The following is a 121,148-nucleotide window of genomic DNA, read 5'->3' on the forward strand; positions in this document are numbered from 1 at the left end:
ACCTGTTCAAACATTTTCTAAATGAATGGGCAAACGCCACACTCCCTTAAATATATAATCTGCATTTAACAACAAAGAGCCCTACTGTATCAGGCCGCAAGCCTGTTGCGTCCAGGATCCTATTCCCACAGTGGCCAATGAGATACCTCTGGGAAATAGGCTGAATGAAACTGCATCCTCCCCCCTTGTGATTCCCAGTAACTGATATTCAGAGGCATACTGCCTCCCAACAGTGAAACTAGAACTCCTTCTTCTTTGGTGATCACTCGCAGCTGAGTAAGATTGTCTTCCATGAACATGGTCTTAACAGTGAGTCTGTAAGTGACTGTGGAGGCCATTTCTGGATCCACATGTCCTTCCACAGCAGGGAATTATGTTTGCAATTATGCAGATTGAAGCCAATCGGAAGTTAAGCAGTGTTATAACAGAATTAACAACATTCCGAACGACAAGCTTGCCAGCCCAAGTTCTCTGCTAGAATAGATGGAGTGAGGGTGTTGAGCCTCGTACAGGAAGTTTTTTTGGGTCATAGGTTGAGACAGACATGTGTGCCATTCTATGTACCTTGCTCTCTCCAGAACAAAGAAATTCTGTCCCTCCCCTAATTTTTTGTGATTCTCCATTCCCACTACAGTACATCCTCCCCCCTGCTATATTCCAGGCCTTTCCTATGGAGCATGGATTTCCCCCTGCTTCAGAATGTATATTTAAGAACCAAACAAATGAAGACCAAATGTTTTTACCAAAAGTTTTCCTTACCTAAACCAGAGCTTGCCGAAATGTGAGTTTAAGGGAATCCATTGTCCTTTCAGGAAGAATCAACCATCGCAGATTATTCCAATTTGTATGCTGAGATTGCAATGCCATGTGACAAGGATGAAGTCAGAAACTTTACGAAAGCCTTTCTTCCCATTGCTGACTCCCTGATCCATGTCCTGGGGATCGTGGGATAAATGTTTGTAGTGATGACATTTGTTTTATGTAAGAGGTCTGATTCTATAACTGATGTCTGCCTCTGCAATATGGCTATTGTGGACATATTGTTTGTTCTCACTCTTCCTTTCTGGGCAGTAAATTACGCTCTGGACAACTGGATTCTTAGGGATTTCCTCTGCAAGCTTACCAAAGGTACCATATTTTTCACTCTATAGGACACACCAGACTATAAAATGCACCTAGTTTTGGGGGGAGGAAAACAAGAAAAAAAATTCTAAATCCCAGAAGCCAGAACAGCAAGAGGAATCTGGCTTCTGGGATAGCCTCTTGCTGTTCTGGCTTCTGGGATAGCCGCTGAAGACTCTCCCGGGCAGCAGGATGAAGGCTCCCCCTGCCCGGAAGAGGCTGTGCGTGGGTAAGCTACCCTCTGTCCCTCCCCCACCTCCCACAAGAGCTGCTCACTCTTTAAAGGGAGCGTAGCTCTTGGGGGCTTATCTGGGAGGTGGGGGGAGGGACAGAGCCCCGTGCTCTGTCCCTTCCCCCATCTGCCGCAAAAGCCGCGTGAAGCCTCCACGGGGCAGCGGGGAGTCTTCAACCCGCTGCCCTGAGGAGGCTTCGGGGGGCTATCCCAAAGCCAGAACAGCGAGAGGGAGCGCTGTGTAGTGCTCCCTCTCACTTTTCTGGCTTCTGGCATAGCCGCGCAGCCTGCACTCCATAAGACGCACACACATTTCCCCTTACTTTTTAGGAGGGGAAAAGTGTGTTTTACAGAGCGAAAAATACGGTACCTTGTTTGAATCTCTGTGATTCAGGCCATCACATAAAACACAAAAGTGCTGCTTCCCTAATATACAGCAGTCTTTTAGATCATGAAGCAGGGGGTGCCAGAGGCCTTTGAATTATATGGGAATCAGATTTAGGCCACCTAATTGAATATCACAAATGGGAGGGCATCTGGACCTCTCCCACCCTCCTCAAAACGATCTCTCCTGCGTTATAGGAGGCATTACTCAAAGTCATTCTCCGATCGCACTGGACACTGGCAAAAAAAAATCTCTCCCTTTCCCCTTTATGTTGGAAGCACTATGGAAGTTTGTTGGGAATGCCCCCATGTTAAACTTTTGGAGTAGAGCCTTCTCCATTATATCCACAATTACAGGCCAACCCCTTTCTCCAATTCTTAGCCCTGCTATCTTTGGATATAGACTTGGGCTCCACCCTGTACCACAGGGAACTGGTAGGCTTCATATTGACTGCAGCATGATTAGCAGTAGCTCAGCAACAGAAGAACCCGACTGAAATACCCCTCCACATATGGGGAAATAAGATGTAGGATACAGCAATGTCTGAGTGTTTCACCAGACACAGGAGGTCAAATAAAGACATAACAATTAGAGACACCGTCCAAGAAACATGGACCCCTTTCTTTAACTATGTTAATGACCCAACTCAAGACCTTGTTATACCAACCACTCAATATTTCTGTTAAGTTGTGGGTGAACATATCAGATGACACAGCGATTCTTCAAACAGCTCTTGTTTATTCACAGGACAGAACTGAACTGAAGGGTTCAGTCAGCCTGCTTATATAGAGCTCCAGTACAACGTAACTGTATCAACTTTCTAAAACTATCCAATCACTGAATGTCACTTTCAATCCCTTATTTGCATAACTATCTACAGTATCCCCCTGCTGGCCCAGGGTGAAAACTTCAGTACATAACAATTTCAGTGAAGGGCTTACATTAAGTATTATATTTGAATATTGAATGTGCAAGTGTATGTCTAGAGACAATGGATAAAACAAAGACAATTAGTACTGCTGGCTGTACTGCTGGCTAAGTATTCTATGGTATTAATATTTGTTTACAAACCAATAAAAAATAGTTTTTTAAAAAAAGAATGGCTCTTTGTAAAGAGGGTGCAAGAGGCCAGATAGAATAAGTAGTTAAATGGGTCACTTCTAGATACGCAAGAAGAGGAGTGGGTCTTTAGGAAGCCAGCATGGTTGATCTAGTAACTACAGTTTTGGGAGGTGTAGCTGGCTTGGCAGTGGCCACAATTGCTGTCCCAGCAGCACTGGGAGCAGCAGGTTTCACTGGAGCTGGAATTACAGCTGGCTCTGGCTGCAAAAATGATGTCAGCAGCGGCCATCACCAATGGTGAAGGAATAGCAGCTGGGAAAGCTGTTGCTTCAGTCAGTCGGTGCTGTTGGGCTGTCCGTTGCTACCAATGCTGCAGTGACAGCTGGTGAAGCAGTGCTGACTGCCGCCTTACGTTAAGAAGACACACCTGCACAGAGTCCATATCTACTTGGAAGAGCAGTACTTGGAAAATTATGCTTTGCCGTCAACGGCATAACTCACTTAACTTACCTTAAGCAAAATGTGATTTTAATCAATGCTATGTTATTCCTACTGGCCAAAATGTGCAAAAACAAATAAAGCTTAGAGAATTAAACAACAACTAAGCTCTACCTCTCCTTTAAATCAGAACCAGTGAAGGTGGTGAAGGTCCTGTGTGAGTGCCTGGAGGCGGTAGGAGGATGGATGGCAGCTAACAGATTGAGGTTGAATCCTGACAAGACAGAAGTACTGTTTTTGGGGGACAGGGGGCGGGTGGGTGTGGGGGATTCCCTGGTCCTGAATAGGATAACTGTGCCCCTGAATGACCAGGTGCGCAGCCTGGGAGTCATTTTGGACTCACAGCTGTCCATGGAGGTGCAGGTTAACTCTGTGTCCAGGGCAGCTGTCTACCAGCTCCACCTGGTACGCAGGCTAAGACCCTACCTGCCCGCGGACTATCTTGCCAGAGTGGTGCATGCTCTAGTTATCTCCCGCTTGGATTACTGCAACGCGCTCTATGTGGGGCTACCTTTGAAGGTGACCCGTAAACTGCAATTAATCCAGAATGTGGCAGCTAGACTGGTGACTGGGAGTGGCCGCCAAGACCACATAACATCAGTCCTGAGAGATCTGCATTGCCTCCCAGTATGTTTCCAAGCACAATTCAAAGTGTTGGTACTGACCTTTAAAGCCCTAAATGGCCTCGGTCCTGTATACCTGAAGGAGCGTCTCCACCCCCATTGTTCAGATAGGTGGCTCAGTCAGGTGGCTGACTGAGATCCAGCACCCAGGGACTTCTGGCAGTTCCCTCATTGTGAGAAGTGAGGTTACAGGGAACCAGACAGAGGGCCTTCTCGATAGTGGCGCCCACCCTGTGGAACGCCCTCCCTTCAGATGTGAAGGAAATAAGCAGCTATCCTATCTTTAAAAGACATCTGAAGGCAGCCCTCTTTAGGGAATTTTTTAATATTTAATGCTGTACTGTTTTTAACATTTGATTGGGAGCCGCCCAGAGTGGCTGGGAAACTCAGCCAGATGGGCAGGGTATAAATAATAAAGTATTATTATTATTATTATTATTATTATTATTACTACTACTACTACTACTACAATAATAATAATAATGGTCACTTTGATGGACATTATGTCCCAACTCATATGCAGAGGGCTTGACTTTTCACAATTCAATCAATGTGATGGAAAAAATAATTGCAATAGTCAGGAGAGCAGCCCATTGTTCCAATCTAGAGCTAATCAGACTAGCTGAAGAGTGATGTTAACACCACCTGCCTCCACAAAAAGAAAACCACATCCTGGCCCGCCAGGAAATGCATTGCTCCAGTAAGAGAGAAGTACATTGTTCGTACTTAGATCTAATCAGACTAGCTGGAAAGTGAATACGACAACCTGTCTCCACAAAAGAACATCCCATCTTCCTGACCCTACAACTCCCACTCGGTCATCTCTTTCATCACCCCCTTTGATCCCATCAATACTGAATTTTCCTTTGCGGCCTTTGTCCAGAAGGGTATAAAAACTGGACTCCTAGACCCATTTCCTGTTCTGATTACCCAGATCTGCACTACAGTGGTACCTCGGGTTACAGACGCTTCAGGTTACAGACTCCGCTAACCCAGAAATAGCACCTCGGGTTAAGAACTTTGCTTCAGGATGAGAACAGAAATCGTGCTCCGGTGGCGCGGCGGCAGTGGGAGGCCCCATTAGCTAAAGTGGTACCTCAGGTTAAGAACAGTTTCAGGTTAAGAACGGACCTCCAGAACGAATTAACCTGTTCTTAACCTGAGGTACCACTGTATATATTTAAAGCTTGTTCCATGCACATTGAAACCACATGACTTCCCTCAAAGAAACCTGGGAATTGGAGTTCCTACCTCGTAAAAATATCATATCCAGCACCTTTAGCAAAGTACTGTGGCTTTTATGGCAGTCTGCCATGCAGAGATGTAACAGGTGGTTCCTGTCCTGGAGATAAAATGACGTGAGTTTTTTACATTGTGTGGCCGGAATATACAGTATGGGAAGGCTCTGTTTAAGTTGCCATGGCTCCAGGTAACCCGGAAATAATGTGGAGTCAGAAAGACAACTGTGAGGTGTGTGTTTCTTTCTGTGTACCACAGTGTCATAGCAACTGATGTAAGGCAAGGCAGAGAGCTAGATAAAGCTGGCGAATAAAGCAGACTAGAAATTAATATCTGGCGGCACACATAGAGCTTACAGATACCTATTTCCGGGGCTCCTGATGAAAGATTAAGGAACCACAGGTGAGTGGAGCATGGGGAGAAGAAAGGAAGTCAGTTCTTATTCATGCTTTGTAATGACTTTTTTCCCCCTCCCAAGCAACAGTCAATTAGCAGAACTATTAGGCTCTTTACAGATTGAAATCCAGAGGGACTTCTGCAAATGCAACTGAGTGTTACCCAGATTCCCTTTCTTATTGCAGCCGTTTGCTTTCTCTAAAAGCTTCTGCATGCAACCTGTGTATTCATCCTGATCTGCTTGCACAAAGTTAACATGTATAGCACACTGTATACAGACAGTCTTTACTGAGTCTTTATTCTGATTTGCTTGCAGGACAGGACTAAGTATCCTTCCTGTGTCCTTCCCGAATTGCTTTCAGAGTGTTTAAACTAGGGTTACCAGACGTCCCGTTTCCTGGGGACAGTCCCAGGATTTGGAAATAAATCCCCAGAAAAATTCCGTCCCCGGATTTCATCTAATGTCCCCGGGAAATGCAGCAGCGGCAGTCTCAGCAACCTGCAGCAGTTGGCTCTGGCTGGCTTCAGGAGCTGCTTGGAAGTCCCCATGTGATGGTGGTGCAGGGGCTCGAAGATGCCGCTTCCGGGCTGCCTCCACCTTCCCTGACCCCAGCAACTAAGCTGTGAAGGGAGGCTTCATGCTGCCTATCGGAGCAGCCTCCCAGCTCCTACTTGCGTGCAAGCAGGAGCGGGGCGGGGATCTCTCAGGTGTGAAGGGAGGCTTCACGCTGCCTATCAGAGCTTGCCGTGCAAGCAGGAGGGGGCAGGGATCTCTCAGGCAACGGGAAGCCTCCCTTCCCAGCTGAGGGATCCCCGTCCCCTCCTGCTTGCACACAAGTAGGGATGGGATTGGGGCTGCTCCGGTGGGAAGAGAGGCATCACGCTGCCGCCTTCCATGCCTGATCCACAGCACACCGCTCTCTCCCCCCCCCCCCCACTGAAGAACCAACAACTCAGGGGCTGCCCAGGCTCATGGAGAAAGGAGATAGAAGCCTAGGAGGAAGGGGAAACGTGGCGGTTGAGGTCAAGGCGGCGGCCGCCCCTCTGCTACCGCCATCGCTGCAGCATCAACGTCCCGAACATGTAGTATGTCATTAATTAATGAATTAAGTAATTAAAGTGTCCCAGATTCATTGAAAAAAATCTGGTAACCTTAGTTTAAACTCTTCCTGTTAGTCATTTGTCCATCCCACAGTTTTCAATGCATTCCCCAGTCACTTTCCAAACTACAGTAAGTCTGATTGTGTGTGTGTTTTTAAGTGCATTTGTTGCGCTAGATTGACAGAGTTCTTTAATTCACTTTAAGTACGCAAACTTAAAATTCCAGTTTGTACATGAATCCCGCAAAATAGTGGCAGGCTGGAGGCACCCCTAAAAACTGGGGTGGAGGGACAGCCCTGGAGTAGATTTCCACTTGTACTGTTGGATCCCATAATAAATATCTACCTGTAAACTTTTTTTTAACCTACTATACTCTGAAGACAATTCATACCTCTTTTTTCTGAATACATGTTTTTTCAGTAGTTCCAAGATGGCATTAGCAAGTGGACACTGGATTACAAAAGAAGTGATTGGGGACGCTCCAAGTCCTAGGTATGGGATAATGGTAAAACTGGTATCATAATGAAACATAATTGTTGCAGATTGTTGCATTTTTTTTGTCTAAAGAACATCAGTTATTATTTACATTTATTGTGTTGAATTGGCTTGTGATACCACTTAACATTAAATAGTAGCAGGATAAGTTCCAGATGAGATATATACTGAAGTTCTGAGTATTTATTATGAATATGTGCATAGTTAAACTAAGGGGGCTATTAATGGTCCATAGCAAAACTTTTGAGATACTAAACAGTGATATCTAGATTTTCTCGGTCAGTTTTACCATTTTCTTCTTTTGTTTTTTATCACATCACAAATTTGCCAAACATTGTTTTAAAAAGCACACCATGAAAGGCAGCAGCTGTCATGCATAATATGACCTGAAGAATCAGAAACCAGGAAGACCAAACTTTGAATAAGGAATGGGGGAAATATATAATTTACCTTAAAAATCACTGTAAACAATTAAAATTATTAGTAGGTTTGGAATGATACTTTCAGCATAACGTAGAACTATGGTTGTAATGGAGATTTAATAGATTTGGATTCATAGAGAAGTTGCAGGAGGAAAAAATGTTAACATAAGGACCCACAAAGGGGTGGCGGGAAGTCCAGGGGAATCTACAGAATTCTGTTTTTATTTTGCTTGTTTGACAATTGTTTGTAAATTTCAAAATTTAAAAAACTAAGTGTGTGTGTGTGTGTGTGTGTGTGTGTGTGTGTGTAGGGATTGCATCACAGAAGCAGTCATCATCCCTGTTGCAATAATGACATCAAAGTGGGAAACTACAGATAATCCCTCTACATATTTCACAGAACTGGTTTCTTATTCTTTTTCCACCCTTTTCTTTTTTAAGTGAAGGGGTTGTTCTCTGACAGATTTTGTGGATAAGCTTAGTTTGTCCCAGGCTGCGTCAGCTTCAGGTCATGAGAAACTGCTAGCTTGCTCTCTCATATTAATACCCATATTATACTCGAGTAATGAGCTGTATGAATAGGCTCCCACAGTAAGGCTGGCCTCTCCTCTGAGCAAGGGGGGAAAGATTCACTGTTATTGCTGCATCCAAATTCATTTACCATTGTTTCATGTTGCTCTGTAGACACGGACATGCATTGGCAATCGCAGGAAATATAGCATTTATATTTGGAGGCTGTTCCTTTAATGATACGTCTGTAAGTACCACAAATTGATGTTTGCTGTCCTTTGTTAATTTCATTACCGTTTGACATTTTGCTGTTGTTGGGAGTATAATAAATGGCTCGCCTCATGTACTCTTGCTGTTTGCTTTAAATCTTCTCTATTTCCCACTGTACACAAGTACTTACTGAAGAATCACTGCATTTCAGTCATTGTCTACTAATGTGCATTGTGGAGACATGCCTGCAGATTCTCTCTGGGTAACTGTTTAGATATTATTTCTACTGGTAGTCACTTGAGATAGCTTAAACCTGAATGTAATTTTAAAAGCCCTCCTTATCTAGATGACAATATTGATGCCCTGTAAATAAAGATATCAGCTTCAATCTCTCTTTCTCTTTCTCTCCTAGGATGATCAGCCAACATATTTCAATGACTTCTACATGTTGACAAGTGAGATACTATTAATCTTTTCTAGCAGGCAGCTTTTTCCGTGGGTTTATTCCTCCCTTTGGAGTGGCACATATTTCACTATAATAGACCAGTCATTTGTAATGCAAAAAAAGGCTTATCACTATAAAATTGTGGAAGTGTATTGCAAACAATGAGACTAGAATGGATTAAGGTTAGAGGGTTTTTTCTCTCCTCCCAGGCTAGTTTGAACAGCTGTACAACAACAAAGTTATCTTTTCCCCTGGTATGAATGCGCCTACTGTGGTCCAGTTTTTTTGGTCAATAAGGCATAGGCAGAACTGTTGGGTGCAAGTGTGATCACGCACTCGCAGGTTTTGTGATTTTCTTAAACATACCTTTTTATTTATTGAGCCACATATGTACTCTACATATTCGTAGTACAGTGGTGCCCCACAAGACGAATGCCTCGCAAGACGGAAAACTCGCTAGACGAAAGAGTTTTCCGTTTTGAAGGTGCTTCGCAAAACGAATCTCCTATGGGCTTGCTTCGCAAGACAAAAATGTCTTGCAAGTTCCTGCGGGGTTTTTTTTCCTTTCCCCCCCTTTTTCTAAGCCACTAAGCCGCTTATCAGCTGATCCGATAAGCCGCTAAAAGCCGCTAATAGCGCTAATCTGCTAATCTGTCAATGGGCTTGCTTCGCAAGACGAAAAAACCGCTAGACGAAGAGAATCACAGAATGGATTCTTTTCGTCTTGCGAGGCACCACTGTATTTCCTATAGAAATAGTCATTCTGCTGACCTTACATCTCATCTCCAAGTTTAGCTTTAAGCAATTCAGTGTGGGTTTTTGCTTAAAAGACAGTTAAGAGACAATGTAAGAAATGCATTAGCCCAGGCATAGGCAAACTCTGGCCCTCCAGATGTTTTGGGACTACAGCTCCCATCATCCCTGACCACTGGTCCTGTTAGCTAGGGATGGTGGGAATTGTAGTTCCAAATCATCTGGAGGGCCGGAGTTTGCCAATGCCTGCATTAGACATCTTGAATATTTGAATCATCATAATGAAAAGCAAGCTGCTCTGATTTTTTTTGATGTAGAAAAGGCCTTTGACAACCTGAACTGGGATTTTTTTTTTTTTTTTTTTAGTTTTGCAAGAAATGAACTTTGGAAATAATGTTATTAAATGGGTGAAATCAATTTATACATCACAGACAGCACAGATAGCGGTTAGTAAATATTTGACTTAATCCTGTGATATACAGAAGAGGACATGGCAAGGATGCTCATTTTCCTGTTACTTTTCATCCTGCTCTTAGAAGTCTTGCTTAGAGGTATTAGACAATATGAGAGACTTATGGGAATAAAGATTTTAAAAGACGTATAAACTTGAGAGCAATTGCTGACGTTTTGTTGTTAACTTTAGAAAACTTGCTGCAGGGAGTAGTTCTAATGGATAAGATCCAAGTTTAGGTTTAAGCAATTCAAAGCACTGCCATCAGATGCAGTGCTGTTACCTGGGGCAACCTGCCCCATTTCATCACCTGAGGCAAAATGGGAATGGTCTCCTCTTGTTGTCATCCCTGCCACTGCTACCACAACACCCCTGAAATAATGGTAAAGGTAAAGGTACCCCTGCCCGTACGGGCCAGTCTTGCCAGACTCTAGGGTTGTAGAGTAGGTAGGAATAACTAAAATTGACTGCACATTAAAATAGATGCTTGTAGAATCATAGAATTGTAGAAGTCGGATTCGGAATCCTGCCCACAGCCATCCCTGGGTGAACTCAAACCACCAACCTTCTGATTAACATTTGTAGCTTTAGCCAGTATGTTTTGAAACCGAAACACTGTATGGATGTATCGATATATGTTTGTGTATGTGTGTAAACATACCAATCACCTCAAGTTTATTCATTTTCAGTTACTTCCACTGATTTGACATGGGAAAGGATACCACAAGATGGACACATTCCTTGTCCAAGAGAAGGTCATTCACTTTGGTAAGCAAACAATTCAGCAAAGTAAACGCTGGTTATTTCTAGTACTTTTATGTCGATCGCTGAAATGACAAGAAGGTGGGCCTATTCTCTCACCTAAGCATGCATATGTGGAAGGAAATATATTGGAATTAAGAGCCTGCCGCCCATGTAAATGTGCATCTGATTGAGACGCAAATACTTACAGTGATTAATCACTCTGCACAGCCATAAGAAAGCCCAACTACCACCAAGCATATATTATTATTAATTTGTGAGCATCTGAGAATTGACAAATCTGAGAGAAAACCGATGACCAAAATCCAGAGCTTTGTGTTTAGCAGTTATGAAGATGAAAATGCTCAATTAGTGTTAGCCGTGCACTTCACGTAACAGACAAAGCTGTCATATCCAGCTTGCACACAGAGTCAACCAGTACAATAAATTCAGTAACATAAACATGGTGCTCATAATAAAAAAATTCCTTCCAGTAGCACCTTAAAGACCAACTAAGTTAGTTCTTGGTATGAGCTTTCGTGTGCATGCACACTTCTTCAGATACACTGAAACAGAAGTTGCCAGATCCTTCTATATAGTGAGAAGGTGGGGAGGGGTATTACTCAGAAGGGTGGTGGGAATGGGAGATTGGCAGATTGGGAGATTGATTGGCAGATTGGGAGATTGATTTTTTTTATTTTGACTATGGCAGACCAACATGACTACCTATCTGTAACTGGAACCATGGTGCTCATGTTTTTGTTTTAACTTTATAACAAAAGAAAGCCTATAGCTACGTTTTTGGTAGTGAGAGATGTATTTAGAGAGCACATTTACAGGCGTGATACTCGTCTTCTCTGGTCGGATTTTTGCTGTTTGCTTTATTCCTCACTTGGTTCCCTGATTTCCATTTTCTAGTAGCCGTAGAGGTGCTGTTTCTTTCACCTGTATCCTGTTTCAGATAAGCTTGGCGGTGATTGCTTTAATCCTCTCAGTCCCTTTGCTGTGCTTCCCTAGTGGATGACTTTGGGGTATTATTAAATGCACTACAGCTATGTCCTCCTCACTGTGGCATTAATACAGATGTGGCTCGCTGTTTCCATGTTTGGGTTTGTGCTTTCACACAAGCAGTTTCAATGCCAGCGCCTCCAGAAACTATGCAGATGTTTTCCATCCACTGGTGGGCAGTGCTTGGTGGAATGTATTCACATGGTTTATTGTTTGCTGCTCTCCTCAGTTAGTACCATCCTACCTTCCTTGGGGTCTGGAAGCCTGAAACACCTCGAGGGCATTTGCAGGTATTTGTTTGCCTGTGCCTGCCTGCCTTTTTTTTAATTGCAACACCGGCAAATTTATCCCAAAGCAAATTTTCATAAATGCCTTTTTAAAAAAACTCCTGAGTCGCCATTCTCTGATTTGGACAAAATTGCAGGTTAAGAAAATAAAAAAGTGTGTTGAAGGCTGTGTTGCACCCCATCACAGCAAGGAACGTGCAGGCCCAGATAAACCACACTGTAGTAAGAGGGGGACAAATTTCATGTTGGTTAATACTGCTATTAGGGACGCGGGTGGCGCTGTGGGTAAAAGCCTCAGCGCCTAGGGCTTGCCGATCGAAAGGTCGGCGGTTCGAATCCCCGTGGCGGGGTGCGCTCCCGCTGCTCGGTCCCAGCACCTGCCAACCTAGCAGTTCGAAAGCAAGTAGATAAATAGGTACCGCTTACCAGCGGGAAGGTAAACGGCGTTCCGTGTGCTGCGCTGGCTCGCCAGATGAAGCTTTGTCACGCTGGCCACGTGACCCGGAAGTGTCTCCGGACAGCGCTGGCCCCCGGCCTATAGATGTGAGATGGGCGCACAAACCCCAGAGTCTGTCAAGACTGGCCCGCTCGGGCAGGGGTACCTTTACCTTTAATACTGCTATTAGGTATTTCCATTCCAGACAATCAAAGGCTTTGAGGATGTCCAGGGACATGATCGTCAGTGGGAGTTTGGTTGTTTTGCTGTGTTCAAGAGCCCTCAAGGTGTTTCAGGCTTACAGAACCCATGGAAGGTATGAAAAGTCGGGCCAGCCTGCTCTAGCCATTTCCTTCTCTGTGGTCTTCCACTCTAGGAATCATCTTCAACGCTTTAACAAATACAGTGATACCTTGGGTTACATATGCTTCAGGTAACATACGCTTCAGGTTATAGACTCCGCTAACCCAGAAATATTACCTCGGGTTAAGAACTTTGCTTCAGGATGAGAACAGAAATTGTGCAGTGGCGGTGCGGCAGCAGCAGGAGGCCCCATTAGCTAAAGTGGTGCCTCAGGTTAAGAACAGTTTCAGGTTATGAACAGACCTATGGAACAAATTAAGTACTTAACCTGAGGTACCACTGTAGCATTGCTTTAATTTTTTTCTCCTTCTCAAACTCTCCCAAACAAATGTGTGGGCAGCTTCAACCACAAACATGACTGTAATAAGGGAGGATGTGATACCCATGAAAATTGTCACCCCCAAATTTCAGTCTGGGAAAAGGGGGAATTCTTGGCCTGGCCCTTTGTCTTCCAGAGGTCTAGAAGCAGAGCTGCTATTCTGTTTGCAGCTTGAAGAGCAATTATTTGATGCTGCTAAATCACTCACATCTGAAAGCACCTTACTTTCCATTAAAATGGACAACAGGCCTACTAAGCAAGAATAAGATCAGGCTGCATGTCTTTGCATTCACTATTAGCCCAGGGAAGTAAAACAAAGCCGAGCAATCTCCCAAACCCAGAAGAAGGGGCTCAGGAGCTATTTTAAGCAGCTAATATCTGCTCATTGAGCTCCCCTTACATTTAACTGTTCCCATATGTTAATCATTTGGATTCTCTGCATGCTTTTTTTTTTAAAAAAAAACCTTTGCCTCTGATTTATGCTGTTTCTTTTGCTGCCTTTTGCACAGGCATGGCCCATATGGAAACCATATTGCCTGTAACAGGTTTCAAAATGCTGGAGGAAAGTTGGGGGAAGAAAGTTTAAGAGAAGAACTACATGGGTTTCAGTAGTGAACACTGTAGCACCTCAGTCCTGGAGCTTGGTCCACTTGAGAGTGGGGGAAAATGTCACCCGTGCAGCTCAGTTTTGCTACTTTTAGGACCCAGGATGGTGGCAGTGGCCAAGGAATGTCCCAGCACTAGGGCAAGGATCTTGTGATAGGAATTTTGAGGTCTTAGATATATGTTAAACGTTCATAAGTGTACCAACCAAGCATGTACATAGATCAGTACAGGAAGACCAACCTGAAACCATTTTGATTCCCAAACTGAGCAAATGTTTTCTCTGCAAGGTCAAAGGAAAATGGAAATGCCTCCCCATTGCCTTTTCCTTCACAAATCCTATCTTAAAGGCACATTTAAGATATGAATAGGGTGTGAGTTGTGACCTGGCTCAGGAACTACAGTCATACCTCGGGTTGAATGCGCTTTGGGTTGAGCGCGTTCGAGTTGCGCTCCGTGGCAACCTGTAAGTAACGGAGTGCGTTGCTTCCGGGTTTCACCGCCTGCGCAGACGCTCAAAATGATGTCACGCGCATGCGCAGAAGCAGCAAAAAGCGATGCGTGCGTGCGCAGACGTGCCGTCGCTAGTTACGTTTGCTTCTAGATGCGAACGGGGCTCCGGAACGGATCCCGTTCATATCTAGAGGTACCACTGTAAGTATTTATCATTACAAAAGACTGGCCAGGCTCCCCAGGCAATCCAATCAAGTGACCGTTAAACAGGTAACCTGGCAGACAGGAGGTAAACAAACCACTCAGATTTCTGCTTTAGACCGCCTTTTCTGTGATGTATCTGGGGGGGTAGTCTTAGGTTACACCCCTTCTGTGATGTATGTATGGTGTATGGAGGGGTGGTCTTGAGTTCCGGGGCAGGGAATTTAAAATGTCTATATAAGGCCTTGCGTGCCATTGTTCTGGGTTCCTCCTCGCTCCTGCACGTGGTGAGCGAGGACCCTGTTGCAACAGATTCAAATATATAAAAGGATGTCACATAGAGGAGGGAGAAAGGTTGTTTTCTGCTGCTCCAGAGAAGCGGACACGGAGCAATGGATCCAAACTACAAGAAAGAAGATTCCACCTAAACATTAGGAAGAACTTTCTGACAGTAAGAGCTGTTTGACAGTGGAATTTGCTGCCAAGGAGTGTGGTGGAGTCTCCTACTTTGGAGGTCTTTAAGCAGAGGCTTGACAACCATATGTCAGGAGTGCTCTGATGGTGTTTCCTGCTTGGCAGGGGGTTGGACTCGATGGCCCTTGCGGTCTCTTCCAACTCTATGATTCTATGATTAATAAAGATCAGGCTTACTAGCTGCTTTGCTTCTCAATATTCTCTGGTTGGCCTCTGTTATTTTCTCCTACCAATAAGGAACCTCTGTAGGACTCTATATGGGCTCTTGGATACCCCATAAGGGGAAAGGGCAGATTTTCGTTTACAACAATCTCAATGTCAGACAATGTCAGGCAAAAGATCCCCGCATTGCAGGGGGTTGGCCTAAATGACCTTTGTGGTCCCTTCCAACTCTACAATTCTATGACTCATGAGAGGCAACTACTCCACCATCTGAATCGGAGTCCTCCTAAAGCCAACGCTGGGACAACTTTCCCTAAATAACAATGAAACTTTTTTTCCTCCCTCAAATGTCTACTACTGATTGATGCCAACACAATTTATATTTTTAAAAAGTCTTTTATAGGGGGGCGGGTGGCCTGGAAAACATTTCACCAGTGCTTTTTTCTGGGGGTACACGGGGTATGCATACCCCTAAACATTTTGTGAATCTAAGTTTGGCCTCATTGAGGGGCAGTCTTCCAATACGAGTAGGAAAATGAGAGTACCCCTAAATATTTTTTTAGAAGGGAAAAAAACCACTGCATTTCACTTTTGGAATAGCATGCAATTATTTTCCCTTGATTTTTTTAAAGCTTCTCTTTTGAAGTTTTTTTTTTTTGTAAAAAATGTTCACAAAAAAAATGCATATCTCTGCCAACCTGAGCATGACACTAGCAAAAATGTGCAAAAGGTCTACAAACATTTGTGAGCCAACATCTGTCAAAGCTACTTGGGGCATTTCACACCTTCTCCCCCCACAAATATGTCAGCTAGCTTGAAAAAAACAGTGGATTTTTCTTTAAAGAAATGTCTGGATTTGTATTTCTAACCAGATAGTTTATTTGAATATATATATATATCACTATGTCCAATATGCACAAAAGGGCTTAGAGGGAGCTCCTTTTGGATCACACATCTGCGTGTGTGTGTTTATGAGTGTGTGTGAGAGTTTTGTAAGTGTGTGTTTTGCTTGTTTACAAAGCTATTGTACTACCAACTTTACTGTACACTTGTGAAACATGGACCACTTATAAACACCATCTCCAACTCATCAAAAGATTCCATCAATGGTGTCTCTGAAAAAAATTTACACATCACTTGGGATGGCAGGTGAACTAATGTCAGTGTACTGGAAGAAGTAAAGATCACCAGTGTCGTAGCAATGATTCTTCAACATCAACTTCGTTGAACTGGTCATGTTAGGGTGCCTGATTATCATCTTCCAAAGCAGCTACTCTATTCCCAACTTAAGAATGGTAAACGTAATACCGGTTGACAACAAAAGAGTTTTAAAGATGCTCTCAAGGCAAATGTAAAAAAACACGTAATATAAGCACTGGCAAATGGGGATCACTGGCCTGCAAGCGCTCCAATTGGATAATAGTCTGTACCAAAGACATCATGGACTTTGAAGAAGCAAAAACTCAGGACAAAAGGGAGAAACGTGCTAAGAGAAAAGCACATTTGGCAAATCCTCACTGCAGGGACGCGGACTTAGAAAAAATATTGGGGGGGCCCGGGAAAGCTCATGAATAATAAATAAGCTCATGAATATGCAAATAAAGTGGCTCCGGCCCTAAATAGGGCAAGCCACGCCCCCCAGCCAGCCGATTGGCTGGCTGGGAGGTGTGGCCAGTCGGGATTCCCCTGTTCTCGCGGGATTTCCGACAGTGCCTTGGCAGTGGCGGTGGTGCTGCGAAGCAGCGAGGCAGGAGCCCCCGCCATTAGGGCGCACGGCTGGCTGGCTGGCTGGCTGGCGAAGGAGCAGGTGGGGAGGAGGCGGGGGACGGCGGCGGCGCTCTGCTGGAAGGGCGCCCGAGATTATTGGGGGGGCTGAGCCCCCCAAAAAATTTTTTTGAGGGGGCTCGAGCCCCCTCAAGCCCCATGGAGTCGGCGCCTATGCCTCACTGTGATCAGCTCTCACCTGGAAGCGTATGTCTCCACTGTGGAAGGACGTGTGGATCCAGAATTGGCCTCCACAGTCACTTATGGGCTCACTGTTAAAACCATGTTCATGGAAGACAATCTTACTCGGTTATGACTGATCGCCAGAGAAGAAGCATGTATGTGTGTCTTGCCCTTCCTGCTTTGGGCTTTGTGTCTATGCGCCTCTGGTGTGGAGCTCTCGACAACATTCCCTTGAGAAAATGCCCAAATGGTTTTCTGCAGCGCCATATTGTTTAATGTGCAATTGAAATCCTTTCCCTATCCCGCTGTAATAAATGGATCCTCTGCTATTTCACCCTAAATTCTCGCGGGAGTGAGTTCTTGGACTCTGAACTGTTTAGGTGCATTCTCAGGGCGGTACATGAGCGACCCCCCACAAAAGCTTATTTTACCTCACAAGCATGTTTAAGGGTCTTAGAGACATGTGGAACACCCCCTCTCCATACCACCAATACTTTTTTCCTCATCCAAGTTAGCGTTCACAGAGCATGCCAGTTTGTCCACCAGCAGCCCAGCCACTTCATTACTATATTCAGTACTATATTCTGCCACTTACATCTTTCCTCACTGGAATTGCTCACCTTTTGGTTTCCTTTAACTGTTTCCCACAGAGCAATCTGTTTACGAATGTATACACTGAGTCAGCCCATCGCCAAAAGTGAAATAAGGAGTTGTACAGCTACAGGTTATGAGCCGGTCAAAAGTAAAATCTGCCCAGAATGTAGATTATAGATACAACTGTACTGCCATAGGATAAAAGAGCTTGGTAATGTCCACTGTGACCATAAGTGTATATTTTCCATACAAAATTCTAGCCATGGGGGAGATGGTTTATGGCCAACTGTAAAATTTCTCAACTTTGCTTTACAGTGTAGTAAAAGGCAAGATATATTTATTTGGAGGTTGTTCAAGCACGAATGCTGAGCGTTGCCTTCCAGGAGTCTACACCTTTGATCTTGGTGAGTAAAAACATGGAATTAGATTGCCAGGGATTTATAGTTCATTTAGTTAATGGCAAGTCAAAGAGCCTTTTGCTCTTGTAGAATAAAAAGCATTTATTAATATATTATTGTTTGGTGGTGACCGTGGCAGCATGGAACTACGAATTTTGATGATCCCACCCTTTCCCTCAAACTTGTCTTTCTGAGGTAACTTGGTCATGATGGTGGAATCGGGGAGGGACAAACCAGCTTTGCTGAAAAAGCTAATCATTTTAAAATTGCAAGCTTTGAAAGATATAAACAAAAACTCGACTGGGTGTCCCGGCTCCTTGTTCCTAACTTATTATTTCCCTCCAGTAAATTTATTTATTATTTCTATTCATGGCAAACCGGAGCTCATTTTGCACAAATATATCTCATAGTGGTTGAACAAATGAAAGATGAATGCCATTCAATTAGGTCTATTGCCATGGAGCTCTGAAGCTGCCTTTCCCATGGCACCTAGAGAACGGAAAGGAATGTAGCTCATTTCAAGCTCCTTTTAAGATATATCTTCCCTTTGCTCAGTGAAGGTGATTTGGCTCTTGGGTTAGGTTCCCTGCTGAGAATGTTCCAAATCAAAGGCTCCCTCATTACTGAATGCCAGTTCATAATGTACCATATTTTAAATCCCACTTTAGACTGATTAGTTCCAGAAGGGGAAATACTGTAAGACGCTGGGTGTTTTAGCCTGGGGAGTTTAGCCTGGAGCAACAACCCAACCCCAATTTTGGCTGGAATTTTGAAAGAAATTGCAATGAAAACAAACGCTGACTGCTTTCTGGAAAGCAAAAGTGTACGTTTTCCCAGATCTGCTGCACAAGGTTACATGAATGGTTGGTTTGGGGTGCAGTTTTGGCACTCCCGGTCAGCAGCAGCTCATGCAGTTTTTCACTGGAGAGTCTTACCAACTTCACTTCCACTGAGCGTCTCTGCATGGGCGAACAAAACTGGCACCTTTACAACAGAGCAGGGTGGTGCAACATGTGGCCCTCAATGCCTTTTTGGGTGGCCCTCGGCAACATTTGAGCTCCCCCCTTCCCGCAGCCCTTGCAGCTCCCACGTTGCCTTCCCAAATCTTGGTAAGCAAGGTACTGAGCTTTGGGAAGGAGGCATGAGGGTTCTGGCAGGGTCCTAGAGTCCTCCCCAAAGCCTAGTTCAGTTTGGAGAGGAGGTAGAAGGTCTCTGGGACCCTGCCAGAGCTTTGTGCTTCTTTCCCAAAGCCCGGTATCTCATTTAGCTAGCTTTGGGAAGGCAGCATGAGGACTGGGGGGCATGACAAATTCTGGCCTCGCTCCCCACTCCTACAATGTGCTCTACGTGGGGCTACCTTTGAAGGTAACCCAGAAACTACAACTAAAGAATGCGGCAGCTAGACTGGTGACTGGGAGTAGTCGCCGAGACGACATAGCACTGGTCCTGAAAGACTCCCAGTACGTTTTCAAGCATAATTCAAAGTGTTGGTGCTGACCTTTAAAGCCCTAATCGGCCTCGGCCCAGTAGACCTGAAGGGGCGTCTCCACCCCCATCATTCAGCCAGGACACTGAGGTCCCGCTCCAAGGGCCTTCTGGCGGTTCCCTCCCTGCGAGAAGTGAGGTTATCTACTTGCACTTTGTGCTTTCAAACTGCTAGGTCGGCAGGAGCAGGGACCGAACAACAGGAGCTCACCCCGTTGCAGGGATTCAAACCGCCGACCTTCTGATCGGCAAGCCCTAGGCTCTGTGGCTTAACCCACAGCCTATTTTACAATCATTTTGACATTTCAAAATTTGACTTCCTTCCCCCCTCTTTCTGCAGTTCCTTCAATTTATTTTTTTAATATCATCTGCATATCCAAATGAACTTAATTTACTCATTTATTCATCTTCTTTAAGTATATACTATTATAAAACTGCAGATTATTACAATAAACCTGCCAATGTCTTTATCTGTTTATAATTTATCTGTAAATATTCATAAACCATTTCAATTCTTTTGTAAAAATAATAATAATGTTAGCTTGATTTCTTATTCTTCTGGTAAGTTTCGCCAATTCTGCATATTCCACAAGTTTTTGTATCCATTCTTCCTTTGCTGTGACTTCTGCTTCTTTCCATTTTGGAGCGAATAACATTATTGCCGCTGCAGTAGCATACATGAATAATTTCTATGTATTTTCGATTGTTCTGTCCCTATAATTCCCAAAAGAAAAGTTTCTGGTGTTGTTGTTTTTTTACAAAGGTTATTTTAAACATCCTTTTTATTTCATTATATACCATTTCCCAGTAAGCTTTAACCTGACTACAAGACCACCACATACTACAACACACACCTTTTTGCATCTGATTGCACATCTGAGTACAGCGGTACCTCGGATTACATACACTTCAGGTTACATACACTTCAGGTTACATACGCTTCAGGTTACAAACTCTGCTAACCCAGAAATAGTACCTCGGGTTAAGAACTTTGCTTCAGGATGAGAAGAGAAATCGTGTTCCAGTGGCAGGAGGCCCCATTAGCTAAAGTGGTTCTTCAGGTTAAGAACAGTTTCAGGTTAAGAACGGACCTCCAGAACGAATTAAGTACTTAATCCGAGGTACCACTATATATATAGTACGGTACTGAAAGCTAATACCCAATTTGTGAGCTATTTTGCTGAAATATGCATGAGAGAAGTAGTGGAATAGATGTCATAATTTCATGGCAAAACAGATAGTAAATTCTCAATGATTTAGCAAAATACAGAAGAAGTAAAAACTATTTTTTAAAAATACAAAGAGACAGCTTTTTTAAAAAAAGAAACAGTTCAGATAAAATAGCCATTTAAAAACCGAAAGCCTTCCTGAAAAGGCAAGGTTTTTGCCAACTTTTGAAATTGGCCGCACAGCTAGCCTCTTTGAGACAGGTTTCAGTATTTTGTAGAACAAGCAGAGTGAGAAAGTGAATTCCTTCCTCCCCCAGCCCACTCTAGGATAAGAGACTAATTTACTGTTATTTCCTTATCTTAAGGTTCCTTAATGTGGCAGAAAGTTGCAGCCACTGGCATCGCACCTCAGACTCTCAATCACAGTTCAGCTGCAGTTGGAGAAAACATCTACGTATATGGGGGTACACTATGTGGAAAAGCTGTTGATGACCTGCACGTGTTCAACACGGGTGAGTAGAACCAAATCTCCTTTAAGAAATTTGGTTTCGTATGTGGTCAATCAATCCACAATCATGCAATAGTGCAGACTATAGCCATAAGTGCAAATAGAGCTTACTTGATTCTAGGGTTCTTTCTTGCTCTTCAGCATAAAACCCTAGGTCTGGTTAAAATAATATAAATATATATTTCTAAAAATCAGTTAAGATAATTTACATCAGAAAAATAGGGAGGGTCCTAAAAATTTAAATATCTCTGGTGTCAGAGGTCAGGGTGAAGAGGTGAAGAGCTGTATTGTCGGTATAATATATAGAAGCGCTCCTTGATTTCTCTTTGTTGTTATTTGCTACATCGTTTCCTCCATCTTTTATGATGATCCAAATCTTTTACCATTGTAAAATTCACCCTTAAACTACAAGTGATATTCCAATCCTACTAGCGATTTTAACTGTTTACAATGGTCTTTAAGATAAGTTATAAATTTTCCCCATTCCTTATTAACATTTTGGTCTTCCCAATTTTTGATTCTCTCGGTCATTTTAGCCTTTTCAGCATAGTCCATCAACTTGATTTGCCATTTTTCTCTGGTAGGAACTTTATCTTCTTTCCATCTCTGGGCCAATAACATCTGTGCAGCTGTGGTTGCATACATAGATAGTCTTTTCTGCTCCCTTGGGATTTCGGCACGCAGAGAAGGCACTCTTTTTGAGGGCACACACCTTTTTATGTCGGTAACTGTGGATTAAAAAGTACATAGACTCACCTTCACTCATATGGGTCCCTGTTTTGATAGGAAAAAAATAATATTAAACTGCAGAGGTAGCCAGTGTGTTTGGGTTCCAATTTCCATTAGCCCCAGTCAGCAAGGCCAATGACCAGGAATTATGCGAACTGGAGTCCAGAATACCTAAGGGCCACTATTTTTGCCTCCCACCCACTGTTATATGGAATGCCATTCTGCCACTTTTGTTGCATTTTTTGTCATAACGTCCTGAAGTACCTTTTGCTATTGTGACAGTTTATGTTATCTTTCAGTGTCCCAAAGCTGGACCCCAGTCAAAACCTCTGGTTCAACCCCTGGTGCCAGGTTAGTTGCTGATTTTTTAAAATATTTTTAATTTTTAGGTTAGTTGCTTGTTAACACTAGAGTTGAACTGGAATAAGAAAAGCAGAAGTAAAAGATAGTTTAGTCATGTTATCCGCCAGAGAAACTGCTGATGAAGGTGGAATAATATTTGAAGTGTAAGGACCATCCCTCCACCATTCGTGTGACCTTGCCATTCATATACAGTGGTGCCCCGCAAGACGAATGCCTCGCAAGACGGAAAACTCGCTAGACAAAAGAGTTTTCCGTTTTGGAGGTGCTTCGCAAAACGAATCTCCTATGGGCTTGCTTCGCAAGATGAAAATGTCTTGCGAGTTCCTGCGGTTTTTTTCCCTTCCCCCTTTTCTAAGCCGCTAAGCCGCTTATCAGCTGATCCAATAAGATAAGCCGCTAAAAGCCGCTAATAGCGCTAATAGCGCTAATCCGCTAATCTGTCAATGGGCTTGCTTCGCAAGACGAAGAAACCGCTAGACGAAGAGAATCACAGAACGGATTCTTTTCGTCTTGCGAGGCACCACTGTATACAGAAGAAGAGTAAAGGAAGGTCTTGCATTAATAGTACAAAGGGAATATTCCGTGCTATTTTGGAGGGGATGCCAGGAAATAGGAAATTATGTTCACATGTGGTGGGGGTGTAAATCTGTACAATTTTTTTGGCAAAGGGTGTTTAAGGAGATAACAGAAATCACTGGATTAAAGCTGACTGAAAGTCCAGAGGTACAGTAGCAATTTTATCAATTTACGATGGGGTAGAAGGTTCGCAGGCAATGAAGGACTTCCTCACAAATTTATTGGCAGCTGCACGCATTATTATAGCAAGGAATTGGAAGGGGCAAGCAGAATATAAAATGGAAGAATGGTATAAAGCAATGGCGGCGGAAGTCTCTCCAGCTCCTGATGTAGGGTGCCGAAGGGCGGGGCGAACTGTCTGATGGAACATGCACAGCGCCCGTACAGACTGTGCATGCGCGGCGCACATGCAGACGGTGCACGTGTAGCAGGCCGAACAGACGCCGCACGCACCCTCAACTGCTCTACACCTGGGGGAAGGCAGCGGGCCATCTTGTGACCCCCCCAGGGTAGCACCAAGGGTGGACCGCCCCCCCTTCATATGCGCCTGGCATAAAGAGGTGTGGTATATAACTGTTAATGATAAATGAACATGTGTCATTAAGGTTAGATGGGGAATATGCAGGAGAAATTATTCTGAGGAGATATGGACGGTGTTTGTAGAATTTGTACTGTTGAAACAGAAGGGGGTCAAACTATCTCAAGAGGTGTTGAAATTTTGGGAGGTTTGGATAGTTACAATGGAATGGTCTTGGTGGTGGGGTGCATATTTTTATTCTTACTTATTTATTATTATTACTTTGTTAAAATAATAATAATAATAAAATTAATTCTGCCCTTGCAACTTACTTAGCATGAGGATAGAGGCCATAAAAATGAGTAAGCAAGTCTGTGGGGACTTGTTTTCTGGGTTCTGGGGTGGGGTAAAGCAGAGTAAGACCCACTTATTGTCTGAACCAAAGATCGTTTCAGGAAGCCATGACTTTCTTCTATGCATAGGCAAAAGGCCCTAGGAGCTGAAAAGATGCTGGCCAAACATTCTTGAATACAGTGGTCATTCTTCTTATCATAAAAAGTTGATCCCTATATATTCTTTTCCTGACAAAGGGGAGAGCTCTGTTAATGGTGGCACCAAATGGATTCTGAGAAAATGCCCTCCTTTGCCATTCCAAATAAACAAGGAAACAAGAGAATTTAATTATCTCTGTGACCCATTGAAGCTTGAGCTGGAACAGCGCATAATTTTTGTTTAATTGGGAGTGAAATATTCAACCATACCGGTAATGGGATCTGAATGCTGCCTTTATGACCTAGTCAACACTTTGTGCCATGTCATGAATGGATGTGAATTTTATTGCCTGGCTAAATATTGCCGAGTCTTTCTTTGAAGGAGAGGAGAAATAGCTTAAAAGGAAAACGGGGACACTTGACGGGTCTTCAACTAGTTCTACAGGGAGTTTGATACAATTGTGAGGGTTTGACTTTGGGGGAGGCTAATAGTGTATAATTTCCTTTGATTCCTGGCCATCTATGCATTTGTACTGCTTCTGGGCATAAAATGGGAAGGGGAAGAAACCAAATATACCACTTTGAGGTCCTTGGAGGAAACTTGGGTTAAAAATGTAATAATAAGTAAAAAATAAACTGTGAGACCTCCGGGTGTAGGGCGGTATATAAATTCAATAAATAAATAAAAATGAAATGAAATGAAATGGCACATTTTGCTCCTCAAGTGCTCGGCTGAGAATAATTGCTGCTCAACTCAGATGTTTGCTTAACTATATTAAAGGAGTCTTGTTCCCAAAATGGTTTTTTTCCTTCACTGGATCCATTCTCTCTTCCACTAGTACCACCATAACTGGAATAGCTAAGACCGGTTTATGAAAAATTATTCTTTGCTCGCTCACTCAGAGCGCAGTGAGGAACGCTTTGTTCATTAATAACGCTCTGGAGAATGCCCAGGAACCTGAACGTGACAAATTGCCGCCAACCTAAAATCATTAGGCAACACAATGCACTAGCACAAAACACAAGCATGACAAATTAGTGGCGATTTTTCCTCAGCCTCCATGAATTCTGATACTCATGCCAGGCAGGCAAAAGGAAGTACCGTATTTTTTGAACCATAACACTCACTTTTTTCCTCCTAAAAAGTAAGGGGAAATGTCTGTGTGTGTTATGGAGGGAATGCCTACGGGTGGCATGCCTACGGATTTTCCTCCTCTAAAAACTACGTGAGTGTTATGGTCGGGTGCGTGTTATAGAGCGAAAAATACGGGTAAGCCCCATTGAACTTCACAGGGCTCACTTCTGAGTAGATAAGATTAGCAGGGTTGGGGAACCCTTTTCAGACCCCGGCTTCTTCCACTATGGGCAACACTGAGGGGGCCAAATTCCTGTGGTGGGTGGGACCAGAAGGAAAAGTAGGAGGAGCAAATAATGTAGATATTAACTTTGTGCAGTAGGTAAGCTTCTACACGCACAAACAACCACAGAAGTACTGTTTTGGGGGGACAGGGGGCGGGTGGGTATGGAGGACTCCCTGGTCCTGAATGGGGTAACTGTGCCCCTGAAGGACCAGGTGCGCAGCCTGGGAGTCATTTTGGACTCACAGCTGCCCATAGAGGCGCAGGTCAATTCTGTGTCCAGGGCAGCTGTTTACCAGCTCCATCTGGTACGCAAGCTGAGACCCTACCTGCCCACAGACTGTCTCTCCAGAGTGGTGCATGCTCTAGTTATCTCCCGCTTGGACTACTGCAATGCGCTCCACATGGGACTACCTTTGAGGGTGACCCAGAAACTGCAACTAATCCAGAATGTGGCAGCTAGACTGGTGACTGGGAGTGGCCGCCGAGACCATATAACACCAGTCCTGAAAGACCTACATTGGCTCCCAGTACGTTTCTGGGCACAATTCAAAGTGTTGGTGCTGACCTTTAAAGCCCTAAATGGCCTTGGCCCAGTATACCTGAAGGAGCGTCTCCACCCCCATCGTTCAGCCCAGACACTGAGGTCCAGCTCCGAGGGCCTTCTGTTCGTTCCCTCCCTGTGAGAAGTGGAGTTACAGTGCCTTCTCAGTAGTAGTGCCTGCCCTATGGAATGCCCTCCCACTAGATGTCAAAGAAATAAACAATTATCTGACTTCTAGAAGACATCTGAAGGCAGCCCTGTTTAGGGAAACTTTTAATATTTGATGAATTATTGTATTTTAATATTTTGCTGGAAGCCACCCAGAGTGACTGGGGAAACCCAACCAGATGGGTGGGGTATAAATAAATTATCATCATCATCATCATCATCACCATCACCATCATCTCTGTCCTGCAGCCAGACAAGCAAAAGGCATTACAGTGGTACCTCAGGTTACATACGCTTCAGGTTACAGATTCCGCTAACCCAGAAATAGTACCTCGGGTTAAGAACTTTGCTTCAGGATGAGAACAGAAATTGTGTAGCAGTGGCGCTGTGGCAGCTAGAGGCCCCATTAGCTAAAGTGGTGCTTCAGGTTAAGAACAGTTTCAGGTTAAGTACGGACCTCCGGAATGAATTAAGTACTTAACCTGAGGTACCACAGTATCAGAGTTTGAGGGATGCATTCCAGCCAGCCAAAGGATGCAAGAAGGATGCAAAGCACTGGGGATGTGGTATAGAGTTTGGGGGCCAGATAGAGCGACTTGGAGGGCCACATTTACCCTCCCCACCAGGCCTGCTCAGGCCCTGGTGTACAGCATTGAGCTGTAAGACTTTTGAACGGATATCCAGTTAAATCTGGGCGTAGGTAGCCCACACCAGAGTTCAAGCTAACTGTCATAGTGTTACTTTGTCCATCAGCGAGTGACAAAGTCTCATCACTGTCACAATTCATGAAGTTGGGCTATCAATACAAAGGCAGATGCGTCAGATTTCAGACACTATGACTTGTGCTAGATATTGATACGACTGCTACCAGAACGCTTCACAGCAGAAATCTTTGGGCTGCGTTTATAAATAAATGACAATTAAGTAGCTTTGGATGAAATTCTGCCTTGGCATAAGCTAGCGCAAACACATTATTATGCCTTGCCTTTGCCAAGATTGATTTTGTGTTTTTTTCTGTTACTAAACTACTGTAATAAACATAATAAGTTTAAGGAATCGACAAATGTAGTTCCCAGCATAAAAATAATGAGTATTGTTCCAGTTGTATAATCACATTCCTTATGAGCTGGGCAACGAAACAGTTATTGTGATGGAACAAATTATTCAGTATATTTGTATTTACTACAAGGAAAGCAATAATTTGATCATGGGAGGAAGTGGTGCCTTTTGCTCAAACAAGATTCCTCCCCTCACACGCATACATTTTTACCAATTCCCTGTTCCTACTTCAACTCACCCCACATCCCATCCCATCCCAACTGTTTTCATTTTCGTTACGTATTTTGTGGTTTTATATCTTGATTATATTCCGTGAACCCCCATGAGACCCCCCGGGTATAGGGCAGTATATAAATTCAATAAATAATAATAATAGCCTTATTACACTTCAGCTCACTTGCCTTAGGAGACTTGGTGCTCCTTCAAAATGCAATTATTATTTATTTACAGTAAGGGAACTTGTATACACATTCAGGTCTTTGATATTTGAAAATGTGGCAACAATGCAATCCTGTACAGGTCTACTCCTATGTAAGTCCCACTAAGTTCCATGAGGGTTACTTCCAGGTTTACCTATACAGTACTACCTCTGGATACGAATGGGATCCATTCCGGAGCCCTGTTCACATCCTGAAGTAAACATAACATACGACTGCGCATGTGCGCAGGTCGTGTTTCGTCGCTTCTGCGCATGCGCGTGACGTCATTTTGAGCATCTGCGCATGCGCGAGCGGCAAAACCCGGACGTAACGTGCTCCGTTACTTCCGGGTTGCCGCAGAGCGCAACCCAAAAATACTTAACCTGAAGCTACTTCAACCCGAGGTATGACTGTATAGGATTGCATACAAAATAGGCTTTCTGCAGAATATTAATGTCTCCGTACGTGTGGCAATGCAACCAGGAAGCAATGTGTTACTGGCACCTCAAACAACTATTTGACAGGTGTATCATATAATAAGTTTCATTGTCCCCATTGCTTTTCATAGCACTATTCAGGGGTGGGAATTGGCATAGCAGGTGGGCACAGTCATGGGTTGTTGGTGCTGCTTTTATTGGGAATTAGTGGGGCTTAGAGGCCAACTACAGCACAGCTGGCTAACCTAGGGCATTTCAGACATTATTGGACTACAAATCCCTGAGCATTGACTGTGTAATAATAATAATAATAATTTATTATTTATACCCCGCCCATCTAGCTGGGTTTCCCCAGCCACTCTGGGCGGCTTCCACAGAAACCAAAAATACACTAAAATCATACATTAAAAGCTTCCCGAAACAGGGCTGCCTTAAGATGTCTCCTGAATGTCAGGTAGTTGTTTATCGCCTTGACATCTGCTGGAAGGGTGTTCCACAGGGAAGGCGCCACTACCGAGAAGGCCCTCTGCCTGGTTCCCTGTAGCTTTGCTTCTCGCAATGAGGGAACCGCCAGAAGGCCCTCGGCGCTGGACCTCAGTGTCCGGGCAGAACAATGGGGGTGGAGACACTCCTTCAGGTATACTGGGCCGAGGCCATGTTGGCTGAGCTTCAGAGGTGGTGCTGCTGGGACAGGAGAGAGAAGGTTGAGCCATGAAACACAAACAGGGAATGAGGGAGAGGAGCAAGAGGCAGCAGGTATTTGGGAGGAAAGGAATGAGCATATACAGTGGTACCTTGGTTCTCAAACGCCTTGGTACTCAAATAACTTGGAACCCAAACGCTGCAAACCCTTCCGGGTATGTGTTCTGGTTTGCAAACTGTTTTTGGAAGCTGAACGTGCTCCATTTTGAGTGTTACGCTTCTGTTTTGAGTGTTACGCTGAGGTCTGTCTGTTTTTGCTATTTATTTTGCGTTTTTGTTTTTGCGGCTCTTTTTGTTTTGTTTTTGTGACTGTGTGGAACCCAGTTCAGCTGCTGATGGAATGATTGTGTGACTGTAGTATATTGTTTATTGCTTTCATTTTATGGATCACTGGTCTCGTTAGATAGTAAAATTCATGTTAAATTGCTGTTTCAGGGGTTGTTTTTAAAAGTCTGGGATGGATGAATCTATTTTGCATTACTTTCTATGGGAAAACGTGCCATGGTTTTGGAATGGACTTCTGGAATGGATTAAGCTTGAGAACCAAGGTGCCATTGTATTTGGGAGGAAAGGACTGAGCATATAGTGAGTAGACTGGGAAGGGGGCAGTTCAGGAACAGGACGTGTTGCCAAAACACAGAAAATGCACCACCAGAAAAGAGGATAGAAGAAGGCACCGATTTGCACAAAATCCTGCATCGGTTTTGATGCATAGATGCAGATTTAGAAATCATTCTGATTTAGTGAAGGGGGAAGATGACCAGTAAGAAACAGAAGAGGAGACATGGCTGAGGGTAAGCCAGTGTGACGCATGGCTACCTAAGAAGGAAACAACTGACAGTCCACATAAACTCCTGGTCTTCTCGCTCAACTCCTTAGCAGGTACTTGATATAGCTGTGCACTTGAAAACCCTTAGAGTTAATTCAGAGGGTCTGGATGGTAGAGAGCAGAAGGGATCAGCAAAATGGTAAGAGAGAGAGCACTTGACCTCTGCAGACCTGCCGCCAGAGGAGATGACAGTGGTGAGTTTTGATAGCAGTTATTTCATGAAAAGCACACTTGCTGCTGTATAGACGCAACCCTCAGGGCTTCCGAGAGTGCAGGTCTAGAGGAGTGGCTAAGTGACTGAGCGGCATGCTTCAGGAAGAACGGCGGGAGAGCACTGTTGCTCTCGTATTCTGCTGCTTGGCTTCCCAGAGGCATCTAGCTTAGGGTTACCAGACATCCCTGGTTCCGCAAATATGTCACCAGACAAATTCTGTCCCCGGAATGTCCCCAGATTTGCAAATCTGTCCCCGGGAAACGTGGCAGCGGCAGCCTCAGCAGCCCGGAGCCAGCCTGGTAGTGCAGTTGGCTCTGGCTGGCTTCAGGAGCTGCTTGCTGCTCGCTGCTCGCTGCTCGCTGCCGGAAGTCCCCATATGATGTGTTTTGCACAAGACGCATCATATGGGGAACTTCCGGGGGGCAAACTGGCGGGCACCACGGAGGGTGCCACTGCCAAAGGAGAACCGGGGACGTCCGGCGGTACAGACCTTCTGCCCTTTTCCCCCTTTGTTTTGACTGATCGGCGGAGGCTCGGGAGTTGTTAGTGAGTGGCCGTTGCCCAATTTTTTAAAAAACTCTGTGCATTTATGTTTCACAGGGTGCGAAAGGAGGGCTTTGCACCTTTATACAATATGCATGTGTGCTTGGGCCTACGGTCTTTTGCCTTACCATCCCCGTTACTGACTCCCTGTTGCTACTCAGCTTAAAAAAAGGGGGTCCCTGGATTCATTTTTTAAAAATCTGGTAACCATAATGTAGCTGGCTACTGCGTTCTCTCTGTCTCTGTCTCTGTCTCCATCTCTTTCTGCTTTCCTCTACATACAGGGGAAAGGCGGAGGACCCAGAACAAAGGTGTGCCTGCCCTTATATAGACATTTTAAATTGCCCGCCCTGGAGCCCAAGACCACCCCCAGAAAGATCATACATACATCACAGAAGGGAGGTAGCCCAAGGCTACCCCCCAGATACATCATACTTACATCACAGAAAAGGCAGTCTACAACAGAAACCTGAGTGCATTGTTTATCTCCTGTCTGGCAAGTTACCTGATTGCCTTATCTGGGTTTTGGTCTTTTGTTGTTATAACTACTTAATTCCTGAATCTAGGTCACAGCTCACAGGCTCACACCCTCTTCATAACTTGAATGTGCCCTGAAGACAGGATTTGTGAGGAAAGAGACAATGGGGAAGACCTTGCAGAGAACTATTTGAGGACAATTTGTTCGGGACCCTTCTGTGGGGTTTCAAACATGTGGTTTATATATGCAGTTATGAGCATTTAATTTTTTTATATATGACCTTAAATTCTTATAACAGCAGCAATGGCATCTTGCAGAATACACCTGCCCCCTGCCAAAGAGAACAGTTGGGGGGGGCAACCTTATATACTTTTGATTTCCATGGCATTTCTAATTCTGTCTGAGTGAGCTGTGAGGCACACTGTTAAATACAAATGATGTTTTAACTTTTCAGATCAGGCCATGCTTTTGCAACGATCGGAGAAATCATCTATATGTTTGGAGGATGTTCCGACGAAGATGAATATTGCACTGATCTGTTTGCACTGGACACAGGTGTCTTTCATTATTACAGATCATTTCCCTCACTGTATGAATAACTGGGGTGTTGGTTTTTTTTTTGGGGGGGGTACAAATAGATGAAAGCCAATGCAACAACACTGTACCACTTTTGTTTGTAACTCAGTACAAACCTCTGAGAAAATCAGAGCCAGACTTCAGATGGATCTTTACTCATGATAATCAGCTTTGAACACACTATAAACCAGGGGAAAAAACACAATTTATGGAGATATAAGTAAAAACATGCATTCTGTATCATTATTCAGTAAGAAGTTTGCCTGCTCCCAGTTTCCACTTTTCTGCAAAGGCACTCGGATAACTGATAAGCACTGGGGCATTTGACACTTAATTGTATCGAAATTGTATTATACAATTAATGCAATTAAACTGTATTAAAAATTTAGTGAATCCAGGCCAAATTAATTACACTTCTGTAAAAAGTTACTTACAGCTAGTCTGTCCTATTGATTATAATGGGAACTAAGTATTATTAACTTGGTTTCGATTCCTTAAGAACTCAAGAGTTCTTAAAGAGTTCCCTTATGTATAACTACACCATTTCCTGTTGGCTCACTGGCCATCTCCCAAAAAAAGCCATGTTGGGTCCTCGGCTTCCACAGAGCTCAGTTCTTCATGATGTCAAATGCTGTGAAATTCTTCATTGCGGTTTTATACCACCCTGACCCTCACTGACTGATGTTGTCAGGACACTGGCTTTTTCAATGCTTTGCTTTCAAAGATGGTACCGTGTTGCCAGGAAACATTCCAAAAACTAGTCCTTTCTCAGATTGCCTAAAAATAGCTCTGAAATCTTCTCCCTTAATAATGTCAGCCGTTACTAGGCTGACGGTTGCTTCACAAGCCTGCAGTCTCTAATCAAATGCTCCAAAATTTGTGGGCGTAAAATTAGATAATGCAGCTTAAGAGTACAATGAGAGATGCAGTGAGACTGAGGGTACGTTCTGTCATATGTGGTGGACCTGAAAAAGGGTAAAAGAGTATTGGGAAATAATTCGTAATGAATTGAAAAAGATGTTTAAAAGTACTTTCCCCAAAAAGCCAGAGTCCTTATTGATGGGGATAATTCAGACGGAAAGTCCCAGGTTAGTCCAAAAATGGAAAATGAGTGAGGTCCCAACTAAAGAAGAATAGTAACTTAAGTTGACAGAATATGCACAGCTTGCAGATTTAACATATAGAACAAGAAGAACCTACGTTTAAAGAAGATTGGCAAATGTTTATTGAATATATGGGGGGGAATTGTGTATATTTGAAAATGAGGGCAGCATTAAGACAGATTCAACAGCATAAATATGTTTTGATGGATGTAATAATAGAATACTGAATGGTTCAGTTTATATAAAATATGCAGGGATTTATGTTATGCAAAATGAACCATGGAAAGAGTAGAAGGGAAGGCATTGATATTTTAAGGTTGTTTAAATGAATATTCTAAAATGTAAAACATAAAATGCAATAAAAATTATACCAAAAAAGTGCTGTTAGGAATGCTTAGAATTCCCTATTTAGTTATTTGGCTGCCCAATAAGTTCCAGTCGGGGACGATGGGAGGTTAGTTCTGTTTTTATAAGAATAAATGGATGGAAATATCGAAGGCCATGAACTGCATTCCCTGATGCAAAAAAAACCCCAGGATGCAATGCAGGTTCTATTTGCTTGTTTTCTTCTCTCCTCTTCCCAAGTATTGTTAACATGGCAGAAGTGTGACGTCAAGGGAGAAAAGCCCATCGGAAGGACGCAGCACACATTTACAGCTCACCATGATAAGGTAAAAGCCGGTCAGTTTCAATCTTCTGTTTCAAATGATGTTACCTATTGAGGTCCCCAAGCCACCCCCCTAAATAAATCACAATTCACACAGAATTTTTGTTTAAGGGTTTTGGCATAATTTGGGCCACAACTTTATTAAAATGCCCAGGGACAGAACTGACTTCCGGATTCCAGCGAAAACCAGTAAGGGGTTTGCCATCTTTTAGTCCGTATCCCTGGCAAGGGGCTAGGGCCATGCATGCCCCTGGGAGCATGCGGGGAGGGGTGACGGTATGGTGCCCAGCCCCATTCACTCCCCTCTGAATAATAATTTTCTTATTTATACCCTGTCCATCTGGCTGGGTTTCCCCAGCCACTCTAGGTGGCTTACAGCACATAAAAATTTGTAAAATGTACATAGTTGTCATACACAGGTGACTGCAATTATTTATCTGTGTGTGTGTGTGTGTGTGTGTGTGTGTGTGTGTGTATACACACACACACAGTGGTACCTCAGGTTACAAACACCTCGGGTTACAAACACTTTGGGTTACAGACTCCGCTAACCCAGAAGTAGTACCTCAGGTTAAGAACTTTACCTCAGGATGAGAACAGAAATTGCGCTGCGGTGGCAGCGCGAAGCCCCATTAGCTAAAGTGGTACCTCAGGTTAAGAATGGTTTCAGGTTGAGAACAGACCTCTGGAACAAATTAAGTTCGTAACCAGAGGTACCACTGTAAATATAAATACAGGGCTCATCCACACTTCCGCATGTGCTGTGCCTAGAAAGCACAGTCCTGGCAGTTTCCTGCTTGACCCACGCTTTCTAAGCATGGGTACGAGGAGTTTTCCCCCTTGCCCCATTCCTTTCCAAGGGATAACCTGCTCTTTCGTGGTATATCAGAACAAATGGCAATCTAGGGTAAACCCAAATTCCTGTTAGTTCTGATTGAGCACCAAAGAGCAGTTGTTGTTGTTTTCTTCCATCCCCATCCTTCCTCATTGCGCTTTGAAATTCAGTGGTGCTTAGTTATGCGGAATATCACCATGTCTATGCAGAAAAGCCTCCCTATTGGTTTGCCAGGCCACACCTGTCATTGGGAGTCCTCTGAAATGCAAGGCAAGGCAAGTTGGCCGCAGTCCAATCAATCCCAGAGTGTTTTAGCAGATTGTTAATTAGCAGAAGCCGGCCATTTCCAAGGCAACCAGCAGTATTGGTCTGCATGTGTCCTCAGATGTTTCATTGAGGTGTGTAGGGTGAGACAAAGGATTACAGCAGACGTCCAAACATCAACAATGAGAAGGAATCAAGGGATCCCCTGAGTCTACTTTGTAGGATGGAAGTTGTTCATAGCCATCTGCGTTTTCTAATGGTAACTCAGATTAGCAGATAGCTGCTTCTCTGCCCCCAGCAAAAGTGGGCAAATATATGTGTTTGGGAATTATAGGGACAGAACTACGTAAATTGTATAGAAATTTATTTATGTATGCTACTACAGCAGCGAGAATGCTACTTGCCCAAAAGTGGAAAGAATCAGAAGTCCCACCAAAGGAGGAATAGATCCAAAAATTATAGAATATGCAGAAATGGCGAAATTTGCCAGAAGAATAAGAAATCAAGATAACAAACTTTTTATAAAAGAATGGAAATGGTTTATGGAATATTTACAGATAAATTGCAAACCAATAAAAGCATTGGCAGAATTATCGTAATAACCTGCAGTTTCATAGAAGTATATATTTAAAGTAGATAATTAAATGAGCAAATTAAATGAATTTGGATATGCAGAAGATATTTTATAAAAAATATATATTAAGAAACTGCAGAAAGAGGGGGAAGGAAGTCAAACTTCGAAATGTTAAATTGATTGTGAAACTAATGAAATGTATAAACTTAAAAAGTATAAATAAAAACTTTTTTTTAAAGTGGACAAATAACGTTACCAATAAAGTTCAGCATAGGTATTAATGTCAAGCCTCTGCAAGACATTTGGCAGGAACAGTTTACTGTTACAAAAAAATGGACTTTCTGACTATTCATTGAAAGAAGGCCTTTAATGAGACATGGAAAAAACCCCAACTCCAGTAACTATATTTTTGTGTGGATGTTGCCGTAGAGAAGGACAAAGCAAAGATAAAGCTGAGTTATTTATTACTTTTGCTACAGTTTCTTTTGTTCTTCCTTTCAGGACATTTATTTGTTTGGAGGAACTTCCAAGTCTGAAGATGGGAGTCAAATACCAAGGAATGATATTATGAAATTAAGTTTAGGTGAGATAGGGGAGCAGTGGAAGAACGGGTGGATTAGATAACATTGTCCATCATTGCCTGTTTGAAAGTTACTGATTTTTGAGGTGCATTTCTGCTATTCTATTTGAATACTGCCTTTATCTCTATACTTCAAAACACACCGAGTTGTTTCCATTTCAGCTGATCCATTTGTCTGTTGGTTATCCCTTATAATGTTTTTTTCTTTGAATCTGCGCTTCTTTGTTCCCACTTCTGGGGGGGGGGGGAATGTAGCAACCAAAAATAGTTCCTCCAGCAAAATTCACTGTGCATTTATAACTTCAGGGTAGTTTCTGATTATTGTTCTTAATTTATCATGTCGCAGGGAAGAGGGGGGAACAATTCAAGAGTCTTGTGGCACCTTAAAGACTAACATATTTGTTGTGACAGAAGCTTTTCTGGGCAGGAAGTGCTTAGCAAGTGCTTACATGTTACTGCTGAAAATTGTGTGTGTGTGTGTGTGTGTGTGTGAGAGAGAGAGAGAGAGAGAGAGAGAGAGAGAGAGAGAGAGAGAGACCTGGTTCACATAATCAGAGACAGCCTTAGTATTATGCAGAATGAGGCAGCCACCTGCGACAGCGATGTCTAGAAGTTATTTAATCCACTATTGTTGCATTGTTATTTTTACTGCCAGAGAGTGCTTATGGGAGTTACTGCCTTTGGCACCAGAATAACTTGGGAAAACAAAGATCGACACAAGGACAAGAGAGAAAACAGTTGTTTCTCTCAAAAAGTGCCAAATTTATTTATTGGTACCAGATGCGTTTCGGAAACAATTCTTCCCTTCTTCAGAGACTGATCTAAGAACTATGATACATACGCTTTACAGGTTGTGTCATTAACCTGCCACTTTAAAAATGACTGGAGAACAAAGAAAGCAAATATCTTTTTGAGGATAATTGTTTCATCCGCGTTTGAACTCCAAACATCCGTTTCACACATCGGAATGAAAATATTTTTTGCCGTCGAAACCGCATACTGTAGCAAAAAGGCTCCGAGGAGTCTAAACCACAAGAACCTCTCAAGTTTAAAAGGGAAAAAAAGACTTCTTCACTTAGGAACTCCTTGTGTCAACACTAGAACGTATTCCCAAACTTTCCTTGTGTTGTAAATAAAATCTGCCCTTTTTCTCTTATGGGGTATCCAAGAGCCCGTATAGAGTCCTTACGTGGGTTCCCTATTGGTAGGAGAAAATAACAGAGGCCAACCAGAGAATATTGAGGAGCAAAGCAGCTAGTAAGCCTGATCTTTATCGATCTGTTGCAACCATAGCTGTCAACTTACAGATTTGAAAATAAGGGACCAACAGCCTTGAAAATAAGGGACCAGCAGCCGACATAAGGGACCTGCAGCCTCACCTGTTCCAGGCACTCCAGCCTTCCTGTCCTCCTGCAGTCTGGTCAAACTCATGCTGGTAGCTTCGAGAACACTGTCCAACCAACTTTGTAACCAGAGGTTCAACTGAATAGAATCTGAATCACATGCACCACAAGGCCTATGCAGCCTCAACTTAAGACGGCTCCCTGGTCTGGCTTTGCACTGCAAAGTTTGCAGCAGCACGTGCAACAAAATGGCGTCCAGCATTCAAAAACCTCCTCAGCTTGCATTGACTAGCCACACACAAGGCATGCAAGCTCCACCCCCCCAGTCGTTCTTAGACTTCTTATTGGGTGAGCAACACAGCCAAACAACACAGCTGGAGCCTCCCTCCTCCCTGGCCGGCAGGGAGGGAGGGAGAGGAGCTGCTTCCTTTGAAATTTAAGGGACATCATTTAAGGGACATTTAAGGGACATCCATCAATAAGGGACAGCAGCGGGACATGGCGCTGGAATAAGGGACTGTCCCTTCAAATAAGGGACACTTGACAGCTATTGTTGCAACAGGGTGCTCCCCTCACACGCAGGAGAAGGAGGAGGCCCAGAACCAAGGTGTGCCTGCCCTTATATAGACATTTTAAATTCCCTGCCCTGGAGCTCAAGACCACCCCTCCATACATCATTAAATACATCACAGAAGGGGTGTAACCCAAGACCACCACCCCTCAAACATCATACCTACATCACAGAAAAGACGGTCTACAACAGAAATTTGAATGTTGTTGTTTTTCCTGTCTGCCAGGTTATCTGATAACGCCTTATCTGACTCCATTTCCTGGTGGTCTTTTCTTGGTAGTCTGTCACCGTTTGAAATGGTGATGACTAAATTCCTGTAACAAGGAAGGTTTTTTTTACCTCCTCCCTCCTTGCAGAGAAACATTTGGTCAGCTTGGGAGTCAAAATGGTTTCAGGACTGTCTTCCTGTGCTGCTTCAGACATGTGGTTTATATATTTATGTACGTGTTTGCTTGGTACATTTATGAGCATTTAATATATAAGACCTTAAAATTCTTATTACACTTGTATTTGTATGAACAAGACACAAGGCTAAACAGAAGGGGAGCAAATTACTGGCTGGTCAGCCTGGACAGCTCAGTTGTTTGCCAAGGTTGCAGGTTTGATTCCAGTATGGGGCAGCTGCGTAGTCCTGGATTGCAGGGGGTTGGACTAAATCAAGCACACCCAACTCTCTAAAGACTGCAATCTACTCCCAGTATAATAAAACTGGCAGTGATCTACCCATTGTCATTGCCTATACTTGTTGAGCTTTTTTTAGGAACGATTGACCAGAGTTGTTGAGCTGTTTGGGAAGAGGATTGCATGAAATCGCTTGCCCAACAGTCCACTGCCCTCCCTCCTCCCCCCACTCTGTCTCAGACACAGGGAATAAAACCTTTCACAACAGCGCCAGTGGTGGCAATGGGATGTAGTGCCGGGGCGGGGCGTGTCACAATCGCTCAAGAGCAACTGGATGATCACTGCTTTAACTACCGCAATCAACCGGGAGCACCATGGCGATTTACCTGTCGATCACGGTCGACCAGTTGGACATTGTTGGACTAGATGATCCTCAGGGTCTCTTCCAACTCTACAGTTCTGTGATTCGAGGTCTCACATACTCCTTCCTGGTGGATGGACTTGGCTAGGTGGCTTCCAAAGCTGGTAGAAACCATGCTTCCTACTTGGAGCACCTTGGAGGAAAGATAGAAATGTAATAAAGCGGGTTCTCCTTCACGGAGAGCACGTGTTGCGGTGGGGGCAACCATGACATCCCCTGTTGCTGGGCGGGTTAGTATGGATAGCCACAAATTTGATTAAGGCACCTCCAATTGTTGCTGGGGAGAATTTAATGTTGCAAAATTGTTTGATTGATGGAGGTGCTATTTATTCCCTGTTGAGCTGCCTCTTTTCGCTGCGCGCATCAGATCACCCACCCACCCTCCCTTTATTTAGGGTTTGTTGGTGCTGACCTTGCTTTGCCTGTCCTGGGGTCATCTGCTTTGGGGGCAGGGGCCTGGTAGGAATTTTTACCATTTGGCTGATTGGCTGGTGCTGTTTGGTTTTTTGCCTACTGCATAGCAAACCGTCACAACTTGTAAGGTTGTGGTTAGGCACTGGTTAATTTTGGTTGGGGGAGGGGATGTGGTTGGCTGTGCCTGCCCCTCCAATGCTGCTGCTGCTGCTGCAAAGGTATTCCATTAAAGGAATCCAGGGGCTCACCATGCTCTTGTCCGAACCCCTATCAAGGGGGCTAGGGCCACTCAAGAGCCCCTGGGAGCATTTGGGGAGAGGTGTGAGCTTGGCGCCCAGCTCTATTCTCTCCCCAAAAATGTTTACCCTTACTGACTTCTGCAGGTTGTGGTTGTCGGTCTGCTTTCGGTGTGTATTGTGTATCTCCGGGCAAGCCACGTTTTAGACATTTTCAACAAAATAAAAGATTGCCCAGGATTTTAACTGATTTTATACCTATTGTTGGTGGGGTTTTTTGTTTGTTTCTTTGTTTTTTACTGTTGCTATGATAATTGCTTTTGTTTCTGATGCTTTTGATCTGTTTTATATTTGTTTTATGGCTCTCTTTTGTGGGCTATCGTGAAAATCTAGATTAATAATACTAATAAAAATTGTGAGTGATCTAAATGATCAATGACTTAGATCAAGGGGTCAAAATAATGTACTATGTGATTCTTGTTCTCAGCACTCGTAAAGCGTTTTGAGAGAACTGACAAATGCAAGATAGTTTATATAGTGCCAGGTTTATTGCAGTACAGTTGGCTTTCCCCTTCTATTCCTGAATCTAGCCTATTTAGATTGAAGTTGTGGCTGGCTTTAGTAATTTTGAATTCAGTAACTGCACTCTGTAAAAAAAAGAGGCAATAATCTCTCTCCTAGGATCTTTCTTTTTCCACTACCCAAGTACAAATGGAGGATTAACTCATTTCTGTTACAGATCCCTTGTAGCTTTTCTTACTCCTTTTCTCTCTCTAGCATGTCTTACAACAATTGTACAAAGCTCAGGCATTCAGAGGTTTCTCAGTACTATATTTATAGCACTGAGAGCACCTTCGGCATAATCCACGGGAAAGAATCATTGTTTAGATTATTGTCAGCGAGTTTGCTTTCATTATTATTATTTTCTTTTGTGCCATTCAGCACGGATGAAATGGAAGATGCCACTCTACGTAGGAATCCCCCCTGCTTGCAGACGGAACCATGTGGCGTTTATTCTTCATAGCCATGTAAGTGAAAATCATTTTGAAGCCAGGAGCCTGCTATTCTTCGAATTTTACTGCATTTCAGCCTCTCTCAGTGGACGGATCCATAGAGCTTTTCCATGTTTCGAAAGAATGCAGAATACAAGACAGCACTTAATAATATGCTGAGCTTTGAAATGGAAACAGGTAATGGGGACTGCTAGATCACTCTCAGAAAGTGAGACCGGGTGTATCATATGGGTTTAGTGATTAAGGCTGCAACCCAAATCCTACCTACCTGGGAGTAAGCCCCATTAAATTCAATATTCCTGTCATCTTTTCTCTTTTCAGAGAATCAGCTGTGGGGGATGGGAGCGATCAAGATCAAGGGTGGGATGAGGGAAGTTGACTTGTGCCCAGGGCCGGATTTAGGTTTGATGAGGCCCTAAGCTACTGAAGGTAATGGGGCCCTTTATATGTCCAGCTGTCCTTTGTCAACAACAAATTGTTGCTGTTTTTTGTGTTGAATATATGCTATGTGGTTATTTATGGACCTGATAGGTATCTAAAGCCATTTGCACATGCAGAATGTAGGCACCCTATATATAGAAATGAGCAAACCAGTGATATTTTAGGGTTTGGGCTAGCAAGCAGGGCCCGTTACTTACATCATAGTAGCCTACACAACACAAAACACTGTTACTGTATGTAGGTTTTATTTTATATGTTTTTTACCTTATATTTTGGAAATGTACATCCAGGTGTTTTTTTTCTTTAATTTTTTTGGGAGCCCCCAAGAGAGTGGGGCCCTAAGCTATAGCTTGTTTAGCTTATACGTAAAGCCGGCACTGCATGTGCCCTGGGTGGCAGGTTAAAAAAGGACCCCTGACAGTTAAGTCCAGTCGCAGACGACTCTAGGGTTGCAGCACTCATCTCGCTTTACAGGCCAAGGGAGCTGGCGTTTGTCCACAGACAGTTTTTCCAGATCATGTGGCCAGCATGACTGAGCCACTTCTGGCGTAACCAGAGCAGTGTATGGAAACACCATTTACCTTCCCACCAGAGTAGTACCTATTTATCTACTTACATTTTTGGCGTGCTTTTGAACGGCTAGATTGGCAGGAGCAGGGACCGAGCAACGGAAGCTCACCCCGTCGCGGGGATTCAAACCACCGACCTTCTGATCGGCAAGCCCAAGGGGCTCAGTGGTTTAGACCACAGCACCACCCGTGTCCCTCTGGGTGGCAGGTTAGGAGGGTGCAAATGGGTGCAACGTGGAAGAGAGAATAGAAAAGAAATTAATGGGACAGAGTTCCTAATTCGCCCTAACCTTCCCCTGTATTGCAGTCCTGATCTGACTTCCACCCCCATTTTGTTCAAAACAAAATAATACTAGGAATTCCAATAAGGTCATCCATAGATAGCAATTATTGAATGTTAGCTATATTCTTATATGTGTTCTGATCATTTGGGAGTATTTAGCTAGGTACTTTCACTGTTTCCTGTTTCCTGTCATCCTATCTGCTTTGGGAGAGTCAAAGGCAAGGTCTGTTGGTTACTGGGATGGTAGAGGGATTTACTAATATTGAGAACTGAATATTGGGAGTGTGAGGGATGCCTGGATCCTGGCCTGAGCACTGCAGTCAAAGCCAGATCCATTAAAAAGCAAAAGTGACTGGTCAGTGCTTGTAACCCCAAATTTATGAAGGGTATTAGATTGAGGAAGACAGTCTTATCCTATCATATTTCTGAAAGGTTCAAGAGTTGCTGCTGCTGTTTTTGTTCTTCAGAAAGCAATAAGCAGGCACAGCCCTTCCCCATTAGACAATGTCAGGATTTGGGGTGGAGGAGTATATAACTTACAGGGCCCAAGCAAAGATAGCAAAATTTATAAGCTGCATCCATTTTCCAGTGCTTGTTAGTCATACCTAATGGGCCTGGTTTGGGAGGAAAGACTGTTAATTTGCGATATGTCAACCCTCTTTGGCTCTTCGATGAAACACACTATGCAAGTATAGGACAAATGACAGCAAAATTTGAACACTGTCCGCTCTAATTTCAAAGTGCAGATTTCAGAGTGGGAGTTTGCTTACAGTTTATTATCTGAGACCAGTGGAGATCCCTGGCATCTTGACTTTGTTGGATAAACCCTCCACAATGGCAATTTCCAAAGAGACAATTACGAAATTACGAAATTGTGTGTGTGTTTGTGTGTGCTCCAGACCAAAAGCTTCCATAAATGTGATTTGTGTTACCATTGTTTGAATGCAAATTAAGCTAATACGTTACTGCTCATTCTTCTTTCTCTGTATTCACAGCTTTATATCCTTGGCGGCACAAATGAAAAAGAATTAAATGATCTCATGGGAATGAAACTGATAAATCCTTCTGACAGACAGCCGAGTAAGTTTCGTTAAGTTTTTGATGACGCGCCATTAAATTTGAACCCGTTCCCATCACTCAGTTCCGCACCACTCTCACCATTGTGAAGAGGCAACTAGAAAGTTCTAGGTTTCCAAAATAATTTATTCTTCACAGAACCAACTAATCATTGAACACACTTCTCTAACGTTAGTTTTGTGTGCTGGATATTCACATAAAGTGTTACTGTCCAGCTTTTTTAAAAAAACAAAATAATTCAAACTCAAAGTGCATAACTTCCTCGCTCGCCTGATTTCATTGCTGAATATGCTCTATTAGTTTGTCTCATGAATCAGTATCACAGAATGAGTTAAGCCTCATAAAACTGATTTCACCAAAGGTAAATTTCTATACGCTATAAATCTTGTAGCCTTATTGGAGTTCACCGATTGGGTCTGCGTTGCTCCTGGACAGGAGGAAGGAAGTCAAATGACACCGAGGTTGGTTCAAAGAAAGAGTTTATTCTGCTCTCCGGATAGCAGAAGGCACTTGTGTGATTAGTCCACAGCAAGTCCAAAGAAATGAGAAGTTTCATGCAGTATATATTTCCTCCAGGCACCCTCTCCCTCCTTCCCCAGGAATCCAACCATGTCAGCCTATGTACGCAGGTTGACATCACAGATGTTCCTGCTCCAGCACTCTTAACCATAAAAGGGTATTCCTTCCTATGCTTCTGACCATAAAAGGATCTTCCTGTTCCTACTCTTATCTTGGAGCAAGAGGTCACCATCTCCGAGAACACACTCTGGCACTGTTCCCAGACTGGGTCTGTGGTCTTTGTGGTCAGGACTTAAGATAAGGCACAGACGTGTCTTCCCTGTTCTACTGGTACAGTGAAGGCCATACTTGCCGTCACAAACTGATAAAGGAGAGAGCTTTGAGCACAGCCGGGTTTTTGTTTATACATTGACTCAGCGCTCAAGTTAATGGATTTTAGCTAAGGAAAAATAGGGATTTTGGTGCCTGCACAGTCAGTTTTGGGTTTGGGAAACCCATTCCTTCAATCTTAGCTAACCATATTTGGAGGAATAATATGATTTGATTGCAGCTGCTGTGGAAGGCTGTAGCTCAGTGGTAAAGCACTGCTTTGCACGCAGGAGGAACCAGATTCAGTCCCTGACATCTCCAGGTTGCGTTAGGAGAGGCTGCTGTGTGAAGCCATGGAAACCTGCCACATTCCTGCACTGCAGGGCGTTGGACTCGATGACCTTTGAGGTCCCTTCCAGCTCAACAATTGTATGAATCGATGATCTATAGCCAGAGTAGACAGTGCAGAGCTAAATGGACTGACTCCGTAAAAGGCAGCTTCTCAAGTTCTTGTGTAATTAGGGTTACATTACAATCTGGATTGCCTTGTAGATATGGAATCCACCTTCCTGCAAATTTGTACCGAAAAAGAATGAACTATGGCAATAACTGAGCAAATGTTTGAGGGAGACCTTCTGGGGCACCCTCTTCTACTCTTCTGCAGTGGTACCTCAGGTTACAGATGCTTCAGGTTATAGACGCTTCAGGTTACAGACTCCGCTAACCCAGAAACAGTACCTCGGGTTAAGTTTGCTTCAGGATGAGAACAGAAATCGCACGGCGGCAGCACGGTGGCAGCGGGAGGCCCCATTAGCTAAAATGGTACCTCAGGTTAAGATCAGTTTCAGGTTAAGAACGGACCTCCAGAACGAATTAAGTTCTTAACCCGAGGTACCACTGTACTATGGTTTTGCTGGGCTGATTATTATTTCCTTTTGGTGCCATTTCAATGCTATTGCCTGTTTTCATGGTTTTGTGGCAATTTGCAAGGACATCCCTGTATGGCAAAACTTCCCTTTCTCTCCCCCCACATGCCCCCCATATCTGGTCTGGAGAGTGGGGGAACCCTATACAGCAGCTCCTCAGGCTGCTTTCTGAAAAGCACTTGTTTGTTTGTTACATTTATATACCACCTCTCCCCCCCCCCCGATCTCAAGGCGTTGGACATGGTTCTCCTCTTCCCCATTTCATCCTCATGACAGCCCTGTGAGGCAGGTTAGGCTAAGAGATGGTGACTGGCGCAAGGTTGCCCAGTGAGCTTCGTGGCTGAGTGGGGATTCGATCCCTGGTCTCCCAGGTCCTAGTCCAATGCTCTAGCCCAGGGGTCAGCAAACTTTTTCTGCAGGGGGCCAGTCCACTGTCCCTCAGACCTTGTGGGGGGCTGGACTATATATATATATATATTAAATGAATGAATTCCTATGCCCCACAAATAACCCAGAGATGCATTTTAAATAAAAGCACACATTCTACTCATGTAAAAACACACGGATTCCCGGACCATCCATGGGCCGGATTTAGAAGACGATTGGGCCGGATCCAGCCCCCGGGCCTTAGTTTGCCTACTCATGCTCTAACCATTACACCACACTTCTCTCTTGTGGCCTTATGCAGAATGGTGGGAATGGGGCTATAAGTGTTTGCTCCCTTCTTGAAGTGGTTTTAATTGCTGTGATTAAACATTATTTAATGGTTGTTTGTGTTTTCTAGCTGTGGTTTGAGTGCTTCATTGTTTATTGTTATTATTAGGTTTATTACCCACTAGGGCAGGTTAGAGCAATATGAAATACAATGTTAAAACCATGTAAATCAATTACTGTTCTTGTCAAACTGTCTCTTTTCATTGTAACATTATCGGGCAATAGCCAACTAAGTTATACTCAGAGTAGATCCACTGAAATCAATAGACTTTAGTTTCTTTGCCCATTTTAATGTTATTTTAGGTTCTAATTTGTGAGAGACTACAATCATGTTTCTCTGTTAGAAGAATGGGCTTGGATATCACTCATTGATTTAATTTATTCATTAGCCACATTGAGCTCATTAAAGAAAGACAATATATAAATGCTTTAAATCAATTGATAATCCAAAAATATAAAAGGGTTTTAAACACAGGAGGAGAAAGAGAACAAATTATAGTTCATTGGACAACTTGCCATTTCTCCTTGACTGATAAATGATCACAGAATTATCACAGAAAGGGGATTGATAAGATTATTGCTGACTTATAATGATTGAAAAGCACTTTGAACATTAAAACTGCTGTAGAAATGATGGATATTTGAAATCCATTTCAGAGGTTCTTCCAAGTAGTTAACTACATTTTATGCATCAAAGGCTTGAGAGGTCCATATAAGCTACCAATTTTATTTTGCTTTGAGCATTGGAACATTATTTAAAAACAAGAAACAAATCCTCCTAGATCTCTCTCTGTAAATTAAAACAGTGAACACCATAATGTTAGCATTGCGGATATAATGGAATTACTATACATTGACTTGACCCTTGCCATTGTGCAGAAGCAATGATAATTTGTGGCTTTATTGAAAGCCATTGAACACTCATATGTTCCTGAAGAATTAATATCACTATTCCACCCTATAAAACAGAGTAAGAAATTAGTGCCTGGATTACTGCATATCTGCACAGGGCTACTAAAGTAGACTTTATACTAAATGTGCTGTTTCAGCCAAAGCTGTAGGGGCATATGTAGTTCTCTGTGCAGGGATGCGGGTGGCGCTGTAGTCTAAACCACTGAGCCTCTTGGGCTTGCTGATCAGAAGGTCAGCAGTTCAAATCCCTGCAACGGGGTGAGTTCTTATCATTCTTTCCCAGTTCCTGCCACCCTAGCAATTCAAAAGCACGCCAGTGCAGGTAGATAAATAGGACCGCAGTGGCAGGAAGGTAAATGTCGTTTCTGTGCTCTCTGGTTTCTATCACGGTGTTCCAGTTTGCCTCCTCCAAGTGGAAGAAACCTGGGCAGTGCTGAATGTCACTTCCATTGCCAGCTGTGTCCTGCTGGAAACAGAAAAAGGCTTTCCCCTTGGCCTGCCTGTATATCCACTCAGTTGTCAAGTGCTTTTGTGACGTCACAAGAAACTCACAGCCAATTGCAACAGCTGGGGAGACATCATCTTTATTGCTTTGAACCTCACAATGGTGGGTGGACCTGTCAGTGATTGTGTGCTTGTTTATTTGGGACACGGGTGGCGCTGTGGTCTAAACCACTGAGCCTCTTGGGCTTGCCCATCAGAAGGTCAGCAGTTCGAATCCGCACAACGGGGTGAGCTTCAGTTGCTCTGTCCCAGCTCCTGCCACCCTAGCAGTTCGAAAGCACACCAGTACAAGTAGATAAATAGGTACCACTGTGGCAGGAAGGTAAACGGTGTTTCCGTGCACTCTGGTTTCCATACGCTATCCCATTGTACCAGAAGTTGTTTAGTCCTGCTGGCCACATGACTTGGAAAGCTGTCTGTGGACAACGCCGGCTCCCTCGCCCTGAAAGTGAGATGAATGCAGCAACCCCTTAGTCACCTTTGACTGGACTTAACTGTCCAGGAGTCCTTTACCTTTTACCTTTGCACCTCCCATTCCGCCACTTTGGGTAAAATGGGAAGTGCCGCATGGCAACCACCATCTAGGCTGCTCACCCCACCCCACCAACATCCGCATTGGTTTTGGGCTCTGCAAAATCTCACATGATTTCAGCATGATCTTGCCCCAAATCAGCACGAATGCTGCCAGTAGGGCAAGCAAGCGAGCTGACTGGGGCACCACCTGAGGCAGAGTGGACCTGCCTCACTCTGCCTAATACCTGGGCCGGCTCCATCTCTGTTACGTTTAGCAGAACATCACAACATTCTGCATTTCTCCTCCCACACTCCGCATCTTTGGCAGCCGCGTGGGATGGAGAAGTAAATGTGAAATTTCCGATATCATGAAACGTATTACGTTCTGTTCAGTTGTTACAAAGAGGGGGGTAGAATTTAAAACGCACAGCTGTTGTTTTTGACAGCTGGATGTTCGGCAACGTATCTGTTATTAGTGCTTAGACGCCACTCTCTCAGACTAAATTTTGTCAGCAAACATAAAAAATGTCTTTACTTTTAGACTTGTTTATATATTGTATTTCCATACTGCCCTTCTTCCGAGGCACCCAAGGTGGCTATAATATTGTAAAAATAAATATTGAAAGATATAAACTGTTACGCTGCTGATGTGAACATACCCTCAGTCTTGGAGGAAGAAAGCCATAACATTTTTGCTAGGCTCATTTATCACCTGCAGAAGCTACCAAGCAACCCTTGTATATGCATAATGGTAATTACGTTGCCTTGGACAAAACAGACCTCACGGTTTTTTCTTAACGATCAAATGGTAAGCTGTTGATTTCCTTTTATCTGAAACCTAGTGCCTAGCCAATGGATGTTTCTGTCTCTTTTCAGTTATGAAGGAGATTCTTTCAGAACTGGGAATCCAGGGAGTAAGCAGCAGGTATTGTGTCTGTCATTCTTCTTTTCCTCTTATACATTCTCAGAGGGAAAGGGGCCGGAAACACCAATTATTCTTGTAATAATGGTAGTTTGTATGTAAGGAAATAGTAAGGAAAACCTCTCCCGTATAACTGTGTGTGTGTGTGTGTGTGTGTGTACACATATATGTTCCAGTAACAAGAAGCCGAAAACACCAGCCTGAAGATGACGAGTGAGACCTCGTCGAAACGTCGCACAGACACCCCGACTCTTACACGGGAAGACACCCGAAGACACCAAAACCTGCATTCCTGTACCCGTGAAAATCTACGAAAGCAAATATATATATATATACACACACACACACACACACACACACACATATATATATATAGTTCTCTTGAGAAAGAGAACTGTCATTGTCCAGGAGAGGTTGTAGATCTCTGATGATGCGTTGTACTGTTTTAACTTTGGAGCTGTATGTGATGACTAGAGGTGTTCTGTTATTTTCTTTTTTGGGTCTGTCTTGCAGCAAGTTCTCTCTGGGTATCAGTCTGGCTCTGTTGATCTGTTGTCTAACTTCATCTGCTGGGTATTTTAGTTCTAAAAAGGTTTGCTGTAGATCTCTTAGGTGAGAGTCTCTGTCTGTAGAATTGGAACAGATGCGGCTGTCACCTAAGAGATCTACAGCAAACGCATCATCAGAGATCTACAACCTCTCCTGGACAATGACAGTTCTCTTTCTCAAGCTCTGGGAGGAAGACCTTTCATTGCCTACAGACAGCCACCCAATCTTAAACAACTCCTAACCCACAATAATACTACAAGCAGACTTAACACGGACACTGGCACCAGAGCCTGCAATAAACCCAGATGCCAACTTTGCTGCCACATACACCCGGACAACACCATTACTGGCCCCAACAACATCACACATACCATCTCGGGACTATTTAATTGCTCATCGTCTAACATTGTGTATGCCATCAAATGCCAACAGTGTCCTTCAGCTCTCTATATTGGACAAACAGGCCAAACCTTACGCCAAAGAATAAACGGACATAAATCTGACATCAAGAATCACAAAACAGAGAAACCAGTAGGAGAACACTTCAATCTCCCAGGACATTCTATACAAGATCTCAAAGTAGCTGTTTTACTACAAAGGAATTTCAGAAATAGACTGGAAAGAGAAGCTGCTGAATTGCAACTCATTACCAAACTTAAAACCATGGAGAGACCTGGTTTGAACAAAGACATTGGATTCTTATCTCATTATACATGACTAAGCCATTTTTCACCTTCTCACCCCTTGCCTTTTCCTGTAAGACCTATTGCAGTCGTTAAGAGTCGTCAACAGGCTCATCTCAGCTATCTGCCAATCTCCCATTCCCACCACCCTTCTGAGTAATACCCCTCCCCACCTTCTCACTATATAGAAGGATCTGGCAACTTCTGTTTCAGTGTATCTGAAGAAGTGTGCATGCACACGAAAGCTCATACCAAGAACTAACTTAGTTGGTCTTTAAGGTGCTACTGGAAGGGATTTTTTTATTTTGACTATGGCAGACCAACACGGCTACCTATCTGTAACTATATTCTTTATAAAGTCATTCCAATTATCTTTATATTTATCCAAAGAAAGTCTGCATTTGTAAGCGGTCTGTTCACATGTTGCTACTATTGTCACGTTGTCAAGTCATTCATTAAGGGGAATCATATCTCTGGTCTTCCAGTTCATCAGTATCCATCTCTTAGCCACCATTAGGGCATGTCAAATCCAATTTTGCTGACCTGTTATCAATTTCCATAAAATAGGTATATAGTTCAAAAGAATATTCACCTCTGAAAAATCTTAATTTTTTTCATAGCATCTTGTTTATATAGTATGTGTCTAATACATATCTTAACAAACAGGTCTAACAACCAGTTTTTAACACTCCAGCCTTAATTAAATTCTAACACTAGCTTAATCTGGAATTTAGGGTGTCTTGTATCCACAGATTCATAACAATATAGATGAGAGACACGTTCAGGAACAGCTTTAAATCCCTTAAGCAATTAGCTTTCCAAAACCTTATCTCCAATTACGTGCATATTTTATGTGCAAAGCGGGTGAAATACCTTCTCTGCCTCTCTCTGTCTCATTATGATCGTGTGAAATTAGTATAATCCTAAAATCAATCTAAACTCCACCCCCCTCGTGTTTGAATGTGCAGGTTTACTCCCACCAAAATCCCCAAAGTGAAATACGAATTGACAGATTCTCCTTTGCTAAGTGGATCTGTTTCTCCGCCGCCTCCTGTTCTGGTAAGTGCCTTATTTCCATTTTGCCTGATCAAGAAATCTTTACAATTTCTCCATGCTGGACATAGGAACATGTGAGAGGCTACTTTGCCTTGCAGCTGAGACCCTGTGGATTCACAGGATATGTTTAACCCTGTGACATTACACCTTAGGTGTGCTTCAAGTATCCGAGGGGATCCTTGTGTGTATCTGCCAACTCACCCACCTCCCAGCGAAGAACGAGATCTTTTGCCAGAGCCGTCTTTCCCATACGGCTTAGTGGTGCGTTGCGCCAGGGCGCTGGTCTTTCAGGGGTGCCCCAACAAGTGGGGGAGCTGCGCGGCTTTGCCGGCAGCCTCCCCTTTCCCTGCACACCTGCCAGCTGTGCCCTGTCAACCATGTGGCGGGCGGGTGCGCAGCTTCCCTCCCAAGCCTCTGCGGGAATCACTCTCCTGCAGCGGCATGGGGGAGAGTTGCACACACACACACACCCATGGCTGGCAGTGCACAGCTTCACACACACCCCACTATCCATGCTAATTTTGGGGCGCTGAATGGATATTTGCACCCCAGCGCCGCATCTGCTAAAGACGGCCCTGCAAAAGGCGCTGCTCTAAGTGTGCCTTGAGTGAGGTCTGACCCAAGAACAAGCACACAAACCAAGTTTTGGAAAAGGAAAAGTTCATTTATTGAAACTGAAGAATAAAAGGAGTGTCTCCACCCACATCATTCAGCCCGGACACTGAGGTCCAGCTCCGAGGGCCTTCTGGCAGTTCCCTCACTGCGAGAAGTGAAGCTACAGGGAACCAGGCAGAGGGCCTTCTCAGTGGTGGCACCCGCCCTGTGGAATGCCCTCCCATCATTATGTCAAGGAGATAAACAACTATCTGACTTTTATAAGACATCTGAAGACAGCCCTGTTTAGGGAAGCTTTTAATGTTTGATCTTTTACAGTGGTACCTCGGTTTAAGTACAGCCCTGTTTACTAACGATTTGATTTACGAACTCCACAAAACCGGAAGTAGTGTCCCGCTTTGCGAACTTTACCTCAGTCTAAGAATGGAATCTGAACAGTGGAAGGGCACTGGCGGCAGGAGGCCTCATTAGGGAAAGCGTGCCTTGGTTTAAGAACGATTTTGGTATAAGAACAGACTTCTGGAATGGATTAAGTTCGCAAACCGAGATACTACTGTACTATGTTTTTATAGCCGCCCAGAGTGGCTGGGGCAGCCCAGCCAGATGGGCAGGGTATAAATAATAAAATCAATATTGTTGTTATCAAAAGCATATAAAGAACAGTGCAGTTTTAGGACTAATTTAAGTGTGGCAACATGGGCATCTACAGCGGTACCTCGGGTTACATACGCTTCAGGTTACAGACTCCGCTAACCCAGAAATAGTACCTCAGTTAAGAACTTTGCTTCAGGATGAGATCAGAAACCGTGCTCTGGTGGCACGGCAGCAGCAGGAGGCCCCATTAGCTAAAGTGGTGCTTCAGAGAAAGAACAGTTTCAGGTTAAGAACGGACCTCCGGAACGAATTAAGTACTTAACCAGAGGTACCACTCTAATTGCAATTGTAGATGCATTTGATTATAGTCCTGACACATTGATAACTCTTAAGCAGAACAATTTAAGACATTCCATGCTAGGAGAAGGAAAATGGCGAGGATTGGAACTATGGCGGACGTTCATACAAATTTGTAGAAATCGGCTGGGATTGCCAAGTTAGACCTTTTTTCTGGCTCCAACTGAGCCACTACTTGTCAGCAGAAGGATAAAAATGTCGGGGGGAAGCCTCTTAATCAGACTCAGGAGTGGGGCGCCTTAGGCCTGCAAGGTCTCTCGCTCTTGCTCTCCGCTCTGAACCCGAGGCATCAAACCCCTTCTGCAAAGCATCATGGCCTAAAATGAAATGAAAGCTGTCTTTTCGAGGGCAGAGTGAAAGTGACACGGCGGAGCTAAAAACGGCCAATAAACATTCTTTCAAAAACAAACACACAACTGCCTAAATGCGCTTTTCCCTCTCATCGTTGTATTATATGAGGGAGGGCTGTTAGTGAGATCCAAATCAAAGGTGACCCATAGTGAGAGTGTTCCCTTACTCTCCTCAGAAAATGGTAAGGGGGCATATTGTATCTTTAGGACTCCTCTTCCCTGCCACTGTCGCCACCCCAGGCAGTTGTGCAGCATGGCTTCAGCTTGTCAGAACACCTTTTTGATACACAACCCTTGAGCCTTGCCATATAAAATTTATAATTGGGAGAAAAATCACTCCTAGCCAGGGGGAGCGCTTTGCCCACAGGGCTAGATAAGAATTCTTCAAGACCGGTATACCCCCAAAACATTTCTTCAATGAAAATAGGGGCGTATTATCATTATCATTATTATTATTATTATTATTATTATTATTATTATTATTCCCTGCCCATCTGACTGTGTTGCCCCAGCCACCCTGGGTGGCCTCCAACACATATTAAAACATCATAAAACATTAAACATTAAAAAACTTCCCTACACACGGCTGCCTTCAGATGTCTTCTAAAGGTTACCACGAAGAAGACCTGCAAAAACAAGTGGAAGGAGAACCAGGAGCCTTGCGACGAGCAGCAGTAGACAAGGCACTAACACGCTTGGGATTGGACATACCACAGAAAGTGATACCACCGTCAGAACAAGAGGAGTTATTGGGAGCAGTTGGAGGAAAATAATTTAAATACAACATGTCTCTGCAACTACTAAGTTGGAATATTCATGGACTGAATTCCCCGAAGAAAAGGAGAAAAGTCTTTTATTTGTTGAAAAAGGAGCATTTGGACTTAATTTGTTTACAGGAAACACGTGTGATAAGGCTACACAGGAAAATATTGATCAACAAGAGACTGGGCCAAGAATTTATTTCATCAGATAAGGCAGATGTCTTCTAAAGGTTATATAGTTACTTATCTCCTGGGCTCCAGGGTTGCTTAACTCCATACCCTCCAATATTTCTCCAATACTGGGGACGTCCAAAGGAAAAGCAGAGTATTCTGGCATCAAAACAGAAGCCGGGCCTGTCCCTGGAAAATAGGGGCACCTGGAAGGTATGGACCTGTTTCAAGGGTGCATCCGGTGGTTTGCCACTGTTGTTGCCTACCTGTTCTCCTGCATTTAAAGCCAAGGTATCTCTGTCATGTCATGGGGTATTCAGTGGAGAGCAGGAGAAAATGCAAAAGAGGAATATGTATATATCGCTGGGTATACCATGGCTTTTGCCAGGCCCCAGTCCACTGAGACGAACCAGGTTCTGGTGCCATAGGTCATCCTCACAGGGGCATTGGTGAAAAATAAGACAAAGGTAAAGTGTGCTGAATGTCTTGAGCATTCTTCCTTTAGTGCCGTAAGCCTTACGTTAATTTAAAAAGAATGACTTCCTGCCAGATGGATTTGACATATGTATCTAGGATTTCTGCTTGGTTGGTTTTTGGAAGTGTTTTATTCCATCAGAAAGAAAGAAAGAAGCAATGTTTTTCCTAGAGAGTAGTAAGGAAAAAATACTATTTCATACCCTCCAACATTTCTCCATTTAAAACAGGGACGTCCCATTCCACAATGATAATTTTATTATTTATACCCCACACATCTGACTGGCCTGCCCCAGCCACTCTGGGCAGCTTCCAACATATATGAAAATAAAACATTGAACATTAAAAAAAACAAAAACCACTTCTTTATACAGGGCTGTCTTTAGATGGCTCAGGGGTCGGATAACTCCATACCTGCCAACGTTTATCTGATGAAAATAAAGATGTCAGTGGGTGGCGCTGTGGTCTAAACCAGTGAGCCTAGGGCTTGCCGATCAGAAGGTCGGCGGTTCAAATCCCCGTGACGGAGTGAGCTCCCGTTGTTCGGTCCCTGCTCCTGCCAACCTAGCAGTTTGAAAGCATGTCAAAGTGCAAGTAGATAAATAGGCACCGCTCCGGCGGGAAGGTAAACGCCGTTTCCGTGTGCTGCTCTAGTTCGCCAGAAGCGGCTTAGTCATGCTGGCCACATGACCTGGAAGCTGTACGCCGGCTCCCTTGGCCAGTAAAGCGAGATGAGCGCCGCAACCCCAGAGTCGGCCACGACTGGACCTAATGGTCAGGGGTCCCTTTACCTTTAAGGAAAAGTAGGACATTACAGGTTCAAATCAGAAACCGGGATGGCTTCTGTAAATCTGGGACTGTCCCTGGAGGGTCTGCTATTTCCCCTACTGAGACAGGTAATATTTCACAGGCTCGTGGTTACTGCATCACTTCCTTACCCCCTTGGCAACCTGTGCTATTGGGCACCAAGAGATATCCTGCCTCAAAAAGTAGATTTTGGGGTACCATGAAAGATGATTATATTTTTACCCCACCTCATTTGGATTTCTGCCTCCGGACCAAAATAGCCCAGGCTGTCTGTCTCTGACCCACAGAGCCCCAACATGGTAATTTGTTGGCGATGTGGCTGATTCCTGACACTGGGCAGCAACAGCAAGGAGAGACATAGCTTTTCCCCCCCACAACACACCCACAGCCCAGCTTCCCGCCCTTTGGATTAAATGCTAAATTTGGAAGTGTGGGAACTGCCCCTTGAAAAAGAAGCAAAGGTGGCAGTTTTGTTAAAGGGGGAAAAACCCCTCCAGAACCCCAGTTCTGCTGAGACCAACCAAGATGTTACAGCAACACAGCAAGCTTTCAAGGTCTCTAGAACTTCACCAGGCAAGTTGTCACACAGGGTACTGTGTGAGGGGGAAACAAAGCATTTTTCGAAAGCTAGGTTAGTGCTGTAGCCAAGAGATCGACTTGTAGACTTAATTCGATTTTCAAAATTGAAAAATTGAATTGTCTTTTTTTCCTGTGAGCTTTCCACGTTAACATGGGGTGCATGATACAGCTGAAAGCCCATATCTAACTCAGGGTGGACAGGAAGAAAATACTATAAATAAGTCAGAAATTAAATTGTTATGACAAAAGGGTGGGGAAACGCTATGTAAAATCACAAATACTTTTTCTTTACTCTGCAGCGCCATCTGGTGTTGCATGTTTATAACACATTCAGAGTGCTGTTTTTTGAATAGCTGAGTCCGGAGTATTATATTATTGTAAACTGTCCTGCAGTCAGTTTTGATTAAGGGTGATGTTTGCAAACTTTAAACAAATGGATCCAAGGGCATAGTTGATTTCATGCACACGTATTGGGGTGCTGATATATTCCTTGCGATGCTTTGCCGCTGCTAAATTCTGCAGGCTGCTCTTGTGTAAGTACTGATTCCCATGCACTGGTGCAACTGGAGCAGTTTTGCCCACATGCCTGCCCCAGAGTAGCAAACAGCAGGCTTAAAATTTAACAAATATAAATAAATGAACCCTTTTTCTAGCGCAGCTGTGTTTGCCATTCTTGTTGTGTAAGGGAGCCCTTAGAAACACTTCAGGTCTCCTTTTTGTACTTCTTCCAGCACTGCAAGAGAAAGTCTTTGCCTCTCTATGATCTACATATATTGTCTCCTGCAGATGTGAATTGAAAAGCATTGCTCAGATGCTATTTCAAATAAACTATTTGCTGGAGGGACCCATTTAAACGATCCTTGAATCATTTACTTATATACATTTCCCGGCTTGCCCCATTATCACCATTGCTTAGCAGATTAATTACTCTGTACTTAATTTGCTTAGCAATTAAACCACCAATTAAATATTTGTCTACATAACATACTCCTTGGCAAATGAATTAATTAGTAGTGAACGTTGAGAAATGACTTGTTAAGCAGGAGGGCACTGTGTTTAAAAGAATAGGTTTGGTTACATTGTGCTACGACTTATTAATAATAGCTTTATTAATTAAATAAATGCCGAGGATTTGCACTAATCCCTTTAGGTGCTGGAACATAAGATAGGATAATCAAATACAAAATCAGAGGAAGATCTCCTAATACGTTGTTGCAGAGGGGGTTTGACAGTAGGATGAATGAGAGAACAAGATTATGGACCACTTTAATTCTGGATCAATATTGTAACAACAATATTCAGCTCTCCCTTTTCACTGCCACCAAGGAGGAAATAATTGTGCTAAAAAAGGGGCTGCGCTATGAGGGGGGAGAAATGTGACTCTTAACACCGAAAGCCTGCTGTCTCTCATAGTAGAGAAGTTAATTTTTAGAAAAGAGGCGGCGGGGTGTGTGTGTGTTAATCCTTATTTATAGTAGCTCATATTAACTAATACTTAACGGTTTTCCACTCAGACACCTCAGCTGCAGGATTTACATTCTGTGCGTAACCAAGCAATGGACATGATTACAAAGGCCTTTACTTTGCTGGACTCCGAGTTTCAGAAGCTCAGCAAGTAGGTATTGTTTGGCATCAATGGTTGTTTCTTCTTCTTCTTCTTCTTCTTCTTCTTCTTCTTCTTCTTCTTCTTCTTCTTCTGGATCCTTCATTCTCTTTCTTATTTTTTTATTCATTTTTGTCTTTAACAATTATCATCACAAATCCCCAGACTTCCCTCCACCCCTCAGTGGTTTCCCTCGTTATTCTTTTCCAACTGCATCGTCTATGGTTCTCCATATTTACTTAATACTCCAATCTCACCATAGTTCTCCTTACATTGCAAGTGGTTTTTTTATATAATCCTGCCAATGTTTTTAATTGTTTACAATGTTCTTTTAAGTAACATATAAATTTCCCCCATTCTTTATTAAATTTATCATCTTCTTGAGCTCTAATCTTCCCGGTTATTTTCGCCATTTTGGCATAGTCCATCATCTTTACTAGCCATTCTTCTCTTGTGGGTACTTTGTTTTCCTTCCATCTTTGGCAAATAACATCCATGCAGCTGTCGTAGCATACATAAACAGTCTTTTCAGCTCCTTTGGTATTTCTGGGCCTAGAATTCCTAGTAAAAAAGCTTCTGTTTTTTTCACAAAAGTAATTTTAAACATTTTTTTCAATGCATTATAAATCATTTCCCAATATGCTTTTGTCATCTTGCATGTCCACCACATGTGGTAGAATGTGCCTTCTTTCTCTTTACACGTAATGGAAATGTTGTTGCATCTAATGCACAGTTTCCCAAACTTGGGTCTTCAGCTGTTTTTGGACTACAGTTCCCATCATCCCTGGCCACTGGTCCTACTAGCTCAGGATGATAGGAGTTGTAGTCCAAAAACAACTGGAGACCCAAGTTTGGTCTCCAGTGAAAGACAATGGTCAATATCTTTAGATGATTGAAATCAGCATATGTTTGACAATAAGTTATAGAAAGTTTCTTGCTGTGAAAATGCTGGATGATGGTTCTCATTACTTTAAGGCATGGGAAAACCTCACAGCAAATTTAATTTGGATTTTCCCAATGTGGTAAGGTGGGGGAGGGGGAGAACCCAATATAAAATCACATGTTACCCAACCTTGTGGGGGTGTCATTTTGCAGGGTGCGATCTATCACCACACTACACCCTGTACACATTGGTGAGCTCTTCATTGGTGGGACCGGGCGCGACACACATGTATTCCCCTGCCCCAGTTTTTAACCCACTATTTGGTGCAAGTTTGGTATATCAGAAAGCTTGTATCTTAAATATTTTACAAAGTGATTGGCCTTGGCATAGGTCAGCAAAAACCTGAGGACATGCCCACAGTGGATCTCAGGTTTCCAGATCTCAGAGAGAGTGGGTAAGGAGGAACTGAGGAGAGGGGACAACACAGAGTGTGAACAGATCCCATCAATACATCCCACTAGTGTGGACAGGAAACACTGACAAGAGTTCAGCTTAGAACTCAGGTGTTATAAGGGGGGGGGAACCCTACTCCTTTTTCCTTATGGGGTATCCAAGAGCCCGTGTAGAGTCCTTAAGTGGGTTCCCTATTGGTAGGAGAAAATAACAGAGGCCAACCAGAGAATATTGAGAAGTGAAGCAGCTAGTAAACCTGATATTTATTAACTGTTGCAACAGGGTGGTCCTCACTCACCACATGCAGGAGGGAGGAGGGACCCAGAACAATGGTCCACAAGCCCTTATATAGACATTTGAAATTGCCTCATATAGACTTTTGAAATTGCTCAAGACCACTTCCCAAAACATCATACATACATCACAGAAGGGGGCAGCCTATAGAAGAAATACATCACAGGAAGCGGTCTACAGCAGAAATCCTGTTTGCCAGGATATCTGTTAATGATCACTGATTGCTTTACTTGGGCAGCCTGGCCATTCTTTTGTGATGGTAAATACTTTTAGTTCCTGAATCCAGGTCACATGCTCACCCTATTCATACACAAATACGCCCTTAAGACAGGTAAGCAAAAGACAATGGAGAGGCTTTCACCATTTCCTTCCTCCTTGCAGAGAAATATTTGAGGTCAATTTGGGAGAGTCAAAAAGGTTTGGGAGACTCAAAATGGGTTCAGGATTCCTCTCCTGTATTATTTCAGACACGTGGTTTATATACTTATGTATGTGTTTGCCTTGTACATTATTTTATATTTGGGACCTTAGAATTCTTAAAACACAGGTTTTGTCCAAAACTGAGTTCATCTCAGGTTTGGACAAAAGCGCACATAATAAAATTTGCACTCTAGTATGTACACAGCTTGATGCTGGTGGCGCTGTGGATTAAACCACAGAGCCTAGGACTTGCTGATCAGAAGGTCAGCGGTTCGAATCCCCACGACGGAGTTAGCTCCTGTTGCTCGGTCCCTGCTCCTGCCAACCTAGCAGTTTGAAAGCATGCCAAAGTACAAGTAGATAAATAGGTACCGCTCTGGAGGGAAGGTAAACGGCATTTCTGTGCGCTGCTCTGGTTTGCCAGAAGCGGCTTAGTCATGCTAGCCACATGACCCGGAAGCTGTACGCCGGCTCCCTTGGCCAGTAAAGCGAGATGAGCGCCGCAACCCCAGAGTCGGCCATGACTGGACCCAGTGGCGTAGCGTGGGGGTGCAGGGGGGCCGGCCGCTCCGGGCGCAACATCTGGGGGGAGGCGCGCTCGCACTCGCAGCTCTCTGCCCCTACCGGGTGCTGACAACCCAATTACTTGCCTTGCCCCAGGTGCTGACAACCCACGCTACACCACTGACTGGACCTAATGGTCACGGGTCCCTTTACTTTTATGTACGCAGCTTGAGAGGCCTATCCTGGAAGGAGTGCACATTCTGCTTTCCCCTGCATCTAGCGTGCTCCTACTGCTGGCTTGTGAAGCTGTATACTCAGACTTTAGCCACAATCCACATGTGTTCCTGTGGTTTCTTGAAAAATACTGCATTTTGATCTGTCCCCTGAAAAACCTCCAGATTAGATCCAATTTGAAAATTTAAATGGGGGTTGGGTTGTGCATTTGTTTGTTTGTTAAAATAAAAAATAAAATAAACTGGGGGAGAGAGAAAATGTAAGCACATGAAGACATCCATGCCCCCTTTGTGCCTCCCCGTGTGGACAAACCGTGGTTAACTTGGAAACACATCAGGTTTCGCTGAAGTCTACAGTGACATACAAATGGGATTTGATACACAGCAGGGGTGCTGGTGGAAATAGCTCCCTGGTTTCCAGCCCAAAGTCTCCTCTTAGCAAACAGACAGGCTTGCCAAAGGAAATGCAGAAAGTGCAGAGCCACTTTCCAGCTCTCCAAAACACCAAGCCGGCATGCCACCCCGGAAGGCGCAGTTGGAGGAGGGATAAAAATATCCATGGAAGAAAACCTAGGCAAGCTGAAAAGTTGTATGAAAAAAACCAGGAGAGGAAAACGTCAGCCCCCAGCCAAACTAAGTTCCACTTCTTTATAAACTTCCCTAATATAAAACCCATCTCATTTCAACTCATAGGCTACATTCTGGTTACACCAGAATAACTTTACTCCTCGTTAAAAATTAAAGTAAAGGTAAAGGGACCCCTGACCATTAGGTCCAGTCGTGGCCGACTCTGGGGTTGCGGCACGCATCTCGCTTTACTGGCCAAAGGAGCCGGCGTACAGCTTCCGGATCATGTGGCCAGCATGACTAAGCCGCTTCTGGCAAACCAGAGCAGCGCACAGAAACGCCGTTTACCTTCCCCCTGAAACGGTATCTATTTATCTACTTGCACTTGACGTGCTTTCGAACTGCTAGGTTGGCAGGAGCAGGGACCGAGCAACGGGAGCTCACCCCATGGCGGGGATTCGAACCGCCGACCTTCTTATTGGCAAGTCCTAGGCTCTGTGGTTTAACCCACAGTGCCACCCGCGTCCCCACATTAAAAATTAGTCCTCTCTTAATTAAGGACTTATACCAAGATTCTAGGTCTTCTTCGTTCCCCTTCCTTTTATTCTGTCCCTGAATCTTGTCAAAACTACATCATACTTCCCACCCAAGCCAGAAAAAAAGAACATTGCAAGCATTTGTCTCTCTCTGAAAGAGTCTTTACTCCCTGACACACTTTTCTCAAACTAATTGCCCAGACCAAAAGCTTCTGTCTCTAAATGGGGGGTGGGAGGAGTTGTCTGAGAGAAACACAATATTTCTTTTTAGCAAACAGGTGGTGCCAACCTCACTAAAATAATTCACAGATGAATGAAACTCAGCTTTCTACTCCCCCGTGCCCTGAAATTAAATCTTCTGGACCTATATTAGCGTAACATTTAACTATGATTTACTTAAAAGTGATCTATGGATTTCTACCTTTGAGTTTAACATAAAAGCACACATTTGAGTAATTACCAGTCAACAGGCAAAGTGATTGCTCACCTGCCTTGACCTTGACGTGTCCAGTTCATATTTTTAGATCCCTGCCCTTTCATCCTAGCTTCTGTAGCACCTGCCCTGTGGAACGCCCTCCCACCAGATGTCAAAGAGAACAACAACTACCAGACTTTTAGAAGACATCTGAAGGCAGCCCTGTTTAGGGAAGCTTTTAATGTTTGATGCATTACTGTATTTTAATATTTTGTTGGAAACCACCCAGAGTGGCTGGCGAAACCCAGCTAGATGGGCGGGGTATAAATATATTATTATTATTATTATTATTATTATTATTATTATTATTATTATTATTATTATTATTGGAATTGGGGTGCTTTCCCATGAACTACTGCTTCCCAGTTTAACCAAACAGAAGCATAGGTAATTCTTAACCCTGAGCAGGAAACTTGTAAAATGGAAAGGTTCTCAAAAATATTTAAAGCATTAAGATATTTCATCCCTAATTAAACAAAAAGTTCTGTGTTGACCCGGCACAGGCCTGAATCAGTCACAGAGATTCTCTCTTTTCCCACCTTGTTTATAATTAAAATTGGGGGGGGGACCAGGATTCACTTGTCTAGGGTTTCTTCAAGCTCTATCAACCATCAAGACTCATCTTCAAAGGAAGATGTAGAGACTACCACTGTTTTTATCTCAACATCCGTATGGTAGGAAGAATGATCCCTGTCTTCAAGGAGGCTCTTTCCTGCTCCTCCATCTTCATGATCATTGTGGCTTCTTGAATCCAAACATTTAAACCTTTTATTTTCTCCTATGATCATCTTTTCAGTGCAAAAGCTGAACTGGTCCAGGAAACACTGACTTTTCAACGTGAAAAAGAGCAGTTCAACAAACATTTTAAAAATCAACAGAAGGTAAGTTTCTGCTCCTCCATGAAATTCTGGGCCTAACATTCCTACATCTTCTTAGGTAGCTTTCACGTGTGACAATTGTTTGGTACACTGATGAGAGCCAGTGTGGTGTAGTGGTTAAGAGCGGTAGACTCGTAATCTGGTGAACCGGGTTCGCTTCCCTGCTCCTCCACATGCAGCTGCTGGGTGACCTTGGGCCAGTCACACTTCTGTGAAGTCTCTCAGCCCCACTCACCTCACAGAGTGTTTGTTGTGGGGGAGGAAGGGAAAGGAGAATGTTAGCCGCTTTGAGACTCCTGAAGGGGAGTGAAAGGCAGGATATCAAATCCAAACTCTTCTCTTCTTCTTCTAAATGGTCAAAACAGGTTGAAGCAAGAGGAAATCCAGTGATGACCATAGTAAACTTTTAGGATGGCTGGTATTGCTTAATGGGGTACATTTGACATGGAGAACATGGTTAGCAACCATCAACACATGACCTGCTCTGGAGAGATGTTTGAGGGTTGAGTCCCGCTAATTGTGATTTGTGGGAGCGGGTGGCGCTGTGGTCTAAACCACAGAGTCTCTTGGGCGTGCCGATTGGAAGGTCGGCGGGTTGAATCCCCACGACGGAGTGAGCTCCCATTGCTCTGTCCCAGCTCCTGCCGACCTAGCAGGTTCGAAAGCACACCAGTGCAAGTAGATAAATAGGTACCACTGTAGTGGGAAGGAAAACAGCATTTCCAGGTGTTCTGGCACTCGTCATGGTGTCCCGTTGTGCCACAAACGGTTTAGTCATGCTGGCCACGACTCGGAAAGCTGTCTGTGGGCAAACGCCAGCTCCCTCAGCCTGAAAGTGAGATGAGCGCCACAACCCCAGAGTTGCCTTTGACTGGACTTAACCATCCAGGCATCCTTTACCTTTTACCTTAATTGTGATTTAATGGGACCTTGTCGCTTGGTTTGATGCAGTGACACTTCTGTTGCTAGATCGTTTTGAAATACTGTCCGCTTGCTCGGTTTTTGTTGTTGTCACCTACGGAAAGATAATATTTAAAATGGTTGGAAGAATTCTAGGCCAGGGATGGGTGGACTTTTGGTTTGTGGGAAATTTTTAAACTCCAACCCCAAGATCCACCAATCTGGGTGGAAAAAGATTTCCATTGAGAATTAAAGAATTCTGAATCCATAAATATATCCTAGTATCAGAACTGAATTGGCGCTCACAGCCCCCCTGCAAAGAAACCCACTCACTGTTATCCCAAACTCCCTTCATTTCAGGCATATAATTTAGGGTTTAGTGGAGGGTGGGGGATTTTCTTGCTGAGGGTGGGGGATTTTCGTCACTGAGATCTGGTTAGAACATTAGAACAACTTTCCCTCCCCAGCAGGGGCAACACTTTTCTTAACATAGCGCAAGAGTTGAATCCGATGGGTGGAGACCCCATTGGCAAGGCCCAGTGTTAATCTATCACAGGGCAGTCCAACCTGTGGGTCATCTGTGGGCTACAAGCTAGGCATTCAAGAGAAAGCATCAAACATGAAGCATGAGTATATATTTTTGTGCCTTTTTGTGGTATTGATATTTTGATGAATTTTTTTCAGTTACAGTGGTACCTCAGGTTACATACGCTTCAGGTTACAGACTCTGCTAACCCAGAAATAGTACCTCAGGTTAAGAACTTTGCTTCAGGATGAGAACAGAAATCATGTGGCGGTGATGTGGCAGCAGTGGGAGGCCCCATTAGCTAAAGTGGTACCTCACGTTAGGAACAGTTTCAGGTTAAGAACAGACCTCCGGAACGAATTAAGTACTTAACCCAAGGTACCACTGTATAAAGAAATACAGTCAAACTTTGGTGGTCAAACGTAATCCATTCCGGAAGACCGTTTGGCTTCCAAAACATTCGACAACCGAGGCGCAGCTTCCGATGGGTTGCAAGAGCTTCTTGCACTCACGTGGAAGCCGTGTTGGGCGTTCGGGTTCCGAAAACCGGAGCATTTACTTCCGGGTTTTCGGCATTCAGGAGCCGAAACGTTCGAAAACAGAGCCATTCGAGAGCCGACGTTTGACTGCAAAGTGATACAAAGAAAAAAGAGGAAGAGTAAAATAAAAAGGCACAAAAATGTGTGTGTAGAGAAAAAAATAATATATGAATATATAAAAAATGCCCTACTCTTTTATAGATTTGATATTATTATCTCAATTCTTTTATAGATTTGATATTATTATATATATGTATATAAATATTAACAGCCTACTATATTTTGTATAAACTCATTCCAAATACTGTCATATTTATCCAAGCAAAATCTATGTCTGTAAGCAGTCCGTTCATAAGTTGTGAGTGTTATCATATTGTCGATCCATGAATTAAAGGGGATCATATCTTTATTCTTCCAGTTCATCAGTGAGTCTCATGGCTGCCACTGAAGCACGGAGAATCCATCTTTGTTGTCCCCTTGTTATCTTCCAATGTTATGCATTGTTAATGAAAGCGCACACATCTGTTTGTGTATTACGTTTGTTTCAAATTAAATATACTACATCTATTGTGTATTTAATTATACATATTAATTGTGCACCTAAAACGATATTAAATAGTATTGAATATATTGCAAACACTTTGAATTATTCCTTCCAGTAGCACCTTAGAAGAAGTGTGCATGCACACGGAAGCTCATACCAGTAACAAACTTACCGTATTTTTTGATCTATAAGACTCACTTTTTCCCTCCTAAAAAGTAAGGGGGGATGTGTGTGCGTCTTATGGAGCAAATGTAGGCTGCGCAGCTATCCCAGAAGCCAGAACACCAAGAGGGATTGCTGCTTTCGCTGCGCAGCGATCCCTCTTGCTGTTCTGGCTTCTGAGATTCAGAATTTTTTTTTCTTGTTTTCCTCCTTCAAAAACTAGGTGCGTCTTGTGGTCTGGTGCGTCTTATAGAGTGAAAAATACAGTGGTTGGTCTCTAAGGTGCTATTGGAAGGGGAAAAAATTTCCCCCGACTACGGCAGACCAACACGGCTACCTACCTGTAACTTTAAATTATGGGAATTTAATTCAGTGTGTGGGTTCTGTGTCAAAGTTCTCTTGCGGCCCACTTCATACTGAAAGTCGGGCCACCCTGATTTATCAGATACTTTTTGGTCCTGTTCTGCTACTTCTGCTTTCACTCCTGGCTGTGCAATGAAAATAGCTTGTGGAGCTGTGCCAGCTCTTCCACTGTTATGTTGGATCTCATCCTATAACTTTAAATGTGTGACTGAAAAACACTTAAAACCTTTACGAGTGTGGATTTTATTTTATTTGCAAAAAAAACCAAACCAGGAGCTCCAAGAGATGCTGGAGAAGCACAAAGCTCAGAATGAAGCGTGGCTCCAAGCCAGAGCCGAAGAGAATGACAAAGAAAGAAAAGAGCTCTGCAAATTGAGGGTAAATATTACAAGTTAGGGCTTCTCCTAATGCCCTGTCCCTAAGGCTTGCTTTCCATGCTATTCGCGGAACATTTACTTAGAACTGCACACTGCTGTTGCGCGCCGAGGTCCTCAAGACACCCCCCCCCAAAGAAAAACACAATTGACAATTTTTGTTTAAGGTTTTTGGCATAATTTTGGCCACAACTTTATTCAAATTACAGCAATGTGAGTGGTTGCTTAGGCATTGGTAGCACTAACTGACCCCGCACGGGGGCAGCTCTGACATTCGCACCCCCCCCCCCGAAGTCAGCACCTGGGGAGAGAGACGGGACTGGGAATCAAGCCTCACCTCTCCCAGAATGCTCCCAGGGGCTTGCGTGGCCCTAGCCCCTTGCCAGGGGGGGTTTGGACAAAAGCATGGGGCTGTGGCGTAGCGTGGGGGGTGCAGGGGGGCGGACCGCACCGGGCGCAACATCTGGGGTTAGGGTTAGGGGGCGCAAATCCACGGGTTAGGGGGCGCAAATTACTTGCCTTGCCCCGGGTGCTGACAACCCACGCTACGCCACTGGCATGGGGAGCCCCTGGGTTCCTTTAACGGAAAACCCTTGCAGCAGCAGCAGCATTTTGGAGGGGCAGGCACAGCCGAATCCATACCCCTCCACCAACCAATTCCCAGACCAATGCCTAACCGCAAACCTTACAAGTTGTGATGATTTGCTACACAGTAGGCAAAAAAACAAGCGGCACACACTAATCAGCCAAATGGACAAAATTCCTACCGGGCCCCTGCCCCAAAGCAGACGACCCCATGACAGGCATAGCAAGGTCAAGCAAACAGCCTAAAATTAGGGAAGGGAGGGCAGGTGATCCGAAGCACACAGGGAAAAGAGGAAGTTCGTTACTGCGTGCATTGTATTTAACAAATAGGGCTGTCAATCAATAAATGGCAACATATAAATCTCCCCAGTAACAGCCCGCCCCTGCTTAAAGGATGGCCAAACTCTTTTGCCCAGCAACAGTGAGGTGTCTTGTCAGCCCCAACCGCAACCTGTGCTCTCCATGAGGGAGAACACGCTTTGCAAGAACTGTACTTCCAGCATTGAGGGGGTCCATCTTTAGTTCTGCCAGCCCTAAAACTTGTTAGTTAATCTGTTTCATGCCTTATATTTAAGGCAGTCTTGTAGCACTTTAACAAGCATGGCTTCCCTCAAATAACACTGGGAAACAAAAAATTTGTTGCATTGACACTTGCAACTGGAATTGGGAGTTCCTCAGAGTGCGGCATAGGTCTAATTGCTGAAGGAATACTGGGATAGGCGACAGAATGTCGGTTTTTCTTGCCGATACCCTTCGTATTGACCAGACAAAAATAGCATAACAAAAGGCATCAGGCTTGTTTACACATTTTTGTCAACTTGAAGAAGCCATGGTCTGGTCTGAAAAATACAAATATTTAGGTCACAAAACTATAAAAATAAAGAAAAATTAAGTTTGCAAAACAATAATTACGGTACCTTGTGGGTAGGGTAGATCAACGTGTCAGTGTTCACTTATCCCCATTGTAAATATGACATATCAGCAAAAATCGAAAATTGAAAGATAACTGTAGCATGTACACGAAAATCGATTTCAGATTTGAAATCAGCATTGAAAGAACATACACCGTAAGAACAGTTGAAAAATTTCACGCAACAGAAAATGGGGGGAAAAAATGTTCCCCAATGTAATCTTGGGAACTGTCAATGGTGATGGGAGTTGTCAGGAGAAACCTTATCCCCCCACAGAGCTCAGGGTTGCTCAGTTCCTGTTCACTGGTTTTCCACAGGCTTTTGGTTGGCCAGTGTGAGAGCAGGATTCTGGACTAGATGGGCCATTGGCCTGATCCAACATGCTCTTCTTATGTTCTTATGCTATCTGGGTGTTTTCTCATGGTACTAAATTTCCAGTCTTGGCCACACTGCAAGTTTCCGATGCAAGTTTGCCCTTATATGGAGTTAGCTCACTTGCCGTGTGCCTGGTGAAAGGACCAAAAGTTACCGTATGTTTTTCACAAAGACAGTATTCCAAGATTAAAAGATCAGCAGCAAGCTCTCTTTGACTGCAGAAGTAGAAATAGTACAGTTTAACGGATGGGCCTCATTTCCCTTTGCCTTTACACAAGGAAGTGACCCAAACAGAAATGCGGAGATGACTCACATATTGCTTGTTCTGACTCACAGCATTAAATTGTTTTCGGAGAGTGTAATTTGCTATAGCCTGCAGTTCCTTGGTGTGTGAGTGTGTGCACAGACTTTTCTACTGTCAATGTTTCAGGGATACCATCTTGGTGGGGCCATAAACATAGTTTATTCCCATTCAGACCTATATTCATCACTGATTTTAGAGAATTCCTGTGCTGAGGGTTCGGTTTTTAAAACAAAACCATAGCTCTTGCTCTGTCTACTGTTTATATTATTTAAACAAAACAGTAAATGAAACAAGTGATTTATTTATTTTTTTGCTTTGTGCATGTAAAATATCATACCCTCCAACATTTCTCCAATGAAAATAGGAACATTCCCATTCCGCAATGATAATTTTACTATTTATATCCCGCATATCTTACTGGGTTGCCCCAGCCACTGTGGGCAGCTTCCAACATATATAAAAATATAATACAACATTGAACATTTTTAAAAACTTCCCTATACTGGATTGCCTTCAGACGCCATATCCTCCCAACATTTTTCCAATGAAAATAGGAATATCCTAAGGAAAAGTGGGACATTCTGGGATCAAATCAGAAATTGGGATGGCTTCTCTAAATCAGGAACGTCCCTGGAAAATAGGGACACTTGAAGGTTCTGAAATATGCTTTTCAGATCATTTTTGTGGATCACTTTAAACCAAGCACATAATTCTGCTCTTCAGAAAGATATGGGCCTGTTACTAAAGCAGCTTTACTTTTTATGTCATTTTAAATCTTTCTTAAAATCCATATGTATCTTGAAATGTTTAAGAGAACTCTTTGCTCACTTATTTGGAAATAAGTTATCCTGAAGTCATACAGATCAGGGTGCGCAGCTACCAATCTAAGTCGGAATCATTCCTTTGTCTTTGTTGAGAGCACATCCAAGTACGGTATGTTCCAGGCATCTTGAGAAATGGTAAAAACAACAGAACTGCTATAATTCTCCCTCCAGGACTGTGGTAACTATGGCATAAATAACCGAAATTAGATCAATTTCAGCACTTTTTTTTTGCAATACTGAGCCATAGCCTAACAACAGTCCTCTCCACAGTCCTTTTTTATCTTTTCCTAGTACAGTTGGAGTTTTTGAGAAAGTACCATGGGAACCAGTCCCAAAATGACCGTTGTGGGGACATGACATAGAAGAAAATGGCTGCCAAAAGAGCAGAAGAAGAGATGGGGTCACAAAATGGTGTGGGCATGTGCCCAATCAGTGGGGGAAAGGCTGTCGGATCTGTGGGATGGAAAACTAGCTGACCTGGCCCCAGCTGGAGCGTCTCCCTTCTCAGTCTTGCTGTTGCGGAGATCCATCAGTCATCCTCCTCCGACAGGCATCCATGACTCATGCTGCTGTGCATGCAAGAGCACACATTACTCAGCAGAGTAAACGCACAACAGTCCAGGCTCGAGGCGTGGATACTATACTAAACTACGCATTTATTATACATACCGTATTTTTCACTCTATAACACGCACCCGACCATAACACGCACATAGTTTTTAGAGGAGGAAAACAAGAAAAAAATTATTCTAAACGAAACAGTGGATGTATGATTTTTGTGGTTCATGCTGTGGCCACAGACATGTGATCTGACGGTGAGTTTGGGGTAGCCCAATGCAAAAATCCTGAGGATCCATGTGGATCCATGCTTTGTAACCACGTTTTTGCACCACTGCGGCCCCAGGCAACAGCGGGTGTGTGATTTTTTTGGTGCAAGCTGTAGCCGTGGACATGCTATGTGATCTGATGGTGAATTTGGGGTGACCCAGTGCAAAAATCCTGAGGATCCATGTGGATCCGTGCTTTGTAACCACGTTTTAAGTGGGGAGAGAAGGAAAAGCACTCAAGGGACAAGGAGCACGCATGGGGTGGGTGGAGAAGGATGCTGCTAATATTGCAGAAGAGGGGTATAAGAGGATAAGGCTCCTCTCCTCTCCTGCTTTGCTCCTTTAAAGCAAGCAGGCTCTCTGTCCCTCTCTCCTCCCCACTCAGCGGCTCTTCTCCCGCTTTGCTGTTTCAAAGCGAGCCATGGAGGAGGGAAGGAAGGGGAACCATGGATCTTCTGCTCACGACTGCAGCAGATCCCCCCGCCATCCGTAGGCATTCGCTCCATAACATGCACAGACATTTCCCCTTACTTTCTAGGAGGAAAAAAGTGAGTGTTATGGTGCAAAAAATACGGTAAATCAGGACAAAGAAATACATGGCCTCTCTTTTTTAATAATTTTTTATTGGTTTTACAAAAAAATTTAAACAATACAAACAAATAAAAAGACATACAAACATGTATAATTTCATAACCTTTTTTTCATATCCCTCACTTCTCGGACTCCCCCATACCTCCCCTTCGTGCATCCCAATGTCCAAAATTATTTCAGCAACTTCTAAATAATTTTATCAAATATATGTCTTGCTAATCTTTTCTTCAACTTAATCTTATGTCACTGTAATCTCTTTTTCTTTCTCAAAACCTCGACATTTTAGCAAGAAATACATGGCCTCTCTCCTTGTTGTTCTTCTCAGAGAGAGAGAAAAACAAAAGCAATACAGAGCGGATGTTCCGCTCACGGGACTCCAGCAATCTGTGCTGGAATGTAAACAGACATGTAACATGTTATAATCCCACATACCTGCAGCCAGGGTGGAATGGAATTCCCAACAAAGGCATCCACATCAGCCAGTGCTGCACTTGCTCTCAGAGAGAATCTCTTCAGACTGATGCTTTGCAGAGGACCATTTTTCCACGTGTCTGCCTTTCTGACATTTCCATGTAGAGGAAACTATAGACTCAAGGTTGGAAGAACTTAAGAAGCCATGCATTCTAACCATCGCCTCCCAAGAAGGATTGTCTCCACACTTTAATGTTTCTGGGCACAATTCAAAGTGTTGGTGATGACCTTTAAAGCCCTAAACGGCCTTGGTCCAGTAGACCTGAAAGAGCATCTCCACCCCCATTGTCCAGCCCAGTCACTGATGTCCAGCACTGAGGGCCTTCTGATGGTTCCCTCACTGCAAGAAGTGAGGTTACAGGGAACAAGGCACCTTCTTGGTAGTGGCGCCCGCCCTGTGGAACATCCTCCCACCAGATGTCAAGGAAATAAACAACTATCCGACTTTTAGAAGACATCTGAAGGCAGCCCTGTTTAGGCAAGCTTTTAACATTTGATGAATTATTGTATTTTAATATTTTGCTGGAAGCTGCCCAGAGTGGCCAGGGAAACCTAGTCAGATGGGTGGGGTATAAATAATAAATTATTATAATCTTATTATTATTAACTCATGTAACCCATGCTGCGGTACACCAGCACTGCAAACAAGGTGCACCTCTGCAAGATCATCTGGATTCAGGGTGCCTCTCTGCACATCACATGTCTTTGTGATGTTGAATTGAATCGCGGTTGGTGCCTCTGATGGCAGACTCACAGCTCTGTCTATGCATCTACTCAGAAGCTCTGTTGAATTCAGCTGGGCATATTCTTGTGGGTATCAGATTGCAGCTTAAAACAACTGCTCCATTGAAAGCCCACTTGAACCTGAGCTGAAAACGTTAGTTTAGGTAAAGCATAAGCCAGTTGGGTTATCTAAGGTCTCTATGAGTTTGGGTTTTTTATAATAATTTTTATTAGTTTTCAGTTACAAAAATCCAGTAATAGCCTCATTATAACAATGCCAAATAATAATACAGTTACTAATACCAATCCTTCAGATGCCAAATTATACAATTTAGTTGGCCTTCCACGTGCTAGATTTGATAGTTTGAGTCTTAACTTCATTTCTGCATTCAAAAATATTTTTAATTTCAACTACACTCCCTTATACAACAACTGCAATACTAACGACTTCTATTCATATTGACACATTAAATAATTTATAAATCTACAGGTGAAGCATTCAAACTATATCCTTGTTCTTCCTGTGCGTGGCAATTATTCTGTCCACCATGTTTCTTCCTGTCGTTGTAAAATATTATGTCAACCGTTTCCCGGTTGTTGCTGTTCTCCATCATGCCTTGGGCGGACCTAGTAACCCACTGTTGTTTCAGAAGTTCTCCATTGCTCCGTCCTGTGCCCCATTGTTTTGCAACCTTAGCAGCAGCTGCAAAAATCATACTGTCCAACTCCCAATAAATATCCTGTTTTCGCCATTTTTCTCTCAGCCTGGGAAGGAGAGTGAACTGTTGAGCTTCAAATACAGTCGTACCTTGGTACTCAGACGTTTTGGCTACCGAACACCGCAACACCGGAAATGAGTGTTCCGGTTTGCGAATGTTCTTTGGAACCCAAGCGTCTGACAGGGCTTCCGCAGCTTCCGATTGTATTCCGATTCCAACCAGTAGCTGCGCTTTGGTTTCTGAACATTTGGGAAGTTGAACGGGCTTCCAACCGATTCCGTTCAACTTCCAAGGTACAACTAGCAACTCAGTAATGAATAAACTCTCTATGAGTTGGCCCATTGAGAAACCAACAGAACCTCATTTGGTCCACTCTGGAGTTGGATTTTGCCGTCAAGTGTTTTAATTCTTTTTGGATTCTTTCAACTCCACTTAATCCTCCAAAGCATGAATTGGGAATCTGTGATTCCCCAGATGTCACGGGACTACAAGTCCTAGCATCCCTGAACATTGCCCCCCCTCCGGCATGTACTGCAATGTACCAATGCAACTTGAAGCACAGGAGAACGGTGGGATGACCTCGCTGTGTTCTAAGCAGCTAATGTCTTCATGGCCCCCTGAGACAGAGGGTTGTATCCAACTGCGCTGTTCTGCTTGTACAGCAGGCTTCCTGTTGCCCAACATAACTTCTCTCTTCTCTTCCCTGCTGCCAATCATGCGCCTCTCAAAATCTGCGCCCAGAGACCTTGTGGAGCAGATTTGGATGATGGGGAGGGGAGAGTAACAGGAAGTCTTGCTGCATAAGCAAGTGTTACACAGTGTTAACTACGACCCAGAGACTTGTCTTTTTTAAAAACAACAACAACAACCTGTTATGTGTTTTTTGCAAGAAACATGGATAGGTTGTAAAACACATGCTCAAATTACAGCATTTTGGGGTAGGTCTAAAGGAAGATGTCCTATCTTGCAGTTCATTCCCGTGGCTGAAAAAAATAATCTAAAACCCGGTTTTCTTGTTTTGTCGCAGGAAGAGATTCTCAATGACCAGGAAAGACTGAGAGACGAACAGCAAAGCGTTTATCAGCGCAATCAGCAGCTCCTTTCTATAATGCAGCAGTTCAAAGGAATGTGAACCGTTTGCTGAATAAAGCCTGGTCACATGCTCTGGATCATAGCAGCTACACAGCACCACTTGAACAACTCAGCTCTTATGTAACAAAGATCCCGTTACCATACAAACTGAAGTTTGATCTCGATAACTTTCCATCCGGCCCCAGGATGATGGTTCAATTAAATCCCCACCCACTTTGGGAAATATTCTGAGTTTTTGATTCAGTATTTTATATGTATATATATATATCTCAGGCGCTTGTATGTGCTGACATGACATTTTAAAACGGACAAAAGGAATATAATGCTATACTCATAACTTAGGAAATTTGTTCTTGTTAAGAAAGATTAATGGATTTGCAAAGCTAGGAAACAGGCAGAGAGATTATGATCAGAAAGCCGCTTTGATTCCCTCTCCCTTTCTCAGACTTTGGAATGGGATACACTAGGAGACCATGAATTCTGCTGCAATCCTTACCTGGTAGAAGTTACTATCTGAAATGACAGTACTGAGGACTACAGAGAACATATGACTTTAGGAAAGGACTGGTGGAGGAAGGGCGAAATGTAAATTCATTTTTTCCTCCTTGTCAAAAATTTGGGCATGTTGGATCTGTACACATTAACTCTTAACTTTTTGTGAGTGTCATAGCTACAGTGTTCTGTGAGTCTGCAGTAAGAGGTAGGGTGTGTGTGTGTGTGTGTGTGTGTGTGTGTGTGTGTGTGTGTGTGTTAATGCATCTTGATTTGGGAGGATTGGTAGAATAATCATGCTGGAATCAAAGATAGGTCACTACTGTGCTAGTGGAAGAGCCTGAAAAACATACTGTACCATTGATGTGATTATTTGAAAATCACTTTCCTGCAGGTAGTTTGAATATCAGAAAGCTCCTTGTGCCATACAGTGAGAGAAAGAAAATGAGAGTTTTTATCTGAATAAAGTTTGTGTTCGTAATATTTGTTTATTTAGTGCCTTGAACATCACATTAATCATCAACTTAAGCATGGCAACACAGAAATAAGTCCAGTAAAACTTTCCCTGGGAAGTTAAGCAGTCTTAATAGGCAAAGAATTCTGGTGCTGGAGGAGACTCTTGAGAGTCCCATGGACTGCAAGAAGATCAAACCTCTCCATCCTGAAGGAAATCAGCCCTGAGTGCTCGCTGGAAGGACAGATCCTGAAGCTGAGGCTCCAATACTTTGGCCACCTCATGAGAAGAGAAGACTCCCTGGAAAAGACCCTGATGTTGGGAAAGATTGAGGGCACAAGGAGAAGGGGACGACAGAGGACGAGATGGTTGGACAGTGTTCTTGAAGCTACCAGCATGATTTTGACCAAACTGCGGGAGGCAGTGGAAGACAGGAGTGCCTGGCGTGCTCTGGTCCATGGGGTCACGAAGAGTCGGACAACAACAAGCATTACAACTGGAGTCCGCAGTGCCTTGCATGTAGCTACTGTATGGTTTTCAGCCTTTCTGAGTCCACGGCTCCCTTAACCAACTGCATTCTTTCTGCAGCACCCCTGTGGGGTTCAGGAATCCAGTTATGTCACCCCTTGCCTGCAGAGCTGGCAGCCTCACACCCTTTTATAAACACCCTGCCTTGTGGAGTGTTCTTTCCTCTCTGCTCTCTTCTCCCTTCTCCTTTGGAGTCCTCTGGGCAGCCGCCGCTGCTGCTGCTGCTGCTGCTGCTGCTGCTGCCCCTGCCCCTGCCCCAAAGAGGAGGTGCCTCCTCACACTGTCCCAGGGGTCTGGGAAGCACCCCCTGGCCAACCCCAGAGGCACCATTCACCTGGGGAGCTTGTAGCCAGGGCTGTTGCAACAAACTTCGAGAGGCAGAGACGTGAGAGGTCATCAGAGGAGGGAGGGGAAGGAAAGAGGGACAGAGGCCAGGCTTGTCCACGGCACCCCTGACCATCATTCAAGGCACCCCAGGGTGCCACGGCACACTGGTTGGAAACCACTGCCTTACGGACTTGTCTTCCTGCCTGCAAAGCCTCTGCGGACACCATTGCCCCACCATTCCTTGTCCCCTTTCCCATAAGGATAGTTATATCCACCCACCCTCGAAAAGTATAGGGAACGTCCTCTTTAAGCTCTGTGTGCTCTTCAAGGCTCAAATCAGTACCAAGCTGCCAATCAGAAGCCTGGAAAGCATTGGAGGCTGAAAGAGAAAGTGGGAAGTACAATGCTCTTTCTCACTTGCTTTTTCAGTTCTGTGTTCTTCTCTTTTTTAAAAAAAAATATATTTATTAACTTTTCAAAGTTTATACAAAAAAGACAAAAAACAAAAATACAAAAATTATAAACACATATAATTTCATTCACTTATTCTCTTTTAACTTATTTCTCAGACCTCCTCATACCTCCCCTTTTTGTATTCCAATTCAGATTATTCATTCAGCAAATCCTCACCCTTAATTTTCACTTAATTTTACACCTTTCTTTCTTCTTTTTTCCCCAATTATCTTAATCATTACAGCTGATAACCACTTAGATTCTATCCAACATCAGTCTAACATTCCCTAATTTTATAATATTTCCCAAGATAGTCCTTAAATTTCATCCAATCTTCTTCCGCCGTCTCTCTTCCCTGGTTTCGGATTCTGCCAGTCATTTCTGCCAGTCCCATGTAGTCTATCACCTTCATCTGCCACTCTTCCAAGGTGGGTAGATCTTGTGTCTTCCAGTACTTTGCAATAAGTATTCTTGCTGCCGTTGTTGCGTACATAAAAAATGTTCTGTCTTTCTTTGGCACCAATCGGCCGACCCAGTTCTGTGTTCTTCTCTAGGCTCATATCAGCAGCTGAACAGAAAGCAGGGTGGCCACTGCTGTAGAAGGGTGGAAATTGTAGGAAGGAGGAAAATTGAGTGACCAGGGGGAAGTAGGGAGAGAAAGCAAAGTGTTGCAGGAATCGGGAGAGAATGGAGTGCCAGCATGCACACAAGCTAGAGCCACTAAAGTGGATTCTCTTTAAATGACATTTTTGTGGGTTTGCATTCCCCATGGCCATCAAATCACACATCACACCTGTCTCCATTAACTGAACCATAAATCCATGGCTACTGTAGTTTCCATCACTGCCATAGTACAAAAAATATGGCTCCAAGCCACAGATCCTTATGGATTCACATAATTTTTAGAATTAGAATTTAGAGCTCAAAACTATCATCAGAAGTTACCTCTTTATCTACAGATATGTCCTGTGATTTGATGGTGATGTCATTCATCCAACTCCCAAATACTGAGGTGGAACAGACTTATTCAGCCCAGAGCCAAGGTCTTCCATGGGGAGCTCCCTTCCCCAAAGTGATTCATAGTGAATAGACACCTGAGCCAAAGTGATGGGGGCGGATCTCACACAGCCCTAGTTTTGGCTAGGCAGTCTACCAATGTAAGCTTTAATTTGATTGTGTTTTGGCAGGGCTGCATGCATAGTAACGCAAACTCAAGAGGACCCGTTCCAGTTCGGATCCAGCTCTCACCCAGACACCATGGGAAAACAAAGAGCCCGTGTATGTGTGTGCGTGCACATGTGCACGGGAAGGGACATGGGTGGCGCAGTGGCCTAAACTACTGAGCCCCTTGGGCTTGCCAATTGGAAGGTTGGCAGTTTGAATCCCTGCGACGGAGTGAGCTCCCTTTTCTCTGTCCCAGCCCCTGCCAGCCTAGCAGTTCAGAAGCACACCAGTGGGTTTGAGCCCCAGATTTGGCAAAAGATTCCTTCATTGAAAGGGGATGGGCTAGATGACCCTCATGGTCCCTCCCAAATTTGATGCCCTCATTCTCTGATTCCATGAAACCAATATCCCCCCTCCGATGGGTTCCATCTATTCATGAATATCTACCTTGCACACATCACATTCGTGAACATGCAAACACCATTCTGCCTCAACCACATTTGAAACCTCCCATTTACTCACACAAACATATACCTGCCGACATCCAAAAACATGACATCCATTCACGTTCATGCCCTGGCTTTAGTCCACAAATATCCACTGGCTTCTGTTGACTATCTTCCAAAGGTGAACCTTCATCAGCCGACATCCACAAACATCACTCTGCTTTAGCCTTGTAGCCTCCACCAACCTCTGAACCCAATAGCCACTGGCTTCCATTCACCAACATCTTCCAGCTTCTCTCAGGTCCATCATGAGGCGTCTGCCAGCTTCCAACCACAGATACCAGCAGCCTTCAAGCAAGCAAACCTGCTTTATTATCGCTCCCTAGCATCCCACTGCCAGAGGATTGCCTCCTTCCATTCACCACTTTGCCTCCTCCAAGTGGAAGAAACCTGGGCAGTGCTGAATGTCACATCCATTGCCAGGTGTGTCCTGCTGGAAACAGAAAAGGGTTTCCCCTTGGCCTACCTTTCTATCCACTCAGTTGCCAAGTACTTTTGTGACATCACAAGAAACCACAGCCAATGGCAACAGCTCGGGAGACATCATCTTCATTGCTTTGAGCCACACAATGGCAGGTGCACCTATCAGTGATTGTGTGTTTGTTTATTCAGGAAGTGGGTGGCGCTGTAGTCTAAACCACTGAGCCTCTTGGGCTTGCCAATTAAAAGGTCGGTGGTTCAAATCCCCACAACGAGGTGAGCTCCTGCTGCTCTGTCCCTGCTCCTGCCAACCTAGCAGTGTGAAAGCACACCAGTGCAAGTAGATAAATAGGTACCACTGCAACAGCAAGGTAAATGGCGTTTTTGTGCGCTCTGGTTTCTGTCACAGTGTTCCATTGCACCAGAAGCTGTTTAGTCCTGCTGGCCACATGACCTGGAAAGCTGTCTGCAGACAAACGCTGGCTTTCTCGCCCTGAAAGCAAAATGAGCACCGCAACCTCATAGTCGCCTTTGACTGGACTTAACCATCCAGGGGTCCTTTACCTTTTTTACCTTTTGCACAGGGAGGGAGTGGCCCAAAGGAGGAGAGAAAGGAACAACCAGAGAGGGTGGCGTATAAGGCACACGCTGAACTTTGAAATGTGTCCTTGCATTAAATTAAATTACTCCCTGCCATACCACAACCGAACTTCATGCTGGACAGCTTGTGGACTCCTTTCCCATGCGCAAATTTTTTTCTACAGAGCCCACACTGATCTTGACATCTGCAGTTAGTTGGGGAACAGTTAAGCAGCGATCCTCCAAAATGGCACCCTACACTTGCCGGATGGTGTCTTCAGCAATGGCGGACTGTGGTCACCCAGGTATTGGAGCCATTCCACCGAAGTCCAACCACACTTGAACTGACGATGCCAGTGCTTGACTGCGTCTTATGATGGGGCATCCTCCCCATAAGTCCCTTTCATCTCATCGAACATCTCCCCTGGTGTGCACCCTTTCAAGTACAGGAACCTGATGACCGCTCTTCATTCAACTGGTTCCATTATCAGACGTTACTCTACATTAGCTCCAGTAGCAAAGAACCTGTTAGGAGTTCAGCCCCACAAATTACCACGTTACCTGTGGAGAGATGTATTATTATACATGCGCAATTTCATCCTACTACAATAACCGGAAGTGTGTCAGGGGAAATCTTTAATGAGCGACCCTCGTACATGGGCCTTTGACTCAACTTAAGTTCTTATGTCACTCTATAGGTAGATGGCTTTAAAGTTACGTTCTGGGTGGTAGAGTAGACCATCCAGACTGAAACGCTTTATGGCCAGGCCTAAAGAGGCTTTGCACAGTAGGACATTTGTTATCTAGAATTTATTGAGAACCATTTGCTTTGAAGATATGTTGCTAACTTTGTAGAGCTACTCTAGATGGTTTTGAGGGTTGTTGCACGTGCACACACACACACAATCACATCATAATTGACAGTGGGGGAAAAGGAAAAGCTTAGCTTTCTTAGTGGATGTTGCCTTTGTCCTTGGAAGCATTTTAAATAATAGAGAGTTGTTCTACGGGGCATTTGACTCAAAGCAGATCATTCTTCAGGAATACAAGATCGATGACTTATTCTCCCATCCCCCAACATCAACAAGAAGACGTTTCCAAGAATTTAGTATGTCATCTCATTGGTATTCTATGGTGAGCCCTTAAAGCTATATATCTTAAAGCACTTTCCTCGGATCTGTAAGAATGCTAAAGTTCCAACTAGCATGAAAAATGGTTGCTATAGCGTTTAGCCCCCTCCCTCCTCCACAATCGAAGAGGCTTCTATTCAGCTTCAGTTAGCATCACGCTGTTCAAATCAAAGTCTGCCAACTACATAGATAGTTATTGATACATTTTTGGTTTCTTGCAGGTGCAGCTACACTCTAGCAAGGCTGCTATTCGGTCTAAAACTGAACCTTCTCTTCCATGTTTATAAACACACATGTTTCAGTACGAAACTGAAGTCATCATGTACTCTAATGGTTTTCCAGCCTTCCAGTTCTTTTTCTGTGCTTGAAACAGCAACCAATGGATTAGGAACTGTCCCACTTCCCTTATTCAGTAGATTGGTTGGGCACAACTTCTTTGACCTCCATTGTTGAAAAACGTACAACATACATTTCCATAGGTTTTCAATAGATCTCATGTATCTATAGAGGGACACAGGTGGCACTGCGGTCTAAGCCACTGAGCCTCTTGGGCTTGCAGAACAGAAGGTCGGCAGTTCAAATCCCCGCAACGGAGTGAGCTCCTGTTGCTCTGTGCCAGCTCCTGCCAACCTAGCAGTTCGAAAGCACACCAGTGCAAGTAGATAAATAGGTACTGCTGAGGCAGGAAGGTAAACAGTGTTTCTTTGTGCTCTGGTTTCCGTCACGGTGTCCCATTGTGTAAGAAGCTACTGTTAGGTCCATTATGAGATGCCCGCCAGCTTCCAACCATGGATACCGGCAGCCTTCAAGCAAGCAAACTTGCCTTATTATCAGTCCTTAGCATCCCACTGCCAGAGGATTGCCTCCTTCCATTCATCCGTTTGTCTCCTCCAAGTGGAAGAAACCTGGGCAATGCTGAATGTCACATCCATTGCCAGGTGTGTCCTGTTGGAAATATAAAAGGGCCTTTCCCTTGGCCTGCCTTTATATCCACTCAGTTGCCAAGGGCTTGTGTGACATCACAAAAAACCCACAGCCAATGGCAACAGCTGGGGAGGCATCATCTTCATTGCTTTGAGCCTCGCAATGGCAGGTGGACCTATCAGTGATTGTGTGCTTGTTTATTCGGGACACAGGTGGAGCTGTAGTCTAAACCAGTGAGCTTCTTGGGCTTGCCAATCAGAAGGTAAGCAGTTCAAATCCCTATTATGAGGTGATCTCTCATTGCTTTGTCCCACCTCCTGTCAACCTAGCAGTTCGAAAGCACACTAGTGCAAGTAGATAAATGGGTACCTCTGCGACGGGAAGGTAAACACCATTTCTGTGCACTCTGGCTTCCGTCACAGTGCCCTGTTGCACCAGAAGCAGTTTAGTCCTGCTGGCCACATGGCCTGGAAAGCTGTCTGTGGACAAACGCCGGCTCCCACAGGCTGAAAGCGGGATGAATGCTGCAACCCCATAGTCTCCTTTGACTGGGCTTAACTTCCAGGAGTCCTTTACCTTTTTTATGCACCTATAATTCTACACAGGATCTGAGGACAATAATAATCAACCTTGATTATGGTTCATCCTATTTGTGATCTTATTCCATTAAAAGGGACCCTATGGTTCATCCTATTTGTGATCTTATTCCATTAAAAGGTTCACCCTACTGAACCCAGAGGGAAAAACTGATATAAATAAAATATTATAATTCACATTAGGCAGATATCTTTATTAGGTAAGCCAAAACATTACAAAATAGCACACAAGCTTTTGAGTTCTTTGGGACTCTTAATCAAATGAGATGGTAAACAAAACAAGTGTGGGAATTATAGACGGAAGGGAGGGAATCAGCTGCTGTTTGATCCATGGATAGCGCCTGCATTGAGTTACACACTTCAGAAGGAAAGTGTAAAGAGGGAGCCAATACTCATATGAGGCTCTCTTTCATGCTTTGCAGGTTTCAGGTTCCATGTAAGGCTGATGGGGAAAAGAAACATTCAATGCTTGAGTATTCTTCTGAAAATTCAGAATCCAGGTGTTTCCCACATCTGTCTCCTTCTCACAGGGGAAACACACAGGAAGAAAATGAATGCGGAAAAACTAAGTGGTTTTTTAAAAAGGAATAAAGCTGGAGATTAATTTTAGGTAGCATGCTAGGTAAGAAAAGGCCATACAGACCTAGCAGTTTGTCAGCGATTGGCCTGAGGAGTGGGGGAATGTGTGGGCAGAGGAAGCAGATGGGGGGAAGGAGGAGGGTGGGAAAGAGGAAATATCTTAGTTTACAGAAAGGTTGGCACACATAAACCACTTCGTTCAGGGCACTAAGCAGCCCCCAACATTTGTTTTTATTATTACAAATCTACTTCTTTGAGGAGCAAAGAAAAAGAGGGTTATGGCAATAGAGGCCACCCTTTTAAATGTCAACAAACATTCTGCAAAAACCCCCGAAGTGCTAAGGAGCTCTCACAGCAACACGGACTGCAGATGAATAACAGATCAGCTTATTTTATTTTTCATGGTAAGGAAATGTCCAAATGAAAGGAACAAAAAGTATAGGCTGGCATTATGAGCGGTACCAAGTCTGTCCAAGTCACACCATACTCCCGTTTGGTTCAGCATTGTCTACGTAGATTAGCAGTAGTACTCTAGGGACTCAGACAGAAACCTGGACATAGCAAGGATTAAACCGGGGACCTTTGCATGCAAAATGTGTACTTCGACACTAAGCAGTGGTCCTTCCCAACTGAATTTGATTAGATGATAAAAGGATCAAGGGGAAAATATTTTGTGCTTCCAAGAGTTGAATTGGAGGGCGTGTTTCCCTTCTGCCTTAAATCTTCATGTTGTTTGTGCAGGGAATAGGAGACTCATGGTGTAGTTATTTTAATGAGCTGTTGCCCCATTCCTCGGAGAGCCATATATCAGGAGACTGTTGTCAAAAAAAACCCCAGCAAAGTGAATCCTGCTGAAAATGTGGACTGCCCATTCACCTGGGTATGTCAATTGCTATGTAAATCAATTTTCCATGAAAAACAAACACTTGAAACAGACTTGCAGAACTAATAAGGAGGCGGGGGGAATAAAACATGATTAACTACAATTTAAAAACATTGTTATGGGATTGGTGGGTTGGTCTGGATATCATATTCAGGTTCCGCCCAAGGCTCCCCAAACTAGTCACTTTATTAACAAACTTAGGTAAAGCCATTAAGCATCTCTTCACATGGCTAACGTGTACAGGTGTTCAATCGCCACAGAAACTAAGTCAAAGATGCTAAAGGAAGGCAGGTATTTCTGCTCACCCCTGGATGAAACCAGAGTCCTTTCTGTTGGGGATAATTAAGACTGAAATTCCCAGGTGTAAAAAAAAAAGTCATTTATGTATACTACTACTTTGACCCGTGTTTTGTTAGCTCAAAAATGGAAAACGAGCGAGGCCCAACCAGGAAGAATGGCAACTTTAGTTGACAGAATATGCACAACTTGCAGACTTAACATATAGAATAAGAGAACAAGAAGAACATACGTTTAGAGAAGACTGGAAAACGTTTATTGAATATATAGGAAATAATTTTGTACAGCTGAAAATGCTGGCAGCATTAAGATAAATTCAACAGTGTAAATAAGTTATGATGGATGCAATACAGTGGTACCTCAGGTAACATATGCTTCAGGTTACATACGCTTCAGGTTACAGACTCCACTAACCTAGAAATAGTACCTCGGGTTAAGAACTTTGCTTCAGGATAAGAACAGAAATTGTGCTCCGGCGGCGCGGCAGCAGCAGGAGGCCCCATTAGCTAAAGTGGTACCTCATGTTAAGAACAGTTTCAGATTAAGAACGGACCTCCAGAACTTAACCCAAGGTACCACTGTAATGGAAAACTGAATGGAATAGTTTTTGTAAAATATGCAGGGATTTGTGATATGTAAAATGAACCATGGAAAGAGAAGAAGGGAAGTCATTGATATTTCAAGGATGTAAAAATTATTTTAAATTTTTTATATATATATATATATATATATATATATATATATATATATATATATATATATAATTTGCTTTCGTAGATTTTCACGGGTACAGGAATGCAGGTTTTGGTGTCTTCGGGTGTCTTCCCGTGTAAGAGTCGGGGTGTCTGTGCGACGTTTCGACGAGGTCTCACTCGTCATCTTCAGGCTGGTGCTTTCGGCTTCTTGTTACCAGTAACAAGAAGCCGAAAGCACCAGCCTGAAGATGACGAGTGAGACCTCGTCGAAACGTCGCACAGACACCCCGACTCTTACACGGGAAGACACCCGAAGACACCAAAACCTGCATATATATATATATATATATATGAGATGTAATCAGGGTGTGTAAGACAGCAATAGACCAGGGGCTGGTCTCATGCAGAACTGAGAGCTGTGAAGACATTCGGAAGACTTTCTGTGCTGATCCAAATCGATGACTTGAAGGGCTTCTCTAGAAACCAAACCGGGCAGCAAGCTCTGTTGGAGTGTGAATGCTCTAAGCTACTGGTTCCCAATTGGTGGTCTTTGGACAAAAACCACCCAGGGGGGTTTGCGGCACCATTCACATAATGAAAACTACAATAGAGATACCAAAAAATTCAAAAGTAGGGGGTCCAGGGTTAGGGAACAGGGGTTCCGCAGCTAATTGGGAACCACTGATCTAAGCCCTCCCAGCTTATGCTCAACTTCTATACATGTCTAAACAAAAACCATAAATAGTACAACTGTGTCTTGCATGAGGGCTGTGTTCCGGGGATGGCGCATGCATGCAAAAGCATATACAGTGGTGCCTCGCAAGACGAAAAGAATCCGTTCTGTGATTCTTTTCGTCTAGCGGTTTTTTCGTCTTGCGAAGCAAGCCCATTGACGGATTAGCGGATTAGCGCTATTAGCGGCTTTTAGCGGCTTTTAGCGGCTTATCAGCTTATCGGATCAGCTGATAAGCGGTTTAGCGGCTTAGAAAAAGGGGGGAAGGGGGAAAAACCTGCAGGAACTCGCAAGACATTTTCGTCTTGCGAAGCAAGCCCATAGGAGATTCGTTTTGCGAAGCACCTCCAAAACGGAAAACTCTTTCATCTAGCGAGTTTTCCGTCTTGCGAGGCATTCGTCTTGCGGGGCACCACTGTATACTTGAACCACACCCTTGGAACATAAGACGACCCGGATGGTCGCCAGATTCTGTGTACAGATCTGTAGCTGCAGAGCATCCCCAACCCAAACTAGTTCGTTAAGAAAATCCCCAAACTCAGTTCCATGGGTGACTCTGGGCCATCTCTCTGCGGTAAAGGTAAAGGTAAAGGTACCCCTGCCCGAACGGGCCAGTCTTGACAGACTGTGGGGTTTGTGCGCCCATCTCACATTTATTAGCCGGGGGCCAGCGCTGTCCGAGGACACTTCCGGGTCACGTGGCCAGCGTGACATCGCTGCTCTGGCGAGCCAGAGCCGCACACGGAACGCCATTTACCTTCCCGCTGGTAAGCGGTACCTATTTATCTACTTGCCCCCGGGGGTGCTTTCGAACTGCTAGGTGGGCAGGCGCTGGGACCGAACAGCGGGAGCGCACCCCGCCGCGGGGATTCGAACCGCCGACCTTTCGATCGGCAAGCCCTAGGCGTTGAGGCTTTAGCCCACAGCGCCACCCGCGTCCCTCTCTCTGCGGTAGCTTATCTTAAAGTTTAAGTGTCTATACGCTTATCGCATTTATAAATTTTAAATTTATTCTTGTACATTGTTTTAAATGTTTGTTTCCCTTCTGGGATTGTACCCCCAAGTGTGTTTTATAAGCTGGTCTCCGACCGTAATAAATTATCTAATCTAATCACAGCCCCTGTTTGAGCATCCTTACTTTTCAGGAGTTGTGAACTGAGTGGCCTTGCCCAATGTATATATTAGGAGAATTCTGCACTAAAATGTTGCTTGATTTCCATGAGGACTTTCCCCCCCCCCCTTAAATCACAAAGGTGGCAAACTGAGCTTGATGTTGGGGGGGGGGGAAGACTTGCAAAAAGATAGAGAAACTGAAAGTGATAGATTTGCCATATAGATATGTTGCCTTATAGAGATCTCAGAAAGGGTGTACCACTGTGTGGGAGCCACAGTGCAAGAGGATCTGTCCCATATCCTAACAGATCTAATTTTTGTCACTCAGGGAGCCATCACGAGGCAACAGATCTAAAAGGATGAATGAGATCCCTGAGTAAAAGATTCAAGGAAACATTTTCATATAGCGCCATCAGACTACTTACTAGAGAATAAGAGACAAAATTTCCATGAACTTGAAATCTTTTGTTCCTTGTTTCACCAGCTTTTTCTTTCTACTCCTTGGCTGCTGAGAAATTCCCCTTTTATGCTACTTGGAGGTGTCCAAAAGTAGAACTGCGGTTTTATAACTCAGGAGGCAAAACCACAGTCTAGTTCAGCAAACCTGACAATTACTGACTGACTGCTAAGCACGCTAAGAAGTCAAACAGCCTTTCCCAGCAACACAGAAAACTTCATTTCGTTTCCTTCCAGACTTCTAAAAAGTCTCTGCTCTGGTTTCTTTTATTAAAAAAATGACTTCCTTTTTTCTTGGTGTTCTTGACGGCGGCAGGAAAAGCGGTATAAGTAGATGATTTATCTTCAAACGTAGCCTTTTTAATGTACTGGAAACAAAACATGCATTAGTAACAAATATACTAAGAAAAGGGAGAATTATGTGGGAGATGGAGGCTGCCATGGCAATGGAGGGGGGGAAGTAGCTTAATTTCTCAACAGCCGAATATCGTACTGTAGAAATGTGATGCAGCTGAATCGCTTCTGAACATTCCCAGACACAATACCTCGACAACAATCTGAGAGAACTCAAGTCTGGTTTTTAAACTCCGTCATCTCATGCCAGAGTGTAATATATATGAGACTACCTCAGAGCTGCGGGTGGCGCTGTGTTCTAAACCACTGAGCCTCTTGGGCTTGCGAATCAGAAGGTCAGCAGTTTGAATCCCTGCCAGCTCCTGCCAACCTAGTAGTGTGAAAGCAGTGCAAGTAGATAAAAAGGTACTGCTGCAGTGGGAAGATAAACGGCGTTTCTGTGCACTCTGGTTTCCGTCATGGTGTTCCGTTGCACCAGAAGCAATTTAGTCATTCTGGTCACATGACCCAGAAAGCTGTCTGTGGACAAATGCTGGCTCCCTTGGCCTGAAAGCGAGATGGGCACTACACCCCATAGTCACCTTTGACTGGACTTAACCGCCCAGGGGTCCTTTATCTTTACCTTTACCCTTCATCTGCTTGCTGCAGATGAGCTCTCCAGATAATGTTTTCACCAACATCTGCCAGCTTCTCTTAGGTCCATCATGAGACGTCCACCAGCTTCCAACCACAGATACCAGGAGCCTTCAAGCAAGCAAACTTGCCTTATTATCGCTCCCTAGCATCCCACTGCCAGAGGATTGCCTCCTTCCATTCACCAGTTTGCCTCCTCCAAGTGGAAGAAACCTGGACATTGCTGAATGTCACATCCATTGACAGGTGTGTCCTGCTGGAAACAGTAAAGGGCTTTCCCTTTGGCCTGCCTATATAGCCACTCAGTTGCCAAGTGCTTTTGTGACATCACAAGAAACCCACAGCCAATGGCAACACCTGAGGAGGCATCATCTTCATTGCTTTGCGCCTCACAATGGTGGGTGGACCTATCAGTGATTGTGTGCTTGTTTATTCAGGAAGTGGGTGGCGCTGTGGTCTAAACCACTGAGCCTCTTGAGCTTCCCAATCAGAAGATTAGCAGTTTGAATCCCCGCGATGGAGTGAGCTCCTGTTGCTCTGTCCCAGCTCCTGCCAACCTAGCAGTTCGAAAACAACCCAAAACTTGCCAAAAACGGGATGTCCAATTTATTTGGGGCAGTGGAAGGGTTTGATATGCTAGTAGCAGATAGGACGAGAGGATACATTTCAGAAATTGAAGAGAGCACCAGGAACGGCCAAGTCACTTGTGGAGGGTCCCAAGGGCTGAATAGAAGGCCAGAGGAGCCCCATATTTTGCCTCAGGCCTGAGGCTCCCTTTGCAAAGATTTAATGTGAGAGATTTTACTTTCTTGTTCTCTGTGATCACTGCAGATGGTGACAGCACGAAATTAAAAGACGCCTGCTTCTTGGGAGAAAAGCAATGACAAACCTAGACAGCATCTTAAAAAGTAGAGACATCACCTTGCCAACAAAGGTCCGTATAGTTAAAACTATGGTTTTCCCACTAGTGATGTATGGAAGTGAGAGCTGGACCATAAAGAAGGCTGATCACCGAAGAATGGATGCTTTTGAATTATGGTGCTGGAGGAGACTCTTGAGAGGCCCATGGACTGCAAGAAGATCAAACCTCTCCATTCTTAAGGAAATCAGCCCTGAGTGCTCACTGGAAGGACAGATCCTGAAGCTGAGGCTCCAATACTTTGGCCACCTCATGAGAAGAGAAGACTCCCTGGAAAAGACTCTGATGCTGGGAAAGATGGAGGGCACAAGGAAAAGGGGATGACAGAGGACGAGATGGTTGGACAGTGTTCTTGAAGCTACCAGCATGAGTTTGACCAAACTGCAGGAAGCAGTGGAAGACAGAAGTGCCTGGCGTGCTCTGGTCCATGGGGTCACGAAGAGTCGGACACGACTAAACAACAACAACAACAACATTATCTACACAGGATAGAATTCCATAACCTAAAACTTGAATTTAAGGATTTGACAAGGGAAGATGCTGTCTTCTCCCATTTTCTGGAAACTTCCTACATGTGTTTCAATGCCATTGTGTGGCATTATGAGAGTGAGCTGCATACCAATGTTTTTGGGTTTCTTTTTAACTATTACAGCTGTGATAACTTACTATTATTTTGCTTTATTCGAGGAGAGCTGAACTCACTTTCAGTTTCTGGGTTAGAAATGTTTATGCAAGTTGACCATAAAAATCTCAGCTGTTCCTCATCACACACAACTTCCTTCATCTTTCACTGTTATTTTTTCATTCCAATTTTCCCAAACCTACAAAGGAAAAAAAGAAAGAAAGAACCAATAATTTTCCTGTGGTGATACAAGTTGCAGACATCCGAGGTGTTGACTTTAAAGTGCTTCAGAACAAAATGCCAGTATTATGAATCATGGAAGAACTTCTCACCCTTTCAACAAGAAAACTCTTTCATGGAAGGAAAATGTATTTGGTTACATAACTCCAGCCTGCCTGCCCAACACACACCAAACTCAAGACTAATTCAAACCAAGTTTATTTGGGAGAGATGCAAACTGAAACTCCAAAAATAAAAGTCCTGCTTCTGTCTATTGCATTGGGGGAGGGGGGAGTCCACATAATTGCTACCAGGTTTTTATTAAACAGGTGAAGTAAACTAAGTATAGAATTACCACTTCTGCTTAGGGACAGGGCTGCATATAAATACTAAGTGACCTTTAAAGCCCTATGCGGCCTAGGACCCATGTACTTACAGGACCGCCTCTCCTGGTATGCCCCGCGGAGGACCTTAAGGTCCACAAATGACAACACCTTGGAGGTCCCAAGTCGCAAGGTGGTTAGAATGGTCTCAACTAGGGCCAGGGCCTTTTCAGTACTGGCCCCGACTTGGTGGAATGCTCTGTCACAAGAGACCAGGGCCCTGCGGGACTTGACATCTTTCCGCAGGGCCTGCAAGACAGCTATTCTGCCTGGCTTTTGGTTTGGACTCAGTCTGACCCTTATGTTTCCCTCCCCTTATGGTTTTGATCTGTGGGCTACTATTAAAATGAGGCTGCATTTTAAATTGTATTCTAACCCGTATTTTAAATTGGTTTTTTTCTTTTCTTTTCTCCCTACCCCCCTTATGTTTTTATTGTAATTTTACTAGTGTTAGCCGCCCTGAGCCCGGCTCTGGCCGGGGAGGGTGGGGTATAAATAAACATTTATTATTATTATTATTATTATTATTATTATTATTATTATTATTATTATTATTATTATGTGTTCCAGGAGCTTGACTTTTGGGATTGCTGTTAAGGCCTTCTAAATTAAGTCAGTAGTATAGTGAAAGGAGACGGGTGTGAGAGAGGAAGGCGATAAATTGCTAAAGGCCATCCTGTGCATTTGTGGTTGGGACTCGAGCTACCTTAGTCAAAAAACAGTGTTTTGAATGCATTATAAACATGAAGCACCAGATGGCGCTGGAGAGCAAAAATAAATTATTTGTGATTTTCCATAGTGGTTTTGTTGTTGTTGTTATAGTCATTTAATTTCTTATTCATAGCATGTGTGTGTGTTTTCCCTGTGTGTAGATCCACCCCGAGATGAGTCAGAGTCGTCTGCTTCCTAACCTCTAGTTTCAACTGCTGCTACACCACATCATAAACAGAGCGAAGACCTGGAGCCAGTGGCAGACCACATGCTAAGCATGAAGAAGGCCAGAGATGCACTCCTTCGCAATAAGAAGATCAGGAAATGGGAAATACTCCTCTCTGCCCAAGACCCTGGAGGGCTGCCACTCGTCAGAGCAGACAACATTGTGGGCTAGATGGATAAATACGCTAACCAAGTATAAGTCAGTATAAGCCCCGTGTTCCACACTCTGCTGACACTTGTCTTTGAAAAATCTCAATTCAATGATTAAAAAAACCTAGTTTGATCAGAGCTAAGGCCTTCTCGTCTTAGCTCAAGCTCCACAAAGCCAGGAAATTAGAAGTTAAGGTATTAACAGGCATGCCTCACCATCAGCAACAATGTTGTCAAAGGACACCAATTGTGCTTCTTTAGGTGTTGTGTGTATGCGCTGCTGAAAATCAAGTGGTTAAGCTCATGGTTAACATGCCATTTAGCAAAGTTGTCTTTACTAGGCTGAAAGCAACGTACACCACTATGCATACACACACTATTTACAGATGTTACAAGTACAGTGGTGCCCCGCAAGACGAATGCCTCGCAAGACGGAAAACCCGCTAGACGAAAGGGTTTTCCGTTTTTGAGCTGCTTCGCAAGACGATTTTCCCTATGGGCTTGCTTTGCAAGGCGAAAACGTCTTGCAAGTGTTCTGATTTTTTTCCGCTCCCCCCCTTTTTCTAAGCCGCTAAGCCGCTAATAGCCTTTTAGCCGCTAATCCGCTAAGCCTTTAATAGCCGCTAATAGCCTTTTAGCTGCTAATCCGCTAAGCCTTTAATAGCCGCTAATAGCCTTTTAGCCGCTAATCCGCTAAGCCTTTAATAGCCGCTAAGCCTTTAATAGCCACTAAACCGCTAATAGGGTTGTTTCGCAAGACGAAAAAAACGCTAGACGAAGAGGCTCGCGGAACAGATTAATTTCGTCTTGCGAGGCACCACTGTAGTCTTCTCTCTCTGAGCCCAGAGAGGGTTCTTCAAAGTCCTTTCTGGGTTAAAGTCTGCAGCTAAGTCCTTAGTTCCGTAGCTTTCAAGGTCCTGCAACTCTTCACAAAGTCTTCAGTCTTGTCCACAATTCCAGTTCTTCCTCTTCCTGCTCCACGCAGTCTCACAAAATTCTCCTACTGTCCCCCACACCGAATGTTGTAACCTGTGCTCCTTATCTACACAGAGTTAGTGTTGCCAATTCCGCCCAGCAACACTGATAAGACAGTCACAAGATGCCTGAAACTGCATGATGGGGAATGAGTTATCTCTGCTAACTTATTCAGAATTAACCCTTTTATTTTTATTTTTTACTTTCCTGAACAATCCTAGAAAGAGGCTGGAGGTGAAACAGAGAGCCATTCTAGAAGGTATTGGACTTATTATGAATTCTGTTATAGAAAAAAAATCTTAAATTCTCAATCACATCTGTAAAAGAAGTTTTGACTGAAACTAATTACACTATAAAACCACCAAGCTTTATCCTACATTGGATGCTTGCTAATTAAATTCCAGTTTTGTTTTCATCATGCCTCCTCTTAAATTTATTCCCATTTCAAGAAATAAGCGGTCCCAGGAACCCCACAACAATAAGAGTCCTTGTAGAGGAATTATAAGAAATGCTACCATACACATAGAATCTCTGAATTCAAAGTTGTTTCTGACAGGGAGCATCAGAAGTTTAAGCTCAAATCACCCAGGCATTACTTCACTCCCATTTTTATTGAGGGAGTTTGCTACATGTTCCTCCCAGTGGGCCTCAGGAAGTCAAGAAGCTGCTGAGGGATGTAACATCTATCACATCCGCAAATGAGTTGCTACCTTGATGTTTGAGCTTCAGATTGTTTGCTAGGTTTCCAGGTAAACCCTAATATCCGTAATGAACAAACAGGTAAAAATATGCACCCCTTATAGCAGGGGTCAGCAAACTTTTTCAGCAGGGGGCCGGTCCACTGTCCCTCAGACTTTGTGGGAGGCTGGACTATATTTTGGAAAAAATATATATAATGGACAAATTCCTATGCCCTACAAATAACCCAGAGATGCATTTTAAATAAACACACACATACTAAAGGGAAAGGGACCCCTGACCGTTAGGTCCAGTAGTGGATGACTCTGGGGTTGCGGCGCTCATCTTGCTTTACTGGCCGTGGGCGCCGGTGTTTGTCCGCAGACAGCTTCTGGGTCATGTGGCCAGCATGACTAAGCCGCTTCTGGTGAACCAGAACAGCACATGGAAACGCTGTTTACCTTCCCGCTGGAGTGGTACCTATTTATCTACTTGCACTTTGATGTGCTTTCGAACTGCTAGGTTAGCAGGAGCTGGGACTGAGCAATGGGAGCTCACCCCGTTGTGGGGATGCGAACTGCCAACCTTCTGATTGGCAAGCCCTAGGCTCTGTGGTTTAGACCACAGCGCCACCCATGTCCCTAGCACACATTCTACTCATATAAAAACACCAGGCGGGCCCCACAAATAAGCCAGAGGTGCATTTTAAATAAAAGGACACATTCTACTCATGTAAAAACATGCTGATTCCCTGACCGTCTGTGGGCCGAATTGAGAAGGCGATTGGTCTGTGGGCGATTAGGCCTTAGTTTGCCTACCCATGCCTTATAGTGTGCAAAAAATCCATACAAACAATTTATTGAAATGAAGCCTGGTTATATATGTATTCCCATATAAGTAAAATACAACAGTCCATGGTGATAAACTCTGATTCCTTCATACTTTGTGAGGTCGGGGCATTTGCATTCTCTTCACAATGCAGCTCTGTCATTTTCTTCACAGTGCTCCATTGTTATGAACAGGTGCTAGTCCACAAAAAGCTTATGGAAGGAATGGGGAACTTTTCACCCTTCAGATGTTCCTGGATTGCATTTGCAGCTCTCATGTTCCTCTATCGCTATTCATGTTGACTGGGTCTGGTCAGAGTTGTAGCCCAACACCATCTGGAGGGCCACCAGGTTCCCTACTTCCAACTTACGCAGGGGTGGACTTTGTGCGTTCAAAATTTCAGCAGTGCCCCTTGCCTCACACCCTTCGTTCTGCTCAATTCACTACGCCATAGTTGTGATGCACTGCAGTAGCCCCAAAGCTCCATGCCCAGTATGATTAAAAGGTAGAGGTAAAGGGACCCCTGACCATTAGGTCCAGTCGTGGCCGACTCTGGGGTTGCGGCGCTCATCTCGCTTTATTGGCTGAGGGAGCGGCCTACAACTTCTGGGTCATGTGGCCAGCATGACTAAGCTGCTTCTGGCAAACCAGAGCAGCACATGGAAATGTCGTTTACCTTCCCACCGGAGTGGTACCTATTTATCTACTTGCACTTTGAAGTGCTTTCGAACTGCTAGGTTGGCAGGAGCAGGGACCGAGCAACGGGAGCTCACCCTGTCGCGGGGATTCGAACCGCCGACCTTCTGATCAGCAAGTCCTAGGCTCTGTGGTTTAACCCACAACGCCACCCGTGTCCCGCCCAGTGTGATTGCAATTCCCTAAATCCAGCTCTGACTTATGCCAGAAGACTGCTGTTTTCCCCTTTGCATAAAGTTGCCATATTGCAACCGACAAATCCTGTGCAGTCATACCTCTTGTTACGTTTGCTTCATGATACATTTTTTCAGGTTGCGTCCCGCAGCGACCCAGAAGTACCGGAAAGGGTTACTTCCGGGTTTCTCCACTCGCGCATGCGCAGATGTGCAAAATGAGGTCACACGCATGTGCAGAAGCGGCGAATTGTGACCCACACGTGCGCAGATGCGGGTTGTGTTCCTTTCAGGTTGCAAACGGGTCTCCAGAACAGATCCCGTTCGCAACCAGAGGTACTGCTGTACAGTGGTACCTCGGGTTAAGTACTTAATTCGTTCCGGAGGTCTGTTCTTAACCTGAAACTGTTCTTAACCTGAAGCACCACTTTAGCTAATGGGGCTTCCTGCTGCCACCGCGCCAGTGAAGCATGATTTCTGTTCTCATCCTGAAGCATAGTTCTTAACCTGAAGCACTATTTCTAGGTTAGCGGAGTCTGTAACCTGAAGCGTATGTAACCTGAGGAACCATTGTATACAATTTTAACAGTTCCAAAGCAATGCACCTGCCGCTATTCCATGCCTAATTCCTTCACCAGCTCCCTTGAGCTTGTAAAGGGTAAAAGAGTACAGTCATACCTTGGTTTTCGAACAGCTTAGTTCTTCAACATTTTGGCTCCCAAACACCACAAACCCGGAAGTGACTGTTCTGGTTTGCAGACTATTTTTGGAAGTCAGACGGGGCTTCTGATTGGCTGCAGGAGCTTATGGACGTTTTGGAAGTCGAATGGACTTCCGGAACGTATTCCGTTTGACTTCCAAGGTACGACTGTATTGGGAAATGATTCATAATGAATTGAAAAAAATGTTTTAAAGTACTTTCCCCAAAAAACCAGAATGCTTTCTGTTGAGAATAATTTAGACTGATTTCCCAGGTTTCAGAAAAAAGGCTATTTATGTATACCAGGACTGCAGCCTGTGTTTTGTTAGCCAAAAAATGGAAAACGAGCGAGGTCCCAACCAAAGAAGAATGGCAACTTACCGTAAATTTCGCTCCGAAACACGCACTTTTTTGCTCCAAGAAAGTAAGGGAAAATGCCTGTGCGTGTTAAGGAGTGAATGCACGGATCAGAGCCATGGCTGCCGTCAGTCCGGCAAAGCGGGAGCCACTTACACGCTCTACGAGGCTCTCACTTTGCTTTCTTTAAAGCGACCTGGAGCCAGGAAGGAGGGAGGGAAGGAGAGCCATAGCAGCAAAGCCGGCAGCAGCCGCTTACACGGGAGGAGGGACAGACGCTAGCAAAGGTCTGCGCGCTCTCTAAACAGAGCAATGAGGCTGCAGAGAGACGGCAGGAAAGATAAAATTTAAGCAACCAGCAGCAAAATAAAACCAACCTCGAGCTCTGAGCCAGCGCAGTGAAAACCAGGAAGTAAAAAAAAAGGCTGGGGAGGGAATGAGGGAGAGGGGAAAACTTCGCAAATCCCCGCGTCTCAGCTGATCGGCTGGGACTGAGCAGCTTGTTTTCAGGCAGGATAGATTTGAGCATTGTCTGGGTCCTAGTGCCCCTACCGCTTTGTTGTGCTCCATTCTATTGCTGCTGGTGGCTGCTTATCGTTCAGGCTGCAAGGAGGAGCGCTTTTACACAGCTAATGGCGAATCCCCTGCAATCAAAGTCCTCCTCACTTGCTCAAATCTATTCCGCCTCAAAACAAGGAGCGGAAGGAAAAGGCTGCAAACTGTTAAATGGAAAAAAACCCAGGCACAGGGCAAATACCTTAAGTATACCTTTAAAGCAACAGTGCTCTTTCCCTCCCTCCTCCCCGCGGAAAAGCTCCTTGTCCCTTGAGTTCTTTTCCTTCCCTCCCCACTTAAAACGTGGTTACAAAGCACGGATCCACATGGATCCTCAGGATTTTTGCATTGGGCTACCCCAAACTCACTGTCAGATCACATGTCTGTGGCCACAGCATGAACCATAAAAATCATACATCCACTGTTTCATTTAGAATATTTTTTCCTCGTTTTCCTCCTCTAAAAACTACATGCGTGTTATGGTCAGATGCGTGTTATAGAGCGAAAAATACGGTAAATTGACAGAATATGCACAGCTTGCAGACTTGACATATAGAATAAGAGAACAAGAAGAACATACGGTTAAAGAAGATTGGAAAACATTTTTTGAATATATGGGAAATAACTGTGTATAGCTGAAAACGCTGGCAGCATTAAGGTAAATTCAACAGTGTCAACAAGTTTTGATGAATGCAAGAATGGAATAATGAATGGTAGCTTTTGTAAAATATACAGGGATTTATGATATGTAAAATGAACCATGGAAAGAGAAGAAGGGAAGTCATTGGTATCTTAAGGATGTAAAATTGTTAGAGACTTCAGAATACAGACCAGAATGGAAAAATCCAGGCAGCAATATTTTAATTACAAAAGTTTTATTGACTTCTGGAAAGGAAGCAAACACACACACACAACAAACACAGGGATTGCACTTGTTCTTGGGTGATGTGATCTCCCATCTGCCCCAAACTGGCGGGGATGTCTCGGACGAAAGGGGTTGGCCTGCCATATAGAAGTTCAAAGGGTGATAGTCTCAGTCTCTTGGTTGGCGCACAGGGCACAGTTTTGGGATATAGCAGCAGTTAGTTATAGCAGCAGTTAGTTGAGATAGAATATTCTCCCAACGTGTGCTTTAGCAGCTGGGCCTCCCAAATGGGTGGACTCGTGGTAATTCTTTACAATTGTGCTGGCCAGATGTTGGGGCACAAAAACACGGCTGTCTGGTCCTTCCTGGAGCGTTGCTCCTTCTTGGCTGGTCCACTGCTGTTCATCAAGGGTGTAACGTGGTTCCACATCGTCTGGAGTGAGTTCTGGGATTATTCTTTTGGCATAGCAGGCATTTCCTGGAAATCTGGGCCGCCAGTTGATAAAGGTTGGCTATATAGACATACTTCTCCAGCTGCTTGGTTGTGGCATCTAGCCTCATGTGGGTGGATACATAGTATCTGGTTTGTCAGCAGTGCTCAAGATCCCTTCTGGGACCACTGTTCCAATAACTGAGGCGGGGCCGGTTCCCGGGCTGCTTCCTTGGCCACTCTGTCTGCCAATCGATTTCCTCTGGCCACTTCTCCTGGTCCAGTCTTGTGTCCATAACCTCAATGCAATCGTGCGTCTGCTCCTCACCTTCTCCTACCAGCAACAGGGTAGCTGGGTTGAGGGCGGTGGTGACCACTGGTGGAGGTTTCAGAGCTGCCTCACAAGCTGCATTATCTGCTTTCCGGTTGCCTCTGGTGACCATGTCCCAACCTCTATCATGGCCTTTGCAGTGCATTACAGCAATCTCTTTGGGGGCCCATACAGTTTCTAGTAACGTCTCAACTTCTGGAACGTATGGGCGCCATGCGCATGCAGGGTTAAGAAGGCATATTTAGAATCAATATAGATGTTAGCCTTGCATCCAGCTGCCAATTGCATGGCAATGCCTTTCGCTGTTGGACTTCACCTCAGAGGACAAATAACTCTTGGAGACTTTGGCCTCCTCAGAACTCTTGGAATGGCTTGCCTGGCCTGCACCCCCACTTTTGGGTGCTCCATTGCCTGAGGAACAGCTTGCAACTGCCTTTTCAGCCTTTCTCCAACACACAGTGCATCACACAGATGCGTTGAACCGTAGAAACAACTTCCCAAAGCAGCCTCAGCCCCCTCTGGGCTTGGTACTCAGCCCCCTCTGGGCTTGGTCTCCACTGCAGCCTGACATGCCGTCTTCAATCCCTGCCACGCAACCCAGGGCTTCTCTAGAGCATCAGCCACGTCTCCTTCACAAGCCTCCACTGCGCCTGTAAACTTCTTAATGGGCTGGGCAAAGCCTGTTTCAGCCTGTGTACTTTCCCATAGTTGCTTTTCTGCCAGCCAGTAATACATGCGTTTTGACCAGGCTTCCCAATTGGCTCCATGCAGCCTTTCACAGGGGTAATTCTTATGGCCTTACTGTTGCTGAACAGGCATCTTCCTCCCCCTTGGCCGCGGGTCTCTGAATGGCTACGGCGGACCCCTCGGGTCCCTGGCCTGTGAGCCATTGCTGTGCCTAACACTGCTGCCTTTTCTTTCCTCCACTGCTTTTTCTCCCTCTTCTCAGCCTCTCCTCTTTGTTCAAACACCTTCTAAACGATGGCCATGACCTGAAATCTGGACATGCCCTGGAACCCAGGCTGTTTTTGGATTTTGGTTCTAATGTCCTTTGCACATTGTCCTATGAGGGAGGCATTTACCATTAACTCATGTGCAGGGAGTTCAAAGTCAAAGGGGGTCCAAATTCTGTATGCCTCCATCAGGCGTTCCAAGAAATTCTAAAGCCTGTGTATTAATTCTCCTCCTTTCCTCTGAGGTAAAGAGAGTGCTCAGCAATTGCTGACAATCTGCCCAGGTAGCCTCATGCGCTGCAAATATAGAGGACCGCAAGTCCACAACTGCCTGGGATGGTAGTGAAGGGGACATATTGAAGGGTGAACGGAGGCGCAGGGAGTGGCTTGTCCCAAACTACACGAAGGGGGGGTCAGGACTTCTGCTTCTCCTGCCTCTGCGGTGGACCTGGACCGCTTTATGTGCTCCCCCAATGCTTTGCCTCAAATATTGCAATAAGCTTCTGCAGCTTCTCGATACATAGTGGTCAAACTTCTGTATTTGTTCATCCTTTCCCTCAATTCTTTAAGGTTGGGGTATATTTTGTTCAGGATCTGGTCACTGGGCTCTGCCTCGTCTACATCTGGGGTGTCTGGCAGCCCCCCTTTCCCGCTTCGGCTCCTGGGGGCCACATATCGGGGCGGCGGTGGAGCTTTGGGGATATGGGGCTGTCCCTGTCCTCCCAAGGGGGCCACCACGGCACTTGGATCATATGGGGGTGGGGCCAGGACTTTTGCCTCGGATCCCTGGTAAATGGGCTTCTTGAGGCGTTTTCCTGCCTGTGCTCCTTAATTTTGAATTGATCAGTCTTATATTTCTTCAGCCAGGGGGGTGGGGGGGTTTCTCTATTATCACGTGAACCTCTAGAACTTCATCCATGTTCACAAACTCATGCAAGTTAAATGGAGAAAGTTCTTCTTCCTCTTTTAGTTTTATGCAGTTTTTTTTGTGTTTTTTTTTTTTTTTTTCATCTGTTCCCTCATCCTTTTTCTGTGGCAACTAACTTGTCAACTGTGGTGGCCACAAAGATGCAGGTCTTCTCTTGAGGTTTCTCTGCCTGAGTCTCAAACCAGGGGTCTGCTGCAGTGTTCTCTGAGACACACCTGAGCACTGAGCCATCCAGCTGGTGCCTGGTTAAGGACACCAATTAAATTGACCTCCCTGTCTCAGCTATAACTGCTATAGGTCTAAAACCATTTCGTATTCCCTAGCCATAGACCACCTCTCACTGGTCATCAGAGAAACTAGGGCACTACTGGTGGTTTCCCTGATGTGTTCCAAACTGCCGCTGGTCACATAGATACCCAGCTCTTCCCTAGCTAAGTTCTGGGATTTAGCTTGCCCTCCCTGGTCAAGCTGTACTTACTATCAAACTTACAGCTCAGCAGAGAACCCTCCAGCTCTGCCTGGCTGAACTCTTGCCTTCATTGAGGTCCAGAGATCTGAAAGCTTTGTATGCACTCTGGTTCTGTATACTAACTTGGATAACCTAAGGGATCTCTGGAGCGATCCCCTCCATCGCTCCCAAATCTGAATCTGAGTCTGAAACTCTTCTCTAAGTAACTACTCAGCCTCAAAAGATACTCCTTGTTGCCCTGTCCCAGCTAGGGCCCCTATGTTTCTTCCCAGTTCAATGCTGTGTCCAGTCCAGTTCACACAGAGTGTGTAAGCGTTCTGGCGTCATCACAACGCCATAGTCTCCGCTGAATCCTTTCTTGAAATTGTTCAGCATGCACTTTAGGGGAGTTATTAGACCTTTTGAGCCACTCCCTCCCATATTTAATATGGCCCTTGTGCAGCGTCCCCAAACACCAAACAAACACACATAAACTTCCCAATTTTCCTCGCCCAGTCGAACTCGCGCTGCTGGGAAGCGCAGTACTTATTGGTTCTACCCCAGGGGAATACCCTGGGGTTACACATACACACGCACCAAGTGCCTCTTTCACTGGACGCTGTACCACACAAACTAGCCTCCCGGTTCCCCCCCCTTTTCCTTTTTGCCTTCCTTTAAATCCTTAAGCGTGGGTGGGTATCAGGGGCCAATCCTTCCCTTACTGCCACCAAACACGCTTGGGCATGTGATCAGGATGCCCCTTCCCCTTTTTAATTACAAGGGGGTCTCTGTCTTCCTCTGTCCCCAGGGCCCTTTGTCATGTACTCACCAGCCGGCTGGACTCTGCCCTGTCCTGTCAAGCTCGGTCCTTCAATCCATTGCCTTCTCTTCCAGGATCCAGCAGAAGGGTCAAATTGGCTTCGCCCTCCTCCGAAGAAAAGCCTCGGTGGGCCAGGATAAGCGGCCTATTGGCCCTTCCCCTGTGTCCTGCCTAGAAAAGGACAAGGGAGCTGCCTTCTGGTCTTTTTGAGGACTTAAGGTCCCTATCCGAGTCACGCAAGCACCAGAAATGTTAGAGACTTCAGAATACAGACCAGAATGGAAAAATCCAGGCAGCAATATTTTAATTACAAAAGTTTTATTGACTTTGGTTTATTTGTCAGACAAGCAAAGCAAAGGGGTGCATCCAGCTGCCAAAATGAGAGAAAATGCCCCCGAACACCAGGGGCAAACAGTTTTTATCCCCTTAGGCAAAACAATGGTTCAACCCTTGACCCAGCCCTCAAACATTCCCCTTTATGCATATTCATTGAAGCTCAACCAATTAAATAATTGATGTTGGTCTTTCGGTTCCAGACTGCATTATACACTAGGTGGCGCTGCGAGTTTAAAATCTTTCTGACCCCTTTTACTGGTTCCAGTAAATGCTCCTTGACCCCCTCCTCTTTTGTGGTTTTAACAGGTTGCTCGGCTTAGAACCTTGTGGTGGGCTAGACATCCTGGGCAAACGAACAGTTTCTCAGAACAGCTCCAAAATCCCCTGACCGCATCCTCTTGCAAACTCGCTGTGTTGCAAAAATATTGTTTTTGCAAGCAGGGGCAAGCAGGGGAGAGAGAAATGTCTTTTTTAGCTTTCAGCTTATAAAATGGCTCCACCCTGGCTCTCCAAAGTGGACCCAGGTGGACCCCTGGTCCTCACTCCTTCAAAATGAGTATTTTAAATTGTAAAACAAAAAAATTAAATAAAAATTATATATATACCGTAATTCCTTTAACAGCCCGCTGTCCACTCTCCTTCCTCACTTGGTATAGGATAAAACTAGGGTCTTGCTTGTTATATCAAGCTCAGAGGTGCCCAAGACATTACGTCTTCTAGAATTGTGCAAGTCCCTGTGGAATCTTTATACTGTGCTGAACGGCAGACAGATTTGGCAACAGAACTAATCAGTCAAGAGTGGTGTCAGCACAAAATCATCCAATTTCACTTCCACTTTTTTGAAGAGTGACTTCTGTTGTAAACAAAATCTGCCCTTTTCCCCTTATGGGGTATCCAAGAGCCCGTATAGAGTCATTACGTGGGTTCCCTATTGGTAGCAGAAAATACAGAGGGCAACCTGAGAATATAGAGAAGCAAAGCAGCTAGTAAGCCTGATCTTTATTAAAGCTGTTGCAACAGGGTGCTCCCCTCACACGCAGGAAAGGAGGAGGACCCAGAACCAAGGTGTGCCTGCCCTTATACAGACCTTTTAAATTCCCTGCCCTGGAGCTCAAGACCACCCCTCCATACATCATACATACATCACAGAAGAGGTGTAACCCAAGACCACCCCCCACAAACATCATACCTACATCACAGAAAAGGCGGTCTACAACAGAAATTTGAATGTTGTTGTTTTTCCTGTCTGCCAGGTTATCTGATAATGCTTAATCTGATTGCCTTTCCTGGTAGTCCAGCCATTGCTTTGAGATGGTGATTACCCAATTCCTGTAATGAGGAAGGTTTTTTCGCTGTGGGTTAAACCACAGAGCCTAGGACTTGCCGATCAGAAGGTCGGCGGTTCGAATCCCCGTGATGGGGTGAGCTCTCGTTGCTCGGTCCCTACTCCTGCCAACCTAGCAGTTCGAAAGCACATCAAAATGCAAGTACATAAATAGGTACTGCTCCGGCGGGAAGGTAAACGGCATTTTCATGTGCTGCTCTGGTTCGCCAGAAGCGGCTTAGTCATGCTGGCCACATGACCCGGAAGCTGTACACCGCTCCCTTGGCCAGTAGAGCGAGATGAGTGCCACAACCCAAGAGTCAGTACCGACTGGACCTAATGGTCCTTTATCTTTACCCCTCCTTGCAGAGAAACATTTGCTTAGTTAAAATGGTTTCAGGACTGTCTTCCTGTGCTGCTTCAGACATGTGGTTTATATATTTATGCATGTGTTTGCTTGGTACATTTATGAACATTTATTATATATCTAAGACCTTAAAATTCTTATAACACTTCCATCACAGTAAGAATGCAGCAGTGCAAACACTGCTTTGACGCTTTAAAATTCTCTCAAAATATTTGTGATCCTTAGAAAAACAGGAATCATTTTCTAAATTTGCCATACCTCCTGGCAGACCACGATTCCCCACGTTCAAGGGAAGGCTGGCGCACGTGGTTGTCCGTGACACTGTTTTCTTCACTGTTTTTTTGTTTTTGTTTTTTTGTTTTTGCCTGCCATGTTTACTCCCCTTATTATAACCTTGAGCATACAGGTTCTCAAATGCTAATTCCATCTGCTCAAGCTGTCGAAAAAGAGTTTCATAAAGGCACCTGCATTCTCCTTTAGTGGAACAAATCCCAAGAAATATTCTCTTATGATAACCTCAGGCTCAGACATCTCATCTGTTTTTCCTTTAGATAAGCACAATTCCACTTTTCCCCCAGGTTGGTTTTCTAAATGGTTAGTATTCCTCCCATGTGAAGACAAAATTGCTCCAATATTATCCTACTCTTCTGAACATGTTTCTTGCAACTTTTTTATTTTTAAAGAAAACTTACGGTATTTTGAGGCTGAATATATCAACCATTGATTGCGTTCTTCTTCACCATTTGCTAGTCTCCTTTTGTACTATATAGGGGGAAATTATTATTTTTTTGTCTTTGGGAAAAGCATGTGTAATAGAATTTTAAGGTCATATATCTATATAATAAATGTTCATAAATGTACCAATGTCTGGAGCAGCACAGGAAGACCTTCCTGAAACCATTTTGACTCCCTGAAACCATTTTGACTCCCAAACTGACCAAATGTTTTCTCTGCAAGGAAGGAGGGGGTGAGGGAACCTTCCCATTGTCTCAGGAAGTGGGAAATCACCATCTCAAAGGGTGGCAGACTACCAGGAAAGGCAATCAGATAGAGCATTGTCAGATAACCTGGCGGACAGGAAAAACAACAACATTCAAATTTCTGTTGTAGACCACCTTTTCTGTGATGTAGGTATGATGTTTGTGGGGGGTGGTCTTGGGTTACACCCCTTCTGTGATGCATGTATGATGTATGGAGGGGTGGTCTTGAGCTCCAGGGCAGGGAATTTAAAATGTCTATATAAGGGCAGGCACACCTTGGTTTGGGGTCGTCCTCCTTTCCTGCGTGTGAGGGGAGAACCCTGGTGCAACAGTTTTATAAAGATCAGGCTTACTAGCCACTTTGCTTCTCAATATTCTCTGGTTGGCCTCTGTTATTTTCTCCTACCAACAGGGAACCCACATAAGGACTCTATATGGGCTCTTGAATATCCCATAAGGAAAAAAAGGCAGATTTTGTTTACAACACATGTGATACAACCTGCTGTGGTCCATGTTATATTATAAACTGTAAATTATCACTGCAATAGTTAGCACCTTCACAGTAATTCAAGTTACAGATAGGTAGCCGTGTTGGTCTGCCATAGTCAAAATAAAAAAATTCCTTCCAGTAGCACCTTAAAGACCAACTAAGTTAGTTCTTGGTATGAGCTTTCGTGTGCATGCACACTTCTTCAGGTATCTAACTAACTTAGTTGGTCTTTAAGGTGCTACTGGAAGGAATTTTTTTATTTTGACAGTAATTCAAGTCAGGCACAATCTTTTGCAGTACTCTTACTTTTTCGTGACATCTTTTTCATCTGTGTGTTTTCTAGAGATATCTCCAATTTGTGAGACTTCTGTCTCAAAATTTATATCATTTGTAGTAGGAGCACCACATTCAGTTCCCTTACTGCTACTTTCGACAAGATAAGAGCCTCGTCATATTCTTGTTGTTCAGTTGCTTTCTGTGTGCAGAGGTATTCCAGGAAAAGACCCTCTTTGCTTTGTTTTCTGCCTTTCGTTTGTGGAACTGGGCTCCAGGTGTTAATTTTTTACCAGCCATAGCTCACTGGAAAAATGAACCCATTTTTTTAATGAATCGAAAAAAATGTTTAAAAGTACTTTCCCAAAAAACCCAGAGTCCTTTTTGTTGGGGATAATTCAGATGGAAATTCCCAGTTGTCAAAAAAGGTTATTTATGTATGCCACTACTGCAGCTAGTGTTTTGTTCGCCCAAAAATGGAAAATGAGCAAAGTCCCAAATAAAGAAGAATGGCAACTTAAACTGATGGAATATGTGCAACTTGTGGACCTAACTTTCAGAATAAGAGAACAAGAAGAATATATATTTAGAGAAGACTGGAAAACGTTTATTGAATATATGGAGGAAAATTGTGTATATTTGAAAACGTGGGCAGCATTAAGATAAATTCAACAGTGTAAATAAGTTTTGAAGGATGTAATAATGGAATACTGAATGGTTTATATAAAATATGGAGGGATTTATGTTATGCAAAATGAACCATGGAAAAAGAAGAAGGGAAGTCACTGATGTTGTAAGGATGTTTAAATGATTATTTTAAATTGTAAAACAGGAAATTTAATAAAAAATTGTAGAAAAAGAAAAATGAATCCATTTTCTAAATAAGATTTAGATGTACCGGTACCTGTAAGATTTAAAATTAAGTGGATTTTCACCTTTTATGTGTGTATAGCAAAACCTCCAATCAACTCTACGGTCTATTTCGTATATACATAAAAAAAATTCCAATTTATGAATGGCTTTAAAATGATAACATTCTTCCAAATATGAAAGTAAAACGTTATCAGAAATTTATAAAATATAACAAAAACTAATCTGTAGCATACTGAATTCCTCTGAGCTGAGCACTCTAGCTGCCCTAATGATAGCACTGGCCCTAAAAAATTGGAAATGCAAATAAATGAGCCACTGCAGATTTTTCAAAGCCTTTGTTGCAGACTGATCTTATGTACGTTTACTCAGAAAAAAATCCTCAGCATACCTTTAAGTAAGGTACAGAGGATCGCCTCCATTGTATCGCTTCTGCAAACATCCTAACTCTGTTGCAACTTGCTCCGGGAATGACCTTAATCAGTTTGTTACAGTGCCATGCAATGGCAAACTACCGAAAACAAACAATAGTGGGCATCTAATTGGTTTATTATCTCCTATATTTGACTTTCTGCCAAGAGCATACCAGACCGGCCCTCCTTTGCACAGCTATTTTGTCAATGATTACAGAAGTACTGCCACAATGCCTTTGCTGTTATTCGCTCCTGTTAACAGAGTTTATATTTATAGTATGGCACGGTAAGAAAGATTAAGACTGGCTAAAATGTCCACAAACACAAAAGCAATGTGACAATAAAAGTCAAGTAAAAGTAGATAAAAACGTAATTAAAAGGATGAATGCATATTAAACCACAGAGCAGCAAACAAACAAAATTTGGCCCAGTAGATCAAACAACTATTTAACTAAACAGAGTTTTATCTGTTGGCAGAAGGCCATCAATGAAGTGGCTAGTTTGGCTTCACCCTTTAGGGAATTCAAAAATCTGGGCACTAAGAACGCCTCTATTTCCATGTCAAGCGTTGGCAGGGCAGAGAAAAGGGACTCTCTGGATGATCTCAATACAAGGCACATATTACGGGAGAAAGCAGTCTTTCAGGTAGTCTGGACTTTTATGGAGTTGGTGTATTCTCATCATAGGAACACAACTAAATTTCCAGAGCAATTTGTGGATGCAGGAGGCATCTGCAGCAAATATGAATGTGTGCATAAGAAACTCAGGTTAATCCCTGTTCAGCTGCAAAGCTTAGCAACTTGCTTCCTGGACAGGCTGCTATCTCTCCGTCTACAGTGGTACCTTGGTTCTCAAACTTAATCCATTCCAGAAGTCCGTTCCAAAACCAGAGCGTTCCAAAACCAAGGCGCGCTTTCCCATAGAAAGTAATGCAAAATGGATTAATCCATTCCAGACTTTTAAAAACAATCCCTAAAACAGCAATTTAACATGACTTTTACAATCTAACGAGACCAGTGATGCATAAAATGGAAGCAATAAACAATGTACTGCAGTCACACGATCAATCTCCATCAGCCGCTGAACTGGGTTCCACACAGTCACAAAAACAAAAGAAAAAGCCGCAAAAACAAAAAAGCAAAATAAATAGCAAAAACGGACAGACCTCAGCGTAACACTCAAAACGGAAGTGTGGCACTCAAAATGGAAGCGTAACACTCAAAACAGAGCATGTTTGGCTTCCAAAAAAAAGTTCAAAAACTGGAACACTTACTTCCAGGTTTGCAGTGTTTGGGTTCCAAGTTGTTTGAGTACCAAGGCATTTAAGAACCAAGGTACCACTGTACATTATTTTTGTGAGGCTAACAATATTTCTTCAAGGGGTAAATAAATGTGACAAAAACAACAGACAGCAGCTGAACCTTAAAAATAAAACTAAAAAATGCACTGACCACCTGGCAAAAAGCAGAACACTATAAAGTTGCGCTACATTCCTCTGTAATTGCGTACTTGCACCCCAGATATAGTGCAAGATTCTGTGATACTCCAAAAGATGGCAATTATTTTGTTCACAGAGAGTAGAAAGGAACTGCATCATCCTGGAGATAGCAACAGAAAAAGGATGGTTTAATAAGGGAAAGTGAGGTAGAACAAGCAGAATGATCAGAGGCCCAGAAGGGTATTACAAAAATGAGTGATTATTTAATTTTAAGTAATGGCCTTTAGGGTTGCTTTTAAATCTGAGAAGTGTAATACGAAACTCTGAAGGGGGTGGTGTTGACCGCACTGTGGCATGAGATATTAAGGAGGGCTTAGCTTGTTCTTTATCAAGTCAGCCATTCCGGAAAAGATGGAATATATTCTGTATTTAGTATTTTTGTGAGGGACAAGAGCACAGCTTGTTTTTTCTGTAGAGATCCCTCCTGGACGCCAGTGAAAAATTTCTGCGGAATGGCAGTTGAAATGAGTCTCTCAGGTAGCCTATCTTGCGCATGGGTACTCAGAAATCAGCACCACTTCATTCAGTAATGCTTACTTTTGAACAGGGATGGCAAACATGGAGTTCAGCCACATCTGGAGGACTGCAACTCATTATTATTAATTATTATTATTATTATTATTATTATTATTATTATTAGTTATGTACTGAGTTGAATAGGATCCAAATGCAGCAGTCTGATTGGTCCGCAAGAGCCACCCAATCCAGCTCCAGGTGGAAGTGAATCCACAACCTGATTGGGACTACAGGAGAATCCAGGAATTAGCCAATCACGTGCGGCCCATTGTGTAAATATTGTATATAAAGCAGATATTTTGGGGGAACTTTCATTCCTCACTACTATGAGCTAATTAAAGAGCATGAAATCCACACTCGACTCCGAGTATATTTCATTGTTATTAGAATTAGAATTTATATACCGCCCTATACCAAGAGGTCTCAGGGCGGTTCACAAAAAAGATCTCAATATATAAAATCAAGATAAAAAAAATAACCCAATAACACCCTCCAAAAAAGAGCCACGTTTTAAAAGGGTATAGGATATCAGTCAGGTCAACCAAAGGCCTGGTTAAAAAGGAGCCTTTTCGCAAGCTTCCCTGGGGAGAGCATTCCACAGATGGGGAGCTTCCTACTGCCAATCAGAAGATGCGCCTTGGTTTTTGAACGTTTTGGAAGTTGAACGGACTTACAGAACAGATTCCGTTTGACTTCCAAGGTACCACTGTAATAGGTAACTGCTTGTTACTCACCTGTCTTCAGTTTGAATCTCTGGACTCTTCATCTGACAGATATTGCCTCCTTTTATCACTTGAGAGCCATCAAAGGAAAGCAGGGCAGGGTCCGACAACTCACAACGCCCTGTTGGTGTGATGTGCAAGTCATTTTGTGCAGCGTACAGTGGAGGAGCTGAGGTTGATAATTAGTAATAGCATATTGCCTTTATATCCCATAGTTCCTCAAAGTAGCATGCATGGTCCCTGTGTTGGCCTGGGACTCGGGCTCGGACTCGGAACCAGAGGAGACTCAGTCTGCACCAGATCCTTTGCCTCTGAACCAAGTCTGGGGCCTGATCCTGCAAAGGTTCCCCTGCAACAAACACCAGCTGGGCCAAGTCAGGGGCCTGAGCCTGCCCTGGCTCCAGATGTGGGGATTACCCCATTGCTTTCAGATGGGCCATCACTTACAGCTGTTTGGTCAGGGGAGGCTGAGGCGGCCTCTGGGTCTAGTAACCCCCCAACGTCTCCTGAGCTACAGAGACTCAGGTCTGAGAGGAGGAGAGACCTGAGTCCTCTCAGGAGGAGTGCTTACCTTCGGGCGAAACAGGGAGGTGAGTCGCCAGGGGATCAGGCCCGGCCGCTACCCTGACAAAGATAGAAGGCTCTTGGACCCCGACCCAGGTTGCGGGAGCAACATTGCTGTATGCTAGATCCTGCCTGAGATCCTGTACCTGTCCTTGCCTGGTTTCCTGCCTCGTGTCCTGCATTGGCCCTGTCGACTGTCTCCCAGCGGAACCTTTGGATCCTGGACTGGACCGGGACTGGACCGGGTTACCCCCAGGCCCAGCACGGTCCCCATCTCCCCATTTTATCCACACAAAAACTGTGTGAGGTTGGTTAAGCTCAGAGAGACTGACTGGCCCCCATGACACACAGTGAGCTTCATGGCTGAGTGGCGGCTTGAACCCTGATCTCACACGTCCTAGCCCAACACGGTAACCACTACACCACATTGCCTGTCTGACATAGGAACCAACTCCCAGGGACTGAGGTGCCTTCGGTCCCCACCCAAAAAAAATTGAGAGGGTTGGGCCCCCCAAAGTTGATCAGTATTGCCATTCAAATGGTGTGCGTGCGCCACATCTTGCGATTGATTAAGTGGAGCAGAGCTTACCTGTCCCGTCCCCGCCGCCACCCTCAAATATTTTATTCCGGTTGGCATCCCTGCAGTCTCTGAGATGAATAGTAATATCTGCTAGGCTATTAACCAGCAGGTGCTAGCAATCAACCAAATGAACTTGGAAATGTGAGGTTGGATAAGACAAAGGAAGAGGTGCAGAATAAGAGTAGGCGCTTTGAGGCATATAAGAGTCAGCCGATTGGGTAAATTAGGCTATTGGCTGAGCCTCAGTCCCTCTGGTTGACCCTGCACTAGCTCATAGGTGCCCGTGGATGTGTTCTGGGTGGGGTCCTCCTAGTTTGGGCTGAAGACCATAGACAGGTGTTGAATTTGGCAGCACAACATGTCCTGGTCTACAGGATTACACATTTCTCTCTCAAGAGTTGATATTTTCATTGAACTAATCAGTATGATCCAACATCTGTTTCTTGGTTAATCCCCCACCTTAGGCTTCATTAGCATACTGTGAATGATTTTTGTGTGTGAACATGTGGTGTATTACACATCCTTTTGGAACTCTTTAAAGTGTGCAGGGGGTTTCAACAAGCTGAAAGCAAAGATTGCCAGTGTCAAAGCAATGATTCTTCAACATCAATTTCGTTGGACTGGTCATGTTGTGCAGATGCCTGATTATCGTCTTCCAAAGCAACTACTCTATTCCAAACTTAAAAATGGAAAGTGTAATGCTGGTGGTCAACAAAAGAGGTTTAAAGCCTGTCTCAAAGCAATTTTTTTAAAATGTAGTATAAACACCAACAATTGGGAAACACTGGCCTGCGAGCACTCCAATTGGAGAGCAGCCTTTACCAAAGGTGTCATGGGCTTTGAAGACACTCAAACTCAGGATGAAAGGGAGAAACATGCTAAGAGGAAGGCATGCTTGGGTGATCAACTTCTGCCCAGAAACCAATGTCCCCGCTATGGAAGGACATGTGGATCCAGAATTGGCCTGCACAGTCACTTACAGACTCATTGTTAGAACCATGTTTATGGAAGACAATCTTACGAGTGATCGCAGAAGAAGAATAAGAATTGGTTGTTCTGTTAGAAATTTCTGAGAGATCCCGCTATTTACTTGCCTGCGTTGCAAGATCTGCCTACTTACTATTACCTTCAGCTTCCTGTTCTTTAGCCAGTTACTTATCTAATGGATGATGACTTCTTTAATCCAAAGAATGTCATGAAGCAGGACGTTTCCTTGCCAGATCATCCCAAGTCTTCCTTAGCAAGGCTTGCTCTTCTGTATGCTTATAATTCTGTTCTCTATTTAATCATGCCTTCTACCAACTTACTCAGAGCAGATGCTAATAGCCCTGATCCCTTTTAGGGACGAGGGAGAATCAGTGTTATGCTGGTTACTTTTCAGTCTTACAGTAAAAATGCCAGTTTTAGTGACAAGTTGTATTTACTTATTTTTGACAGGTCAATAGTTTAATATTTGATTTATTTATGAACATTTGGGATTATGCCATTGGGAACTTGATTTTCTCTCTCTTCAGTTTAGAGGATTATATATTGACGTCTCTGGTTTAGGATCGAAATATCCTCTTTCCTATTCATTCATTGAAAAAGAAAATGGGAATGGGATAACTTAAAAAATACAGATATTTTATACCTCGAGGGTCATGGTAATAGATTTGGGTGGCATGCATATTTATGGTATGAAATGACAAAAGTGCATAAAGGACTCTTGAACCATCTGGTAAGAAGAGCAATTTATGGTGTATGGGGAAAATATAAAAACTTGTTAGAACAGAAAACACTATGGTGGCTTTCCCCAATAGAAGCAATATCCTTAAAAAAGGTTAATGTGAAAGGTGAGTGGGCAACATATAAAGAGTTGCTCACTAAAGGAGAACAACAATTGAAATTAAAAAGCATTGAAGATATAAGACAGTCATAGATTGGATGCAATATCAAGTAAAAGTGTTTAAAGCAGATGAAAAAATAGGATTTAGTATAGAAATTTCAGAGTTTGAAAAGGAATTACTGGAAAATAATGTGAAGTTATTATCTAGAATATAATAAATTGTTGCTAGAACGGCATACAAAGGATGAAGAAGTCAAATCAGTAATGATAAAATGGGCACAAGATATTGGGCAGTAAAATAAGCAAGGCTGTATAGAACTGCTTCTATTGTTTGCTGGAAATGTAAAGAGAAAGAAGGCACATTCTACCATATGTGGTGGACTTGCAAGATAACTAAAGCATTCTAGGAAATGATTTATAATGAATTGAAGAAAATGTTCAAAATAACATTTGTGGAAAAAACAGATGCTTTTTCATTAGGCATTTTAGGTTCAGAGATTCTGTGATAGTAGAAAAGACTTTGTGTGTACATGACGACAGCAGCCTGGATACTACTGGCCCAAAAAAGAAAAGAAGACAAAGTTTCAACCAGAGATGATGAAGATGATGATGATGGATTATGCCGAAATTGACTGGGGAAATCAAAGACCAGGAAGAGAAGAATTTCAAGAAGGAAAGGGAGAAATCTATAATATATTTAAGAGAACACGGTAAACAACTAAAAACCTTGATTAGAGTAATGCTTGTAAAGTACAAAATACAATGGAAAAAAACAGATAATAATATTTCTAACAATTAGAAAAAATAAGATAAGCTGAAAGAAAAAGGGACTGATAATTGAAAACAGGGAAGGGAGGTGGGAAGTCAAGGGATTCTGAGAATCCTAAACTGTGAAGGTGAATGATACGTTTGAATTTAAATTTGTTTTGTAATAACTCTACAGATCCAAGCAGGGTGTCCAAGGATGGGTTGGTGTTTCTTACATGTGGGGCATCAGAGCAAAACAACAACAATTTATTATTTATACCCTGCCCATCTGGCTGTGTTTCCCCAACCACTCTGGGCGGCTAAAAAAGGAGGGAAGCAGGGAGCAAGAGTCCGGTTAGATGGAAGGCCCCAAGAGAGCCCAGCTAGTGAATCCTAGTCGCTGTGGGGTATGGAGGTTGTGGGGAGGAAGGGCCTGCAGAAATGCTGCCCTATGTGGCAAACTATTCCATAAGATCCACTGTCCTGTAATATCACATATGAGCTTTAGCTACTGATGAAGCCCAGGATGGAGAAACAAGGCCAATATTCCGGAAATCCTTGTCTTCGACTCTGTGAAAGGATTCTGTGGAACTGTAACAACCTTTAATGTGGATTGTTTGGACCTTATGAACAGACAGGTGGAATAGACACTATTACGCGGATACATGAACTGATTTGAGAATGATCTAATCCACTGGGTCTTCTGCTTTGTTCGTTTCTTGAACTTTATGAGTTACTTCTGTTGAAATTTATGATTTGATATATGAATCGTATGCCTTATTTATCTAAGAACACAGCCGGTTACGTCTCATGTGTTTATTGAGTATGCTTTACGTGACCATAGGTTTGTTTGTTGTTGTTTTGCTAGTCTTAAGCCAAGCTCTGCATAGAAAAATGGAACTCGGGAAGGGTTGGGTGTGTGTGGAAAGACCCCAACCAAGCACAGCTGGGGAACCCCAGTTTTGCAGGGAACAAAGATTGTGAAGGGTCCATGGAAGCGAAGGCCAGCCAGTACTGGGAACAGGATGGGACACATCTTAGCAGTGAGAGAGTAGATCCTCCATGTGTTGAGGAACCACACGGATGCAGAGAAACATCCCCCTGTCTGCAAGTTCAGCATGTAGCCAACTTTTCCTGACTGACAGCCATTATCTAAACCAGTTTCAAAGAGGCTCAGTCGAGGTGAGCCTTAAGGGAGAACATGGGAGCAATGGGAGAAGTCAAGGCAAGGGGGTTTGTCTGGGGGCTTTGAAGGAAGAAAATGAGTGAAGAAGGGAGTTTGGGATGAAAGGGGGCTGAGCCTACACCAGGCATAGGCAAACTTGGCCCTCCATCATCCCTAGCTAATGGGACCAGTGGTCAGGGATGATGGGAGTTGTAGTCCCAAAACATCTGGAGGGCCGAGTTTGCCTATGCCTGGCCTACCCCAACATCTAACGTCTCTTGAGTCACAAGAAAGGAGATTCCAACTAAACACCAGGAAGAAATTTCTGGCAGTAAGAGCTGTCTGACAGTGGAGTGGACTCCACTGGAAGGTGGTGGACTCTCCTTCCTTGGAGGTTTTTAAGGAGATGTTGTATGATCATTTCTCATGGATGCTTTAGCTGAGATTCCTACATTGCAGGGGGTTGGATTAAATAACCCTTGGGATCCCTTCCAACTCTACAATTTGATGATTCGATGTCACTGAGGGAAACAGGTATGTCACTGTGCCTGTAAGTACCTTAGATTTCTAGAAGATTTGTGTCCACAGGCCACAGTCATAGTGCAGATTAAGGGATATGCTTGTTAACCATCATTTCAATGCTGGTAGGATGGCTAAAAATGGTAAAAGAACCAGCTACTAAATTCCCCCTCCCACCGCCGCCCCATGAGTTTTTAAAGACAGAGCTGTTATTTTAATCTGAATTACTATGATTGTCCTCAGAGTCAATAAAGACAGGGATTAACATAGCAAGTATAACCATACACTGAAAGAAAGAAAAAGCTTTATTATTCTTTCACTACCTTGATTCTTTGAACAAGAGGGGCATACTAGAAACTAATCAAGAGGCATTCATAGGTAAAGTTGTGTATTCATATGGTAATTGCTGTTAAGACTTGATCATTAGAATTTACAAAACATAACTTCACAGGATGAGTCCTGAAAGTTGTCTTTGATCACCTTAGGCAATTATTCAAGGAAGGAAGCTAATCCAGGTGCAGACTAGCTTTCTGTAGGTTTTATGGCGAGCTGCCTGCTATGATTTCCACCTGCCCTAACATTGTGAAAAGAGCTTGACTATTTAACTGTGGCAGTTTTGGTCAACTCATTATTATATCACTACGGCAAACTCCTTCTCCCACTCTCTCTGCACAACTTCCCATGCGGGTTCTTCCAATCATGCCAGCCAATTCCTTCCCAGGACAAATGTTCCAGAGGTACCGTGATGTGCTACATCATTTCATGAGATGCTGTTATGGGTGTGTGCCTGGACTCACCTGTGTGTAGCCAGCTGAGAGATTTAGGATCTTTTGTTGGAGTTATGACGTGCGCTTGCTAGGGATGTGCATAGGGTTGCCATACGTCCGGAATTTTCCGAACCTATCTGGAATACTGCAGCCTCAAGCAGTATCAGGTGGAATTCGGCAGAATGTCCGGGAGTGCAGTTTTTGCCAATTTCCCTCAGAAATAGCTCAAAAACCATCCAATTACTTTGTGATTCTGCAAAAAAGAAAGTTCAATAACTTTGGCCAAAAAAATGCTCTTCTGTCCAGATTTTCACTTTTTGAAATATGGCAACCCTAGATGTGGGTTAAACTACAGAGCCTAGGACTTGCCGATCAGAAGGTCGGCGGTTCGAATCCCCACGACGGGGTGAGCTCCCGTTGCTCAGACCCTTCTCCTGCCAACTTAGCAGTTCAAAAGCACGTCAAAGTGCAAGTAGATAAATAGGTACCGCTCCGGCGGGAAGGTAAACGGTGTTTCCGTGTGCTTCTCTGGTTCGCCAGAAGCGGCTTAGTCATGCTGGCCACATGACCTGAAAGCTGTACGCTGGCTCCCTCGGCCAATAAGGCGAGATGAGCGCCGCAACCCCAGAGTCGTCCACAGCTGGACCTAACGGTCAGGGGTACCTTTACCTTTACCTTAGATGTGTGTTAACTTCTAACTCAGTCCCTGAGTTAACTCTAACTCAGTTAACCCTGACCCTAACCCTAACTCAGTTAAAAGCGTTAGCTCAGTTGGTTGGAGCTTGGTGCTGAGAACACCAAGGTTGCAGGTTTGATTCCCTTATGGGGCAGCTGCAAATTTCTGCATCACAAGGGGTTACCTAGTCCTAGATGATCCCCAGGGATCCTTCCAACTCTTAAATTCTATGGCTTTAACTCTCTTAACTCTTTAACCCGCAAGAAGTTCTCACACAAAGAAATAAAGAAAGCTTGGTTTATTATATAAAACAGGAGTGACAGAATATATATCATCATCATCATTTATTTATTTTTGTATGCCGCCTTTCCATAGTTAAAACAATGCTGAAGGCGGCTTACAACATGACAAGATTTACATAATTACCAACATAACAAAAACCATAAACAATAAATAAAACGCATCAAAAAGTACACAACCAAATGGAAAACAATTTCCACATAAAATGTTGCTTTAGACAACAATGTCACAGACTAATCAGGTAGCCAATACACACCTTAATTAAAGAGTAAAACATTCCCTAACTATTCTAAGAGGCCTACATGGACATGACAATTTTGCCATAAACCCACACTAGAAGGAGAGAGATGGAAGGAAAATATACCTGTCCTTAAAGCAAAGCTGGATAAGTTCTCTCCTGTTGGAAATATTCGAGCTAACTAACTTTTGAATCTAATAGGTTTTTTTAATAAAAAAATACTTTTCTTCCAAGGCATGTCAGTGGAGAGAGGGCTGTAAATGAGTGATTCTTCAGTTTCCATAGTTCCTTCTGGAATTTCCTGCCAATGCCGGATTAAACCCTGTGGAGGCCCCCAGGCAGTCGAAATCTTGGAGTGGGGGGGGGGCGCATTGCAAATTATCTCCTAATACATTTTTGTAATTTTCTTTCAAGATCAAATAAATATTATTTTGACCTGTTCTCGCGGGGAGCCAGGGGCCAGTGACTGTTCGGTAATCTGGCACTGTTTCCTGACGAATCCTTTCCTCGCCCACCTTAGTGAAAAATGAGTAAAGATGGCCATCTTGTTTGCTTAACAAAAGGGTGACTTTTTATTTTATTTTTTAAAAAATAACTTTTTATTAAAGATTTTCTTGGTTTACAAAAGTACATGCCTTGTCTCTTTTTTTCAAGTTGCACAGTCTTTTCTACAGATCAGTTACATTTGTTATGAGATATTAGTGTTGTGTACAGTATAAGGTTGGGGAAGAAGGGGGGGGGTGAAATTATATATATATAGTTTTAAAATAGATACATTTATGCCAGAAAAGCAAACAAACCAACAAAAAAACATACACTCAAACAAACTATAAATTGACAAACAGACAGTAGCAATATATGAAACAACACAATTATTATAACTAACATCTTTTGTACTCCCAATGATGTGAACGATTGTGAAGCTTGTAAAACAAGAAATTAAAAATGACTTCCAATTAGTCTCGCTGTACTTTATCTGTTGATTATCTTATACCGCACAGTTACATATTTCTTATATAGTTTCTGTTAACTTCCCTACAAACTTATATTTATACAATGCATGGTTCAGTCTAATTCTGCCAAGAAGTTTCCTTTTATACTGTAATTTTTAAAGTATTCTTTAAAAATTCTCCAATCCTGATAGACTATTTGTTTTGTTTGGCCTCTTATCCTTCCTGACGTCTTTGCTAGCTGCAGGTATTCTGTCATTAGGATCTGCCAATCCGCCGTGGTAGGTAATTGCAGTGGCGTAGCGTGGGGGTGCCAGGGGTGCCAGCCGCACCGGGCGCAACTTCTGGGGGGCGCGCTCGCTGCCTCCGGAGTCGCCAAAGAGCCTCGGGCGCAGGCTGTAGCTGGCAGCGGCTCTCAGCGCTCACCGCGGTCCCCGCGCGTCAGGGCCACGGAGGGCGCGCCAGGCAGCCCCTCCTCACCGACGGGCAGCGTTCGCCTGCGGGGCTCGGCCAGCGCGCTGGGCTGGCCGCGTGGAGTCGCCGAGGAGCCGCCGCCGTCTGCCATGCCGCCCTGGCTGCTTCAACCGCGTCCGACAGCCGGCTCGAGGCTCCTTCCGGCCAGGTCTCCCGACGGGGCGCTGCGGGCGGAGGCTCCGGCACCAAGCGCCACGCCGCCCAGGCTCGGGTCGCTGTCTGGACGCGCGCAGCCCGCCAAACGCGCCATTGGCGGCGCTCTAGTGCCTGCACGCCAAGACCGCCCACCCGCCCCGACGGGGCCCCCCCACCCGCGCCGGAGGCCGGCCTCCTCCCAGTCGCGAGGCTTTCCTGCGCTTCTCCTCTGGCAGGATCCGGATTACTGTCTGGGGTATGGGCTGCCTCCTGGGGCGAAGCTGGATTCCCCCTAAGGGCAAAGGACCTTTTGCTTGAGGGAGGGGGGAGGGAGGGGAGCCCTGGATCGCCCTCTGTTTCTGTCTTGCAAGAAACAAGGAAACAGGAGGATGCATTGTATCCGCTGTTGCTACATTTTGCAGCGCGCTTCTTCCCCTCTTTCTGCTCTCGGTTTCTTGCGCTCTCCTGGCGGATCGCGCGCTCCAGACACGGGGCTGCTGCTTCCTGACTTCGGATTGGCTGCCTCTCACCTTGGACGATGCCCATTGGTCAGCGATGGTTCTTTGAGAAATCCTGATGTTTCATTGAGGGGTTTCGGGACTCCATTGAAGGGTTTACAAGCCTCTTCGCTGCAGATCACTAGGAGGGGAGTTTATAGGTGGAGGGGCCCACTCTGGCTCGTCGTCCTGCGTGGGTGAATGGGATTTGGGGTGTTTGGATGGCCTCTTAGTCCCGGCTCTACCAACAGCTCGAGGGGTGAAAGCAGTGGCGTAGCGTGGGGGGTGCAGGGGGGGCCGGCCACACCGGGCGCAACATCTGGGGGTTAGGGTTAGGGGCGCAAATCCACTGGTTAGGGGGCGCAAATTACTTGCCTTGCCCCGGGTGCTGACAACCCACGCTACGCCACTGGGTAATTGCTGTATTTTTCCAATTTGCTACTAAGATTAGATTGTTTTACAGTGTACGTGTGGGGTTTTGTGTCAGCGTCAACTAGATTGGTTCTCTTTCTATTCGCTTGTTATAAGCCCTATACGGCCTAGGACCCTCGTACCTACGGGACCGCCTCTCCTGGTATGCCCCACAGAGAAACCTACGGTCTGCAAATAATAACATCCTCAAGGTCCCAGGCCTCAGAGAGGTTAGGCTGGCCTCAACTAGAGCCAGGGCTTTTTCGGCTGTGGCTCCAATCTGGTGGAATGCCCTGTCACAAGAGACTAGGGCTCTGTGGGACTTGACATCTTTCCGCAGGGCCTGCAAGACAGAGTTGTTCCGCCAGGCCTTTGGTCAGGGCGCAGCCTGACTCCCTTCTCTGGCAACCTGCACAGAATTTTGCTTAATTGGTTGCCTTCAATTTGATTTAATTAATTTTTATAATGAGAAATTTTTAGACTGTGTAACTATTTTACTGTTTGATTATTTGATTGTTTTTAGCCGCTCTGAGCCCGGCTTTGGCTGGGGAGGGCGGGATATAAATAAAATTTATTATTATTATTATTATTATTATTATTATTATTATTATTATTATTATTATTTTTCCTCGGTAGCGAGAGAGGTTGGATGCACAGGGTGTGGTTGGTTGTCCATGGTTGACTGCAATGGGGTTTCGCATACAATTTGGTGCTGCTGGCCCATGTTCACTCCTGACAGGTCTCTCCAGTGTCTGGCTATGAGGCTTCTGGCAGCTGAGAGTAGGTGGGTTATAAGCCCTGTATAATGTGAGTGGTCATATCTCTTGTAGGACTGCTATCCAGTGTAATAAGAATTTTAAGGTTTCAGATATATAGTGGTACCTCAGGTTACATACGCTTCAGGTTACATACGCTTCAGGTTGCAGACTCCGCTAACCCAGAAATGGTACCTCGGGCTAAGAACTTTGCTTCAGGATGAGAACAGGAATCATGTGGCGTCGGCGGGAGACCCCATTAGCTAAAGTGGTGCTTCAGGTTAAGAACAGTTTTAGGTCAAGAATGGACCTCCGGAACAAATTAAGTACTTAACTCGAGGTACCACTGTATAATAAATGTTCATAAATGTACCAAGCAAACACGTACATAAATATATAAACCACATGTCTGAAGCAGCACAGGAAGACAGTCCTGAAACCATTTTGACTCCCAAGCTGACCAAATGTTTCTCTGCAAGGAAGGAGGAGGTGAAAAAACCTTCCTTGTTACAGGAATTTAGTAATTACCATCTCAAAGGTGGGGGTGACAGACTACTAGGATAGGCAATCAGATAAGGCATTATCAGATAACCTGGCAGGCAGGAAAAACAACAACATTCAAATTTCTGTTGTAGACCACCTTTTCTGTGATATAGGTATGATGTTTGTGGGGGAGGTCTTGGGTTATATCCCTTCTGTGATGTATGCATGATGTATGGAGGGGTGGTCTTGAGCTCCAGGGCAGGGAATTTAAAATGTCTATATAAGGGCAGGCACACCTGGGTTCTGGGTCCTCCTCCTTTCCTGCGCGTGAAGGGAGACCCTGTTGCAAGAGATCAATAAAGATCAGGCTTACTAGCTGCTTTGCTTCTCAATATTCTCTAGTTGGCCTCTGTTATTTTATCCTACTAATAGGGAACCCACATAAGGACTCTATACGGGCTCTTGGATACCCCATAAAGAGAAAAGGGCAGATTTTGTTTACAACACCAGAAGGGTTGGATTTTGGGACATTCCCACCACATGTGGAGGCATGTGCCTGTGGAAGTGCAACCTCTCCAACATTTTGGTGAGCTTCCTGGGCATATCAGCACCAGTTTCCGTGGTGTTAAGTACCAGCTGCAGGTGACTTTCAGAGTGAGTTCCCTTCTTTTGGCTGAGATGGATTTCAAGGGAGGTTTAGAGCACATTCTAGTCAATTAAAGGTAAAGGTACCCCTGCCCGAACGGGCCAGTCTTGACAGACTGTGGGGTTTGTGCGCCCATCTCACATTTATTGGCCGGGGGCCAGCGCTGTCCGGGGACACTTCCGGGTCACGTGGCCAGCGTGACATCGCTGCTCTGGCGAGCCAGAGCCGCACACGGAACGCCGTTTACCTTCCCGCTGGTAAGCGGTACCTATTTATCTACTTGCACCCGGAGGTGCTTTCGAACTGCTAGGTGGGCAGGCGCTGGGACCGAACAGCGGGAGCGCGCCCCGCCGCGGGGATTCGAACCGCCGACCTTTCGATCGGCAAGCCCTAGGCGTTGAGGCTTTAGCCCACAGCGCCACCCGCGTTTAGAGCACATTCTAGTCAATTGGGTGGGGCTAATTCCATAGCTTATGTCCTGCTCCCATTGTTCATTGATTGCATCAAAGGGGTTTGTGGGATTTTGGACCAATTACATGCCTAATAATAATAATAATAATTTATCATTTATACCGCGCCCATCTGGCTGGCTTTCCCCAGCCACTCTGGGTGGCTTCCAACAAAAGATTAAAAATACATTAAAACAATCCAGCAGTAAAATCAGCAGCCACTAGGCCCTTGACCACATTTGAAAACCTTCCCCTGACAGCAGGAGGACATGGCAAAGGGATGGTATCCACAAAATACAAAGCGGTGAGAGACTTTTGATAGTAAGTCTTATCTGCACCTGGCCATTTCAGGTCTGTGATCTGCCTTCAAATCACCATATCATTGTGGGGGTCGATCTCATTGAGGAATTGAATATCCTTGATGACTACTTTTGCATGTGTTAACCTTTAAGTAAGATGTATGTGAATTCAGGATATTCCTGAATGCTTTTCAGCTGGAGGCTAGAATCAGGCTGGTTTCATGGTTACTGGAGTTCATCACAGAGGGCCTTGTGTAACATTATGTCAATCCCATACTTATGCCATAACCTATAGAGATAAACCATGTCATAATAAAATTATTATTATTATCATTACTATTAGTTCAGATCCACACACAATGCAACATCCTGACCAAGAAAATTATCATTCAGGAGTTTACTGATGGCGTCAAGTCATTATTATGTCATCATTACAGAAGCATATTTTATAAAATAATAATGAATTGATTATCAAAATATTGTAAACACAATCAAAATGAAATATTACAGTCCAATATTCACTAATTTACAATTTATTTCTAAATCACCCTATTTAAAAGTCTGTCTTTAATGCAGTATAGTACAAAGATACTGTATAATATTTTCTAAACATTTATAAATTTCTATAAATTAACAAAACTAATTATGACAGCAATAATTCCAAGCCTGTTCTTGGGCTATATGCTTAATAGTATGCTTAATAATTAATTCTAAAAATGCTCCTTTTTTTTACCTTTTCTTAAGCATACTGTTCCTGTTAATTTTGTAATTGTGGCAAGATACCAAATTTTCTTAAGTCATCCTCATTCGGTTTGAATCAGCAGAGCATGCCATTTAGCTGCTGTTAATATTTTGGCAGTCGTCCGCAAAACCCTGACTAGATTTCCGTGTTCTGGTCTTGCATCTTTTTTAGATATCCCAGAAGAATTGTTAGTTCATCTGCATGTGATTTCCAGTTATTTCTTGTATATGCTCAATAACATCCCAAAAGCTTTTATTTTTCTCGCACATCCAGCAAATACAAGGATAATCTATAACTTTCTCACACACACTTCCAACACGTTCCACTAACCTCTTGATGTAGCTTTGCTGCATCTCATAGATGCTATCTTTTATATTCACACGATATAGGATTTTGAAAGCCCCAGGACCTCTGCCTCAGGCGTCATCTGAACCCAGTCTGGGGCCTGATCCTGAAGAGTCCCAGTCTGCACAGGTTCCCCTGCAACAAGCACCAGCTGGGCCAAGTCAGGGGCCTGAGCCTGCCCTGTCTCCAGATGCGGGGATTACATTATTGCCTTCAGCTGGGACATCACTTACAGCTGCTCCACTACCAGATGGGTCAGGGGAGGCTGAGGCGGCCCCTGAGTCTAGTAACCCACCGACATCTCCCGAGCTGCAGAGACTCAGGTCTGAGAGAAGGAGAGCCCTGAGTACTCGCAGGAGGAGTGCTCGCCTTCGGGCGAAACAGGGAGGTGAGTTGTTGGGGGATCAGGACCAGTCGTTACCCCGACAAAGATAAAAGGCTGTCGGACCCCGACCCAGGTTGCGGGAGCAACATTGCTGTATGCTAGATCCTGCCTGAGATCCTGTACCTGTCCTTGCCTGGTTTCCTGCCTCGTATCCTGCCTTGGCCCTGCCAGACTGACTCCCAGCGGAACCTTCAGATTCTGGACTGGTGCTGGACCGCGTTTCACAGGTTACCCCCAGCACATATACAGTGGTACCCCTGGTTACGTAGGTAATTTGTTCTGGAGGTCCGTTCTTAACCTGAAACTGTTCTTAATCTGAAGCACCACTTTAGCTAATGGGGCCTCCAGCTGCTGCCGAGCCGCTGGAGCACGATTTCTGTTCTCACCCTGAAGCAAAGTTCTTAACCTGAAGCACTATTTCTGGGTTAGCGGAGTCTGTACCCTGAAGCGTATGTAACCTAACCTGAGGTACCAGTGTAGTCCCAAATATTAGATAACAGCATAAGGACAGCTTAAAATGAAATACAAGACTGTTATTAATAAAAGCAGTGACAGAAATTAACATGCTCAGCGCCCCTCACCCCTCCTCAAAAACCTGGACAAAAAGGAGCATCTTTGCCTGCCGACAATGTCACATTTACTGTAGATGCCCTGCATAGGCAGCAACCCACAGCCTCTCCCACCCTATGGTCCAATGGGATACTGCCCCCTCTGCTTCCCAGAAAGAACATCATGGCAGGGAAAGACCAGACTGGCTCCATCCAAAAGGAGCAGCGTGGCAGGGAAATTGTTCTCCCTACGCTTTCCAGGGTACTCTGTTCTTCTTCATCATCATCATCTTTTTTAAAAAAATAAATAATATTTATTAAAAATTTAAATGTTACAAAAGGAAAAGAAAGAAAAAAATTAAACGTAACAAAACAATACAATACAAAAACAAAAACACTTCATATACATAACGAAACAAGACAATAACAATTTAAAAACACATCCAATATTTTCAATATTCTTATCTTCCATTTACTTG

The 121,148-nt window shown here is 44.0% G+C and overlaps 1 protein-coding gene across 3 annotated transcripts; it reads left to right on the forward strand.

Moving 5' to 3' along the window:
• The first annotated feature begins 5,363 nt into the window (after positions 1 to 5,363).
• On the forward strand, positions 5,364 to 72,323 carry LOC309542698 (kelch domain-containing protein 3-like). 3 transcript variants are annotated; one of them, XM_082241604.1, is made up of 19 exons: positions 5,364 to 5,563; positions 7,079 to 7,150; positions 8,260 to 8,332; positions 8,708 to 8,750; positions 10,634 to 10,712; positions 17,848 to 17,936; positions 20,950 to 21,096; positions 22,121 to 22,172; positions 30,974 to 31,074; positions 32,784 to 32,869; positions 35,040 to 35,121; positions 39,667 to 39,752; positions 42,026 to 42,110; positions 47,381 to 47,429; positions 49,627 to 49,717; positions 55,937 to 56,037; positions 61,187 to 61,271; positions 64,576 to 64,680; positions 72,034 to 72,323. In XM_082241604.1, exons 2-19 carry the CDS (start codon positions 7,089 to 7,091, stop codon positions 72,136 to 72,138), a joined length of 1,521 nt encoding a protein of 506 aa, XP_082097730.1. In that variant the 5' UTR covers positions 5,364 to 5,563; positions 7,079 to 7,088; the 3' UTR covers positions 72,139 to 72,323. The 3 variants fall into 3 exon arrangements, with proteins under 3 accessions (XP_082097730.1, XP_082097731.1, XP_082097732.1); XM_082241605.1 differs by having other exon boundaries at positions 5,420 to 5,563; positions 7,082 to 7,150; XM_082241606.1 differs by lacking the exon at positions 64,576 to 64,680 and having other exon boundaries at positions 5,420 to 5,563.
• Positions 72,324 to 121,148: the final 48,825 nt, after the last annotated feature.

This window comes from Podarcis vaucheri (assembly GCF_965113315.1).
Source record: "Podarcis vaucheri genome assembly, chromosome: 11".
In the NCBI taxonomy this organism is placed as follows: domain Eukaryota; kingdom Metazoa; phylum Chordata; class Lepidosauria; order Squamata; family Lacertidae; genus Podarcis; species Podarcis vaucheri.

Coding starts and splice junctions, on each gene's coding strand:
- LOC309542698 (XM_082241604.1), top strand. CDS start 7,089: ATGGCATTAGCAAGTGGACACTGGATTACAAAAGAAGTGATTGGGGAC. Junction 32,870..35,039: donor TTACAGCTCACCATGATAAG/GTAAAAGCCGGT, acceptor TCTTCCTTTCAG/GACATTTATTTGTTTGGAGG. Junction 64,681..72,033: donor AAGAGCTCTGCAAATTGAGG/GTAAATATTACA, acceptor GTTTTGTCGCAG/GAAGAGATTCTCAATGACCA.